Raw genomic sequence first — 121,896 nt, forward strand, 5'->3', positions numbered from 1 at the left:
CTCTCTCGTCTGTCTTACTTTCTAGCGAAATTCTGAAGCAATGACTAAATTTGCAATGCAATTTCCGAATTTGACCACCAGAGGGAGCCAATAAACCATAATAGTGGAGTTCTAGGACATTGCATTAAGGGACCAAAAAATTTTGGAATAGAGGGACAGTATATGCAATGTAAGAAGCAAAAAATGTTTATTCAAATACATTTTCTAGGAAATGTCATTTAATACTAATATGTATCCCATTGACTTATTTTATCGAAAGGAAAGTTGCTTCAAATTTACGAAGGCACTAACATGAATCAGTAACTGACACAAGGAGCAATGATATGTCTCTTTGAACCCCATAATGTACAGGGATGATAGCTTTGTGCCACCCCCCCTTCCCATTTGTACTTAACTACATGTCTGGGTCCTTCTGTATGCCTTCCTTTGTTATAGTGCTTATATAATACTGTAATGTACAATACTTCAGACTCTTGTTAGAACATTTGAGATTGTGGATTTACTGTCTGAGGCCTCCTGCCTGGGAACACAACCTTGGTCTTGATGCCATAAATATCAATTTTTAATTAGCATAATTTATTTTCAACAGTAAGCACATCTGTACCTATTCACATGAGTGCTCGCTGCCATGCTGGTTGCTCAGAGCCTGGCTTTAGAACACTAAACTAAGTATCTCTTATGCAAATATGACATGGGGTATTTTCTCAGTGCCGGACTGGCCTACAGGGATACCAGGAAAACTCCCCGTGGGCCCAGGTGTCAGTGGGCCCTCCTGCTTCTAAACATTTGGCCTAATTCATGGTCATTCCCTGTTTCTCTATGGGAACAAATTGACTAAATATAAAGAAGAATAGATTATAGTATGTAAGGATAAAAGACTAGGAAAATATAGAGATTGAGTGGGGAGGGGATGAAAAATATTTTGGAGAGTGGGCCCATGGTCTAGTAGCCCAATGACCCGTAGTAAAACGTAGGGAAGCAGGGGCATGACAGATACGTTGGTCAGACTTAGCCACTCCCAGTTGCAGGTGATTGGTTGATTTGTAAGGGGTATAAAATGCTGGTAACTGTTCCCGCTTCTCAATCCATTTTAGTCAGCATAGTAAAACGCCCTCCCTATAGAGGTGCAGATAGCGGAGTGTCGTCGGCGGGGTGATTAAGTTGGGGGAAAACAATGGTTGGGTTAGGAGGGGAGTTTTATAGTTAATTGGGGCTGGCATGCTTGGAACCTCAGGGGTAAGAAAGTGGATTAGGAGGTGAGTTTTGTTGGGTAGTTGGTTCCGGGCTAGAAGGGCAGCTGGCAGCGCCAATTGCGCTGCGCAGTTATTGTATTGTTACAGTGTTTAGTTATTTAAAAGTTGGTTTGTTTGTTATACAAACATTTGTGTTATGTTTGAGATGTTTGGTTTCCGACACTGTATTTTCTCCACTGGCATAAAAAGCCACGAGTAACATTAGCCTCACACGTTTATGTATTGTTATTTATTTGACCATATCGATCTCTTGTTTCACTAGTATATATCTATATATATATCTATAGATACTGGGGATAATCAGTACGTGAGAAAGAACCAATTGGGGTCTGTGCCCACCCGGAAAGTGGTTCCATGCGAAGAGCTGCACTGGGAATAGGAGATTTGAAAGCTGGCGCAGTCCCCAGTGCAGCTCCCTATTAATGTAGCAGGGGGGTGGCATGCTGCCACTAAAACTTTGCCATCCTGTGGCCAAGGTATAATGGTAATATACTGTATTCAGGCAGTCTCTTGCCCTCACCTTTTCCACTGGAATTGTGCTTACTGAGAATGACTTATGCTGACATAGAATAGTACCTATTTTCAAAGCTGGCAGGCCATTATCCCAGTGGCCATGCCCACCTCCTTTATGACTTCTTGTAAAGGGGCTTGCAACCAAATTAAGAAGCAGTGCTGGGCCAAATTCTGTTTGTAACCAAGGCCTGGGGCCCACCAATACTATCTGTAGTTCACAAGCCACTAGCTGCCGCTCTGATCATTCCCAAGCCATTTGTCACCATTGCTGCTGCACATCTCCTACCCCACCAGTCACTAAATCACTTCTCACTCCAGCTTGTACCCCCCTATTCTGTTGTGCCCTTGGCCACCTATGCTGCCTACCCCTAGTTTTGGCCCTGTGGGAGGTGATAAGGAACTTGTGGCCAGTCTCCCTGTGAGATAATGGCGGCTTGAGCAAGGAAAGTAAAGCAAATGGAAAATAAATATGGTTTCAGATAAATCCAATAATTTCCAATACACAAATTTTTTAGGGAAGATCCAAAAATGAATATTCAGTTACTCGTTAATATTATTTTTAAAATTTAATTATATTTCACTAACGTGGCTATCTGTTTCTAACAGTAGTTATGTTTCCCTTAATCTTGTTCATATTTCTGTTCACTGGTTAGTTTATCCTCCTTTTGGATGGAATTACTGGGTTCCCCAGTTAATTTAGAGGACTAATAGAGTGTTTGAGGCGCTAGTCAGTAATCCCAAGTGCAAGAGAGCAGTGCAGCCTGGGAAAGTTCTACATTTGTGCTGCCCTATTTAACATTTCCCATAGGGTTTAGTGATTATAAATTAGTGTTTTCTCAAAAGACTATGAGGTTATGCATTAGGGTAAATGGCAATGGTTCTCCTGCAGAGTCAAGAAGTTTATGAAATCCAGGCAGTGGCGGATAACAGACTCGACTATATTATGAGCCTGCACTGCTATGCCTGTCCTGCACTGAATGAACCAGATTTAGGCTTTGGTAGATTTCTCAAATCTCCCAGTTCAGTTCTGCCTATTGGATAATGCTTCAATGGAGGCCCTGGAGTAAGTAATGAGTAGCTAGGCCGAGTTTAATGAAGGCTATGTCTCCTTAAACCAACCCCAGTGGATTTCCTATAACAAATACTATGGAGGTATGAATGGAACTGGCACTTTATTTATCCTTCCATATCTTCTTTAAAGGCATTATAGATAGAGTTGGTGCTATATTTATCCATCCATGTGTTCTGGGGTTATTATACATGATTACTGTATGTCACTGTTTTATCCTTCCCTGCATTCAGGGATATTATACAAGAACCTGGCACTGTATTTCTCCTGTTGTGTTCTGGGGACAATACACATTACATTGCATATAACTAGTGAGAGATATGATGCATATAACTAGTGATGCTGCATTTACCCAGCCATGTGTTTTGGGGTATTATACATGGAATTGGCCTTGGGATACAATGAAAGAGTCTGTGTAGTGAATATCTTTAATTAGCCTCCCTAAAAAAGAAATCACTTTCTGCCTATGGCGCTAGAGTCCCATCCTCTAAGTGCCACATGACAACGTGCCACTGGGGATACTGATCCTTTGCCACCATTTTGTAGGGTCCCCCACCCACGGTAAAGAACTGCCATTATCAGTAATGTAACTAGCATTGCCCAGGCCCTGCTGCAGGATGTGCACCCCCTCCGGACATACGTTTCCTCCCCTCCGGAAGCACACATGGAATAATCTCTTTTGTTTCTCTGGTTTTGTGGTCTCTAATAGGCCCACAAGGGGTTGTGGGCCCAGATACAATTACACCCCCTGTGCCCTTGGTAGTTACCCCACTTGCCCTTATTCTCCTGGTGATATAGATAAAGTTGGTTTCTCTGTAGAAAGCCACAATACACTCATTAGAGGCCTAATCTCATAGATTTATTATAATGTGTGAATGACTTCAGAAGAGCCACAGTGACACCATAGACAAGCTGGCAAGAGGCTCAGGCAATGGGCTGTAGAATTAAAGTTTGCTTCAAGAAAGACTCAAGGTGGCCACACACGTGGCGATTTGCGATCTTTCGTTCGACCGATGGTCGCTCAATCAGCCAAAACCATTCAGGGCTGAAACAGCAGATAAGGAGGTAGAAACAATAGGATTTCTACCTCCTTCTGCCGATTCAGCCCTGAAGGCAGATTTTGATCAGGCACCTTCTATGGCGCCCGATCAAAATCTTTTAACCTGGGCGATTGCCGAATCTTTTAACCTGGCCGACTCCTGCGATATCGGTCGCCTCGCCGACTTGCCATACACGCACCAAATATCGTACGAAACGAGGTTTCATACGATATTATCAGTGCGTGTATGGCCAGCTTTACTCTGATTTCTATTCTGACAGTGTGGGGCTGGGGTAGCAAGGCCTCCAGGAAACCTTAGAGCTGTGGTTGTCAGACTCTTTCAGTTTAGTCCCCCACTTTGAAGATCCAATATTTGGCCAGGGTACCCTTAGCTCATAAAATGGGCACATATATAGGACAATATCAGCATATTTGTTTCAAGAACATGCAGGACAGCAAATACATATTCACCCCAAATCTCACCTTAACTAACCTTTAAACTAGGCTTTCAGGTGTATCGTGGAGAGCAAATGCCAATTCTCCCCTTACTGGCCTTTAGGTTGAGCCCCTTTTGCCCAACCCCAAGCACAAGGGGTCAGTATGGGAACCTAAGACACAGATCTTATCAATGTTTTCCTCCTTTTTTCATTCACCTTTCCTCTGTGTTTATTCTCCTTTTTTTATTCCTTTGTTACCTGCTGCCCTCTCTCCCTGTACTTCTCTTTTGCTCTCGACAGCTCTTTGCTCTCACTCTTTCTCATACTACCTTTTTGTTACCCATATACAGTATATATATATGTGATCTCCTATCCACTTGTCTCTGCTCCCCCTTCTGCTATTCTCACCCTCCATTTCTTGTTCCCCTGCCTGTGTATTTCCTCAGGGGCAGTACAGACATGAGGGGTAAAGCTGTCAGTTAGAAGCTGTAGATCAACTACATGTGGGGCACGGGGGCTACGGGCTAATTATCCCTGTAGTCCATGAAAGCAATGGGGCAAAGTGCAGTATTATTCTAGTTATAGAAAACGTATTTCCAACAGGACTAAAGTGATATATTACATTCACATTAAGCACATAAAGCAGAGTAATGAGAACAGCGCAGGATGCACTGCAAATAAGACAAAACAGTTTGCTTTAAATTAAAGATTATAAAAATAGCCCACTGTCAGACACAATGTGAGAACCATTAAATAGGCATTTGACTTGTGAGAGCAGCTGAGCTGAGCATTTAATATCTGTCTCTCGGTTGCGTTGTACAGCAGTGGAACAGACGTATCAGCGAACGGACCGGTTTCTTGCATATCAGCATACACAATAATGGGTATTTTGAGAGCCCTGCTATATCATTATAATATTGGGAACCTTTCAATTTAGCTGGTTTATCTCTCTGTCTCCCTTTCTCTCAAAGTAATAAAACCCATAGATTTGGGGATACATTGAGGTAGATGAACTGACTGAAGTGCAGCAGTAGCTGAAAGTGGTAGGAGCTCCATGATGTGGTTGTTACAGCAGATAAATGGGAGTTATAAGGAGAAATATGAGATATTTATAACTAGAACTTACATTTTCACCCAAGAGGACAGTATGTTTGGAGGCATAGCTTATCAGACTTGTGGTAATATGAGAGTGCCTTGGGTAAGTGTCACTAATGAGAAAACAAAAGGAGGAACCTACCTTTCAGTTGAGTGTATCCCTGGGGTAAGGGCAGCTGGCAAGCATAGGAAATAGGAAATAGGACATAGGAGAATCTGCATGGAATATTTTTTGTGTAGCATCATGGGACAAACAGGATCAAGTGAATCCCTGTGAATATAGTGGTTATTTTGATTCTACCTAGGGAAAGTAATTAAGGGCTGTGATCTCCTCTGTTTATTATGTTGTCCATTTCCCCAGCAAGAGGGGAGAAAAAGCCCAAGAACAATATTGGGCCAGTTAGTACATATCTCTGCATGGGATTGCACAACTCCCAACACAAAGCGGTAAAGCAGTCCTATGGTCCCAAATTGCCAATGATTACCTTATGACTAGTGGTATTGTCCAAAGCCCAAGACTTGCTGGATAGTCCATTAGGTTCTCCATTTCCTTGTCTATCACATATTTCCAATTTTTATATGTTTACAAGGTTTGACCCACACACCGCAGGGGTTTATACCTTCTCCAACTGTATAGAAAGAGCTTATTGTATGACTTCAAGCAGTTTCCATCAGCCAGGAAATTGTGGGCTGAAATCAGAGGCCCTAATCTCTAAAGGCGGCCATACTCTGTCAGATTTCAATTTGGGTCCTTTAGGCCAATACACAGCATATCAGCCCATATATGGGCACCCCCGACAGGCCTACCCGACTGATTGGGTCCATTGGACGGTTTGATCTTTCCATTGGATCGGGGACCACATCGGCTCATTGATGCGGCCCTTGATCCGACAGCCCATGTACCCGTAGTAAGCCTAACTTGTCATTCCTCAGCTGAACTGCAATTCACAACATGCCTGGCTGTCCAGGAATGCAGATGGATGTGGTATAAGGTCTACTGGCAAAAGCTATGGCTTGATCTTGTTTCTGCTCTATTTTCAACAAAGCTGAAGCAAAACATGTTGTTCCCCTCTTGTCCTCTTCCTTGTCTCAGTTTGGCCTCCTAATTTTGAGGTGCTGTGACCCTGAAACTACTAACAAATGAGCATCAGTATCAAAAGAGCCCCTCACCCCCTCTCCCCCTTAAATTCGCAAAATCTCCTACTTCTCCTTCTCACTGTATCCACTGCTAGCAAAGCTCCCACCCCCCTCTGCACAATTATTCTTTCATTTCCCCCCCCTCAGGGCCTCATCATGCAAGTTAAGTTCTGCTCTCTGCCCCCCGCAGTGAGTTGGCAGCCCAAGCGCCGCTGACAGATGAGCCGCGCTGCTGTCTGTAGATAGGACCTGTGTGATGGATACTTTCCCTGTGAATATTATTGTTGCAAATTAGCATGTTTATGGAGGTAGAAGTGTCTGCTGTACTTTACCAGTCCCCATGTGAAAGGGACCAGCTCCATCTGCACAAGGGAACGTAGCAGGAGAGCCATCGTCTCACTCACAGAGTCTGATCACTGCCTGGGCCCTTCCCTAACGTTCCCTCACTTGCCTTGTGCAAACATTATTTTATCGTTGTTATTTATAGGCTTTGCCTTTTATAGAGTGCTAAGTGCTGCAGAAACAAGAGGAAAAAAAAGGTTATCAAAATATTTGTATGCGCTGTTTGTATGTACTATTTGTATGTACTGCTTGTATGTTCTATTTGTGTGCGCTATTTTTATGTCCAATGTATGAAACCCACTTATTGTACAGCGCTGCGGAATATGTTGGCGCTTTATAAATAAATGTTAATAATAGTAATAAAAAATATTTGTATGCACTTTTTGTATGCACTTTTTGTATATACTACTTGTATTCCCTACTTGTATGTACTATTTGTATGTACTATTTGTATGTACTTTTTGTATGTACTATTTGTAAGTGCTTTTTGTATGAAGTATTTGTATTCACTATATGTATGAAGGCAGCCCCCTCCCCGCCCCCCCAAATAACCCATAAAGATGTTACTGGGCCCAACAACGAAAACAATTTAGGGCCCCATTGGTAAGTTGACCTGCTCTCTGAAGATATATTAAAATTGCTCATCAATTAGTGCCTCTACATTCCTGGGCCCCACTGCAGCCACAGGGTCTGCTTCCTCTGTAGTTACACCCCTGGGCATAATCAATGGACGGCACTGGGTCTGCTGGCGAGAGTGCAAGTGCATAACTACAGGGGAGCAGAGCTTGTGATGACCAGTAGGCCTCAAACCAAAGTGGCTCCCATAAGCAAATGAACCCTATAACCATTCTAGGTCCCTTTCTAAAAATATTTGTGCAGTTCATTTTTCATCCTTTAATTCTTTGTGCACATTGCCTGCTCCTGGTGCACTTTTCCATCCCTATGTTTGGGAGATGATTGTTTCTCATTCTGGAAGATGGGTTTGCCCTATAAATTTAGGGACAAGTTATATTTCTAGTTAGGCTGCTTATGTTTTTTTAAGAAATTCCAGTACAGCTATATGCAGCTGGTGTAGTGACAACCCACTTCTATTAAATATCCCTTTATTCAGTGCTAATGTATAACATTTTATTAAGCTGCACATTACTTATAAAGAAGAATTATATAGCAAGATTATTGCCCTTTGGAACCCTCTAAACTGAGGTTCACTGCTCTCAATGAAGTAACCTTAGGCCTCTCCCAGCACCCCTCAGGCACAGAGCAACCCCCCCTTTCCCTACCACCTTTACATCAACATTTTTTTTACTTGGACCTTTGGCAATCTCCCATCTATAAAACCACTCACTGTGAGAAAACCAAGGGTGACAATTACTGATGGTAACTGAACTCCTGAGTGCCGGAGGCCTTGTAGCAACATTGCATCCTTGCCATGATGAAAGTTAACTGCTTGGATACGAGCACTTTCCCATGTCTGCATCACTGAACCAGGAGTAAAGGCATATGAAAAGGGAACACAACAGAAACACCAAAGAGAAAAGAGGGTGCAACAGGGAAGGATGGCTTGATACATGGAACCAAACAAAGGGTGATGTTTCTGGATCAGCAACTGCCTATATGGCATCTGCTAGGAACCAAATTGCGTGATTTGGACCCTGCTTGTGCCTTAATATATTGACTATATCAGGAACAAACCCTGCGTGCCCATGGGTTATTATGATTAATGTTGAAAAATCTAATTGAGTTTTAATTTTCAATGATTTTCTTTAACCTTGCATAGTAACGTCAACTTCCTGCCCTTCCTGTGATTCCAGGCCAGAACCTTAGAGGCAAACCTGTTGCTGTCTTTCTTTACTAAAGGCTTCTGGTTCTTCTTGGACCTGTCTAAAGCATAAACCTTATATGGTGAGTGCAGAAGAGCAAGAGGAACAAAAATGTAAATGAAAACCAGAGTTGCTGAATAGAAAACTGCATTATTGTGGAATTAAATACAAAAAATTGCCTTTGCAACTTAAATTTATTATAGAAACCTTGGGAAAGGGTTAACCCCTGTTTATTCCTGAATCTAGGGTCTAAATAGGTATATATTAAAGAAACACTTAATTGTCTCTTAAATTGGCCAAAAAAAGGTTTATTCACCAAGTGCAAGGCAGGTGCAAAGTACAATAAATAGGTGCAAACACCCAGGTCTTTTCCAACACTTGCACCCTGTCATGCATTTTTCTGAATTGCTGCCTGTATTTAACATTATTGCTGTATTCATGAGGGGAAGTCAGGGGAGGTATGGAGGCTTCCCCCCTGCTGCCCCCTACCTTTCCCATCAGTCAGACATGCAAGTTAGTGAGAGCAGGTAGGCTCAGCCACAAGGGAGCCCTAATCTTCCGCAGGCAGTTAGGACAGCCACAGCTTTCTCAAGGATCCTGGGAGTTGTAGTTTAATTGGAGTGCTGCACATTGGTTTTGCAAGGGTTAAACCTAGCACAGTATGGCATTAACCCTTTCACTTGCAAATACATCAACAAGTTCTGTATAAACACCTGCAGGACAAGCTGTGGGTTACACGTGTTTTCTTTCATTATAGCCTTTCTAATAAATGCCTTGGGGTGAGGCTTTTAATAAAAATCCTGCAGAGGGAGGGGGACCTTCTTTATGGCAGCCTGTTTTAGGGCCGGCAATATGGTAATTTGCAACGTCTTTGCTATTTTATGCAGAGCATTAGCCGAAGCAATTTCATGCATATGGATATAATGCATTAGGTAGAGTCATTTAAATATAGTGAAACTAATTTTATCATGATTAGTTGTAGGATGTGCCGGCACCATCTCATCCATAGAGCAGCCAATTTGCATGAAAATGCCCGTGGTTGCTGTAGTAACGGGCACAGCGCTGACGGTCGGGGTCGGCACCAGGAGGGGAGTTTGTATTAAAAATCGGTCTCCAAAGTCCCCCCGCCTTTTAATTCATTACAGGCTGCAAGTAAAACAAATGAATAGCTAAAACACTCATTAGCGTGACGCTACCCCTCCTGCAGAATGAAACAGATTTGGGAAGAAACAAGGGAGAAGAAATAGAGAGAAAGTGAGGGAGAAGTTAGAGATAGAAAGGGCGAGTATGCCTGGGAGAATGTCAGGGTAGCAGGCAGATTTATAAGGAGCCCTAATTAGAAACAGTGAGTGGGGAGGCAGAGATACTAGGAGGGGCGTGAGTGAGGGAGAAATGTAAGATATAGAGACAGTAAGGTGAATAATAAGAAAGAAAGCTTTGAAGGTATTTGGAAAGAATAAATGATAGGGTAGATATGACTGTCAAAGGCGGAATGGAGACATTTAAAGATAAGATAGGGAGGGAGAATGCAAAGATCTACAGAGATCTAAGGATTATTATAAGAGAGTGAGTGAAGAACAGGAGAAGACAGAGATTTAAGTCTATCAGAGTCTATAGAGAAGGAGGAAGAAGCCAGAGATCTGAGGATGAATCAAAGAGAACTGAGAAAATAAATATCTTAAGGTGAGTCTAAGCAAGGTAAAGGGAAGGAGAAGATAGGTGAAAAATGAAACATAGAAGGATGAATCCAAGTGTAATGGCACAAGGGGCATTTTTAGGTGAAAAACACTGGCAGTTAAGATGCCCCTAATCTGCCTGTTACCAATTTGGTTAAATACTTCTGAGAAGAAATCCACCTGTCACTGGTAACCTCATTACATTATAGTGCATAGGAAGTGGGGTACCTGTGGCATGCAGGGGCAAGAATCTAATGTGTATCAGCCGAAAACCCACAGCTTCACGTTCCCTTGTGGTGTTTGCTTCCACCAGCACAAATCCAGCACTCTTCCAACACCCTATAATGGAAGCTGGCTCAAGGCATTTTGACCACCACAGTTTATCCTGAGAGGTTCTCCATGGTGAAATTGCACTTAGTGCCATAGCCAGTCCTTGAGGAAGGCTAAGTGGCTAAGGATGAGTCTGAGTGTGGCATACAGAGGAACAAGAGCTAAATAGCCATCTAAGAGAGAGAATAATGGAGCAAAGAGATTTACCAAAGTAGCAGTCTGAAACAGAAGGATAATGAGATGAAAAGAGAAGACAGAGATCAAAGGATCAATTAAAGAGAGAGAGTAAAGAAGGGATAAGTCATGGATCAATGCATTAAAAGTGAAGGTAAATAAGTAACAAATAAATAATTGGAAAAAGAGAAGTAAATCAAGACGGAAGAAGATTTAAAAAGGGAAGACTGTAAACATAAAAGGTATAAAGGAGATTTTTAATGAGGGATGATGGAGGAGTAAGATACTGAAGGAAGAAACCTAGAAGAAACATACTTAAGGCCAAAATTAAACTTCTTGGTGACTCCCATCCCACCCCTCAACCACCACCACAACTTCCTCTTACAATTCTAGAAATGAGTTTCCATCCTCCAATCAAAGCACAGGTTATCACAAAGTCACATGGCTCTCTGGTGGCCCTATGTATTCCTGAAAAGTAACTGATGGCTGCCAAGAGCTTTGTGGCATGATTAAACCATGAGTGAGACTGGGCTGCTGGAGCAATACGCAGTTATTCAAGGGTCCTTGGCACTGGGCTTTTTGGTGGCTCCGGGTGTCTCAGTCTGACAGTGGGCACAAGTTTTTTCTATTCCAGGCTGTAACAGCCAATATAGTTAAAAAAAACAAAACATTCTTTATATTTGCTCTTAAGATGTTCTGAGCCATCCTGTGTAACCAATACTTGAACCCCATGAATGATAAAGGCTGTCCAAGCTCAGTTCTATGCCAAGCAGTAGCCAACCTTCTGATTTCCCAGCAGCCTGCAGGATTTAGAGGAAGCTACAAAGATTAGTGGTACAAGTGCTTATAAAGGGTTATTTCCACCTCTGAGTGCATGGGGCCAAGTAAATGGGACACCCCCTCTTTTGGCAGAGAAACAGCAGCTTATTTCTACTCGGTAGTGCCGCTTACAATCTGCAGTAATTAAAACTATCTCCCATTCACTCTCACTCACCATCTGCTGCTTTGCAAAGAAGCAACGGCATGAAGAGAGCTCTGTGTTTGTTTCCGAAACTTAAAAATGACAAATTAGGGATGTGTTTACCAAGTTGTTTTTCATTGGGTACAAAGAGGGGTACATCTACTCTAGATCCTGTCCATAATGTAGACCACACAAAACAGCAATTGTACCCAGGAATTGTGTAAAAGCTTTTAGTGCAACACAATATCATCTCTTCGCTGTGCGGTAGCGACCTCCCCAAACAAGCAAATCATCCCGTGTATGGCCACCTTAAGTGGAGGTTTGAACTGAAAACTGAAAGAAAATCAGCCACTGGGTGAAAGTATGCTGGGAGCTGCAGTCAGAAACATATTCTTAAAACAATATAATCATTATCTGATCTGTGTGAATATAGCACGTTTATACAGTTGGAGTTGGAAGCATTAAATACAAATTTTCTTGCACCGAGCTAAACAGCAGTATTTCCTCCTGTCTGAAGTTTGATTAAAGTGTAATATTGGGATGAGAAAATTGCTCAGTAATCACCATATGTTTCATAATGGCAGGATGACATAGCTCCTGTATGCAGGGTTTTCATTGGTGAATCCTCTTGCATCTATAATTAGGTTTGTCCCAACTGTTGAGGAGTCCTAGGTGTTGCAGCGGGATAATTTTATGGAGGATTCAATTACTTTTCATTTTAAATGCAGTTTGGAATTTACTTTATAAATAAACAGGAGATGCAGGACGGTGTTCCAAGAACCTACTACGTTAATCTGCTTGATGTTCACCCACTGTTGGGTTAGAATATAGGTGATTCCATTAGCCTGGGGCCCATGGCTTTGAGAGACACCAGGAAATCTGAACCAGGTCTGGACTGGAATTCAAAATAGGCCCTGGCATTTCAAGTAAACGGAGGCCCAACAGCCCCCACCAACCCAATAATAGTGACTGTCTATGGCAGAGGTGTCCAAGAGGTAGGTATTCCAGTAGATCAATTTTGGTAGACAAGGCGGAATGCAGAAACTTCAGTTTTTTACCCCAACATACAGAAGCTTTTGAGTGTCATCCATCCTTATAGTTTCCTCCCATCATAGAAGAATGTCCCCATCGGGCCGCTGCATAGATTTGTCCCCACTTTATATATGTTTCTGTGTGCAAAGTGCAAAGTCGTCTGTGAAGAAGGGAAGTAAAAAGTACTACGATCCTTTTCACATTAAACTTGAAGTTGGCACTGCATTTATATACTGCTATGTTGTCACTTGTATAATGTTATGTGGGCATTAAATGTAAATTTGGCACTGCATTTAGATAGTGCTATGGGTATTTGCGTATTAAACATCAAGAGTGATACTTAGTCTAGCAGTTTGCACCAAATGATTGACATTGTACTATTTTTAGTAAGATAGATAGGTGGCAAGGGTAGGTTAGAGGGTGACAAAGTAAACAGAATTGTCGGTTCCACCCCTGACCATTGCAAGAGAGAAAGGGTTAAACAGGAGATACAGTACCACTTTCCCTCAATCCCCTCACACCACCCTTCTCAAAGCACCCATTGCCCGTCATTCTTTTTATCTCTTTTAGCTCTTTGATGTAAAGCTGTTGTTTGGTTTATTGCTTGGCAAATTGAAGCTGCCATAAGTTGATTGAACTAAATTAATCGGAGAGTTGTCAGTGAGCACAGCCAAGTTCTGAGCTCTTCACATTTGGCGGCAGAGCACAGCACAATTATTTTATTTTAGTTAACATCCCAATTTTATCTGTTTTTCTACGTCTGTACAACTGCACTGCGTGCCTCGGCTCCTGCTGCTGTAGCCCACATCTAAGGCTTTGTGTGCATGCTGATTAGCCAGGGCCACCATATCTCGCTCCATAGCTATATAGAAAAGGCAATAGTGACCATTTAGAAGGACAACTGGCTAGCAATGAAAGCATTTCTGTGCTCACAAAAAAGCTTTGCATGGCCATGTTAATGCCAAGGCCCTTTAGTGTAATGATATTAAACTTTTGCCTCTTTTTTGTATAAAATCCATCTCCATGCAATATAAGTAGGAGCTCATAAGAGCTTGTGTATATGTCATGGGTGATTATAGCCATTACTGGGCATAATATATCACATTTTCTATCTCCCTAATAGGTATTTTCCCTTGATTTAATTAACCAATAAGAAGCCAAGGCCAGTTATGTAACTAGTGTCCTAACTACTGCCCCCTCCTCATCATCCCTATAATAGTGCATCTCCTTGCAGCATTGCTCCTATGCTGAGAACCTCCCAATGGAAGGACTTGCACCCCCGGTCCCAAGTATTTATACCATTGACTAAGGCTTATGGAACACAGGGAAATATGATTGCCTACATCTCCTGTTAAACTGGCCCATCTCTGCTAGCAGCTTTTACCTATCCAATGGGAAATGCTCTACCTTTGTCAGGGAAATGTTACTTAGGAAAGCATATGTCAGAATTCCTAAAAGATACTGACCCAACAAAGTTATTGATTGTCGTAGGGAATGTGCTTCCTTCTCTAACACTGATGGGCTTTTGGTCCTTATGGCTCTTCCTGAAAGGACACCATGAATTAAAGCACTGTGTGCCATGCAGGCCTGTGCTGGGATTCAAAAGAGACCCTGAATTTGAAGTAAACACAGCCCAAACAGCCCCCCACCGGCCCTCTAAATAGTGACTCTAGTGAGTCTATGGCACCTTACAGCAGCCCCTCTTGCATTTGCCAGAATCCACAGGTTGCCAGTCTGGGCCTGGTGCCATGGGTCTTATGGTTCTGGCTCAAAGTTGCAGCATACTGTATCTTTGGCCGAGCTGGCTGAGGTTTATAGATCATAACTGGGTGCAAGTCTGATTCAACCTTAGAACTGGTTAGAAGTCACAGTGTGCAAAGAGTTCTAGGGCAATGGTGCGGGGAGTGATATTGGTTGGATGCAGTTGATTCACATATAAAGCAATGGGAGGTGACTTTGGCGTGCGTGTTTGGGCTATAAAAAAAAATTGCCCTCAAATATACCTACAAACTTATGGGGAAGCTTCTTGGAAGTGATAAAAAGGAGAAGAGTAATGCCCATTTGCTAGTGATGCTTGATGGAAAAGTGTCGCAGAGACAATAATGCATGCCACCATAGGCCACGTTTACTGCAAGAAATAAAAATACAAAGGAATAAAAATTAGGGCGAAAATCATTTCACTGCAGCATTATTAGTTACATTAAAATAACCCACAGCATTATAGCAAGTGGCAATCTGATTCTCATTTTATTCCTATATTTATGTGTATTATTACAGTCAAAATGGGTAACACCACTGCTCCGGAATGCTAATTTCAGCAAGTTTCAGGTTTTTTTTTGCTAGCTTGTGTATGATGCAGCAGTATTATTTTTATGCTAAAATATATAAATTTGGCTTCCAAACAAATATACATGAACATAAACAGACCAGAAGGCCCTTGCTTGTGGCAAATTAGCCATAATTATAAATGTGTTTGTTTGAAATCACCTTCCATAATTAAAAGTAACTCTGAAGAAGTTTTGTCCATTTATCCACAACTAACTATGGGTCGGGTAGGGATTGGGTTTGGAGTGGGTCGAGTTTTTCTTGACCCACACATCACCAATCTGTGCCCAGGGGCTGTGTGTATATGTAGTACCTCAGTGGCACCACACATACACACAGCCCCTGTGCACAGAGGTACCACACATACACACAGCCCCTGGGCACATAGTTACCACACATACACACAGCCCCTGGGCACAGAGGTACCACACATACACACAGCCCCTGGGCACAGAGGTACCACACATACACACAGTCCCTGGGCACATAGGTACCACACATACACACAGTCCCTGGGCACAGAGGTACCACACATACTCACAGCCCCTGGGCACAGAGGTACCACACATACACACAGCCCCTGGGCACAGAGGTACCACACATACACACAGCCCCTGGGCACAGAAGTACCACACATACACACAGCCCCTGGGCACAGAAGTACCACACATACACACAGCCCCTGGGCACACAGGTACCACACATACACACAGCCCCTGAGCACACAGGTACCACACATACACACAGCCCCTGGGCACAGAGGTACCACACATACACACAGCCCCTGGGCACAGAGGTACCACACATACACACAGCCCCTGGGCACAGAGGTACCACACATACACACAGCCCCTGGGCACAGAGGTACCACACATACACACAGCCCCTGGGCACAGAGGTACCACACATACACACAGCCCCTGGGCACAGAGGTACCACACATACACACAGTCCCTGGGCACAGAGGTACCACACATACACACAGCCCCTGGGCACACAGGTACCACACATACACACAGCCCCTGGGCACAGAGGTACCACACATACACACAGCCCCTGGGCACACAGGTACCACACATACACACAGCCCCTGGGCACAGAGGTACCACACATACACACAGCCCCTGGGCACAGAGGTACCACACATACACACAGCCCCTGGGCACAGAGGTACCACACATACACACAGCCCCTGGGCACACAGGTACCACACATACACACAGCCCCTGGGCACAGAGGTACCACACATACACACAGCCCCTGGGCACAGAGGTACCACACATACACACAGCCCCTGGGCACAGAGGTACCACACATACACACAGCCCCTGGGCACAGAGGTACCACACATACACACAGCCCCCTGGGCACATAGGTACCACACATACACACAGTCCCTGGGCACAGAGGTACAACACATACACACAGTCCCTGGGCACAGAGGTACCACACATACACACAGTCCCTGGGCACAGAGGTACCACACATACACACAGTCCCTGGGCACAGAGGTACCACACATACACACAGCCCCTGGGCACAGAGGTACCACACATACACACAGCCCCTGGGCACAGAGGTACCACACATACACACAGCCCCTGGGCACACAGGTACCACACATACACACAGCCCCTGGGCACACAGGTACCACACATACTCACAGCCCCTGGGCACAGAGGTACCACACATACACACAGCCCCTGGGCACAGAGGTACCACACATACACACAGCCCCTGGGCACAGAAGTACCACACATACACACAGCCCCTGGGCACAGAAGTACCACACATACACACAGCCCCTGGGCACACAGGTACCACACATACACACAGCCCCTGAGCACACAGGTACCACACATACACACAGCCCCTGGGCACAGAGGTACCACACATACACACAGCCCCTGGGCACAGAGGTACCACACATACACACAGCCCCTGGGCACAGAGGTACCACACATACACACAGCCCCTGGGCACAGAGGTACCACACATACACACAGCCCCTGGGCACACAGGTACCACACATACACACAGCCCCTGGGCACAGAGGTACCACACATACACACAGTCCCTGGGCACAGAGGTACCACACATACACACAGCCCCTGGGCACACAGGTACCACACATACACACAGCCCCTGGGCACAGAGGTACCACACATACACACAGCCCCTGGGCACACAGGTACCACACATACACACAGCCCCTGGGCACAGAGGTACCACACATACACACAGCCCCTGGGCACAGAGGTACCACACATACACACAGCCCCTGGGCACAGAGGTACCACACATACACACAGCCCCTGGGCACACAGGTACCACACATACACACAGCCCCTGGGCACAGAGGTACCACACATACACACAGCCCCTGGGCACAGAGGTACCACACATACACACAGCCCCTGGGCACAGAGGTACCACACATACACACAGCCCCTGGGCACAGAGGTACCACACATACACACAGCCCCCTGGGCACATAGGTACCACACATACACACAGTCCCTGGGCACAGAGGTACAACACATACACACAGTCCCTGGGCACAGAGGTACCACACATACACACAGTCCCTGGGCACAGAGGTACCACACATACACACAGTCCCTGGGCACAGAGGTACCACACATACACACAGCCCCTGGGCACAGAGGTACCACACATACACACAGCCCCTGGGCACAGAGGTACCACACATAAACACAGCCCCTGGGCACATAGGTACCACACATACACACAGCCCCTGGGCACAGAGGTACCACACATACACACAGCCCCTGGGCACACAGGTACCACACATACACACAGCCCCTGGGCACACAGGTACCACACATACACACAGCCCCTGAGCACACAGGTACCACACATACACACAGCCCCTGGGCACAGAGGTACCACACATACACACAGCCCCTGGGCACACAGGTACCACACATACACACAGCCCCTGGGCACACAGGTACCACACATACACACAGCCCCTGGGCACAGAGGTACCACACATACACACAGCCCCTGGGCACAGAGGTACCACACATACACACAGTCCCTGGGCACATAGGTACCACACATACACACAGTCCCTGGGCACAGAGGTACCACACATACACACAGCCCCTGGGCACAGAGGTACCACACATACACACAGCCTCTGGGCACAGAGGTACCACACATATACACAGCCCCTGGGCACAGAGGTACCACACATACACACAGCCCCTGGGCACAGAGGTACCACACATACACACAGCCCCTGGGCACAGAGGTACCACACATACACACAGCCTCTGGGCACAGAGGTACCACACATATACACAGCCCCTGGGCACAGAGGTACCACACATACACACAGTCCCTGGGCACATAGGTACCACACATACACACAGCCCCTGGGCACAGAGGTACCACACATACTCACAGCCCCTGGGCACAGAGGTACCACACATACTCACAGCCCCTGGGCACAGAGGTACCACACATACACACAGCCCCTGGGCACAGAGGTACCACACATACACACAGCCCCTGGGCACAGAGGTACCACACATACACACAGTCCCTGGGCACAGAGGTACCACACATACACACAGCCCCTGGGCACACAGGTACCACACATACACACAGCCCCTGGGCACAGAGGTACCACACATACACACAGCCCCTGGGCACACAGGTACCACACATACACACAGCCCCTGGGCAGCGGCATTATACTCCAACCCGGAGCCATCAGTAAAACAATGCTGTTGCCTTTCTATAATATCAAAACCATCCACTTCATTTACTGTTATTGTTAAAATAAACATGAAGCCGTATGAAAGCCCTGCTCCAATTTCGCAGGAATCTCTGATGTTTTTCTTCTCCAGTCACATAATTAAAGGAAAAACTGCTAATGACGTTAACTTTGTGCTGCGTTAATGACAGAGGGAACAGCGCCACAAATTGCTGCCATTAATAAGAAAAATAAAATATTTAAAAGGGAAGATCCATGAGTGTAATTTTAATAAACCAAAATGAGGAGAATGAATTCCTGGGCGTTTGTGGCCATTTAACTCTCAGCTGATATCGTACATAGGGTGTCTGGGTTATTTATAACGGGGCTAAGATTAAAAGGGAAAAAAACCCAAAGCAACACAAACTACGGTACAAGTTAAACATTGAGCTTTCTTCTCGTCTCGCTCCGGCAGTATTTATTTGGCCTATTAGTCTGTTCTCCCTGCTGTCCTACAGTATATTACACATTAATATGATAGTATATATCTCCCAGCCCTGACACCACTACGTGTTCCAAATTCATGCCAAGCAGCACCCTATTTCTTCACACAACAGGTACCCGAAATGGGGTTATTTATTCACTGCCTTGTATTTATTAAGTAATAATTGTTATTCATATTGCTCCCTATACTCTGCAGCATGTCATTTCAGATGATGCCAAACCCCAGCCCTCTCTCTTATTATGAACTACAGTTCCTAGCGTCCTTCTATATCAAAATGTTGTTAGGGTGACGCTGGAAGGGGCAGTTCACAATCATTTTTGGCAGCCTTAGACCCGAGGTGTCTTACTGGGCCCCCTGCAACTCTACAGTCTGCTTCCTGTGTAGTTAGACCTGTGTTGATCAGCCTGGGGAAATACACTGGCAAAATTCAACATAAACAGGTTACTCCCAATAGAATTGGTTGCTGTACACAGACATGGTACCCCTTTTTAGCAGTTACCCCTTTTTAGCAGCTACCAAGGTTAGTTTACCCTCATTCTAAACCCAATGGACACAAAACCATTGAGTATCACCACTAAGGAGATAAGCTTTGAGGAAAACCTACTTCTCCCTTTGTCCATTAACTTGACAAAACACTCACTGACAATAAGGTGGCAAAATCACAGTGAGTCTGGCTCTCCTTGAGTAAAGGTGGCCATACACGCACCGATATTATCGTACGAAACCTCGTTTCGTACGATAATCGGTGCGTGTATGGCATGTCAGCGAGCCGACCGATATCGCAGGAAGCTGCTGAAATCGGTCGGCTCGCCGATCGGCCAAGTTAGAAAATTTTGATCGGGCGCCATAGAAGGCGCCTGACCAAAATTCTCCCTTCAGAGCTGAATCGGCAGAAGGAGGTAGAAATCCTATTGTTTCTACCTCCTTACCTGCCGATTCAGCCCTGAATGGTGTGTGGCGGATCTGACGATGTTTCGTGCGACCGACGGTCGTACGAAACATCGTGAGATCGCCACGTGTATGGCCAGCTTTAGGGCTGGGGCTAAAAAGCCAGTTGGGTAAGATCTGGGCATTTGCTCTTCAAGATGGGCCTGGGTGAGTTTTGGTATGAGTTTTGGTATGAACAAAAAACACAGCATCCCCCCCCCATAATCTAGCATCTAACATAACTGTAGTTGCAAGGGAGAGATGCACCTGATGCAATTTTGCCTGTTGCGTCAAAATTGTATTGTATATTAAGACTAATCATTATGTAGCCACAAATCTCTGGGGATAGAGGTCAGTGCCCCCCCCCCCCCCCCCCCTTGCGTGACCACGGAGGTACTTCCAGGTTTTCCCTGCAGCAATAGGCACAGGGGCTGGCAAGGGCAAGTTTGTGGGATGCAATTAGTGGCTTTTTACACAAGTACCTTTAATGAATGGGTCCTTTTGGCGCAATAATTGCACAACCCCAACTGCCCCACTTGCAGTTGTAAATGACCCCTTCAGAATCGGCCTTGCAGTATTTATACTATATATATATATATATATATATATATATATATATATAGTATATATAGGGGTGACTTTGCAAGGGCTGCCCCCCTTCTCTGGAATTCGCTCCCACAAACTGTCAGACTTTCTACCAATCTCTCTGCCTTCAAGAAATCTCTAAAAACACATTTATTTAGAGAGGCTTACCCTAATCTAGTTTAGCAATACCCTGTGCCCCACCTCTCACGACTCTGGTCATGCCCATTCCCACACCTTGTGTCTCAACCCTTTCTCCTTGTAGATTGTAAGCTCTTTTGGGCAGGGCCCTCTTCACCTCTTGTATCGGTTATTGATTGCTTTATATGTTACTCTGTTATGTCTGTATGTAACCCACTTATTGTACAGCGCTGCGGAATATGTTGGCGCTTTATAAATAAATGTTAATGTTTCCTTCTTTCCTGTGCTGCATGTAGACCCTTATTGGTGCATGTATCCCCCCGCTGTATAATGCAGCCTGTGTCAGTGAAAGGGTGTGCTGCGAGTGACATTACAGTAAAATAAAGCCTATACTATGCCGTGCTATTCCTGATGCCGATCAGCGGCTGCTGTTTAATGGCCTTTGTTGAATAAAACTTTCCAAGATAACTAAAGATTTATTGGGATGTTTTCCTAACTGTATTTGTATCTTTTTTAATTAAATGCCATTTAACATAACATTAGATTAATTGGATAGAACAAAATGTTATTTCACTGTAGCTAAAATCATAAAAGGGCTGCCTGCGGGATTAGTTTGGGGCAGGGTGCAGACTGCATTTAACTCATTCCGAGGCAGTTCTGGCAGCACAGGCTCTCTGTCTAGGTCCTAGCCATCAGTACATGTTGGCAAGATAGATTGTAAGCTCTGTAGGATGGATACATTATTCAATCTAGGAGAGATTGTATTACTATATGGGCTTCCTCTGTGCCAGAAAGTATAGCCTTCCCCTACAATAAGGCATATCATTTGCTGGTTACTAAAGGAAATATGCACAATATTTGTTAGGTTTCTGTACAACCTTTAAGCACACAGTGAAATATCACGGCATGGCTTCTTGTGGGGAAGAACATTATTGGTATCTATTTACATAGGAGCTGTCACAATTTGACTTGACTTTGACTGGTCTGTACAGAAAGGCATTCTATATAGGTTATCCGAAATAAATACATATGAACTGGACTTCTATTATGCACAGCAACAAACAGTATGACAGCTCCAACCCATATGGGAATATAAATATCTGAGTGTATAATAAACTGAATTCCCATACATATTCATTTTACAAGTTTTATTGGTGGAAAGTACTTGAAGAAAAGCTGAATTTATTTGTTCACCATGATTTTTTACCCACAATGCAACTTTTTTAAATAAGTGTGTCTGACACAGCTGTGTTTGCACTTTGCAGCATATGCTAATTGTAAGAATAGCATCAATTCCAGCAGGTTTCCTTTATCATCAAAATGATACGTGCATGCAATTCCATTGGGTGGCCATACACTGTAAGATCTACTTGTTTGGCAAGGTCGCCAAGTGAGTGGATCTTCTCCCGATATGCTCACCTATGGGTGGGCGATGTTGGGCTAATTCGATTCAAAATCATTTGGCCCTAGGGCATAGGCACAATTGGATTGGGGACCACATTAACAGCCAATGAGGTCCCTGATCTGATGGAAAAATCAAACCTGCCTGATCGTGATCTGCCGAATTTCAGGCCAGATGTTGGTAGAGGAGGCCTAAAGGACTGATATCATCAGCTGAAATTGGCCCGTGTATGGCCACCTTTACACTTTTGTGCTGCCATCTTTGAGGCCATAGTAGCTCCAGGGTTCCCGGTGTCAATAAACACGCTTAATTCAGATCAGGAAGTAAGACAAAGTTACAGTAACAACTGTGGCAAACTTAGTGACCGCAAGTGGTACAGTGCTACGCAAATGACCCCTTTCAGAGTCGTATTAAGCAAATTGAGTAATGTGTACAGATCGCCATGTTTTTCCCCAAATTCCAGCTGCGTTGTTGTCACGCACCAATTTCCAGCCAATGTAATCACAGTACATTAAAATGTAAGTTTTTCCTCATGTTTTTACATATTGTTTGCAAATTGCAACTAGCATTTTCAGAACACAGTTTGATGCATTAGCATCAAGTTCTTTGGCTCAAGTCTGTTGCAGCTATCAATGCAACCCACCATGGGACCCTGGATTTACAGCCACGTAAGGGTTCCAAGTGTCAACAGGCACACTTTTGCATGATTTCTCAGAGCAGACTGGGTGGCTGTCAGAAGGGCTCTTTAACGCAGTTGCATAACTATGTATACAGCAGACCCCCCGGCTGTGGGGGGGCCAGGCAAAGGACCGCAAAGTCTACTGTAGAGTAGTCGCCTCACTCAATCTCTTACCTATAAAATAGTGGTGTAGTGCAGAATGATAGGTGTGGCACAAGCAGGCTGGAGGGGGCACGGGGGAGAAGGGACTGCTTGTGCTGGGCCCCCTCAGAAGATTTTTTTTTTGCTGTGGGGCCTGGTGGAACCAAGTTATGCCACTGCGTCACATACTGATCCCTGTATTCATTTTTGTATTTCACACTTTTTGTTGGAACTCCAGAATCCAGGCCATTTGGTCTGGACGCTGTGCAATGAATACAATACATGCATAAATCTCAGAAAAACATTTGATTCCCAACTAAGCAAATTAGACAGAGCTGCTTTTAAAATCCATAGTAATATTATAAGTTGCCACAGGAGGGAGCTCCTACATCTGATATACATTGTTTCATAATTACCAGACAATAGTTTTGCATGACAAAACAACGCCATATAGTTGCATTGCAATGGATTTTGGCCCTTTTTATGTAATGCCAACTTTATAAATACAGTAGAACCTAATGGGTTTGCACCAAAATGGCATAACTAAACCTAGGAGTTTGGTCCTGGAGTTTTTTCAGGTGAGAGGAAATAAAAGTGACCATACATGGCAGATTTTAAGCTCTTCAGACCAGACCAGGCCGATGGGCCTACCCGATCAATTTTCTGGTAAATATCAGCCAGATGCTGATTGGGCTGTCTTTATTTTCCTTTAGATCAGGGACCACATTGGTTCATTAATTCGCTCCTATACCCATCATTGTAGTCTGATCGTTTGGCCAATGATCAAAATAAAAATGCTAGTTAAAGTTCAGCCACTACCAGATAATGTAAAACCTCAAAACAAATGAATGTAAAATAGTTCAGAGCGCTCTTCTTAGCACTTTTGCAATGTACATGATTTATTTCTCTAATGTTCATGATATTAGCTATTATTAACCAACAAATATAATACATTTGAAACAACAGCTCCACCTGCTGGTCATTTCACCTGTCTGGCTGCAGTTGGCTGAGCATAACGTGGGAAGAGGGGTCTTGTGATGTTGCTTTGCTTAGAACTGACCAGGGAATTGCCAGATAGTCAACTCTTTAATGTTCATCAACTTCATATTTTAAGAAGAGCAACTTTGCAAGAGGTTGCTTTCTAACAAAATGAATTTTCAGCCAACTGCAGTTATCGGAAAGGAACAGCAGGTGGCGCTGTTGCTACAAATTCATTCGTGAGCAAATTTACATTCATTTGTTTTTAGGGTTTACACTGTATTTAATGAGTGAATGCAGGGATGATTTTTGGGTCTGTGCCACCCTAGGCACCGGACCTGAAGCCCTTCTTTTGGCAATGGGTGCATGCATCAAAATCCTAGGGAAGAGGTACCCCTAGCCTTCTCTCCAGCTCTGCCACCAGATCTGATTGCTCTGTGGCAAACGGGGATTTTATTTAGTATTTATTTTCTTTTAATATACAGGCACTTAAGATCCTGCCCCTTAAAGCTGTCAGTTGGACAGTAGTCATGCTGAGGTTTATTGTATCTCTCACATTCCCCAGTAATGATAATAATATTTGCCTGTGAGTAAGAGCTGGCTAGAAGGTTCATACAATGTTACATAGGAGTAAGCTTTTCCCAAAAGCAGCGCTTTTCACACAGATATTGAGTACAGGGTGAGTGCGGTGTTTATTAGATCACATGCCAATATTGCTGGATTTTGGGGATCTATGCTGAGGACACACTGTGCGTTTGGCTCTAAACCACCTGATCTATGACTGGAGTTTGCTTGAAATTGTGCAGATTCCAAATGGACCTGTTTCTAGACTGATTCAGCCCATGATGTTGTTGGTGCATATATATTAACATTAAATGGATTAATGGTATAGTTGCCAGCATAACAGGAAATAAGATATTTCATTATAAATATGTATTGAATCAATCCCCCTATAACTTCTTGGCCCCCCAGCAGTCTCAGAATCTACTTTCTCTATAGTTACACCCCTTATGTGTAATCCATATGGTCAATTTAATATTATTATTATTATTGACATTTATTTATAAAGCACCAACATATTCCGCAGCGCTGTACAATAAGTGGGTTTTATACATTGGACATACAGAGTAACGTATAAAGCAATCAATAACCAATACAAGAGGTGAAGAGAGCCCTGCCCAAAAGAGCTTACAATCTACAATGACCTCCATGTTCATTGGCAGCTGTAGCCATATTACATACCCAGCTTCTACATGGATGAAGGGGGGAGACCTCAGAATGAAAGAAAGTTTGGGAGATAATTTCACTAGCCCACAAGGTCCTGGAGGTTGCCACAGAGTGATATTGCAAGATGATTAACCAATAAGAGCAAGCTGTCAGCACCAAGGGAGTGAGACAGGTTTCAATTCAGTAGGGTTATTATATATATCAGTTACCATTTTGCTGATTGACCTTCTTTCCTGAATTCGGGCAAGATGATTTGAAAAGGAAACAAACCTTTTCGTTGCCTCTGTAGCAATCTGATCGTATTACAGCCATGGAGGAACATATTTTACGGTGGGGTTTCATGGTGCAGTTGATCCGTCAGCGATGACTTCATCCTGCCTGGCGCTTAACGAGATCTCCAGGAGTTCATTCAGGAATAGTTGGCAACTCCAGATGGAATATTTCATATCAGAAAATGCAGTGTGTTAGTGGTTGTTGCAGCCCCATTGGGGGCAATCATATTTCTCATTTATTAAACTGAAGCCTTTTTTAAATGTTTCATTTGTAAACTACTCAGTTTGCACCCTTTCCCTGCCAGCAGTATATAGGTCAGGGAGGTCCAACCTTTCCAACTTGGGATGATAATCAGCTCACCGTTGGGTACAGGGTTTGAATGCTGGCATAAGGCTTGCCATGGTTATGCATTAACGCTTCTAGATGCCACAGTAGATTTGATTGGCTACCATACTCCTACAGCCATGTCACCATGGGTTTGAAGCAAATTGCACATATAGCCAAAGTCAGGGTGCCCTTCAGACTATCATACTGCGCAATTATTGAACAGTTAACTTTTAGTATGATATAAAGAGTAATATTCTGAGGCAATTTGCAATTGGTCTTCATTTGTAGTTATTTTGATTATTTCACTTTTTGATCAGCATTTCTCCAGGTATGAAATTTTAGCAGTTATCAGGTTGCTAGGGTTCAAATTACCTTAGCAACCAGGCAGTGGTTTAAATGAGAGACAGGACTATGAATAGGAATGGGTCTGAATAGAATAGTAAACAATAAAAAGTAACAATAACAATTAAATTGTAGCCTCACAGAGCAATAGTTTTTTGGCTGCTGGGGTCAGTGGAAAGTTGGAAAGAGTCAGAAGAAGAAGCCACATACTTCAAAAATTATAAAAAAAAAATAAATAAATAATGAAGACCAATTGAAAAGTTGCTTTGAATTGGCTCTTCTATAACATACTAAATGGTCTAGTATGACAACTTTATGTCACAGGTTGTTGAGGAGCCAACCAGGAACCATGCTATACTAGATCTAGTGATCTCTAATGACCCAGAACGTAGAGCAAATGTGCAAGTGGTTGAACCCCTGGGCAATAGTGACCATAATGTTATTTCATTTGATGTTTGGTGCAGGAAACAAATTTACATGGGGGCAACAAAGACACTGAATTTTAGGAAGGCAAATTTTAGCTCCTTAAGGGCAGGGCTTCAGGGCATAGATTGGGGCATTATGTTTTCTGATAAAAACACAGAGCAGAAATGGTTGTCATTTAAATTGATATTAAATCATTACTGTTCTCAATTCATTCCATTAATAAGAAAAAGTAGAAGTGTTAAGAATCACCCTATGTGGCTTAACTCTGAGGTAAAGAAGTTAATAGGGAGAAAAAGGAAAGCTTTTAAGAAATATAAGTCAGAGGGGACAGTAGCTGCGTTTAATGATTATAAACACTATAACAAGTGTTGTAAAACAGCAATCCGGAACGCAAAGATAGAAAATGAGGAGCGCATCGCGGCCGAGGCCAAGACTAACCCCAAAAAGTTTTTTAAGTATATTAATAGTAAAAAGATACAGGTTGAGGGTGTGGCCCCGTTGAGTTATAGTAACAATATGGTTACAACGGATACAGAAAAGGCAGATGTGCTTAACCAGTTCTTTTCTTCTGTGTATACAGTAGAGGAGCCAGTGGGCCAAGTCCCACCCAATAGCTGCACTGTTGCCTCAGCTCCAACTACACAGTGGTTGGCACAGGATATGGTGCTTAAAGGGTTACACACGATAAATGTAAACAAGGCACCTGGGCCAGATGGAATACACCCTCGGGTACTGAGAGAGCTAGGGGCAGAATTGCAGTGGCCCTTGTTTCTGATATTCTCAGACTCGCTTTTATCAGGTATGGTACCTAGGGATTGGAAGAAGGCGAATGTCATTCCCATATTTAAAAAGGGAGTAAGATCTCAGCCTGGCAATTATATCCATGGTGGGCAAGTTATTTGAAGGCTTGTTAAGGGATCACATACAAAATTATGTAGTGGAGAATGGCATTATGAGCAGTAATCAGCATGGCTTTATGAAGGACAGGTCATGTCAGACCAATTTAATTGCTTTTTATGATGAGGTAAGTAAGAAGCTGGACAGTGGGGATGCAGTAGATATAATCTATTTGGATTTTGCCAAAGCATTTGATACCGTTCCCCACAAACAACTGCTTTCTAAGCTAAGGTCTATTGGTCTTAGTGAAGTCATTTGCACATGGATAGAAAACTGGCTACAGGATCGGGTACAGAGGGTGGTTGTTAATGGTACATTCTCTACTTGGAATAAGGTTCTCAGTGGGGTCCCTCAGGGTTCTGTACTGGGTCCACTTTTGTTTAATTTGTTCATAAATGACTTAGGGGAGGGTATTATGAGTAATGTATCAGTGTTTGCAGATGACACAAAACTCTGCAGACCAGTCAATTCTATCCAGGATGTGACATCCCTGCAGCAGGATCTTGACCAACTGGCAATCTGGGCAGCTAAGTGCAGATGAGATTTAATGTGGATAAATGTAAGGTCATGCACCTGGGATGTAAAAATATGCAAGCCACTTATACCCTTAATGGGACTGCACTAGGCAAATCCATAATGGAGAAGGACCTTGGAGTTCTTGTAGATAATAAACTTGGCTGTAGCAAGCAATGCCAGGCAGCAGCTGCAAGGGCAAACAAGGTTTTGAGCTGTATTAAAAGGGGTATAGATTCACAGGAGGAGGGGGTTATTCTTCCCCTTTACAGAGCGCTGGTAAGGCCCCATCTAGAATATGCTGTTCAGTTTTGGTCTCCAGTGCTCAAACGGGACATTATTGAGTTAGAGAGGGTCCAGAGAAGGGCAACTAAGCTGGTAAAGGGTATGGAAAGTCTCAGTTATGAAGAAAGACTGGCCAAGTTGGGTCTGTTTACACTGGAGAAGAGGCGCTTAAGAGGTGACATGATAACTATGTATAAATATATAAGGGGATCATATAATAACCTTTCTAATGTTTTATTTACCAGTAGGTCCTTCCAACGAACACGAGGGCACCCACTCCGTTTAGAAGAAGGGAGGTTCCATTTAAATATTCGGAAAGGATTTTTTACAGTGAGAGCTGTGAAGTTCTGGAATTCCCTCCCCGAATCAGTCGTGCTGGCTGATACATTATATAGCTCTAAGAAGGGGCTGGATGGATTCTTAGCAAGTGAGGGAATACAGGGTTATGGGAGATAGCTCTCAGTACAAGTGAGGGAATACAGGGTTATGGGAGATAGCTCTCAGTACAAGTGAGGGAATACAGGGGTATGGGAGATAGCTCTCAGTACAAGTGAGGGAATACAGGGTTATGGGAGATAGCTCTTAGTACTAGTTGATCCAGGGACTGGTCCGATTGCCATCTTGGAGTCAGGAAGGAATTTTTTCCCCTCTGCGGCAAATTAGAGAGGCTTCAGATGGGGTTTTTTGCCTTCCTCTGGATCAACTAGTAGTTAGGCAGGTTATATATAGGCATTATGGTTGAACTTGATGGACGTATGTCTTTTTTCAACCCAACTTACTATGTTACTATGTTACTATGTATTAACCCACAGCAACCAATCAAATGTTTGTTTCATTATTCTAAGTTCAGGAGACCATTGAATGCTACCTGTATATTGGTTGGTAGACACAGGGCAAATTTCCCCACCAGTCCTTGCAGCATTTGCACTGGGGATATTGAGAAAAGCATGTGAAACAACAAACCTGTGTTGCATTTAACTCCTAACCCCCTGGTCACCCCGAGGCCATAATCTGCAGCTCAGTTCCTAGAGCCCTACAGAATGGACCACCCACGCCTTGATTATTAAGGAACTATCCCCACGGCTGAGTCACAATGTTATGAAATGTAATATGATGTAAGTTTAATACTGTGTAAGTGACGTATTGTTGCAGTGTCTGTAGGAGTGAAATGGGTGCTATCAGATGTATGAGTCAGGGTGCAGAGTAGATAAGGATCCAGATCGCCCTGACACACACAGTGAGCACCGCGTGAAGCAAATCCTGTTCATTTTGCAAGTTCAGAAATAGGATAAACAGAGACTAGAGCATGAGATAGGAACCCAATGACTCACTGGCTGCGGTCACACCTCAATCCATGTGGGTTTTTTCCCTATACTTTATGTTCAGTTTGGGTCTTTCACTCCCTGCATACATCGAGGTTCATTTACAGATGCACGTGCAAAGGGATAATATGGCTGCAAAACAGAGTGCTCATTAACACTATTCAGAATGGTAAGTGTGTCCATACATGATGCTCCATGGCAACTCATGGCAAGTATCATATGCCCCTTCAGCCTGCTCTGATGAATGAAGCACAAGTGCATGAACTGACACAAGGAAACCCTAGCCCTGGTCCTGGGTCCCTCTGGTAGGTTGTGTCAATAGCCAAAATGAACTTTAACCAGGTAAATTGGATGATTGGCCAGTGGTGTAATTAAATGTTACTGGGCCCCTTAAAGGTATTCCTCCATTTACATTGCAGGAGAGTCATATTCAGTGGAGGAGTAACATAGCTAACAGTTTGTAACCTGCATAAGGAGCAGGCAGTGGGTGGAAGAGATCATTGGAAAATATTCCCGTACGTAGAACTAAAAAGGCCCCTTGAATTTACGGAACCCCAGTGAACTTGCTTTACCATTTCTGAAAACACCTTGGCTCTTGAACTAAAGGAGGCTCAATGGGCACAATAGTATGCCTTTCTAACCACAGGAGAAAAGAATCAAATTTGAAGGTGCCAGATTACAATCACACAAGAATTGGATGAAGGATATGGACGGATGTTGAATAAAGAATTGGGTAATTACTTGGGACTTAGTGGGGTGAAGTGGACAAGGAGTAAAAGATGATGATGTAGATCTGCTTGATTTTTATTTACGGTGAAGTGGCATGCATGATACCAGCAGTCTTCTAACTACAGACTGTGATCTCTCGGTAAGAGCTAGTGACTGCACTACAGTTCCTGGCACCTTCTTTCATAGGGTGGGGTGAGGGGTTATTTGATACTTTGGTAATATAATACCTCCTATAACCCTGTGCAAGGGAAATGGGAAAGTCAATCCACATGGCACACCTATTCCTATTCAAAATGGAGATCCTAGAACACCAACCTGTTTTACTCCCGTCCCACCACACACCCCGCACTACTAGACATGGTAAGGGAAGGATAATGGAATGAAGCAGGGACTGCCACTTCATTGTTTCCCAACGCACCAGTGTGGGTGGACAAAGTCTCGCAGGTGTGTGGTTTGATGCGACTAGTGAATCAACAGGAATACAGTGGGCGGATGATCTCAGGCACCCAAACATCCATCAAAATATACCGCAGTCACAACTTAGACAACATGCAAAAAAGAGATTTGTAGTGAATTTTCAGATGACCCTTTAATGAAGCTATCCTACTCATAGACTAATACTAAATACAACCCTTGCGTACTGTATATACACACACTCTGACAGTTGACATTTGTACATATTAGCTCACAGCTTTCTGTGTGTTCAAGCTTAGTGCTTTGCTGATTAGTACAAGCTGCGAGCCTGGGTCTGTCTATTATACGCCATACTTTTTTCTGCCTCTGTGTATTTGCAGATTTAAGGATTTTTTTGTCCTTAGCAGACCTTAGGAGGTCAAGAGTTTTCAAGATAAGGTAGGAGAAAAACAAGTTGCAGGAATGGAGGAGGCTCCTCAGTATCGAATGTTTATGAAGAACCTGGCCCATCGATCATTACAGTGTCAGAATCCTGGAACCAAAAGCTGCGGAAATTTCTGTAGGTTTTATATATCTCACTTTTTACCTAATGGGAACCATATGTGTTTATAGCAAAGAAGCCAGCCTGCCCTTTTGTTAAGCTGCCCCTCTCTTGGGTAACATTTGCTCCTTCTGTTTCTTTGGAAACTGATGGAAAGTTACCTGAACCCTATCTGGGGCCTGGGATCATGTGACATGCAGAGTATTGGGCAACCTCTTTCTCCAGCTGAATGTATTCCCCTGGGCATGAAGTGGTTAACTGATACCAAGCCAGAGTTTTCCACTTTATTTAACTGTTAAAGTGTGATTGTGATTGTTTACTCCTTTCCTAAAGGAGAAGGAAACGGTAAGGGCTCTGGCACACGGGGAGATTAGTCGCCCGCGACAAATCTCCCTTGTCAAGGGCGACTAATCTCCCCGAACTACCATCCCACCGGCGAACATGTAAGTTGCCGGTGGGATGGTACACGCTGCCCAGGCGATTTCGGCAAATCCCCGAAGTTGCCTTGCGAGGCATTTTCGGCGATTTGTCATGGGCGACTAATCTCCCTGTGTGCCCTAAATGTTAGGCACCCCCCAGTGCTGGTGCTCCTGTTAGCAGAAAACTCAGAGCTCTTTCTCCTTCTTCTCTCTTCTTTTTGCCAGGGTGCAGGCGTGCGCATGTGCACTAGAGTAAGAAAGGTGGCTTTTTGTTTCTAATACGGAGAAGATGGGCCAAGATTCTTCTACAGAAATCCCCTGGGCTGGTGCAGATTTTAGCGAACAGGAGCACTGGCCAGGGTACCAGGTAAGCGATTTTAATCACTGGGAGGTGCCTAACATTTTGCCCCCCCCCCCAGTATAAAATACTTTACCCTGAAAACAATGCTTAAAACCCTCCCACCAGACTCAAATGCTAAAAAAAAGTCTGGTTGAAAGATGGCATAGTAACCTTCCCTGAGTTCCCTGGCACCCACACTTGCATACTTCTGAGCACTACTTATTGCCTCTACCACAGGTAACAACTAAAAAGTGCTTGAGGTTGGGTATCCTTATATGGCTAAATATTTAAATGCTCCAAAAACCAATGGTGAGATACCTTGAATCTCAAGTCACAACCTTTCCTGTGAGCAAACATGGAGCCAATACCCTTAGGACAGCTTAGGAGAATGATATAAGGCAACTAAGATATCATAAGTGGTGAAGAGCCCCAGATGCACCAAGGAGGGTTCAATATCTCAAAAATATAAACAAATCCAGTTAGATGTTATACACTTGTTGTCCAAGATGTCAACTATGTTCCAGCATTTTACATTATGGGGTACTTAGATAAGATAACCTGATTGGGTACAGGGGTACAAATTCCAAAGGACCCTAAACTATGTGTACTTGACCTGGTACTTGAAGAAAATGCTACCTGTGCTTGTCTTATAGGCACCATATGAGGCACGTAGGCAGGCTTCTACAAGCACAAATGCAGTGTGCAAGTGCAATTTCGGGCACACGTCAACATGTTTTTTCCCACAATGCAGCATTTTGAAATAACAAACATAAGGTGGTGGTAGTGTGGCCACCTTTTGTCTCACGTAACTCTAGGTCGGGGCGTGACATCAATGGGCGGAGAAATTATGTCAGGTGGGCAGGTCGTTGACATCATAGGGGCAGGGCTAAAACGTAGTGATTGGTGGGCGATTGGCCAAGCTCCTTGTCTTGGATAGTCCTGCCCAGTTTTCCAAATTGGGAAAACCAGGTAGGCAGTTTTGACCCTGAGAGCTCTTCTGAAAACTGGGCTGTCCGGGTCAAAACCAGACAGGTGGCGGCGTGCCTGATGCAATCTGAGGGGATCCCCTCTTATGTCAATGGATTTATTGTGGTTAGGGGTACTGACTGGCTCTGGGAGAGAGAAGGTTAAAATAGATGGAAGGGGTGGGTATGTGAAAGAGTTAAGTGACTGAAATCTCACAGCAATTACACATTTTTTTTTTTCAATCAAAATCTAAAAATTAAAAGGGCTTAAATACTCACATGGATCATTAAGTAAAAAGAAGAATAAAGGAGATGATTAAAAATGGGTTAGTTATTGCGGAATAAACACGCTATAAACAATGAGAAGTTTCTGAGCCCAGAGTATATTCAGCTGTTGGTCCTATGACTCTTTCACTCCCAGACAGACAACACCATCCAGTTTATAGGGCTTATTTATGAAGTGCCAGAATGGCTTACTGATGACTATTCCCTGCTCATTACCTTAATATAACGGCCCTGTAGGCTATTTATTAAAGGGGTATTCCATCCTAGAGACATGACTTTATGCCACGCTATAATTTTTCCTAGTGCAGGTGTAAAATAAATGGAATTGGTGCCCTCTGGCTACAGATCAAGGAGCATGGTTAGATTTCACAGCTTATTTCCCTCAGATCGTTACAGCAACTAAAACCTGGTATAATGCATCCTTTCCTATTGGGCCTTGTAATGTGCCCACTTACCTACCTATACCCCCAACCTTTATAGCCCCAGGGTGGGGATATTAATAAGGGAAATAGTGCACCTATTCACTGCTATAGGCAACCACAACCTTGCTTTCTAAGGGTGGGTGTATTGCAAACATATAAATATGTCACCCAACATATGACCCTTTTCCCAGCAGGCTTTGTATAAAGCTTTGATATACTAGAATCTATATGAAGTGATAGAAGAAGAGGAGTAAAATAGATGCTACAATATTTGGCAAGATAAACTGAAAAGGGGAACTTTTCTACCAAAACACATGTTTATTTTAACCAAGCGGATTATTAAACACATCTCATTGCTTATAGTTCTTTATAACGCTTAACTTTTTTTGTTAACAAGGCTGCCAATAAATGATGCAGAGCAATGACCCCAGCCAGTGGCTTCTGAGCAACATGTTAGTCGCCACCTCCTTTGATGTTGCTCCCATTGGTCTTGAATCAAGTACTCATTTTTCATTTCCTTATTTATAAGTGGCCAAAGTACTGTCCAGCCCTGCAATCAATCTGTGCAACGTTTTAAAATCAGATAATACAGTTATCCAAACAAAATCTCACAAAAAATAAATAACATCACACCTATTGCTCTATTTATCTTTTTTCCCCACAGGGATTTCACCCTACCCAGACCTTGGTCTCTTGTGCTTAAAGAACTCATTAGATCAGAATTGAATTTTCAGTTCAAAGTTTGGTCCAATCCCCATTCAGTTCATAACAAGGTTAGACATCTTGCTTTGATCTACTAACATAACACCAGTGCAGTTGCTTATAGAAGCCAATCTGAGGTTTGTTCTCATGTTCCAACTTGTTGCCGTGTTATGAAGACTAATTCCTGATTGGTTGCTTTTCGTACTGCACTGTTGCAATGTAGCATTAATGTATCCCCTTGTTGTCACCCTACTATAGCATTCCAGAAGCATCCAGTACAGCTACTTTGTATTTACTATTACCTTGTTGGTTACTCAGATTGGGCCCTCTGGGAGCAGGTTGTGCAGGCACTTTAGCTTTCTTTTCCAAATATAAGCACCAAACATATAGAGGACAGTCATTTAACAAAATATTTTTTTTTATGTTCTGTGGGGCTACAAATCTGCAACGAATAAAGGAATAAAACAGCCAGAGCTTCTCATATTACATAAATGTGCAACCAAGATACAAAGCACAGAAGACCCAGAGTGATTGGCTGGGTCAGGAATAGCCACTGACAGCATGTGGAGCCGTCATAGTTGGAAAAAGCAGCAAAGGGACCATTTTTTTAAACTCCTCTATCTGTGGGTATGAAATTACTGATGCAACGAAACCGCAATGTGCTTTAACATAAAATGAAATCTGAAGTATTGGGCTGAAGCTAATTACATTTTGTGCTGTTATTGGTATGAGAAGGATAAAGACAACTGGGAATCATCCTAAAATGGATTAATTCAAACAAAAAAATCGCTTTTTATTCCCCATCCCTACTGCACAGCATCCGAAAGACTGCATTCTGGCAGCAAACGTAAAGTGTATTTGAATATTACTTTGTATTGACGTTGTTTTGGAAGAGAATGTATTTATGCTGGTGCAGTTTTACGTGCACACTTATATATACTCATATACCCCATTTTCTCAGGTAGGGCCTTTGCGGGAAGTTCCCTGCTGATATACATTTATGTTAAAACTGTGCTTTTTCATTGGTTGAGGAACTACAAACTGGTAGAATAAAGCCTCAAGTCAGAACAAATAGCAGGGTGGTTTCTGCACAGTTTTCCCACCCCAGGGGAAATGGAAGGGGGTACCAGAAATGATCTAAGGGAGGAATCAAAAGCTTGAACTTTAAATACATTTTGGGAAGTGGTACTCCAATTGCCAGCACTATGTATTAATGTCAGCAAAACTAGGGTCAGTCGTGTTATTCCTTTAGTTCTTCTTTAGTTCTTCCTTCTACCCTTCATAAAACAGTTGAAAAGATTCTGTCATGGGAAAATGTTATTTCCCCAAAATGCGTCAGTTAACAGAGCTTCTCCAGCAGAATCCTGCATTGAAATCCATTTTTCAGAAGAGCAGATTTTTTTTATATTAGTAGTTTCCCAGGTACCCTCAGCCATGTGACTTGTGCTCTGATATACTTTAACACTTTTACTGCTTTACTGCTGCACTGCAAGTTGGAGTGATGTCACCCCCCTTTCCGCCGCAGCAGTCTATTAGCAGAAGCATGGGAAAGTAACAATATAGTTCCCTGACACCAGCATTGCTAAAAATGCTCCCACCTTGTGGTTGATAGGAGAATAGCACTCAGTAGTAAAACATCCAAGCCCAGCCATGACTCCTCCAGTTACGTTGAGTAGGATAAACAGTTGCATTGCGAACTGCTGGATCTTTCTGAAAGCCCAGGATCAGGCACAATGACCGGAGATGGCTGCCTAAACACCAATATTAAAACTAAAAAAAATAAATGTTTTGGTTCAAGGGTAAAGTTTTATACAGTAGAATGAAGTAGTTACACTCAGTGTAATTTAGTAATAAAACTACACCAAAAATAATCATGTGAGAATCCCTTTAAATTAGGAAGCAGTAGGTGATAAACTATTGGCCTAATTTACAAATAAGCAGGGTGCAAAGTGTGAAAAAAGGTTGAAAGCTGTTTTGTATAGCCCAGTGGTGCAACTCTTTATGGGTATAAACAGGTACACCCCTAACTTGCCAGAACATGTATAACATCTATTAAGCCTCCTTCTAACTGCTCTTGCACTTATGTCTAGCTCCTAACAAATGACTGTGTATGCTTTCTGAGTCAGGCTGCTCTGTGGTACCCAATATCAGGATCAGACTGGGATTCAAAATAGGATCTGGCATTTCAAGTACACAGAACTCCAAACAGTCCCCCATTAATATTGACTGCGTATGGCATATTACAGCAGCCCCTCTGGTATTTGTCAGAATACACAGATTGCCAGTCTGGGACTGCCTAATATAACTGCATGTACCCCCATAGAGATAGGCCTGTGTGGATAAAAAGCAAATGCCTGTGACATTACATACATTTGCATCCTTGGCTTAGAGAATGTTGTAACCTAGGTAAGTACATTTTGCTTACAATAAAATAACTTGCTAATGGTGATGCAGGGTTATTATATAGAAATCTGGAGTTACAGCAAGCATCTCCAACAAGTAAAACAGTGTAGTGTCCCACACCTCTTTTCACATTTAACAATTTACATTTCCAAGCAGCACAAAGTGGTTAATGGAAGTACAAAAAAATCCCTATAAACCCGTTGAGCGCAAATCGTACAAATAGATGTATTCTTAATAAAACCTGTTCTCAGCCACTTTGCTCCTTCCCTAGGGAGAAAGAACAGCTTGCTGACACCATCTGAGTTATAAAAAAAGAGCCATTTCTCTCCGGTTTTCCAGAAATTGCTTTAATTTTAGCAAACAGACTAGTGTGTTGCTCATAGTTCATTGACCTGATGCTGTAGCTGCTCCATCTGGAGATTCCTGGGGTTCAATGGGACACCTATGGAGCTGCCTGTGTAATGCAAGGCTGAAAAGATCCACTGCACAGCCTCCATACAAATAACACTGGCAAAGGCTCTCCTCCTCATTACAGCTCTGCACTCATTTGGCCTTTCAGTTGTAAACACAGCGCACACACAGAATAACTCAGCTCCCGGTCAGATACAGAACGGGAGGAAGAGAGCAATAAAGGTTTTATATCTTCATTTCTCAGGTACATTTAACCTTTTTATATCGCCAGAGAGCAGCTCAGTGACATGTCCGCTCCTTAAACAACAAATATGTGCAGTTCCCAAGCTGGGCACAAAATAAAGTGAAACAATTACCAAGCCTGAGTCCTGGAGCCCTTTGCCAGGTTAATTTACTTTCCATCCCCGTGTTCATTCTTGTTTCTAACAGAGTTGGCACTAAATGCAAACACAGATACAGCCTAAACACTAGTATTGTACTCGGTGGCATAACTAAAATTAACTAGCCCCACTGCAAAATCCTTTTGGGACCCCCTAACGTTGGGGAAGATGAACTGTTTTGTACACATACAATGGAGTTTCTCATCCAATGGGCCCTTCATGGGCACAGTATACTAGGCTGGCTTACTCCATTGTCTCTCTCATATGGCTTTCTATGGGCATTTATAGAATAGCACTACTTGTCCTATTGTGTGGCACAAATAAAAAAAAATTCTTGGTAATGCAACACTATGGGAATATGGCCAAACCTTCACTTTCATCAGATAATCAGAGGAACTTTACAACAAACCCTATTGTGTTCCATAAGTATAAAGGTGGTATAAAATTGTGGTATAAGATAGAAAATTATAAGTTATTATTGTAGAAACAGGCATATTGCATAGAAGCATACTGCAGTAGGAAAGTATCTACAGCCCATATTGAATTACCAGTACACCACATAATGGGATTAGGTTTTTGTTTTTTTTTTTAAAAAAAGGGTCTGATTTTAAAGGAACAGCATACTGACAATATTTGCTTGTAAAAAATGATATTTTTTTTTACTATGTGAGGGTGAAGGTTTTGCTCACCTTTACTTTAATCAGTCCCAGTAAGTGCTGAGGCAGTCAAGGACTGGGCTGATTGGACTGGTTCACAGCTGTTCCCTTACAGTTCTGTAATTAGTCATGGCTGTGGCTTTGGATTCCACTTGCTGGAGGGGTTGGTCTATGTTGGTGAGGTCGCCAAGCGAGCAGATATTCTCCCAATATGCCCACCTTGGGCTAATTCAATTCAAATCAAATTAAAACGGTGGGCATAGGTGCCGTTTGTCCAGGGACCGCATCAACAAGCCGATGCAGTCCCTGATCCAATGGAAACTCAAACCTGCCTAATTGATATCTGGCCGATTTCAGGCCAGATGTTGGTTGGGGAGGCCCATACAGGGGCAGATAAGCTACCAAATCAGTCTAAAGGACCGATATCAGCAGCTGAAATAGTCTCTTGTATGGCTCTAGGAGCAAGACACAGGATTAGTAGTTAGAAAATCCTCAACAAGCACAGCAGGGGAGTTAGTATCATGCTATATTCCCCGCCAGCATAGGGAGTCAATTGGTTAGACTCAGGATTTCCTGGAGTAAGGCACCACTGGGAGCATCCTTTTAATGATGGGGACTAGTTCACCTGTAAGTAAGTACTACCTCAGTGGCCTGTGTCATTGTGAAGATCAGGTATTAGATCTGTTATCTGTAAACCTGTTATCCAGAAAGCTCAAAATTACGGGACGGTCATCTTTTATAGACTCCATTATAAGCAAATAATTCAAAATGTATTTATTATCTGTACTTATAAAACAGTACCCTGTAGTTGATCCCAGCTAAGATATAATTAAGCCTCACTGGAGGCAAAACAATCATATTGGGTTTATTTATTTTTTTGTGAACTTAAAGTATGGAGATCCAAATTAAGAATTTTAGATAACAGGTCCCATACTTATACCACCAAAGAGATTGTGTAACATCCAGAAAATAGAGTATTAACTATTGAGTTCAAGAACCATTGGCGCTCAATTTATTAAGAGATCTGTTCCGTGCGTTTGTGTGAAGTTGGTGTGGCTAACCCTTCCTCCATACTACAGAGAGGACCCACTTGAGAGAAAGTGTCCCGTGTGACAAATGCTCTACCGCAAGTTGTAACTGGCGGACTTGGGTAAGAAAAGTCCTAAGCAGGTTCTAAATAGCATGACAAAGTATAATCTATCATTATTCATACCATATGTTTTTATCTCAGTATGTATTTTTCTTTTCATTGTTGGCCTGTGAGAGCCTGTAGGTGCTGGGGAGACACTATCCACATGTGGTTCTTTTGGCCAATTATGATTATAATGATACTTCTCTTTCTGATGTTAAACACAGAAAAAGTCAGTTTTTGTTATTAATCGTTATTTTCAAGAAGTTCCTCAAGGCCAATGAGGGGTTAAACAATGTCTTTTTTCTCTGTTTCAATCCTGTTTTCTGTAAGTTTACCACATGCTGAGAGTCATTAAAACATAATTTTTAACAAAAATCTTTTGCTTTATTTTCTGTAATGCAATTATACAAATATTACCTTTACAATTACTGGAAATTGGGTGTCTCCTCTAGAAAGCTGCAGCTCATTAGCTCTAAGCCAGGGGCTCATTAATATTTACATTCCCAGTTAACTCCAACAATTCCTGTGGTGGTGGGAACCTATGGTTGGCTTTGAATTTGCTATAGAATTTCATTTAAATCTGCAGCTGATCATTAGTGGGTATTGATGAAGGTAAAAGAACCAACAATTTCATAAAATAATTCTGTTCTTTTATGGTACGCCCGGATAAGAAATCTGGCGCTGTACCCCCGGAAGCACTGAATCTGGGCACAGCAGATATCGGATAGAAATGTGAAGTCTTGTGTTTTTTTGGCTAATATCCACCATGTTTGCCTCACCCATGCAGATTCAATGCTTCCGAGCGCAGGCACAAGCTTTAGGCTGATGCCAGACGTGGCGTAGGGCTGATATTTTCGGCAAGCGGAAAAACGCTTGGCGAAAATACAGCCCTACACCTGCTACTTGTGCCTGCACCCGAATGAATGAGATACGCTCGGGTGCAGGCACATGTAGCCGATATACACATTATCTTGCGTTTTCATGTGTATATCGGCTACATGTGCCTGCACCCGAGCGTATCTCATTCATTCGGGTGCAGGCACAAGTAGCAGGTGTAGGGCTGTATTTTCGCAAAGCGCTTTTACGCTTGCCGAAAATATCAACCCTACAGCCACGTCTGGCATTAGTCTTAACGTGGATTCTCTGCTTTTCCACTTGCCGAGAATCAGCCCCATGTGGTATAGGCTTTATGCACAATCACAGGCAAAAACTGTGCAAACTGTGGTCTCGGGGTTAGTGCCCTGTGTACTTTTCTTATTGAATCTACTCAGCTGTATTAAAGGGGCAGTTCACCTTTAAGTTACTAACTTTTAGAACGTTACAGAATGGCCAGTTCTTAGCAACCTTCACTTGGTCAATATTTTGTATTGTTTTTTTAAGTAGTTGCCTTCCTCTATTGACTGTTTCCAGGTTTCAAATAGGGGTCACTGACCCCAGTAACCAAAAAATGATTGCTTTTTTTAAACTACAAATTCATTGTTATTGTTACTTTTTATTACTTATCTTTCTATTTAGATCCAACCCACCAGAACACCAGATCCCCTGCATCAGTCTTTCTCCCCACAAATTTTATTATGGTCAGCAGTGTTCCTATCTCTGTACCTGGCATAAGGAATGCAGAGTTGTGTATGGAGGGTGGCAGATGGCACTTGTAGTGATGGGCGAAATGTTTTGCCAGGCATGGATTCGCGGTGAATTTCCGTGTTTCACCATTGGCGGATTGTTTTGCGAAATGGATGAAAACATTTGCCGCGGAAAAATTTGTTGCGTATCCAAAAATTAATAGCCATGCGACAAAGTAATAGCTGGGCGACAAAAGAATAGCCATGCGACAAAATAATAGCTGTGCGACGAAAGAATAGCCGCGGGCTATAAAAGAATAGCCGTGTGACAAAAGAATAGCCACGAGCGACGAAAGAATAGCCACGGGCGACAATTTTTTTTGACGCGCAACATTTTCGCCATTTCGCAAATTTTCCACCGTTTCACGAATCTTTACACCCCGCCCATTTCAACATGTGTTTTTATCAAATTTTCAGGAAAACCAAACCATAGCAGTGGGGGCAACATTTGCTTAAAGTCTGATAACCCAGGATAAGATGATATTAAGATAATTAGTGCAGTAATCCAACAGATGGCTGATTGCTACTTATGGGTTATGAGACCTGAAGCAAACCTGGCACCAGTTACTAAATTTCTGCTGAAAATGAGAAATTGATGAAACATGGAAGCTATATAGGAGGCAAATGAGTTTCTTTACTTTTGAGAAAGGTATATTGAGGTGTATTGAATTTTGTGAGAATAATTTTTTAGGGTTGCATAGTGGAGTGGGCACTTACATGGCAGGTGGTGCATAAGACCTAATATATTCATATCTGACTCTCTTCCCCTGACAAAAAGCAGAGTATGTGGAGCTGTAATCCTGGAGCACTGTGTAGCCTGTAGGAGGGAAAGCCATGCAGTGAATGCATTGGCAATGTTGAAAATATAAATATCTCTCACTGCATGGATCCCTTTTCTGCTGATTAGACAGCAATGCTATATTATAAAGAGACACAATCTGTCCAATCCCACTGCATCAGCATTAAAGTGATTCTGTCATGATTTTTATGGTATAGTCTTTATTACTATATTACAGTGTTCACATTGCAAATAATTTATTCTACCATTTAAAATTTTATTTTTGAACCAATCAATTTATATTTAGCTGTAATATTGGTGTGTAGGCGCCATTTCAGTGAATTGTGCCTGAGTCTGAGCTTTCAGAAGGAGCCAGCGCTTCCCATTAGAACTGCTTGCAGGTAACCTATTGTTTCTCCTACTCCTATGTAACTGGAGGAGTCCCAAGCCGGACTTGGATTTCTTACTAGTGAGTGCTATTCTAATATCTACTGGGAGCTGCTATCTTGCTCCCTTCCCATTGTTCTGCTGATCGGCTGCTGGGAGGGGGGTGATATCACTCCAACTTGCAGTTCAGCAGTAAAGAATCCCTTTAAAGATCCATAAATACATATTAGGTTGAAAAAGAAACCTGCCTAACCTCTAGTTGATCCAGGGGAAGGAAACCCCAAGGCCTCTCCAATTTGGTTTAAAAAAAATCCTTCCTGACTACAAGATGGCAATGGGACCAGTCTCTGGATTACCTTGTACTAGGATCTTTAAACCTGTATTTTCTCCCTTGCTAAAAAGATATCCCTTCTTGATGCTAATAACATACACATGTAGGTATGGCTCACCATGTTATCCAATGGCCTTTTCTCCAGTGCTGGATTTGTAAGCTGGGTGCCCCGAGTCCGCCCCCTGTCCGTCACCCCCCCTCCCCCCACGTGCGCGAACCCCCCCCTCCCGCACATGCACAGGTCTTTACAGTCGCATACGGAGCAGTAGCGGAGAGGTCCTCCTCATGAATCTTTTGTTCAGCTCTTTATAGTCTCCTCTCTCCCTTCATTTTCTTTTAGCCCATTATTTTTACTTTTTCTCTCTAATATCCTTTCTTTTTCATATTTTGATCTCTGGTACCTGCCCGAACTGCTCGCCCACCCAATAGCCTCTCTGAGATCCTGCCTAAGCTGTCTGAACACATCCCGCCCAATTACAGGCTGGGATACAAAATAGGCCCTGGCAAGTACACACAGAGGCAAAAACAGTTCCCACCAGCCCAATAAATAGTGACTGTCTACTCTATGGCATCGTACAGCAGCCCCTCTGGCATTTGCCAGAATCCCCAGAGTGCCAGTTCAGGCCTGAACCCGCCTGTCCCTGCCTAAGCCACCTACTCCCTGCCCTAGCCACTTACTTCCCCACCCACCTGAAAGCATGAACTCCACCATCCAAGCTGCCAGCTCCTTGCTTGCCTGAGCTGCCTGCCTCCCACCTGAGCCATCTGCCCAACACTGCTTCCATCTTTTGCCAGAACTAAAGGTGAAAGTAGCAGTGAGTCTGTGGCTGGTTGCCCACAACTTCTAGAACTGGGGGATGGGGGGTTCTGGGGGTGCCACAGTCCCCCTGCCCCCTGATTCTGACACTTATGATTAGGTCGCTGACATGGAGCCTGTAGGTGCATTTGAAGCCAACCTTGGACCTAGCTGTAACTGCACGTGCTCCTGCAGACCCATGCTGGCAACCTGGCAGAAAAAATGCAAAGTAGAGTAATATGGCACCTGTCAACCCCGCTGTGCAACTCTGCTTTTTTATATCAGAACAGGCACATATATAAGGAAACTTTTTGCAGTAACAAGTGGTGCTGGGGGGGAACAGGGAGGGGGGCAATGGAAGGGCCTGGGGTTGGGGGTTTATTTTGTTCTTTCTAACATCATTGTAAATAAGAGAAGAACACAGTTAGGGACTGCATGATAATGGATGGAGGAATACAGACGAAATAGAAAATAATTAGTAAGTGAGTCTGCCCATAAGTGAGGTACAGAAAGGGTACACTCTCCTGGAAGAAGTAGATTTTATACAAATTCAATTGTATTATTTTTTTCCATAGCAACACCACAAGAACGTCACTGCATTGGCAAACTAACTTTAGAGACCCTGCAGGGAAGTGACAAAATACAAATGTATAAACTCGTAGAATTTCTGAAACAAGCAGGTAAAGAGCTGTGCTTCGTGCAGACTGGAGAGCAGACAAGCCATTTAGCTAGAACATAATTAAAATCAGACCTCTCTTACTGCATTGGAAGCTGTTAAAATTCATTGAAGACCCAAGTCAAATCAGTGGCTTCAGTAACCTTGACAACTGCACAAACAAAGGGCTTCTCTTTCCTGTAGCACCTGCAAAGGGGGTTCCACCTTCCAGGCCCCTTGTGTTACTCTGCATGTAAAACTGATTATAAAGAAGAACTAAATGAATATGGCTAGAAACGCTTTATTTTATATATTAACCTTACTGAACTAACACAGAGATTCAGCAGTAACTATAGCTCTTCAAAACTGTCCACAGCAGCTCCCCATGTTGAATCGTGTTAGGCCATATTTTGGGCCCTTTTGGGTCAGTGGCACTGCACATGCTCAGTAGGCTTTGGGCAGCTGTTGAGAAGCTAAGCTTGAGGATTAAGTTGCAGTCATGCTATTGATTCCATTGTGCAATTAAACTCAATTCATGTAAACTACTTGCATCCAAATGCTCCAAGCACTTCCATATAGTTGCGCTTAGTGTCACTGTGTCTGCCCTGCCTCTTCTGCTAAATTGTGTGCAAGTGCACCTACTGACACTGGGGAACCCTGGAGCTGCCGCCACCCTGAACACAGCATCAATAGGCTTAGCACACTTGGGGAAAAAAGGGTCACACATTAAGGGCTCTGGTACACGGGTAGATTAGTCGCCCGCGGCAAAACTCCCTGCTCGGGGGCAACTAATCTCCCCGTGTACCAGAGCCCTAACGCCCGTTTAACACTGCACACTAAAAGTAACACAGTCCCCACAATGTTAGCCACAACTGGGGCCCTATTAGAATATACACTCTTGCAGTTGCTTTCATGTTGCACAAGCACAACTGTAAGTACTTTGTGGGTAACAAATATGTTAATATTTTTGTCCAAAATAGTACTCTGCACACTATACTGTGTTTGTTAATGACCCTTTATACTGTATATTGTATGCTGGTCCCTAAGCTCAGGCAACTGACAGCAAGCATCCACCACAAAAACAAAGTGTTTCCCTACTTTGTTGATGCTCATGTCCCTTGGGATCACCGATGTAGTGCCTTTGTTTGAAGGATGAGGATTTTTATTGGCTTCTGTTCGTTCCCTACTATTGCAACATAGCTTTAGGCTATTAGATCATCTGAAAATCAGGGATAATTCTAATGAAAATTAATGGGCCATACTATTTGGATACACTGTACAATCAAATGCATTCTCCACAACCCTACTAGTTGGAATTTCTATTTTAATCATTTTTCAAATGATCTGTTAACCACTTAGTGGGAACAAATGTAGTAACCAATAATTCTGTGCATGGATAAACATATACTGTAACTGCTACTCATGTGTATGAATGAACAAATACTGTAAGTACTGTGTATGGATAAACATACAGTATACTGTAACTACTACTCATGTGTATGAATGAGCAAATACTGTAAGTACTGTGTATGGATAAACACATACTGTAACTGTTACTCATGTGTATGAATGAACTAATACTGTAAGTACTCTGTATGGATAAACAAATACTGTAAGTACTACCCATATGCATGGCTAAACAAATACTGTAAGTACTACTAAAGTGTTTGGATCAACAAAAACTGTCAATACTACTCTCCTACTAACTAACTACTACTCCTGTGCATGAATGAACATATTCTTTGCTACCTGCACATCTATAAACAAAGGGTTTAACAACTACTCCTGCAAGTACAGTATGTACACATGTCAGCATCAGAAACCCTTTTAAAAAATCACTGTAAATGTATCTCTAATTCATAGACAAATGAGCTTACAAAATTAAGAAAATAAATACATACCATTTCAGGGAGATTAGCACAATTCTAAGGAACCCATGGGTTCTAAAGTAACCCATCAATATCTAATCCTGTATTTAAATCTAAGTAGTATAAAAATATATGTATTTCTCAAATTCCTGAGCTATATCATCTGTCTGCTTGTAAGCACCCAAAGTGAAATTACTTTCAAAAAACATCATAACTTTCAAATAAGCAGTCTCTATAGCAATTCTTTATGTATGATTTTTATATACCAAACAATATCTATATGATTTCTAGGTAAAACTGTGGCTGGGACTCTGCTCTTGGCTGCCCATGGAGCTAATACTCGGAAAAAAAAGCCATGTGCATAGTTTTATGGTGGCTTTGTTGGTGTGACATTGCATAGGGTGATTGGCAAATATGGGGGTTTTTATGTAGATGCTGGCTGTGTAGTAAATGTAGGTTCTTATGAATGTTATGTATATGGGGGGATCTATACCTGCTGCTGTATTTTGCTTACCACAAAGATGGAAATAAAGGATAATAAGGAACTGAGGTTTAGAAGACAAAGGGTGAAAGTAAACTAAAACAACCATTAGGGCTGTGGCACACCGGAAAAAATGTAAATCGGCGGTGGGATGGCATACATGGTGGCGCGATCGCCAAAGTTGCCTCTCGATTTGCGCAAATCACCGCGCCGCATATGCCATCAACCCAACCCCAAATAATTCTTAAGATAAAAAAGAGCAGGGTTTAGAGTAATGCTCTGTTCAAAATGCGAGGATACTAGTTACAGGAGATGGTGAGAAGATACTGTATGTGTTTGGTAATTTTCTAAGGTTAAGGGGGACATTTATTAAGGCACGAATGCTCCGAGCGTATTTTGCACAACAATTTAGTACCTTGTGACAAAATCGTATTGTCGCGCTGAGTACGAAAGTTTCGGATTCATTCAAGCTTTGTTATCGTGACTTTCCTTGGGCCAGGTTGGAGCTGCAGAGTGCCATTGAGCCCTATGGGAGACTTTCCTTGGGCCGGGTTGGAGCTGCAGAGTGCCATTGAGCCCTATGGGAGACTTTCCTTGGGCCGGGTTGGAGCTGCAGAGTGCCATTGAGCCCTATGGGAGACTTTCCTTGGGCCGGGTTGGAGCTGCAGAGTGCCATTGAGCCCTATGGGAGACTTTCCTTGGGCCGGGTTGGAGCTGCAGAGTGCCATTGAGCCCTATGGGAGACTTTCCTTGGGCCGGGTTGGAGCTGCAGAGTGCCATTGAGCCCTATGGGAGACTTTCCTTGGGCCGGGTTGGAGCTGCAGAGTGCCATTGAGTCCTATGGGAGACTTTCCTTGGGCCGGGTTGGAGCTGCAGAGTGCCATTGAGCCTTATGGGAGACTTTCCTTGGGCCAGGTTGGAGCTGCAGAGTGCCATTGAGCCCTATGGGAGACTTTCCTTGGGCCAGATTGGAGCTGCAGAGTGCCATTGAGCCCTATGGGAGACTTTCCTTGGGCCGGGTTGGAGCTGCAGAGTGCCATTGAGCCCTATGGGAGACTTTCCTTGGGCCAGGTTGGAGCTGCAGAGTGCCATTGAGCCCTATGGGAGGCTTTCCTTGGGCCAGGTTGGAGCTGCAGAGTGCCATTGAGCCCTATGGGAGACTTTCCTTGGGCCGGGTTGGAGCTGCAGAGTGCCATTGAGCCCTATGGGAGACTTTCCTTGGGCCAGGTTGGAGCTGCAGAGTGCCATTGAGCCCTATGGGAGACTTTCCTTGGGCCGGGTTGGAGCTGCAGAGTGCCATTGAGCCCTATGGGAGACTTTCCTTTGGCCGGGTTGGAGCTGCAGAGTGCCATTGAGCCCTATGGGAGACTTTCCTTGGGCCAGGTTGGAGCTGCAGAGTGCCATTGAGCCCTATGGGAGACTTTCCTTGGGCCGGGTTGGAGCTGCAGAGTGCCATTGATTCCAATGGGAGGCTTCCAAAATGCACAGAAGGATCAAAGTCGGAAAGGTTTTCCCGCTGTTTACAATCGTTCGGTACGAAAATTTCGGATCGCCAATAAGATATTATCTTGACTAATACGATTTTTTTGTAAGCATTTTCATGATATTTGCAATCTTCAGAAATTACTGTATCTAATCTGAATTTTTCTCTTGATTTGATGAATGTAGCCCTAAGACTATAGACACATTCAGGATTTTATTTGGTGGGGGGAGATTATCAGACATCACTGTGCTTTTATAAATTCTCATTGCTTCAAATTTAATTGCAATAAGAATATTACAGTTTGGGAACTATTTGCCAAAGTCACTGGAGCACTGTTGCCATTTAGTGCCTATGTTTGTAAATCAGACCCTGCCCAAAAAAGATTGGGGCTTCATTTTTACTAGTAAAACTGGAATATCAGGGGACACAACCCTGTGGGGAAAAGTCCTCTAAAATCTAGGACTAAAATTTCGTAATAACTGGCCAGCCTAGTCCTGTCTTCTTTTGCTGGGGCTGCACAGTTGTACCAAATGACTAAAGTTACCTCAGAAGACATAAACCTTATGCAACAATCATTTTGTAGTACAGGGGCCTTACTTGCTTTCTCAGCTTTATTTCACTACAGTTCTGGGTAAAAGCTTTGTTATCCTTGTAGATTGTAAGCTCTTTTGGGCAGGGCTCTCTTCACCTTTTGTATCGGTTATCAATTGCTTTATATGTTACTCTGTACGAAACCCACTTATTGTACAGTGCTGCGGAATATGTTGGCGCTTTATAAATAAATATTAATAAGAAGAAGAATAAGCAATGACTAGATACAGGAAGGATGTAGGCTTTGACCTGCACAACTAACAGGAAGTAAACTTCTCCTTGTTTCTGGGCAGCATAACAAAACTTTCATTATTTTTACCATTTAAATGAGGTCTGTAGAGGTATATCTTTAGCTGTTTATGAACGTTTACAACTGAAATGGTAGTGGTACAATGGACCACTTTATAATGCTGATATAAACATAGTAGATATCTTGCTACATTTAAGCTTTTTCTTTTGTTCTAAAATACTGCACTTTTATGTTTGGCTAATGATCTATTTAACTGGTAACTATTATTATAAACTGGGATATACATTAAAGCTTTATTCCAAAAGGAGCAACCCTATTCGTCAGTTAATTGGGATATACATTAAAGCTTTCTTCCAAAAGAAGCAACCTTATTCCTCAGTTAACTGGGATATACATTAAAGCTTTATTCCAAAAGGAGCAACCTTATTCCTCAGTTAATTGGGATATACATAAAGCTTTATTCCAAAAGAAGCATATTTATTCCTCAGTTAATTGGGATATACATTAAAGCTATATTCGAAAAGGAGCAACCTTATTCCCCAGTTAACTGGGATATACATTAAAGCTTTATTCCAAAAGGAACAACCTTATTCCTCAGTTAATTGGGATATACATTAAAGCTTTATTCCAAAACAAGCAACATTATTCCTCAATTAATTGGGATATACATTAGAGCTTTATTCCAAAAGGAGCAACCTTATTCCTCAGTTGTGATACCTTTTATGGTGCGAAACAGGCAACGCTCATTTAAAAAGTAATCTCTGCCTATGCACTGCATTTTTATATCATGCAATCATGTGCATGCAGATAGGTAGTAATATTATCTAACACAGTCTGTTTATCTTTCAAGAGCAGTGCTTCCATTTACTATGACATAATTCCAATAACAGCCATGTCGGATTCAGTATCGCTATTTTGCAGGCTTTCTAGACAGAATGTTATCCTAGAAGGAAAGGGGGACTCTCTAATTAGTCTCTGTTTCTTTTATCTATAGCGCTTCCTGTGGCTACCGTCTTGATTTTGAAGCAGATCCTAATGAACGGCTCAAGTGATTTTGACCAGAATTGTGTCTCACTGCACAACTTGAAGGCCAGCCGTGGTTAGTTCAATGCAGATTATGTACACAAAAGTTCCATAGATTTCATGAGGATTGGGCTGTCCAACTTGAGTTTTTGATTTGTGGAAAAGCCACACAAGTCAAAGAGAAATAAAGTGTTTGTATTAATGTACTCAAGTCTGTACTTTAAAGTTAGAACTGGTCCAGGTCTGTGCATATAAATTAGGTGTTTTACTGGGTCATTCAGGGTTTATTACTCCTAAAAATATTAATAGAGTTATTTTATATTTTAATAGTTTATGAATTTTTGCCTGCCTTTTTCTAGCTCTCAAATGTTGTTATTACTACTTTTTATTACTTATCTTTCTATTCAGGCCTCTCCTATTCATATTCCATTCTCTTTTTCTTGCTACTGCTGGTTGTTGGGTTAAGTGGACCTTAGCTTCCAGACAGCTGCTAAAATCCAAACTGAGAGCTGCTGACCAAAAAGTTAAATATTTCAAAATCAAATAAACATTCAAAATAAAACAAAGACCAACTGAAAATGGTCTCAGAATAGCACTGTCCATCATACTAAAGATGACTGGGGGGTGAAAATCCAATAAACATTCAAAATAAAACAAAGACCAACTGCAAATGGTCTCAGAATAGCACTGTCCATCATACTAAAGATGACTGGGGGTGAAAATCCAATAAACATTCAAAACAAAACAAAAACCAACTGCAAATGGTCTCAGAATAGCACTGTCCATCATACTAAAGATGACTGGGAGGTGACTTTACTCACTTACCTTTTACCCCAGGCTGGTGCCCAGGCTTTTTTGTTAAAGTTCGGCTTTTCACTCTACTGTGCATGTGCAAGCGCACAAAGACAGAAGAAGGAAGAGGAGACACCTGATACCTGGGGGGTGCCTAACATTTTGACGCCCCCCAGTGACTTAGCCTTTCCTTCTCCTTAAAGGAGAATGCAAGTCAAATTTTAAAAAGCATACTGCCCAATAGTCCTCCTATTGTTTAGTAAAAATGCCACACTTTTGGCTCACCTAATCAAATATTTACTCAGTCACACTTACTTCATATTTTCTAGAACAGGCAGCCATCTCTAAAAAGGTATTCTCCCTTCCTTTCCCTCCTTGCTTCATACTGCACATGGGTTTCATTCCCTCCCCTCTGCCAGATCCGCTTCTGATTGGCTGGTGGGCATGTGTAGCTCAGAACAGGAGACAGGATCAAGTTACACACAGGCTCAGAGAATAGGAAGGCTGCCGCTGGCAGCCTACAGGAAGGGGAGAGAGATTTCAGTGATGTCACTGTAGTCTTCACACTGCTGTAGGCTGCCAGCACCATATCTCAGAGAAGCAAGCAGGGATCTGGGAATTTAGATATGCAGTAAGTACTTAAAAAGAATGCCTTTAGACGTACTTTTAATTAATATTAACCTTTCATTGTCCTTTAAAGCAAATAATTCTAATTTTTAAAAGCGATTTCCTTTCTGGAGCCGCATTTCAACTGTGTTTTAAATTCCTTGCATCCTTTGGTATTTAATTATTTTTGTATTTGTATTTCCTATACTGCTGCTTGTGTTAATGCCTTGATAAGCATTGCATAATGTTCTATACATGGTATTCATGCATTTGAATATTAAAATAAGCACGTCCATATAAAGAGCTGTATGAATATTTTTCCCCTGTATGGAGAAAAGGAATACTTGGGAAAAATTAAAATAAACATCATTTTTAAATATTTCTCTCTCTACCTCCAGAGATATGTCTAAAGGTCCCCATACACCATAAGATCCACTTGCTTGGTGATGTCGCCAAGCGAGCGGATCTTCTCCCGATATTCCCCACCAGGGGTGGGGGATATTGGGAGAATCCAGGGTAATTTGTTCGTTTGGCCCCAGGGCCAAATGATCAAATTATAATGACGGGCATAGGTAAAGTTGGTCCGGGGACCGCATCAATGAGCCAATGCGGCCCCCGATCTGACTAGATTTTCTAACCTTCCCGATCGACATCTGGCCGATTTCATGCCAGATATTGGTCGGGCAGGCCGTCGGTAGTGCCCCTACACGGGTCGATTAGCTGCCGTATCGGTCCAAGGGACCAATATCGGCAGCTACTATCGGCCTGTGTATGGGGACCTTAACTCCCAAACAATAATAGTAATTAACACAACAGAACTTTACTGCATACGAGAGGATTTTCACACAGATCTGTTACAGTAGGTTTATATTCACCTAAAGGATTAGTTTTTACTTTTAACAAAATGGACATTGCTACATAAAGTTTCTCGATTGAAACTTTTCTCCATGTAACAATGTCCATTTTGTAGCCAACCCCTAGTTCTTTGCTTTATAATCACCACTACCACCTAGGAGAGAAGCCAAAGAGACTAATCTGGCCATTCATGGCTGTGCAGTATTTTCGTGGTTGTTCAATTTAGCCTATTTTGACCATACAGCCTGACTGTCTGGGAATGCATGTTATTTAACCCGAGGGTCAGTCTATTGGACTGCAGCTGATCTTGCCAGATGCAAAACTTGCAAAGAAATACTACAACCAGGGCCTGCATCACCAATAATATAATGACCTTTGCCCCTTGATTCTCATTATAATCTTCTAATAATATAGTCTGGGATGGTGCACTATTGGGTAAACCACTAAATTAACAAAAGATAAAAAAGAAAAAAAGAACAAATTACAGCACTCAGGTTAATTACTCCCTGATTTGGGAAATAATTTGGTGTAGCTGCTCACCATACCACCAATTTACCAGTTGTTGCACATATAAAATGTCCAATGTATTAACAAATCCTATAACATTATGTAGGGACCCATAGGGTTAACATGTCCCTATGGCTTTAAACCCTACAACTTCCTAGTTTATGCTGTTACTGGGCAAAGACTCATGTATCAGTTTATAGTTTTGCATATGTGTCTTATTGGCACTCTGATATAGTCTTAGCAGGGGAGTGGGTCTTCCTCTTTGGCTGCATCTGCTGACCCAGGTGGAAGTTACACTGAGCCTGGGATCAACAGGGCCCCAGTAAAGTGAGTACCCTAAAGTCTGCATCTAACTCTAGTAAAGTCGGGGAACAGGGACCCCATGAATGACAAGTAGTAAGTGTCAGGATAATTTATAAGAGCACTTTCTAGGAAAGTGAGATAGTGAGATTAGTTAGAAAGAGCAGTTTTGGCTCCAACCAGGAGAGATTAGCTGGAAGTATTCTTCCCTACAGGCATTGTTGCCTTAGAACAGAACCACAGTTAAGAGGCAGGTATCAGGTCAGTTCCTATCCCTGATCCATAGTTGGCTGTGAGGGATCCTTGGCTGCTAAGGGACTCCCTGAGGGTATAGATACTTGGGCAGGCTACTCTCCACAGGGCGGCTGTGCTGGTTGGTGGTCCTTACCTTCCCAACCCTCTGCTGAGGTGGGCTATACGGGTGGGACCTTCTGGCGCCCATTTGTTACTTTGCTCTGCACACAGCTACAGTGAGTTGTAGTTGCACTACACCATAGCTCAGTTTGGTCACTTACACTTAGCGAAGACCCATCCTGAAGGATTGAATCACATGTGCCCCATGCTCTAAACCTACACTAGCCGTGCTGTTGGCTTGGTTACAGCCAAGAAGGGGTTACAATTACAATAGCCCCCATAATGTGCAAGTAACACTCAATAAATACATATCATAAAAATAATATTAGTGAAGGGGGCCACCAGCACAGTACCATCCCTGTATGAAGAACATGCAGCTATGTCCCAAAATGTCCTTCAGTATAAACATTAGGAATGTGTATGAGCTTGTGTACACAGTCTAAAAGTGATGGAGTCCCAGCAGGATATCCACATCTGACCTTTATGTGGACACTCACATCCCTGGGTCACCATATATATGTAGTAGGCATAGATCATTATATGCAAGCCACAGTTGTCCTTTAATACACCATGGGAGGAATAGTAATTACCTGTTATCAATATTACCACTTGGTCCAGATTCTGCATGTCGCACAATTCACAATAAGCTCAACGTCACCAGTTATGGTCAGTCTCAGGCTGATGTGCGTTTCCCTCCGCATTTTTTAATATATATATATATATATATATATATATATATACAGCCACAGTAAAAATCCGCACTCCAAACTTGTATTCTGCTTCTTAGTTGCCCGGGTGCTGCCAGGGAATATTATACAACGAAACACCGTACAATAGGCGCACTCCAGGGTCTTTTATATAAAATTCAAATCTTTATTTTCATACAGCCATCAGATCAACGTTTCGGCTCTGGCCTAATGTATCTTGATAAAGGCTCTAGGCCAGAGCCGAAACGTTGATCTGATGGCTGTATGAAAATAAAGATTTGAATTTTATATAAAAGACCCTGGAGTGCGCCTATTGTACGGTGTTTCGTTATATATCATATAGGCTATCAATATCTTATATGGCTCATTTACCAACTATATTGGCACAAGTGCATGGTAAGAGGACATGTACCACTGACAGGTGCAATTTTCTCATGTTTAAATATCACTTTCTAACTTGACAAGGGATGATGGAACATGTGCTAGAATTTAGAGTCTTAGGTTATTCTTTGTAGCAAAATTGCTTTTAGCCAGGTAATTGTGTGACACATATTGTGCTTTGAAATTGTGTGCAGTTATATACTTTTTAGTATTATGTACCACTGGGTAATCCTAAATAGAAAACAGCCATTTTAAAAATGAATGGCCGCCCCCTGGGATCATATGATTCACGGTGCACACAAACAAACCAAGGGCAAACATAAATGCTCACATGAGCCAATTACAGGACAAAGTTCTGTCTTTTACTCTCAAACTACTTCCTGTTACAGTTAGAGCTGCATTACTTCCTGTCCGGTGACCTCTAAGGAAGCACACAGACCATAACAAAATTGTGGTTCAAGGGAAAGGATGTAAAAGGGAAATATTTACTGATAAATATTCCAGATTGGTAATATACTATAATATGTCACTTAATATGATATAAACTATCTGTTGGTTAAATATTCATTCTGGGGGGTATAGTTTTCCTTTAACTGTGTTTTAACACAAGTCATTAAATGCATGTGTAACTACATAACTGGAAGGCTTATTTGAATGGGTTAATATGCATGCTTATGAAATTTTTAAGATCGGCCAGGCTGAATTAATTTGTATGGGCTAGGGCCCATCTGCAAGGAGACTTGAGTCCTTACCACTTACATGTTATCTATGTTGACTTTTACAAGCCTCAGCTTGGCATGACTAGTGGCATGAAGATAGTGGGAGCGGCCTATTGAACGATGAGAGAGTCAGTGCTTTATTGGATCTCTTGAGTGAGGAATTTGATGTGTGTGTACATTCCCCCAGTACTCTGACACACTCCAACAGCCTGTGTTATCTGAGCACAGCAAACATACACACAGTGACTCACAGACTAGTCATAGCACTCGTCACCCAGTGCAGACACCCCTGAGAAAATAATAAAGCTAGCCACAGAATCCCTTCTCTGTGGAGTAATAATGCACTAAATGGGAAAATGTCTTTATTTATATAAGTAGGGCCTAATTGCAGCACCTCAGACTGTTAGTCACACACACTTCTAAACAAAGAAGACATAATCAGCAAGTTTGCTGTAGGCTTCAGCCACTGTAAGGCTGTGTAATAATCTGCCATGCAAAGGTCAAATGCATGTAACTGATGGCACAGAATAAAATAAATAATGTCACTGCTGCTTACTCCATCATTGTCATTAAGTCAGATTTTTCTGTGCCATCCCATAGTATTTTTACCAGTGGATAGACAGACTTTCTTAGCTGACAAATTACCCCACCGTCTTTGTAATAAAAAATTGTTATATTTTATAAAGGGTAATTGCACACTGGGTATTCTGATCACTTGTAGTAACAATCAAAATTCCTGGTACCCTGCAAAGATTGCTTCACAAGGACATCAATGGGATGTGTCACACGTGTCACAAGCTTTTGATTATCAGGTGGTAAACACCACTCCAGGTTGACTGTGTGGCACTTCCCAGCATTGTGAAGTGGTGGGTCAGGCCAAACTGGCAATCTGTGGATTCTGGCAAATGCCAGAGGGGCTGTTATAAGATGGGTGGGAGGGCTGTTTGGGCCTCTGTGTACTTAATACCAAGGCCTTGTTTGTATACCAGTCCACACCTGTGGAGGGTAGCTCCTTTGTAGCTACAGGGTTTGCAATGCAGATCTCAGTTTGTTCAGAAAATGTAGGATAATTTTTTAATGAAAGTGGTATGCAGCTGTTGCAGTGTGTGTTGGAACAGACAAACATAGTAAAAAGTTCATGTAGGTTGAAGCATTTTCAGGATAAGGCCTACCTGCACTACTACAGCCAGGCAGTTCCTATTGAATGAATAGTGGCAGGGGCAGTGCTGGGTGCTTCTCCAATGGCAATGTCTCAGTCATGTGCTATATCCTTTATGTCAAAAAATATATAGGGGATCATGTACCCCCCTGTTGTAATATATGAGGAGTTTTATGCCCATATAAAGTCACGAGGCTGAAGGCCAAGTGTTGTTATATAGGTCATGGAACTCAAAGTGACTTCTAATATCCTCATGATTTACAAACGTGGTGCATTATTATGAAACAAGTTCAGGTAAGTCAGGTGACACATATTACATAGCTAAACACTGATTGTTGACATAATTAAGCCCCATTTATAAGGATTTAGTTTACAGGATAATCATGGCTTTTGTGTGTTGTATAAAGAATAATGTAACCCCTGTTGAAAAATATAAGGATATTATAAGTCACAGAGAAGGTCCATGAGCATACAGTATAAAAGCACAAGGCCGAGGAACTCCGAGGTAACTTCTTATAGCCTCTTATTTTCAACAGGGGGTACTTTATTTATTATAATACACAAGTTCCAGAGAGTGGTGACAGAAATTACATCACTAAGCACTATTAAGCACCAATTGGGCACCCAGTGGGCCCTGCATCCCCCAGTCCGACCTTGCATTTGTGTTTCAGGCAGGGGCGGGCCAACCAGACCCCCTAGGCAACCCTCCTGTGAGAGCTATAGAATGGGCATCTCAGTATCTTAGCAAACTATTCATAGACTAGCCTACACAATGCCATGTATATCCTATAGTACGGCAAACTGCCCTGCACTCTATTACTATTCTTGGTCTGGGACAGGGGAGGGCTTAGCCGACTGGATGACCTAGGCAACCCAGTCGGCCACCTCACCCCTGTGCCCTTGCAATAACAAGTGGCGAGGGGAATAAAAATGACAAGGGAGCACGGACTAGGGGTAGACAGGAGAGGTACCTGGAGCCCCCTCATTGTTGTGCCGTAGGCAGGTACCTCTTCTGCCTACCCCTAGTTCCGGCCCTTGTTTCAGGCCTTAAAAAACAATGTATAATAATTAGTAGTTTTTGGAAAATGTTGTTACAATATTGCAAAGGTTACTGGGTTATGTTCTCTAAAGACTGATTGATTCTTGATTATACAGCAGCACTGTTTCTAGCAATCTTTAAAGCAGGATTCAGAAGGAAGTGGTCTAAAATTTCTGCAGCTTAATTCCTTAACAATTAGAAGAGGGATTGTTATAGGAAACAGTAGCAAAGCAATGGAGACAAATGCACAAAAGTTTTAAAACTGGACAAATTTAGTGACAGAAAACTGCCCAGAACTAATTTGAAATGCATAATAATAAAATAATATTTTTTTGAATTGTCAAGGCCCTTAAAAGCCTGAAGTTGTCATTGAGAGGTATGTAAAGGTTTTTCCTGCACGTAAAGGTCTCCAAGATTTAAATATTAACCTCACAGGCTAATGCCACACTTTGCATATTCTTGGCAAGCCAAAAAATGCTTGCCGAGAATACGCCCCTAGGCTTGATAAAACTTCTACATGTGCTTGCTGTAATGGATTACAGCAAGCACATGTAGCTTTGCATTTTCAGTGGATATTGGCTACATGTGCCTGCACCTGAGCGTATTCAATGCTTCACAGTGCAGGCACAAGTAGAAGTTTTTTCAAGGGTAGGGGCGTATTCTCAGCTCTTGTTTCTCGTTTTTTTGGCTTGGCGAGTATACACAAAGTGTAGCATTAGCCATGTAATGGATATATTAGACCAGGAATCCCCAACCTTTTTTACATGTGAGCCACACTCAGATGTTAAAAGTGTTGGTGAGCAACACAAGCATGAAAAAGTTCTGTAGATTATGCAAAATAAGGGCTGTGATTGGCTATTTGGTAGCCCAAGTGGACTGATTGAAGTAAAGCTCCATCTCTATGCTTCCAAAAGCTTGTCTCCAAGGCAGAAATGTAAAAACGGGCACTTACTTTCTTTTTCCATCTGTCTAGAGCTGTCTCCAGTATGCCTCAGAAGGGGAAAAAGCAGGGGCGTATATTCTATATGGGCACCCGAGGGCTTGTGCCTAGGTGCCAACAATTTGGAGCCTGCCCAGTGATTTAATATTTCCTTCTCCTTCAAAAACTTTGCCTCCAGCTTACTAAAGTGCAATTAAGCTGTCTGTGACTCATTGGCCTTTACCACTGCAAATTAGTGCCCAACTGATTGCATTGCCTGAGTTTACTAAGTGTGCCTTATATGTCTGGCATTAGAGTTACACACACAAAATAGCTAATGCCATTATTCATTAACATTTTTAGTTTTTGGTATCAATTTTCTGCCATATATGTTCCATATTTTTGGGGCCTCAGCCCCAGGGATGGACTGACCGGCGGAACACTGAAAGAAAACCCACTGGGTTCTGAATCTCAAGGGCCCCACCCAGGCCTGCTCCCCGCCAGTACCACCAGCTATCACCCACGATCCCCAATTTAGTGTAAAGATGAAGCAAAATGTAAAGGGTGCGTGGTGTTGAGTTTGCCATATGCAGAAGCTTGCAACTGGGTGGTGGGCAGCTACAGGGACCTGGCCACTCCAAACCAAGGATGTCTAGCCAAAGGCACTTTAGGTAGGGGCCAACATTAATGACTATCACCTTTACTTTTTTATTTAAGCTTTTTTAAAGTGACTTTCTGTCAGAAACCCATAATTCTGCTATACTTTGCAGCTTGTGGTATCAGTTTTTATGCACCAGTAACTCTTAATAACCTCGGTGTTAATACACATTTAATTCTCCCTCCCGCTCGCAGGTTGTAGCTGCTGCTGAGGGGAAATATCGCGAGAGGAGGATTCCTCTCCTCACTGATTCTTCTCGTTCCTGACAGGCTCCCCTTTAATTAAAGGCCTACGTCCTCAGCAGGACGAGACATTAGGGGCGTGGTCAGATTCTGTCGTCGTAAGAAGAGGTGTCAGTGAAATGGAGTGGGCGTGGCCTTTTGGAGGGAAGGAGGGATGCTTTTCTGAGAGGGGAGGTAAGTCGGCGAAGAGGGGGGGGGGAGAGTGGTTAGAAAGTTAGAGGCGAAGAGAAGGGGTTGAGTGCTGAAGCACAGAGAGGGACAGGGAGCGACTGAGGCCACAGTACGGGCAGAGAGTGCACAGTAAGAAGTATATATATATCTAGAGAGAGAGAGAGAGGGCAAAAGAGAGAGTCGTAGTAATAGCTGCTGAGTAAAGTGTGTGTGCGCCAGTGGGGAAGAGTCCCAAGGAGCCTGAGTGACAATAGGTGTGTGAGCTGCAGCCTGACAGGGATTGTCCCCTTGTCTCCCCCGCGGCCCCCCAGCTCCTGTCCTTTCTCTCCTATTATATCTCTGTTCTGCTTGGGGGGCTGTCATGTCCTCGATTCTTCCCTTCACTCCCCCCATCGTGAAGAGGCTGCTGGGATGGAAGAAGGGAGAGCAGAATGGGCAAGAGGAGAAATGGTGTGAGAAGGCAGTGAAGAGTCTGGTGAAGAAACTGAAGAAGAGTGGGCAGCTGGACGAGCTGGAGAAGGCACTGACCACCCAGAGCATCAGCACCAAGTGCATCACCATCCCCAGGTGAGAGGCAGGCGGGGAGCAATGCCCAGCTGGCAGCAGCATCATGTGCTTTCCATTAGGCAAGGGATTGCTTGTCCAACCCAACATGATCAGGGCACAAGTTCTGCCATATCAGTGTGACTGGGGTGATGGGCCCTGCTGCTATATATAACATTGATAGGCGCTGGACCCAGAGTAGATGAATGAGAGCATAACAACAAGTCATATATTATATATGCTGTTACTTTAAGAATCATTGTAAGATTTGTTGCAACTGTTTCTCCATGTCTCCCATCTCCTGTTGAGTATTATAAGCCCCTAATACATTTGATTCACCCTGTTGATTGCGCATCCTATACCAAAACCAATAGGATGGCATATATCATCCCTTATTCTAAACTACTTCTGTGGTTACTTAACCATGTTACTCCTTTTACACTCCTGTTTTGTTCTTGAACTACAACTCCCAGAACCCCCCTGACAGCCCAAGGAGCTTGTAGTCCAACAGTACAGTAGCTGGAGACTTGTGGGCTGGATATCCTTGGTACCGCCCTTCTGATTTGCTCCTCACAGTTACCCTGCAAAAAGTATTGGACAAGAGGAGGATTTATGTTTCCTATCCCCCTCTACATTCAAAATGTCACACAAGTGCTTGCAGCTTGCTGTAATATAAAGGGAACATTGACATTCTCCAGACAGTTTCCAACTTTTCCTGCATGTAATTATGTTTTTCTAAATATATTTTACTCTTCATCACGTAGCCAGTGCCTCCACTTTCTCTTTGAGGCTGCAAGTTTGGCTTTTGATCATTCTTGAATTTAATGCCATTATAAAAATATATAAAAATAATCATTTCTGCATGAAAGACAACAAACTCTGTACAGATTTTCATATATTTCATATATTTCCTTACAGAGACTTATACAGAGAAATATGTATCAAAAGGTAAATCTTGTTAAGCCTCCATCACTATAATTTTGTATAACAAATACTTGCAATAATAAGTTAGACCCATGTGGTATGTGTTTTTGATTGGGATAAGTTTCAATAAGCTATAAGTCTAGAGTTGAGACTTATAGCCACTCTACAATACATTGACAACAAATACAAATGCCTTGGATATAAGTGATCCTCATGAACATGTATCCCAAAGGTCAAAGTTGTGATGTAGTTGGGACAGGCCAGGAAATGCCAGCACAGCATGTGGGGAAATTAGACAAATCTGTTTTTGCTGGAATACCATGACAACAGGAATGGTTATTCTATACCTGATTTAGTTTCATATGGTATATGCATTCCAGATTCTAGGAATTGATGGCTTGCAATCACAATTCCTTTTTTCCCTTTAATATCTTTGAGATCATTCTAATCTGAAAGAAAAACAAACTACCTGAAAGTAACAGGTAACATTAAACCAAAACAGAGCTCTCCAATAGGAGGCATGTACAGGCTTTTGAAAAAATACCATACCATCAGCCTGGTGTTAATTTTTAAAGTTTTGACACCCTGATACACAAATGGATGTGGTTCCAGGGGTGCTGGATCCAGGCTAGGGAAGGCTGGAGTGCAAGTACAAATAGGGTCTATTATCCCAAATGCTTGGAACCTGGGGTTTGCTGTATCAGGGATCTTTCCATAATTTGGTTCATCAAACCTTAGGTCTGCTAAAATCATTCTAACATTAAATAAACCTAATAGAATTGTTTTGCCATAAATATGAATTTATGCAGGTTAGTTACCAACACGTACAAGTCAGTCACAAGGTACAGGTACTACCTTGTACATGATGGCAACAAAGCTGCATTGATCCATATTGGTGGCAATTATATTATATTGGCGGTTTATTTAATGTTTAAATGATTAGAGGTGATTAGTGATTAAAGTATGGTCATCCAGACTACAGAAAGATCCCTTAACTGGAAAACCAAATGTCCCGAGCATTCTGTATTACAGGTCCCATACATGTACTGAGAAAAAGGAAATAATTTTAATAAACGTTTCTCCAGCATACAGGACAGTAGTTGCTGGACTTCTACATTTCAAGCTTCCCTGAAGGCCTAAGCTTTAGGTAGGCCTCTTCTTATACAACATAACAATGTTACGGTTGATGCATTGACGCAATAGCCAAACTTCCAAGAATATCTAGTACAGAAAATATGTTTTCACCTTAACTCTCATCCTAACTGACCTTCAAGCTAAATTTTAAGGTGTATCAAGGAGAGCACATAGCTATTCTTATTATTTGATCTTCAGCCGGCCACTGCTCCATATTCTCCAGTGGCACCAGCACTACATTTTAGGGAGCACTACTAAAGGTAGTGTGCCACCTTTCAGTTCAGAATGGCAGATTTGGTGCCCCTCGGAAATGGGAAGCTAGCATGTGAGTGTAGAAAGGTACAGCTGGGGAGGATTGGAAGAGGAGGGTATGTATAAAATAAATATTAGAGTCCAGGTTTTTTGTTATCAATATGAGCCAATTCCTCATATACAGAAAGGTGTTGGTATCATTCTAATGAATGCGGTAACTCAGTGTACATCAAATAACTAAAATTTTTTAAAGAACATGTAAAGTCTATTTTACTGGGGGGGATGCCAAAATGTTAGGCAACCCCCTAGTGTAATAGACACTCTCGGAAAAAAAACTAAGGAACCTGAGTGTCGCCTGCCATTTTACTAACCTTTCTACCGGCGCCCCAGGCATCCCCTGCGCAAATTCTTGTTCCGCATGCGCATTGAGATCTACTCAACTGCACATGCACAGAATGCCAAGCACCAAGCAATAAGAAATAAGGTAAGGAGATATCTGAGTGGTGCCCAGTCCAGACAGTTTTGTCCACAGGCTGGTGTGGTTCTTTCCTAACAGGAGAACCAGCCTGGGGACAAAACTTATCTATTTCACTGGGGGGTGCCTAACATTTTGAAAACCCCAAGTGAAATAGACTTTACATGTCCTTTAGGTACAGCCTATATCCTTGGTTGCTAGAAAAAAAAACATCCTTCCTTGTAAAAATAAAAAAAAAACTTCCCTTATGACACAGTGCTGCTTTGTTTAAACAGGCTAATTGTGGCAGCTTTACAGAAAATATTATTATATTATGTTTCACAGAGTTTGTCAATCTGCATTCTGTGTCAGTAAAATGACCTGGCATAGCTTTCACATGAAGCGAGCAGATTACCCACTGAGCACTGTGAGGTATTTATATAAGAAGGAGAAAATAAGCACGTTACAAAACAGGCCTGAACAAGAAGGGCATGTGAGTACAGGCACAGGGACGTGTGGGGGGGCACATTGGGCTCAGCAGTTTTACACATACACACAGCCGAAAATAGCACAGAATTTTACTTAGATGTAAAGCTAAGAATTGGGCTCTTCTGTAATGGAAGATTATAAATATTCAGGTTCCAGGAATTTCTAACCTTTCCTTTACACTACGCAACGTAGGTCATCTGTAACTGGCGTTTCCCAGTGCCTGCTGTTAGGAAATTCTTTTCCAGAAGCCAGTTCTGGATCCACCATGGATTTTTTTTTTGGAGTAAGTGTTTCCTAGTGGAAAATAAAGAAGGATCATTTTTTATTCCACAGGGAACAAGCAAGAGTAAAAGGCAGTGAAAAATAGAGGGCTTTTGAGTTTTTCACATATAGTAGGGTGGGGAGGTTTGCTGGGAAGGGAGGTTGAGAAATTCCTGAGAAAACTTGCAAGTAGTAATGTGTTATCGTAATAAAGAGCGGGGGAGGCAGGAAAGCATTGGTAGTTTGTATGCCAGATTTGCCTGTAGACAAAATTGCACCAGCTAATCATACATATCATTAAAGCACAGCTAAGGTCTAGAAATGTTGTATTTCATATACTGAACAGTACCATCCCAGAGATTCAGTTGCCCTATAACAGAAAGTAAGGATACAAATGTCACAGTAGCTGATGCTACAGGGCTGATCATTCTGATACAGACTGCAATGATTTCTGTGCTGCCATGTAATGTGCATCTAAATTAACTACTATCAGACTTGTATTGTAAATTAATTTTGTGTAAAAAAGGCATATTGTGAGTAGGCCCCTAAATACAGGTAACTATCAATGGGTGAGTCTGTCCCATTATGTCGAAAAATTTGCAAAATGTCAAAAATTCATAAAATACATTGGAGTTTATGAAACTGATAAACAAATTTGCTCATCACTACAGTTAACTTACAGCAGCCCTGACCATGTGCCAACAGAAAAGGATATGAGGAATACTCCATCCATCTTTGGAAGAACAGCTCTTCCTTGCCCAAACTTTTCTAGACTAATTATTTTGTTAATCTTCAGTTCTTCTTTAAAAAAGAAGGATAGGTTGAAATCACTGGGGTCGGGGGGTACCAAAACTTAGGCACCCACCAGTTATTGCATTTATTTATCTGATACCCCAGACTGGTGCTCCTGTTAGCAGGAAACTGCCCCAGCTCGGAGTTCTTCTCAGTGAGCAACACAGAGCAATCCTCTTCCTGCTTCTTCTTTCTTCACACGGGAAGCCATACATAGTAGAGTGAAAAGCTGAACTTTAACAAAAGAAGGCCATCTATTTCACTTTACTGCATATTCGTGGTCCCAGGGTAGGGAAGAAAGACAACGTGGAAGAAGATGATTGCTCTGTGGTACTCGCTGAGAAGAACTCCAGGCCAGGGCAGTTTTCTGTTAACAGGGGAACCGGCCTAGGTTATCAGGTAAGTAAATACAATTATTGGAGGGAGTCTAACTTTTGTTACCCCCAATGATTTCATCTTTCTTTTTCCTTTATTATGGTTGTCTTTTTTATCTCACAATCAATTTGTAAAGTAATCTTTATATTTAAGGATTTGTTTATATGTGGACTGAGATTCAATATAAGCCCTTACATTTCAAGTACACAGAGGCCCAAACAGCCCCCCCCCATTGACTGTCTATGGCAGGGGTTGGGAACCTTTTTGGCTGAGAGAGCCATAAACACCACATATTTTAAAATGTAATTCCGTGAGAGCCATACAATATGTACAAAATGGCCACGGATGCTGCAGGGCAAGGTAGGGTTGGTCCCCAGGATGCCGGATGCGGATGCGATGCAGAGGAGGGCCTGGCCTGAGCTCGGCAGACAGAAGATGTGTTCTAAGGCTTAGAACATGTCTTCTATCTGCCGAGCGCAGGCCACACCCCCCGTTATTTTTTTTATTAAAGATTTGGCAGCGAGCCAGATGCAGCCATCAAAAGAGCCACATCTGGCTCCCGAGCCATAGGTTCCCTACCCCTGGTCTAAGGCATCTTACAGCAGCCCCTCAGGCATTTGCCAGAATCTATAGATTTCCAGTACTGACCAGGTCTTGGGTACTTCTGCAGTAGCAGTTGTTCAGCTGTGCAGTTGCATTTGATCAGAGGATATGTGCTCCATGTAAATTCAAATGTGAGTGCTTGGGGTCCCTAAAAGGATTTACTTGAGAACATTTGGAACAACTTCTGTTGCCTGAAAAAAGGCAGATGTGCTATAGGCATCAGGCTGATTTTGTGCTGCATGAAAATAAAGAACCCGTGCAAGTAAATTTGCTCCACAAATGTTTCATAGGAGCAGCATTTTGTTACTGTGGATATGAATGTTATGTAAGAAAGAGAAAAGTACTCGGAAATGACAGACTTTCTGTTGCTGCTTTTTCCTTTTAGACTGTGTTAAATCCCTTTGGGGTTTCTGGTTGAACAGCTGGTAGAAACAGACTGTAGGGCTCATTTAAGAGCGCTGGCTACAGTGCAAGTTTTTGAATGCAAGCTGCATTTTTTTAACCCAGTCCTTCAGTTCTGCTGGCACACTGATCTTTCTTCATAGTCACAAAGGTACAGCCACAGTTGGGACCTGAACAGCTTTTGGCTCTCTGCTGTAAACAGCTGTTGGGCCAGCCTAAACCCACCAAAATAAGAGCATCTTTAGCCAGAGGGTCAGCATTTTCTCTTTGCCTGAAAGATTTGCCTGAAAAAATAATCTGATCTAAATTATGTTTTTAAAAAAACTGGGCTAATGTTTTCTGTCCCAGTTCTTCTTTGCTTAAGCAGTTACGAGTTTGTTAGGTATTTTATGGCAAAACCCCTAGAACCCCCGCTTTGAGATCAGTTTTCTAGGTTAAAGTGGGCATAGTTTCTTTAATGATAGTTTCTTTAATCTTTATGAATAAAAATATACATACAACCTTTTCAGTACCATCCTCTTTGATGGCAATCTGTGGATTCTGGCAAATGCCAGAGGGGCTGCTATACAATGCCACAGACTATTTAGTGGGCTGGTGGGGGCTGTTTGGAACTTTGTGTACTTGAAATGCTAGGGCCTATTTTGAATCCTATTCCAGGCCAGACAGGCTTTCTTACATAAGCAGACCTTAGGACTTAACAGGGCAATTTCAGTGAATATTTAAATCTTTTACCATAGTAGAAAGAACAATGCAGTGTAAAAGTACCCCTGTACCCCCTGTAATTGTGCTCAGTGGCCTTTAGACCTGTAGTAATTGCCTTTTGCAGGTGCCTTGGGGTCCCTTCTTGTGTAGCACAAATTGTAAAACCCTTTTAAAAGACAGGGAAAACCTGAGGAAAATGTTATACACAGTGAATGTGTATAGTAGACACAAAATCTGTGTTGGTGTCCAGTAATATAGAAAACACCAGAAGTTTTACTCAACAATGTATTAGTGAAGGTACATTTCTGAACTTTATTAGGCCTAGAAATATGTGGAAGGCATGTCAGACTGGTTGTAGAGTCACACCATATGATTTTTAAGGATAACTTCCCATTTAAGTTTAGTTGTTCTTCCAAAGAACTTAAATGAACCGGATATATTTGTAGTTTGTCTCATTTAGAATGCATTCCTGAGTTTGTTTATACACACCAGGCGTGTGTAACAAGCACATGTAGCAAGGAGTGGCTCTGTCAGTAAAACCCGGTGTTACTTTCTACAATGTAAGAAGCCTTTTCAATGCTAGGTTGTAATGCATAATTGAATTTACTTGCAATGAATGTAGTTTAAAGGGGTAGTTACTTTTTAAGATATTTTAGAATTTAGACTTTTCAATTGGTCTTCATTTTTAAAAGTTTTTCAATTATTTTACTTCTTCTGTTGCTTTCCAGATTTCAAACTAGAGTTACTGACTCTGGAAGCTAAAAATTGTTTGTATTGTTCTCTGAGGCTACAGTTTTATTGGTATTGTTACTTTATATTACTTCTTCTATGTTTCTTTATTACTTCTGTCTTTCTAATAGACTCTCTCCTGTTCACATTCCAATCTCTCATTTAAAACCACTGCCTGGTTGTTAGGATAAATTGGACCCTAGCAACCAGATAATGCTGAAATTGCAAACTTTGTAACAAAAAGCAAAATAACTAAAAAGCACTCAAAAACAATTTCAAATGGTTTCAAAATGTCACTCTTCATACTTGCACCTTTAATTAGGGGACAATACTAAAGAGTGTCTTGTAGTTTATAGACCATGAATACTGCCAATTTTGCATCCAGTAACACAATGTTTTTATTGGACAATGAGAAATTAATGGGAAAAGGAAACTTTTCCAGTGGTGTTTGGTGTCAGTTATTCTTGTAAATCCATTTTAAATTTACATTTTAGACTATAACTTAAACTGATTTTAGCCTACAAAACCCAGAAAAGTTGAGCTGCAGGTTTATATAATATTAGTTCAACATGTTACACAACACAGATTTTATTCATCTTTCGTGTCAGTCTCTGCACCAGAGGAACTTATAGTGTAAGGTTCCTCTCATCCGCATATCAGTTTATCAGCAGGCAGTTAACCTATTTGTATGTTTTATTGCAGAGATCAGGAGGAAACTCCTCTTTAATTTTTTTTCTGTGTTTACCATAAATGGGAAAAAAAAGAGAGAGGGTCTGATTAACTAACAAAGGCGCTACTTCACTTATCATCGCGCAGCTGCTTATGGGAACCAATCAGATGTTTGCTTTCATTCTCTGTCTAAAGGTGGCCATGCACGGGCTGATCCTAGCTGCCGATATCGGTCCCTGACGATGGACCTACCCGACCGACACCTGGCCTGAAATCGGGCAGATCTCAATCGGGCAGGTTTAAAAATCAGTCAGATCGGGGACCGCATTGGCTCGTTGATGCAGTCCACGAAGCAACTGACACCTATACCTGTCGTTCTAATTCGATCGTTTGGCCCCAGGGCCAAATGACCGAATTAGCCCGATATCGCCCACCCTTAGGTGGGGATATCGGGAGAAGATCCGCTCGCTTGGCAACCTCGCCAGGTGAGTGGTTTTTAGCGTGTGTGGCCACCTTTAGAGTAGATTGAAACTAACCAATTAGTTGCTATTGGCAACTGCAATGGTGCAGTTTAGTACCTTTGTTAGAAGATTGAGTTGATTGATTGAGGCTATAACTGTATAAACTTTTCAAGGTGATTCTCCAAAATGTTTGCTATAGCCTGCGCTTTGATAAATGCAGCAATCGCTTTGCCGAATTTTCCTGTGCAGAACATACTTGTGAAACCGTCAGGACATGATTGATGTTTTGGTGGTGGACTTAAAAACCCTGCTACTACTTGATTTATTTTTCTTAAGGATTGTCTTGCTTTCTATTAAAAAAGGCAAGCGCTCAAGGTTCAAATTAAAAGTGTTATTGGCTCATCGCTTTACAATTTTCGTGCCTTGTACCCATGAAATATTCCTGCCCTTAGACAGCCCTTGATCACCCATGTTGCTGCTGTCAGTGGGAACTTTTCTTAGTGTGATCACACAGAGAAGACATTTTTTTTTTGTAGCAGAAAGAGATGCAGTCAGGACTAGGTAAAGCACTGGGTAAAGGCAGCAGTATATTATGGGTATATCCAAGGGCATGCTATTCTTAGTCAGTGATTTATCAACAGGCAGAGGTTTAGCTAGAGGTCACAGGTCAAGTTAGGATATCGAGCCCAGAGTGGGATTCAAAATAGACCCTGGTGTTTCAAGTACACAGAGGCCCAAACAGCCTCCCACAGGCCCACTAAATAGTGACTGTCTATGGCATCTTACAGGAGCCCCTCTGGCATTTGTCATAATCCACAGATTGCCAGTCTGGATATAGGACATGTATAGCCAGATCAAGTGTCAACACCGACCATCAAAGAACGGGAAGGGGCCAGGGAAGAGGACAACAAGTTGGAAATACAACCATCAAATCCAAAGATACAGAAGGTGGTGCCTGAAAACTGCGCTACTCTGCAACTATATGTCTGTTACATGTTTCACAAAAGTGTAATAGACTCAGCAGGGAGGGGCCAATGAAGGGCAGGGGATGGTGGGGCTTTTGTTTGTGTGGGGGGGGTTAGCTCTCCTTTAAAGTTCTCATCATGGTGCATTGTATAAAAATTTTCCAAATGAAATTTGTGGTAAACCATTTGTAAGAAGCAAGATTATGCACTTCATGCTATTCAAATTTTAAACAGCAGAGAGGTTCATGGAAACGGGTGGGAGAGCATGTTACAGATCATAAGCCGCCATAAGGATTCGCTTAAAAGTAATTTTAATCCAACACAGCATGTATTTAAAGGAACAGGTCAGTATTTAATAACGAACATCATTTATAGCAACAGTAACCCATTTTACAAACAGGACTTGTAGGAATTATAGCATGTGTATTAATAATTATTATAATAATATTAATATCCTATTCTCCAGCTTTGTACATGCATCTGCATCTGATGCTGTCAAACTTCTGTCATCATTTCATTAGTTGTTCTCCAATGTGGAGATTCTGCCTGTGCTCCCATGATGCTCCTACAATGTACATTTTCTTGCTGAGTGAGCATTTGCTCAGCTCTGAGATATTTCTTTCTATTCCTGTCTGAAAACCCTTAAAGTCATTCTGTTGGACAACAGCTCCCAGTCCAGCTATCATTGCGTGCTGAACATTGTAGTTCGACAACTGCAGATTAACTATTCAGTTTTCATTTAAATAGGTCAGTGTCTGCATAATCTTCATATCCATAATAATAATTCATAATTTTAAACAATAGTTTGACTGATAAAAACTAATCACTGACTGTTAGTCATAGATTTTAACCTCCCCAAGGTGGTTTCAGGTTTGAAATTTAAACTTTATCCATAGCTCTACACAAGTTAGCCCAAAACAAGTTAAACCTTAGCCTTAGATTAGCTGCCAACTCTGCCATTTCAGACTGAGTGGCAGCATAATGGGCCTTGGTCGGCTTGATATGTGTTGGGAAGGTTTAAAAAGCCTGTCTGGTGAGGACTGCATCAGGCTCTCCTCCAGCCTGGGCAACAAATGTCCAAAGTACCCTTCCCACCTGCATTTATGTACATTGCAGGCAACTTCAGGCTACTATGCGAGAGAGATGTTTTCCCTCTGGAGATTTACATTAATGTCAGTGGAAAGGGAACTTGAGATGTCTTGTTGCCCACCCTGGAGGAGATGAAGCATGGGCAACAAAACGGCCTGTGTGCCTTAGCGCTAAATATGGCCCTTTCCAGCAGGTCTGCATAGGCCCCTAATATGATCCCATGATTGGCATCACGGTCAATGATTTGGCATACCGCCTTGTAGTGGATTCCCAGCTTAAAGATAGCAATGCACTGTGTGACGCTACACAGTATTTAACAAATTGGCCCATGGGCAGATACTGTATGATGGGCCAAACATAGTTTGACTGCAGCTTTTGTTGTTGTTTTATCCAACAGGCAAAAAATTCAGGAGAGCAGAAAGGGAAAAGGAGCTTCAGCTCATCTACATGTCCTAATCTGCAGATGCATTGTACTGATACTGTACTGATCGGGTGCATTACTATAGTAGATAACACAACACCATCCAAGGTATCCATACGGTGCAGTGGCAGATGTTCAAACATGGCCATTCCACAGACCATCATATATTCATAGTACATGAATATCAGTTGGGATTGTCAGCCCACCATACATGTACCATGTTTGAAAGGATAATATTGCTACACATATGCTCATCTTGAGTAAAGGCTTTTCCATTGTTGGAGAGAAAAACATTTTTTTTAACCAGTCAGTCTTTATAAGGCATATTTATATCAATCTCTTAAGTTTCCCCAAATCTGCTTGTGCTGGCTAAATAGAATAAGTATGTTACTCTGTTTCAGTAGTACTTACATCTCTGTTTGTAGTTATCATCATTTTTGTAACATTAGTTGCAAAATATTTTGTGGCAGTTGACAAATGGATGGAAACACTCCACTTTGTTTGGTATACGATGATTTCTAGCACAGTGTCTGTCTCTTCTGAAGTGAGTTGCTGAGTGGAATAGACCAAGAGCCGTTTATCATATTCTCTCCCCGACAAGTGCAGTTCATTACAATCCATTCTTTTTGCCCCTTGAGAATTTAACATAACAAGTAAAGGGCTGCACCTTCACATGTTTCAATTCACTATAATTGCAGCCTTGTTAAACCCCCTTTCTTAGTGTCTCAGGTTGCAATCTAGGAGCCCCATTTCAATTAATGCTAACCATCTGTACTTGTAGATTCCTGCATATGCAGATGTTATTCTCACTACGGGGCCCTTACAGTCCGGAGGGGGGCGAGGAGCAGCATGGAGCATGTGATCCCTTTTATTGGCATATAGTTTAGAAGATTGCAGCTCAAACAGCAAAAATAACACATGAACGCTGGATAACAGACGAGTAATTAGTCTGCAGTTACTAATAGGGCGGCTTTTAAAGTGCCTGTTTGATGTCTTACATTACATAAGTAGGCATTTTAGGAACCGTTTGAAATAAAGACATTCTGATTGTACTGTGCTACAGTTGTAAATGTAAGGCAGCAGTGTTTACTTGTACAGGCCTATTTCCTATTAATGTCATTGTGTTGTTGCATTAAGGTACAGGTTGCACCCTAGACCTGTCCACCAGCAAGAGTGGTCACATACAGTCTACATAAACACAGTGTAAAACTAAATTGCTGAAATATATAAAACTAAGGTTTGACTGTAGTACTATGATTCAATTCATATTGTCCACACAAGACTCATTTGGTTGTTTAGTCTCTTGTGCCTCTGAAAGGCCTTTGGGCTTTGCTGTTTTGCCCCTGGGTTATTGGAGTACTGCTGCCCGTGGATCAAGTCTGAGCTGGTGTAGGGTGACTTGCTGATTTCCCAATAGAAGCCCATTTCCATTGCAGAGGCAATAAATAGTTTCTTCTTTAACCACAGACCACGTGACTTTGGAATCCGTGCAAAGGGAGTGGTTCCTACACAGTCACTTCTGTGTGTACGGGGCCCATGTCTTCTGCATCTGTAAACTTAAAAGAGCCTGTAGTCTGAAGCAAGTGAAAATGCTTTCTGATGCATATAATATTTATATTATCTGCTTTATTTAGTGGCCCACAAATACTGACAGGGCAAATAAATAACTTTTTAAAATATATGTATTTCTATTTTTTACCTTTTTGTTTTTTTAAACACAATGCCATAAAATGTATCCAATACTTCAGCACTGCCATTTATTCTCACAACATTTATATCACCACTGTGTCTGATTAATAGTAAATTTCTCAAAACTAAATGAAAAAAGTCAAAAAACAATATTTCCCGATGGTGGATTGTGCATAAAACAACAGCCTTACATAACCTATTGTATATAAGCCATATGAGTGGGCTGATTTGCCCACGTAGGGCATTTTTAAAAGCTATTCCTGCGTTGAGGAGAGACTATGCTCATGTATCACTTTATATCACTTGATCCATAAAATTAGAGGTGCAGATAGCAGTGGTGAGAGCTCTGCTGATTTTTAATCTTGGAGGTTTCACCAACAGGTTAGAGGTGAAGGTATCACACATAGGTGTAGAATGTATTCCATCATATCCCCTACTGTCCCCCCAGCAGGAGCTTTCTGACGTATCTTAACAGTTTCACTGCTGTTATAGCTGCATTCAACATCTAGCTGTAAAATGATTACACATGCTTGGAAGGCTTAAAGAATGCATCTGTTAATAGCACAATTCTGCACTGAAATCTGTTTTTCAAAAGAGCAAATAGATTTTTTTATTTAATTTAAAATTTAATGAGGGGCTAGCCATGTTTTTAGTTTCTCATGTGCCTTCAGCCATATGACTTGCGCACTCATAAATTTCAATAACTCTTTACTGCTGCGCTGCAATCTGGAGTGATGTCATTCCCCCCTTCCCCCCTATGACCCATCTAATAGTAGATATTTGAATAGCACTCTTTCTTTACAGTAGTAAAACCCTCAAGTCTGGCCATGACTCCTTCAGTTACACTGAGTAGGAAAAACTATAGCTCATCTGAAAGCAGTTGCATTGTGAAGTACTGGCTCTTTCTGAAAGACCAGGATTGGGCACACTGACCTGACATGGCTGCCTACACACGACTATTACAACTAAAAAAAATACATTTATTGGTTCAAGAATAACATTTTAAATGGTTGAATGAATTACACAGCATAATTAAGTAAAACAAAACACAACAAAAAATCATGACAGAAAGTTAAAAAGTCCACAATTTTTAATGTATATATCAGTTTTTTGTATAATCTTTTTTTTATTGCTTTTAATACAAACAGTAACAAAAACAAAGGAAAACAAATTCATAAAGAATAGGTGGGTATGCACAGTTCATTGCTTTTTTGGTTTTACATGCTGTTATCAATAGAAGGCACAATAAAGAATAACATTGCAATAATACGCAGCGATAGAATATTGGTCTTAATGTGGGGTGTCCTCCAAATTTAAAGAGTCCACCCAACATTGCCAGATTTATTGGGTATACCCATTTGGATGATTACCAAACGTGAATGAATATGTCAATGTAATCTTTTATGGAACTGTCCAAAATGGTTTGTTACACTGCTTTCTTGCACTCATCGCACATCTGGTATGATGCCAGTAAACTGGAGGGAAGTATATGTAAATCTAATATTAAAAAAGGGAATATGTTTTGGTAATTATAGATCTGTAAGTTTGACATGTGTAGTGGGAAAGATATTTAAAGGTTTCTTACAAGGTTATGGTTGGGGGTTATGTTTTGGAGAGTAATATAATAAGTGCTTCAGTAGTCAGCATGGTTTTACAAAAGACAGATTGTATAGAACAGATTGGCTTGTTTCCGTTTACAGTGATATGTGTAGAAAGTGGAGTTATAGCAGAGTGGTCCGCTTATATTTTTTCCAGGGTTTTGATAAAGTGCCAGAAGAAGAATTACTGTATTAAGGAAGATCTGTTGGGAATAATGTATGAACATGGGTAGAAAATTGTCCAAAGCACTGTACACACAGTTGCTGTCATAGTTCATCCTCTAATAAGGTGCAGACAAGCATTATACATCCATTGTACTGACCTCCTTACACTGACCTCCAGTTCAACAACGTGTTCCAATTCATGGGTTCCTAACTGTATAGAAAGTACTGGCCTAGAGCACTGTATGAGGAGCCAAGCCCAAAGGCCATGTACAAGAGGAGTGGGGTGAATGAAGAGTAAATGTGAAGAGTAGTCAAAAATAGCAAATTATATGCAACGTATATCATTTAAATGGAAGGGTTTAAATTTGTGCTGTAAGGGCTCTGGCACACGGGGAGATTAGTCGCCCGCGACAAATCTCCCTTGTCAAGGGCGACTAATCTCCCCGAACTACCAACCCACCGAACTACCATCCCACCGGCGAAAATGTAAGTCGCTGGTGGGATGGCACACGCTGCGCAGGCGATTTCGGCAAATCGCCCGTGACAAGGGAGATTTGACGCGGGCGACTAATCTCCCCGTGTGCCAGAGCCCTAAAAATATGCATGCAACTAAAGTTAGCCATACACCTCAACATGGGCTTGTTTGCTGAGATTGCCAGACAAAAGGATCTTTGGCTAATCTTTGCCCACATGCTGTACTAAATGATTCTTGTCCTGTTTGGCTCCCAAGGTAATAATTTTTCATAGGTTCATACTCTAGGTCAGTGATCCCCCAACCAGTGGCTCGGGGGCAACATGTTGTTCACCAACCCTTTGGATTTTGCTTTCAGTGCCCCCAAACCAGGTAGTTATTTTTGAATTCCTGACTTGGTGGCAAGTTTTGGTTGAATAAAAACAAGATTTACTACCAAATAAATCCTCCTGTAAGCTGATAATGTGCATAGAGACTACCTAATAGCCAATCATAGCCCTTATTTGGCGCCTCCATGATGCTTGTGTTGCTCTCCAAGTCTTTTTACGTTTGACTCATGAGTAAGGTTGGGGACCCCTGCTCTAGGTCATGTGTCCCCAGTTTCCATGTTATATGATGTTATATAATTTGATGCTGGTGCTCAGGCAATGAACTTATACAAATGAAGTTCAATCTACTGATATATATATATATCCACATGAAAAAATAGAGCACTCATGGGACTTACAGATGAGTGAAAACGTTTTTATTAATTTGTCAGCGTTTTGGTCCTGCTCAAGAAGAAAGGTCCTCTTAGCAGGAACAAAACGTTGAAAAACTAATAAAATATAAGATGTGAATATTCATTCCTCTTGTTGGATGCACCAGGGACATTTTCCCCTATATTGGGAGTGCGTTACAACCATTTATTTTATATATTTATATATATATATATATATATATATATATATATATATATACATATACACATGCAGATTTTCTTCTGACACCCGAACATGTATACTGTACTAGACTGCATTTCTCCGTCTCTCCAACTCAGGCTAACAGTAGCATTCATTACATGTGATGTTTTGATTGTTAGTAATTATAGATTGGTATATTATATTTAATAACAGTGACTAATGTTTGTATGAAAAAATCCTGAAAAGAAATTAAGGAATCTATAACACGCAGGATTGTCACATCAGGGATCCAATTACTATTATGATTAAAAAAAAATGATATATAGTTTTTATAATGTAAACTTGTGGGTTATAGGAGAAATAAAATTAACAAGATTTAATGGACTGAACGACCATTAATTGTAATTAATTAATTTATTAGTGTAGTTATTAGTATGTGATGAGAGAGGATTGTATTATTCTGCTTGAACTCCTCTCTGAAAGAAAAAGCATCATGGAGCCCTTGATTGAAATTGAAATCAGATCTTATTCCCATTCTTTTTTTTTTAATTTATCACTTATTTTGTACTGTAAAAAATCCTTGTTGATTGCATGAGATATTCATTAACACCTTGCAGAGGAACCCCAAGAATAAACTAGAACAAGCGCAAAACGGACACACAACTTAGCACAGATTGGGGCCATTCACCAACACACTTGTTTTCATAAGTGCTCCTAACAATTTAGGGACAGTGCCAGTAAGAGGCACCTAAAGATTACACCTCTCTTAATAAGAATTTGTTAATGTGTTTCATTAGAAACAAAATATATTCATTCTGAGGACAAAAGCTTCCCAATTAATATCATGAAGCCAGAGTTATAGTTCATAGTATTAGTAGGTGCAATTTTAGCATGGAATTAACAGGCTTCTTACGGGGGACATAACTACTGGTATTGGGTATGTCACCTGAAAACCCATTAACCACAAAATCCAGTACAGTACTCTTGCAACAGAAAGCAGTTTTTGTTTCTGTCCCTCTCTGTGCTGTTGGGTCTTTCTCTTAATACAGTGTAGCAGATGTCAGCCTTCCATTCATTGGAAAAATTAGAACCACCAGGTCAGGCAATAGAAATGGACAGACAGACTGCTTTCGGTATCAATTACATTAACAAATAACTTTAATTACACATTATCAGTGGTTTTAATGTATGTTAGATAGTTGCTCACAATTACATTTACATTTTATGGGTGATTTGCTTGGAAAACTGACCATGCACAGTAGGAATGCATTGAATCCAGGATTCGGTTCAGTATTCTGCCCTTTTCAGGCGGATTTGGCCGAATCCACACTCCTGGCTGTACCGAATCAAAATCCTTAAAATCACATGACTTCCCTATTGCACAACAAAGAAATGAGAATTGAAATGGACTGTATCGATGTCCACACAGCCTGGACTTCTAAAAATATCTCCAGGAATACATGAAGCTTATGCAGTAATTACAGTCTGTTCTGAATCCCTATACACATACATATCTGTTCCCTTTGGGGCTGCTAAAAGTTACTAGGATAGAGGGTCAGCTCTCCAAACAATGTGTTTCTTTACTGCTTTTCCTGTTCGCTTACGCTTGCCACATTTGAGCAAATATGCTCCAGGAACTATCACATCTCTCCATACTTTGTTTTTGTTTTTCTTCTTAATACTCTGTATTTTTTGGACTTGTATGGTGTATCAACAAAAAGCAAGTGGTGAACATGTAAAGAAAAGCAATTTTCCTCAGTGATGCACTCCCATAACTTCAGTGATTGTGGCTTGGCTGTTACAGCTTGCTCTGTTCTTTATACACTGCTATAGGATCGCTGTCTCAATTACTTCAGATTCATCTCTAGAGTAATTTTATGCTCCAACCCCTGTCTGTATAAAAGGTGTGACAAGAGTCTCATTGTTCCTGAGCTTAAATACTGCAGTTTTAGTTTGAAATAAATGTCTGTTCACCCAGCTGTGCTATCATATTACAGTCGATGCGTGCCGTCAGGTTCAGAAGCAGCGGCATCGATGCATATGGGACCTATAGAAGGGAAATAATTTGTAAAATAAAAATTGGCTTTCTGTAGGTATTCTGCTGAGGCTTTGTATTTTTACAAAGGAGGGGGCAGGGAGATAATGAGTCAATGATTTAAATGATCCAAGCTGCTAAACTAAATTTGTGCAATATAGAGTACAACTGTTGCAGCAAGTGGTCACCTGTTGTTCACACTTGCAACTTCGCAGCTACAACTTTTCAGTACAGGTATGAGTTCTTTTATCCAGAATGCTTGGGGCCTGGGGATTTCTTGATAAGGAATCTTTCTGTAATTTGGATCTCCTTATGTTAAGTCTGCTAAAAATCAAGTTAAATATGAAATGACCCAGTATGATTTTTTTGCCGCCAATATGGATTTATGCAGCTTAGTTAATTACTATCAAGTACAAGCTACTTTTTTATTTTTACAGGGAATAAGAATTATTTGCTTAAAAATGGGAGGTGGCCTTCCCGTAATTTGCAACTTGGGTTTCCAGATCCCAAACCTGGATCCCCAACTCAGGCAAATCTGATGGCCCGGATATGTTTATTGCAGTATTCTGTTTTATATTATTGCAAAAGCATGTTCAGTTTGGCTAATCTCCAGGACATGCCTGTGATCAGTAACGGAGATTGGAAGCTTAGCATCAGGATCTTTGCCTGATTTGTCTGCCCACATGATGGGCCGAATCAAGCTGATCTGGGCTGACCTCTGTGTCAACCATCAGATCATAATACAGGCCTATGCAGACTAGTCAGGAGAGACCAATATGGCCCTCTACCAACAGCACTGGAAACAATTTATAATGTTTCCTTAAAACCACATTTAAAACCAATATGCCAGAAATGAATAGATAATGACAAAATATCTTCCTTTTAACTGGAGCGCAGTTTCTATCTGCATCTCAGATGCCAAAGGTTTGCTGGTGTAAGCTGTTAATTGGCTTTAGCCTTCTCTCGGATTGAAGAGTTCCTTTAAATAAATGCAAGCCCCGGTGAACTCTCAGGAGGTTATTATCAAGCTAATGCACAATAAATAAACGCATAAAAAGTCACTTTGAGGTTAAAACAAAAATAGCTGTGATAGTGGATTGGTTGCTATGCTGGATGAGGATATCTTTCCAGTGCAAGAGAAGAATGCTGTGCTTAGTAAAAGGGGCAATATGAGCATCTCATTGCAGGTAGGAAGGAACGTGTGTGGGCATGTGTAATGTTTGTAAAACATGATAGGATTTGACAAAAAAAGGAATTATTATAGGCTAGGGGAGAACCATACAGGTAACAATTATATGGGATGCTGCTGCTCATCAGCAATAAATAGATTTCTAAACACCCTCACATAACTGAATGCAGCTGCTATGTCCGTACTGTAGTTGTTGAATGATAATGTTAAGCAGGTATAGGGAACCTGTAGGTCCTTGTCAGGCCAAATAATAATCTATGTGTCAGACAAAGTTTGGGAGCAAATCAAGTAAACATAAAGCAGTAAAAAAAGTTTTCCCATAGTCTGTTATGAGAGGTACTATAAATCAATTGCAGCACTGCTATCCTTCTTTACTGAGCACATTTAAGAGTTATGGGGATAGTGTCCCTTTAAAGAGCAAGTAAAGACACAGAAGATATTTCCCCTATATACATGTTGCATGGTATAGAGCTGCTGTACTGTACTAATGATATTGTGACTAAATGCTCTTACTCAGTGTGCTGCCCTACAGGTGAGCATGTTCTGGACATTCTCATGATGACATTATGATTGTTGTGGTAAGCCAAATGAACCTGAACGTGTACTCCATAAATGACGTAATCCCCATTTTGAAAATGCCAGATGCAAATTGCACCCGATTTATGCCAAAACGCAAGCACAATTGTGGTGGAGGGAGCAGATGTGATCATGCTGGAATTATGTCAAAAGGAATGCTGCACTGTGGGTAAAAACATGGTTATTTGCATCCAAACTTAAACTTTACATCTCTCCCCTAGAACTGCAGTGGAACAGCCCATGCAGCAACTTGTAAACAACGTACAATCATGTATATGAATGGTAACGCACTAAAGAAACCCTGTATTTGTCCTTTTGCTTACACATGAGCTCTTGTTGGTTTATAGGATATGGGGACATTATCCAGCACTATAGGTGGACACTATTTTTCAGTGCTGTGGTGCATTAGACCCTTTATTCGGCCTTCTAGTCAGTAAAATGGGTGTATCAACACTTTATAACCTGGATACCTTACTATCGGCCTTGACTAATGCCTAATTCCCTATAATGCCACGTGCAGATGGTGATGCTGGGAGCAAAGGGACATTCACCCCTAAACTGTCACCAGAGGGGTTACTTTTGTACAACAAGCAAACTAGATATCATATTGTATTATAGATTTGTTTTTATAATTATAGGGAGGTAGTGTAAAAGTATAAATCCTTGTACTGCAAGACAATATCATTAAAAGGGCATGCTTTGGAGTTACACATAGTTCTTTTTGTTCTGCTCAGTGAAAGAGTTCTTTGACGCTGTAAAGCCTGTAATCTCAGGTATAATATTGGTGCAATGAAAGACATCATGCAACTAATTCTTTCTCCCAGTCTCTGCAATAGCTCAGATAAAAGGTCTGGCTTTGATTCTGCACAGAAAATGGCAACTGAAATTACTAAAAAGACTGGTGCTTATGTGCTACTGACTGTACTTTATGTGGTGCTTATTAACTACTGTTTTTTTTGTTTTTTTTAAATGATGTTGATGGCAGTGGCACATGATGTGTTTGATTATGGTGATCCTTGTAGAACAGGTTCAAATGTGGTGGACTTCTGAGGGAAGACATTGCGCCCACCATAATGGATTTATGTACTGTTAGAAATTGTCTTGTGTTCCTGTGATGCAAGAAAGGAAGAGTATGCAGAAATAGTTCAGCTAGAGTAAAAAGCGAAAGTGGGAGAAAGGTTATTAGTGCATGTGCTCTGGGATGCCTCCTTCATCCTCTGCATATACCATTCTCTCATGTACTGTCATTTGGAAAAAAATAGGGAAATACTTGCAAATTAAGAAGCCACAAGTCACACTAGTTGCCATAGCTTGGCAACAAACTGGATGTTTTTAAAAGATGTGAAAAATCTGGGTGTGAAATAGGAGAGGGTCATTCTCTGGAGAACACTCCTCTTGCAAATACTCTTGGTCTAAAGGGGAACCTTTGCTATGATAACAATCCACTAAACTGTAGTAGATGTCTAATAAATCTGTTTTACACATTTTTATATTTTTTGGTCTTACAGTTGTTTTTATATTTAAAGGGGATGTTGCCCTTTGGACAAGAAAGTGAATAGCCCATGAAATTATAAACATTTTTCCAACTGATTTTTTTAAAATGAAGCTTTATCAAGATATGAAGCTTTACCTAGATATTTAGCTCTGCAGTTCCTCTTCTCCAGTCCTGAATGAAGCTCTTATTCCCCATCCAGCTTGGTTTCCTGCTTGCAGATTGCCAAAAAACCCCAAAGCTATTGTGCATGCACCTTCCTACATTACATATCAGTGATCCAGTTGGCTTGCACACTTCAACCAACCAGATCAATGACATGCATATTAAAATGGCATACGCAGTAGTACTGGATCCCAATCTTACTATGTATTCATTCTGTTGGAAGGAACCACTGCCACAAGCTGGGGGTCAGTGACCCCACAGCTAGGGGAAATCTGAGATTTTTTCAGGACTGGCAAAGAGGAGGTGCAGAGCTAAAAATCTTGCTATCTCTTTATTTTTTCAAGAAAAAACAAAAAAAACATCAATTAAAAAATCTAATGGCATGGGCTGTTCACTGTTTAACTATATAAAGAAGTAAAAAGTTGTATTAGAAGTATAAGCATTCACTGGCGTGAAGCTGATTTTTTTTTTTTTTAACAACAGCAGAAATCTATGTACATGTAATCTAGGGACCTTTATATTCTAAGTGTAAATATTTTTTTAAGTGCACTAAAAAGAATAAAATGCATTTTATTTATAGAAGGTGTATCATAGTAAGCACTGGTAAATAAACACAGCACAGGGCCACTGGTGTTAGTGTCCCTGCCAGCTTCCTCTTACAAAGAAGATAGGGCCCTGTCTGCACCATTGGTATGTCTACCCCGAAAGTATATTACAGATGGAATAATTAGTGTTGCTCAGTTTGTGTAATGTGTTCCTTTTAGTATGGATTGTATCAGGAAGGCCCTGGCTCCACACAACCAACAGAAGGGAGCAGATGTGGGGGGTAGGAATGGCGTGTCTCCGGCCAAAGCCTGCATTTCCTCATTCCGCTCAGTTGACTTATGATAATTTGCCCAGAAAACTAGGTGCTTCGATACTCCGCTGGCTCCAGGCACAACAGTGATGAAGTGTCTGCTTTTTCTGGAATAATTTTCAGATACGTAAACTGTCACATTTTTCTTTTTCCCCCTTTCGTGGCCTTTTGATTCGTTTCAGTAAGGAAGCAAAAGTAAATGTGTCATTTTTCTTTCCATTTGGAACGTTTAACAGAGTAATCTTTACTAAGGTCTAGCTGAGTATTTCTATGGTGTACTGTCAGCAGTCTCTCAGTAAGGGAGATGTATAGAGAAGTATAGATTACATAGCCCCACAATAAATCAGCCAGTGATCAAGGTTACAAAATCAGTAAGATGAGTGTAAGGAGGAGGTACCACTCAGTACTAACTGGTATTTACCTGTAGTACTTTGTGCAACACAGGTATAATTAGTATGAGGATGCAGAAACATACTGACAGGTTCATTGGCTACTGATGAAATTTACCGTAGTTATTTGTGGGAATGTGGAAGGAATGGTTGTAAGTGTCTGTGTTATCATGTAGGCACTTTATCAAATTAAAAAGATAAAATAGTAAAGTGATTCCTTTTTGATATATTAATGGAAGGGTTCTGCAGAAATAGTATGAGGCAGCGCTCAGCAGTCACTTGCTGCATAAAGCAGTTCTGGCAGGGAAAGGTCTCTTGCACACTGAATGGAACCTTTGTTATTCTAAGCAGCGGAATGCTGGGGTTTGCCTGGCCTGGATGTAGGTGTATGTTTGGTTTGTGGCAGTATTTTGGAGGTTTCAGAGCCTCAGAATTTGCATCTTCACTCCCCCCTTCCTTTTTTAATAACAAAGACTAGTGCTCATATTTTTCTCCTTTTGGGTTACTGAGCAAGATGTGTGGGCGTTTTAAACAGTCTCTTTATTTAACGTTTGTTTATTGCCTGCTGATTTATTTAGTTTTGTTTGCTGCACTAAAACAATGGATGTACAACAACCCGCTATCCCACAGCTACAGTCCCTTCCAAGAGGCTATTATCCCCCCACTGCTACTATAGGCACCATCACTCCCTACTATACCTGCTATCCCACAGCCACAGTCCCTTCCCAGAGGCTATTATACCCACTGTTACTATAGGCACCATCTCCCCCTACTATACCTGCTATCCCACAGCCACCGTCCCTTCCCAGAGGCTATTATTCCCACTGCTACTATAGGCACCATTTCCCCCTACTATACCTGCTATCCCACAGCCACAGTCCCTTCCCAGAGGCTATTATCCCCCCCACTGCTACTATAGGCACAATCTCTCCTTACTATACCTGCTATGCCACAGCCAAAGTCCCTTCCCAGAAGCCATTATCCCCCCACTGTTACTATAGGCACCATCTCTTCCTGCTATACCTGTTATCCCACAGTCCCTTCCCAGAGGCTATTATCCCCACTGCTACTATAGGCTCCATCTCTCCCTACTATACCTGCTATCCCACAACCACAGTCCCTTCCCAGAGGCTATTATCCCCACTGCTACTATAGGCACCATCTCTCCCTACTATACCTGCTATCCCACAGCCACAGTCCCTTCCCAGAGGCTATTATCCCACTGCTACTATAGGCACCATCTCTCCCTACTATACCTGCTATCCCACAGCCATAGTCCCTTCCCAGAGACTATTATCCCCACTGCTACTATAGGCTCCATCTCTCCCTACTATACCTGCTATCCCACAGCCACAGTCCCTTCCCAGAGGCTATTATCCCACTGCTACTATAGGCACCATCTCTCCCTACTATACCTGCTACCCCACAGCCACAGTCCCTTCCCAGAGGCTATTATCCCCACTGCTACTATAGGCTCCATCTCTCCCTACTATACCTGCTATCCCACAGCCACAGTCCCTTCCCAGAGGCTATTATCCCACTGCTACTATAGGCACCATCTCTCCCTACTATACCTGCTATCCCACAGCCATAGTCCCTTCCCAGAGACTATTATCCCACTGCTACTATAGGCACCATCTCTCCCTACTATAGATGTTGTCCCACAGCCAATAGACCCTTTCCATATCCTGTTGTCACTCAGTCGGTGCTCTGCTGAGTGCTCAGGGTATAAATCACACACTTGTTCATGACACTGGGGTGTCCGTTTTTTTGCCAATGATAAAACATGAGGCAAAAAACAAACTTTGCGCACTTGCGTGTGGCTTTTCCCAGAAGATGCCAAGTGGCACCTTCAGGGACTTTGCTCATATACCCAGTCACCTCAGAGGACCAGGAAATGCGCTAAAGGAGCTGCAGCTGATTTATCACATTCCAAGCTTCAACACATGCTCTGTGCATCTTCACCCACAACTATTTGTAGGCCACAGGCAGCAGCCATTCCTGCCCAGCACTTAGACTGAGATCACTGTCAGGATTGAACCATTTTGATTGTAAAAGCAGAGAGTGAAGGAGATTAGTTTGGTAATGTAGCAATTTGATATGAGGCCTGTTTAAGTGATCGCATGCCACACGTGGGGAGTGTTCAGACAGCTGTGGGACTCAAGCCCCAGAACAATTTCACTTGTAAAACAATACTCCTGAGCTATTTAGTCAATTCTCTGACTAATATTACCCATTAATAATGGCACTGTACTGGCAGACTCCCTACAGGCACAAGTCTAAAATGAAATATATGATTTGGTAGCAACATTAAATCTTGTTATCTGAATGAGATTATCTTTTTCCAATGACAAAAAAAATGCATCTGATTTACTTTTGGACCTTTTTACCTTTACAAAATACACCAATATTGGCAATATTGGAGCAGTGGGAGTGCCCAAAATCTAGGAGGATATTAGGATGGAAGCAGCCAGTCACAGCTCTGTCATTATAATGTAAGTGAGTTACTTTTTAAATTACAATACTAATTGGAGCAATTGTATTAAACTGATATGGGTAATTTTGGTACTTTAGAGCGCTTTTTTATGTTCTGTTCATCGTGTGGTTTTATGTATTGCTTTGCACACCTTCTTAGCTTCCTGGCCACATGTATGCAGAATATTAACAGCAAGGAACATATTAACCATTGCAGCTCATGTGCATTCCTGACTCTACAACAGTGATCCCCAACCAGTGGCTCTTGTGCAACATGTTGCTCAACAACCCCTTGAATATTGCACCCAGTGGCCTTAAAGCAAGTGCTTATTTTTTAATACTTGGCTTGGAGGCAAGTCTTGGTTGCTTCCAGTCTATATAGGGGCTATCAAATAGCCAATAACAGTCCTTACTTGGCACCAGGAACATGTTTTAAGCTTGTGTTGCTCCCCAAGTCTTTTTACATTTGAATGTGGCTCATGAGGTTAAAAGGTTGGGGACCCCTGCTCTACAACAACACATACAACAGGTACAACAACAAATTTGTTTGCTAGGGTAATAAAGATAACAACATATTACAGGTCATCCACAATACTTGGGACCTGGGGTTTGTTCCTTAATTTGGAGCACCATGCTCCAAATTATACTACTATTATGCTGAAAAAGCAAATATGTAAATAATGAAGATGTTTACATAAGACTATGGGAAATGGCAATTCTATATGTCAGCTAATGGAATCCTAGATAATAGGATTTGACAGTTTGGTCAAGCTTCTGTCAGGCTTATTTATCAACACTATACAATAGAAGGGTGCATCAGACATACACATTACATATAGATACCAACTGAGACATGAGGTATGAAGGACCCTGCTTATATTACAGCTAGCAATTCAGAAAGCATAAAAAGTTAGCATAATTGGAGATACCATATCCTAATAGAATAAGTGCATTTTAAAGTAGAATTCTTCACTACATATGTAAGGCTGGGTTTATGGTACTCTATTGTGTTGATTATTAGCTTATAAATGGTTGTTTAGAGAGGCCCTTAGAAATCTGTGCTTTTAGAGAATTTGTCTGACACATTTGTCCCTAGTTGGCAAGCCTGGGGCACTTGGGATAAGATGCAGGCATGTGCTAGAACCCAGAACATAAAGCAGAGCTTAGTGACAGGATTGCTTTCATTTCCCTGGGGCATAGGGGTTAAAATCCACATTTTTATTCCCCTCTCACCCAGACTCAGGATGCAACTGTTTATACTAAATAAATATATAACAAGCATCTATAATTGACAGTCAGGGTAACAAATATAATACCTTTTATTTTAACTTATTGTGCAGTTGGCTAGATGTTACATAATTGTAATGGTTCGTTTGTTTTGCTTTGTTAAACTGAGAAGATTGTGGTTCTAAATCTCATACAGATTTAAAAAATTGATGGAAAGAAACCTTGTGGTACTTTTTCCATGATTTTAGAAATTAGTAGAGATCAGGTCTGGCCTGGGATTCAAATAGGCCCTGGTATTTCAAGTACACAGAGGCCCAAACAGCCCCCCCACAAGTCCAATAAATAGTGACTGTCTGTGGCATCTTACAGCAGCCCCTCTGGCATTTGGCAGAATCCATAGATTGTCATTCTAGGCCTGGTGGAGATTTTGGACTGGGCCCATATTTCCCTCCCTTATAATGCCATTAATATGGTCATTTTTTCCTAGTGATGTTAGATACATGATCCTATCTGTAGCATTTATTAGGGCAGTGATTGTTGACCTTTTTTCTCAGGGGAACCAAATTATGTTGCAGAATCGGCTTTTATGACCCAGAAATTGCTTTAGAACAATTTACTTTCTTTTAATCAAAGTTTAATTATAGGAAAAAACTTTACATATTTTAGTAGGATCATGGAGACACAACCTAAATGGCATCTAAACAGAATTGTTGTATTAAGTATTCTTTTACGAGAATAAGTCAGTGTTTTCCCTTAAAGCATATATGTTTAAGAGCTCTAATAGCTTAGTCTTTAACTTACTGGTCCCAACCCAAAAAATGGGTCCTATTCTGCTTAGGGTTGGCCCCCTTGGTTGGCTCATAGGCCTGTGACTAAGTGCCCTGCGGAGGCACAAAACATGTAAGGCTTTTCTTTTGATATGTTTGGGATACTTTGTCCCTAAATAAAACTTTTTATTGCACTTTTCAACTTATATGGTACAGTTTTAGTGCCAGCCAAGAATTACATTTTTTTTCAAAGAGCTGCAGAAAAGGGCCACCAGATTGGTTGGTGCTGTATATGACTGACAAAGTGTTATATGTACAAAGCATTGTATGAATCATTGTGATAGTGTGTAATCTTATTCTGGGTTTGGGGGCACTGTTATCCATACAGTGCATACATCCTGGTGCAGATTCCGATCGAGATCTGGGCTATTTCAGGCCAGATATCGGTCGGGCAGGCCCGTCGGGAGTGTCCAAGGGACCGATATCAGCAGCTACTATCGGGCCGTATATGGGGACCTTTATAAATCCACACACTGTAAGAATGTGTTCCATTATAGTGATTCACAGTTTTTTTTTTGTCTATCACTTATCAAGAGAATGCTTCAGTGATCAGCTTTTCTTACACACACTCACAAGGATTTCTTGGACAGCCTATGCTAATACTGTTATTATTGTTTTGCTAAGTTTCTTAATGCTGAATGCTGGCACTGTCCCTCCCTTAACATTTCCATGGCTAGTTGTAGGGTATATATTTCTTTACATACTAGTCAGGCCTGTGACCAGTTCTCTCATTTTACTTAAAATGAAAAATGAGCGCAAGCTAACACTGGATTGGCTTCAGTGGAGCAGCTGTGGCATTTTTGCACCCCTTAGGACCCACCTAACACAGTATTTGTGCCCCTGGAGTTTCAGTTCAGATTGTGCAAAGCTAGGGGGAGTCCAAGGGAACAGCCAAGTGCTTTCCATTTCCTGCATCTGTTATGTACACTGTGAATGAAGTTAAGGGCAGGGGCACACAGGGAGATTGTCGCGGGCGACTAATCTCCCTGCAATGCCATCCCACCGGCTAGAATGTAAATCGCCAGTGGGATGGCATATGGGGTGTCGACGAAGTTGCCTTGAGAGGAAACTCAATGTCATCCCACCAGCGATTTACATTCTGGTGGGATGGCATTGCGGGGAGCTTAGCTGCCCGCGACAATGAAGATTTGTCTAATCTCCCCGTGTGTCACTGCCCCAAGGGTTTGAATGCTTTAGCAAGGTTCTGCATTTCTAACTTGCAAAGTTTGTATAGTGTGAATGTTACAAAATTCCATTACATGCAATAATGCTTCAGCTTATGTTTTTGGCTTACTAGTGATTTGACCGGATGATCTGGTGAATTTAGCAATTGCATATACACCTTCCTTGCTAGGTTTTGTGAGTAAAGGTGCAATTTACAGATTCCTGTGGTTAGCCTGTGAAGAAACAAGAGCAGGTTCACTGGACAAAATTGTCTTAACTTGAACAGAGAGCGCTCAAAACATCTGCACGTGAGGAGGAAACCTCAGGCATTTTGAAATTTCTGAGCTCTATGAAAGGGTCCGTGCTAGTAAGTTCTATATTTATCCATAACAGCAGCACAGACACTTGTTTCACTGACATTAGAAATGTGTATAGGGGGTGCAAACAAAAAACTTTGGTACCCTTGCTTTGCATGGCCCCAGCAGAACTTTACTTGGGCTGCAGCATTATGTTAACATTATTTTCAGCTTAAGATACACCGTAGTTACAATAAAATTTCAGTGAGTAATCATTATGAACAAGCATACAGTGCTCGTTGTGTAAAAATATTTGTGGAGAGATTACCATGTCTGCCTGGCATTCTTAATGGAAGTTTTTTTTTTTTTTTGCTTAAGTAGAAAGGAAACATTTTCTGATGATGAATCCTTTCAACAAACCTGCATCCTCTGTGCAAATCCTTCCACCTCGCCGCATGTAAGCAGAACAGCCAACGCGCTTTGCACAAGGTAGCCCTGACTAATGAAAAGGCAAATACAGACCTAGAATCAATAAGTATATGGAAATGGCTTTAAAAAGAATCAAAGTTGAAATTAATAGGACTTCTTATTGCAATGCTTTGTACTTTTGTATTTAAAGTTGCTGTGACATAGATATTTGCATACTTTTGTATCTTCATACCTGTTTACTAAAAAATGTAAACATTAATTATATCCAATAGGATTGTTTTTCCTCCAAGGATTAATTATAGTTGGGATCAAGTACAAGGGACTGTTTTATTACTACAGAAAAAAAGAAAATAATTTCTAAAATATTGAATTATTTGATTAAACTTGACTCTGTGGTATATGACCTTCCTATAATTCAGAGCTTTCTGGATAACAGATCTCATATCTGCATATTAAAATGTATACTGGCCCTTTAACAGGACTAGAACTTTTTCTAAACAAATTCAGTCTATTTAATCACTGACAGCCTGTTTGCCCCAACGCTCTAAACTTTAATTAATCTCCTCTTAGGAGAACTTATACCTAAAAAAAAAGATGTTGGTTAGAAATGCAGTGTTTTATAAACTGAATTTACAGTACCAGCACAGAGGTGCCACAGTTCTATAACAGTATTGATTCAGGCCTTTCAGTTTGTCTGCTGCAGCTCCCCATCTTGGATCTTGTTTCGCCATCTTTTGAATGTCTGTGGCACTACACATGCTCAGTATGCTCTGGGCTGCTGTTGAGAAGCTAAGCATCGGGATCAACATAAATCCTTTAAACATGAGCAGAGAGTTAACATCTGGCATAGAATTATTAATTGATTGTGATGCTGAATGTGCTGTTTTCTATACTGCCTTGTAATGTGAATCTGAGTTAATTATTTCATTTTGTATTATATATATGTATATATATATATATATATATATATATATAAACACATAGGCTGACAGCACTCACAGGAATTTTACGCAGGAGTCAAATCTTCACTTTATTTCTCTCAAAAATTTTGACTCCTGCGTAAAATTCCAGTGAGTGCTGTCACCCTATGTGTTTTTATGTCCAATTTACTGCACCCAGGTAGTATCCGAGTTTTGTGGTGTGCAGCTTCCTGGCTATCTACATATATATATATATATATATATATATATATATATATATATATATAAGCAAAAGAGTACCGCACACGTAGGGACTTTATGAAAAAACAAAAAAGGTTTATTGAAAGAGATCCGACGTTTCGAGCGCCAAACTGTGCTCTTCCCTGAGGAAGAGCACAGTTTGGTGCTCGAAACGTCGGATCTCTTTAAATAAACCTTTTTTGTTTTTTCATAAAGTCCCTACGTGTGCGGTACTCTTTTTGCTTATTGGAATTTTGTTTGACCAGCACCGAGGGCATTTGTTTGCCTGAAGGGTGTGCTCCTCTCTGTTCTTGTATATATATATATATATATATATATATATATATATATATATATATACAGTGGAGGAAATAATTATTTGACCCCTCACTGATTTTGTAAGTTTGTCCAATGACAAAGAAATGAAAAGTCTCAGAACAGTATCATTTCAATGGTAGGTTTATTTTAACAGTGGCAGATAGCACATCAAAAGGAAAATCGAAAAAATAACTTTAAATAAAAGATAGCAACTGATTTGCATTTCATTGAGTGAAATAAGTTTTTGAACCCCTACCAACCACTAAGAGTTCTGGCTCCCACAGAGGGGTTAGACACTTCTACTCAATTAGTCAACCTCATTAAGGACACCTGTCTTAACTAGTCACCTGTATAAAAGACACCTGTCCACAGAATCAATCAATCAAGCAGACTCCAAACTCTCCAACATGGGAAAGACCAAAGAGCTGTCCAAGGATGTCAGAGACAAAATTGTAGACCTGCACAAGGCTGGAATGGGCTACAAAACCATTAGCAAGAAGCTGGGAGAGAAGGTGACAACTGTTGGTGCGATTGTTCGAAAATGGAAGGAGCACAAAATGACTATCAATCGACCTCGCTCTGGGGCTCCACGCAAGATCTCACCTTGTGGGGTGTCAATGATTCTGAGAAAGGTGAAAAAGCATCCTAGAACTACACGGGAGGAGTTAGTTAATGACCTCAAATTAGCAGGGACCACAGTCACCAAGAAAACCATTGGAAACACATTACACCGCAATGGATTAAAATCCTGCAGGGCTCGCAAGGTCCCCCTGCTCAAGAAGGCACATGTGCAGGCCCGTCTGAAGTTTGCCAATGAACACCTGAATGATTCTGTGAGTGACTGGGAGAAGGTGCTGTGGTCTGATGAGACCAAAATAGAGCTCTTTGGCATTAACTCAACTCGCTGTGTTTGGAGGAAGAAAAATGCTGCCTATGACCCCCAAAACACCGTCCCCACCGTCAAGCATGGGGGTGGAAACATTTTGCTTTGGGGGTGTTTTTCTGCTAAGGGCACAGGACAACTTATTCGCATTAACGGGAAAATGGACGGAGCCATGTATCGTGAAATCCTGAACGACAACCTCCTTCCCTCTGCCAGGAAACTGAAAATGGGTCGTGGATGGGTGTTCCAGCACGACAATGACCCAAAACATACAGCAAAGGCAACAAAGGAGTGGCTCAAGAAGAAGCACATTAAGGTCATGGAGTGGCCTAGTCAGTCTCCGGACCTTAATCCAATAGAAAACCTATGGAGGGAGCTCAAGCTCAGAGTTGCACAGAGACAGCCTCGAAACCTTAGGGATTTAGAGATGATCTGCAAAGAGGAGTGGACCAACATTCCTCCTAAAATGTGCGCAAACTTGGTCATCAATTACAAGAAACGTTTGACCTCTGTGCTTGCAAACAAGGGTTTTTCCACTAAGTATTAAGTCTTTTTTTGTTAGAGGGTTCAAAAACTTATTTCACTCAATGAAATGCAAATCAGTTGCTATCTTTTATTTAAAGTTATTTTTTCGATTTTCCTTTTGATGTGCTATCTGCCACTGTTAAAATAAACCTACCATTGAAATGATACTGTTCTGAGACTTTTCATTTCTTTGTCATTGGACAAACTTACAAAATCAGTGAGGGGTCAAATAATTATTTCCTCCACTGTATATATATATATTCCATATTGTGAGTTTGTCCCTAAGGTCAGGAAACTTAGTTGTGAATCTGGGCTGCTGCTGGTGGGCGTTATGAATGCGCATATCTTCACTGCTGTATTGCTATGTTGGCCTTGGGCTGGCACAGAAACCCCACACATAAAGTACAGCATGTCTAGCCTGATTCTTTGTTCAGCTTTAGTTCTCCTTTAAAACTATAGGTGCATTTCCTTATGTGTAAACCTACCAGCAGGATATTTTTGAATATGCAACACATTTTTCAAGGTATGATTTGCATTGCAGCAAATAAGATACCTTTATCGTAATGTTTTTAATTGAATGACTAGGCTCAGTTTCATGGAGTGTCCTGTAGTATAGCTCACATATCTGTTGTCTAGAATGATGTCTTTGCCCTTAAGAATGGTCCCTTGTTTTTGGCTGCCAGGTTTGTGTTGCTATTGTGTGTGCTGAATGCAGATTCCGTGGGGGCAGACCGAGACGCTGGGCCTCATGCTAGAATGTGTATCTCCCAGAGAGGGAGGTGTGATTGCTCATTTCCTGTGTTTAGAGAACCCTGTTGTTTTTTGTGGCTGATTCTGAGGCTTGTGTGGGTGTTAGTAACCAAAGGCTTACTCAGGGGAACTCTCTGTAACCTCCTCATATACACAGGATAAACTTCCAGCACACTTTCATTCATACGTGGGTTGTGGAATACTCCAGCCATTGTCAGCTTTTTCCATTTTACCCATTAGCTATTTTGATTTAATATCTAATATATTTTCCCTGTAACACCGTACAGTATTCAGAGGCTGTTATTGCGTACTGGCAGCAAAGTAGTACAGTAATGTAGAAGCTTGCGTGGAGTTTGCCAATTCACCAAAACAGAAGCTACCTTGAGTACTTATTGGTGAATGGAATGCAGGTTGCAGCACCTGGAATCTAGCTGGAAATCTAAGGGAAAACACACAGCTGAATGCAGTATGAATGGTGTAAAAAAAGGCAGATGAGAAAGAAATGAGCAATAAGGGGCGGACTCTTGTACTTGTTTCCCCCGGGATTAAATATGACCCCTACATACAGGGGGCGTTAAAGGAAAACTATACCCCCAGAATGATAGTTTATATCATATTAAGTTGCTATTAAAGAATCTTACCAAATATATATATATATATATATATATAATCTGTAAATAATTCCTCTTTACATCCTTTCCCTTGAGCCACCATTTAGTGATGGGCTGTGTGCTCCCTCAGAGATCACCTGACAGAAAATAATGCAGCTCTAACTGTAACAGGAAGTAGTGTGGGAGCAAATGATGGAACTTTGTCCATTAATTGGTTGATGTGACCTAACATGTTTGTGTGCCCTTCTTTGTTTGTGTGCACTGTGAATCATATAATCCCGGGGGGCAATCAAAATGGTAATTTTTTATTTAGGATTAACCTGTGTCACATACTACTAAAAAGTATATTTTTATGAAAATGTTTTATTTAGATGAAGCAGGGTTTTACATATGAGCTGTTCTTATAGAGATCTGCAATGTTCAGGGTTATAGTTTTCCTTTAATTGGCTTCTGCCCAAATGTTCCATAGTAAGTGTTTATGTGGCAGGGGCAGTTGTTAATCTATTGGTGCTTTAGCTTTGATTAAAGGTTTAAAATGTATAGGTGTAGCTCACTTAAGTATGTTATAGAACATCTAAGTTTTTTAACTGGTCTTCATTTTTTTATAATTTTAATTATTTTTCATACTCTTCTGTCTTTTTTAACCTTTCAAAAAAAAAAAAAAAAAATCTATTGCTCTGTGAGGCTACATTGTTATTATTGTGGTTACTTTGTATCACTTATCTTTCTCTTTATCTCTTAAATATATTCCAGTCATTTAAGGTCCCCATACACGGACCGATTCGGCAGCTAATCGGCCGTGTATGGGCACTACCGACAGGCTTGTCCGACCGATATCTGGCCTGAAATTGGCCAGATCTCGATCGGGCAGGTTAAAAAATCTAGTCAGATTGGGGACCGGATCGGCTCGTTGATGCGGTCCCCAGACCGACTTTGCCTATACCCGCTGTAATAATTCGATATTTCGAATTCGATCGAATTAGCCTGGATTCTCCCAATATTGTCCACCCGTAGGTGGGGGATATCGGGAGAGGTGTATGGGCACCTTTATTTAAACCACTGCCTGAGTAAGCTGGGCCCTAGAAACCAGATAGGTGCTGAACAAAAACCTAACCATAACTCAAAACCCCCCAAAAATTGCCAGCTGTCTTAGAGTATTTTAATAAAAGTGAATTTAAAGGTGAAAATGACTTTATGTCTGACTTCTCTGCAACTGAGCAGAACATCCCTATAGCCTCACTTGTGACCCCACACTGCTGTTGGCTTCCTTTAGTGGGGCACATTTGGGGCATTTGGTCAGTCTGTTTTTCCCCTCTGCTTTGCTGCAATCACGCAACAGTTTGTTCAGTCAACCAGCTTTTTTTTAGGGGCCCACACACAATCCATGTGGCCAGCATATTTATGTAATGTCATAACAAGCCAGTCCCTTTTCTTCTAGAATTTATCTCCTCTTACATACCAATTTCTGCAATCGTTCACTAAGCACCACAGCATTTCTATGCTTCATCATTAGGCTATCAGAGTGCTCCAGCCATTGTAGCAGAAGAATGTTAAACAGGAGACAGCAATACTATAAACATTTAGACTGTATGCAATGATGATTTTCTTTTTCCCATAACCTTGATGTCCCATTAACCCTCCTGATATTTTGCTGATGATTAATCCATGCACATAGCACTGCAGCCTTCCTTAGTTTTTGTGAATTCAGTGTAGGGTCTTAAATGACACTAACACTTTCCCTGGCAGCCTAAGAAATTCCTTTATTCTAAGTACAGAGCAAGATCGTTCCATTTTATTTGGTGCCCTTGGCTTATTAGATTGCATACCAAGCCACAACTGAAGGGAGCGATTTTAAGAATTTCTGTTATACCTCTTACTGCGTGGGTTATTTTATTAGTTTTCATTATTATTCTTTATATAGCACCGACATATTCCACAGGTTTTACATCATTTACTTTAGTCCCTGCCCCAGTGGAAACCCACGCAAGCACTGGATGTACAAGCACCTTGCCAACAGTGCCCTGGCTGGAATCAATCTTAGGAACTTTACTTAGCTCCATTTCTAGCATGCATTACTCCTCAGTGTTTGATGTCACATAAAGCCCCAAGAAAATATGTGCAGTCTATTTAACTCCCTGTCATATCAAGCAATGAAGTTCTTGATTCTGTCAATTAGTAATGGTCACTAATACACTATTTCACATTATAAATTTAGGGTTTTGTATTGTTCTGTTTAACTTGTTATCCCTGAGCCACACTATTAGCAAATATTTCTAAACCCACCTAAATTGCCTATGACACCCCTTTCACTACTTTCCATGTACTAGTCAGCATTTTACTGAGCCCTTTCTGCAGGGCCTGATACCTATATTCTGGTTTAGTACTTCTTTTACATCTTAAAGAATAGGAGTTATAAGTAACTCGCCTATATTGCCTATGACACCCCGTTCACTACTTTCCATGTACTGGTCAGCGTTTTACTGATCTTCTCTGCAGGGCCTGCTCCCTATATTCTGGTTTAGTACTTCTTTCCCACCAGCCTACTAAATAGCAACTGTCTATGGCATCTTACAGCAGCCCCTATGGGATTTGCCAGAATCCACAGATTGCCAGTCCGGGCTTGTCTATGACAGGGGCTAAGGCCAGGCCTGCCTTGTTCCCACTGACCATGTTGCAGAGCTTGGGTATGCCATGGACACAAGTGCTTTCTGAATGAGCACTAAGGGACACGATTTTCACCCCATAGTGCAGTGTTCTAGAAGTTGTGTTTATGGCAATAATAAACAAAGCCATTGTATTTAAATTCCCACTCCCTAGAAACATATGGAATCTGTTTTAGTTTTAGATAATACTGCTAAATGTGTTAATAGTTTAAAATATTCCTTTTTTTCCTCTTTGCTAAACCGTGTGATGGTAAATGCTGTTAAATGTAAAAATAAATCACACACACACAGACTCACACAAAAACAGCTTAAATTCCCTCCATAGAGGAAATGAATCATCCTATATAATTCCTTGCCGTGAAGTTAGGGGGGAAGAGGAAGTGAAAGGGATTGGTACAGGAAGGCTGTGTGACAGAGCAGGTTGCGTTTAATGGGAGGAGGGGGGGACACATGGAAGTAACACAGGTTTAGTTTGTGCTTCCCTGAGTCCATATTAAAAAGGTATCCAGCAGGGCTTAGTACATCATTAACAGAATGGGGCTGAGAGCTTTGTGTTTTTTGAAGAGTGATGGCTTCTTAATAACTGAACATCATCCACTGCAGTATAATAGTGCAGACTTGTACATATTGCAAATAAATTGTATTCTATAATCCTAAATAAAACAGAATAGTTGAACTTTTCCCAAACTTTACTGCATACCCCTAATATCAAGTGGCCATAGAGTTGGTTTCATTATCTTCATCCATTAAATAGTTAAAAAGCTTTGAGCTTAAGGAGAGCCTAGTGACAGTGTCCGTGATTGTTTTCTGTTCCCTAGAGCATTTTTTCAGAGGCACGTGCCATGTACACCTATGTTTAGCCTGAGCCCAATGAATAGGGCTTGTGTTCACAATGTGTTACGACAACTCATAGATTTTTATTAATATATATCAGTATTTCTTTACACCCCTCCACACACAGCAGTTATTGGTGATGGGAAATAATTTAGTCCTATCCCCTACAGCCATTTGTCGTAAGCAAAAAATACCTTCCAAATGTCCAGTTGTCTACAGTTTGCCACAAATTAAAGGAGCCATGTTACACTGGGAAAGGGGCATTGTCTGGGCACAATAATTTTTTACATACAATGTTATAGGGCATTTAGAATGCAACAGTGTAGGGAAATTAACTGCAAAAAGAGAATATAGTAAAAGAAAATATATGCAGACCCAAAGAACTGTACTTTGGGCTTATTTCTACGGACAAGACAGCGTCTCATTAAGATGTATGTAATAATGTGCATATTTTCTTCTAATGAGCTGTGATGAATTCCTTGGCTTGAAAGCTATTTCAGAACCCTAGAGGCAACCCAGGAAAATGATGACTAGTGGGTTGTATTAAAGAATGTTTCTATTTAAAATAGTTGAGGAACAAAAACGAACTGCATTTTATGATCTAAATTTACAATATTTGTGACTGTCTACAGAAAGACCACCTATTAAGCTAAAAAGCCCCCTGAAACTTTCTGACCTACTGCTTTGAATAAACAGACTGATATTAAAGGTTCGGTCTGTTCACTGCATAGACACGTGGGCAGAAAAGCAGATTCTTCTGGGCAATATGTGTTGTCAGCTATTCTTAGATATTGAGGCAAAATTAAAAGGCTAGAAAACATTATTTTGGTCTCTCTATCTGGGTTTCTTTGGGCTTTTTACACTTGGGGATAGGTTGCAGAAAGTTGGGTTTCATTAACATTCCTGCCCAGGAAAGTAAACAAGGTGATATTTAGGGTCACCCCTGTTTCTTTTTCTGACCCCCTCTTTTCACATAGATTTTCCTGTAAAAACAAGAATAAACCTTTGGGGCACATTTACTAATCCACGAACGCCCGAAAGTGTCCGAATGCATTTTTTTTCGTATTGATAGGTACTTTTGAGACTTTCTTGCGATTTTTCCGTATTTTGCGCGACTTTTTCGTTGCCGTTACGACTTTATCATATATTTTCCGCGACTTTTTCGTCGCCGTCGCGAAAAATTCAGATTGGTTTTACAATCTCAATACGAAATTGCTCAATACGAAAAAATCGCGCAAAATACGATAAAGTCGTGGCGGCGACGAAAAAGTTGGGCAAAATAGGAAAAAACCGCGACAGAGACGAAAAAGTCGCAAAATTTTAGTTTCCAATCCGGATTAGAGGATTAGTTAATGTTCCCCTTTGTGTTGTAGATAGTTAGCACAATAAATATACTTTTGTCTTCGTTCACAGTACATGTTATATTTATTTTACACCTAGTGGTGGTTTGAAATTGGCCTTTAAAGGCACAGATCTCCTGCTTTGGTAGATACTAGTTTGAGGATGACACAGGGGAGCCCTGCATTGCGCAGAGCATATAATCCCTTACACAGAACATTAGAGCATTGGCTGATCAGCTTCAGATCCCTTACACATTGGGTAATTTGGGTCTAATTAATCACCCATGATTATGTGCGCATGCACAAGAAATGCATCAGGCAAATTGTTTTAGATGAGTGAATAAAATTATGTTTTAACTGACATCGGGCAATGGTTACGGCGTTTGATTGAAGCTGTTCATTTTCATGGATGGTTATTGCTCCTTTAAGCTACAGCTTCAGGGCTTCTGGAACCCGGACTACCCATCGGCAATGGTGAGTTTTAGAAGTCGTTAGAAGCTTTCCCTCTTTACAGAATAATTTGAAACAAGCAACAGACCCGGGGTCTTGTGTACACCCGGGTCAACATTAATTTTGGGTATGACTCTACTAGAATCTGTTATTTCTTTACTTACATACTTGTTTGCTATAATTATCTTAACTATTTTTGTTTTGTATTTGGAGTGAGCCTAATAAACCTCTCTTTTACGCATTTGGCTTTTGATCGAATTAATCGACATTGCAAAAATGTTTGGAAATATCCCAAATTTAGGAGAAGCAGATTGCATTGACAACTGTACCCTCAAAACCCCCTAAAAATCCTCAAGCATGCTCATGTGCCCTTACTCTTTTAACTCAACCTATAATTTTTTTTTGGCACAGATACTTGTGCTACTTTATGCCCTTATATTTATTGTTTCTGTGTTTTACTTTGTCTGCACTGTTTATCTTATCAAACCAGAACACCCCTTTGTGACCTGTCACACATCCTGTATGTTTCCTTATTCCTTCCGATTGATATATAGATTCCACAGAGCTCATCTCCAGGGTGTGAACGAAACAATAACTCTGATCAATAAACTTGCTTCAAAATAAAACACTATTTCTATTGCGCTATTTCAGAGTAGTAAAAAGTGCAAAGTATAGTCCAGCAAAGCTCTTTCAAATCAGCACAGCCAGGGTCATTCTTTTTAAATTAAAGTGTTTATAAAGTGAAAAAGTAAGTCTGTTTGCAGGTTCCCCTTTAAAAAATAAAGGTGTAATTGAGGTGCTCTGTGTTCATTAAAAAATCTGTATCATCCTGCCATCCAGAACATGGAGCAGCACTGATGGTTTTGAAGCTGTGCAGCCACTTTCTGTCTGAAGATTTATGCATTGAGTAACCAGAGTGAGTGGAGCAAATGGGATAATTGCAGGAAGAAGATCGTGTTTTTTTTTATAAAAATGGTACAGATGTTGTAATAAATGTATATTGAAGACAGTTTTATTTTTTAATGAAGAAACTGCAAACTGTTAATTTTTCACTTTAGAACACTTTTAACTTCTAGTATGACATAGACCGTCAAGTTAACATAAAGATGATTTACCCAATTAAAGTGATATTCACATTTGCGCTTTTCACAATTCTGCCATATGTTCATGTAAATATATATTCTTAACATTCAAGGCTATGATCTTAAGTCTGTTTAGACTGTTGAGTCTGTGTACTGAAGTCTTCTTTTTTTAATGTCATGGTTTAAGGAAGGGTATTTCTGTGTGGATTTCCTAGCCACTTGCTATCCAAGCAGTGGACTGTATTGAATTGTAGGAGGCAACAAAACACTGCAACGACCCCCTCCTACACACACACACACAAACAAAATTCAGAAGGGAACGTTGCCAGGATGTTTCTAAAATATATATGTTATATGGGTGGTAAGTGTATAATTCAGTACACTGGTTCCAGATTGGTCCCTATTTAAAGAAATGGTTGCTAATTTTGTGCCCTTACACTTTGTATTTTTATGCATTTTCTTCTATCTATTGTAGGTACTATAATATTATAGTCATTTTATGTAAAGTATATTTCAATTTTTTTAAATAAAAAAACTCAAGTTTCTTATAGTATGGTAATAGTGAAGCAACACCAGATTTATAATTTCTTGCATTAGTTATCCTGTGTACCTCCTGCAAATTTGCATTTTGAAAACTGTTGCTCAAAATGCACAAGGCGAGAAAGTTGCAGCTACAAAAAAGTAAAAAAGCAGCTGCTTACTTAAGATTTCTGTAGAGTTGCAGCTGCAAAGTTGCATCTATATGGGATTCCATAGACCTCAGACTATGAACCTCTGCAGTTTGCATAGTGTTCCATCAGTGCTGCAGAAAGAAACAGTTACAGTTGGAATAAAACGAACATTAACATGGTGTTTTAATTCAGGAAGACAAAAAGAATTTTGTTTTCTAGTAACAGTGGAGTTGGTTGCACATTTTGCATCCCTGGTAATTACATTACACATTCATTTGACTTTCCTATGCAGGTCTCTGGATGGAAGGCTCCAGGTGTCCCATCGCAAGGGTTTGCCCCATGTCATATACTGCCGCCTTTGGAGGTGGCCAGATCTACACAGTCACCACGAACTTCGAGCCATGGAGGTGTGTGAATATGCCTTCAACATGAAGAAAGACGAAGTGTGTGTGAATCCTTATCACTACCAGAGAGTGGAGACTCCAGGTATAGGTTCTACATCCCAAACTTTTATAGCCACTCACACAAGCAGATCACAGTCTTAATTAATAAGAGGTATTTCAGTATTTGTTACAGTCAGCAATAGGGAGGAATCTACAGAATAGCTTACATAAAGCCATTTATGAGGTAAAAGGTGGGGCCTCCTTCAACAATAAAATCTTTTTATAAAAATAAAAACGTGTAAAAAGAATCATGTTTCTTGATACAAGGAATAAGGAAGAGCAATAAATTGGGGGGAATTTCTGTGAAAAGCTATGCAACAGTGCAAAGAATACCAAGATGTTGTCATGGAACCCTACAAGAAATTTGAAGAAAAACTTTAAAAATATTAAGAGATAAAGTTAGTGGTAATGAAACAAGTGGATGTTGTGAAACACTGACAAGTTCTGTATTCAAATAATGTAGTATTGGACGTCTTGAAAAATTTGAAGAGAGCATAATATACAAACTGTACTGTACGTGTGCTGGTTGCTGGGCAGAAATTAAACTCTGCTAAGCTGTATAGTAGAAACAACTGCAAAATGACATTATGGAGTTCTAGAACTGAAGGCATATGTTTCAGCAGTGATTGGATTCAAAGGTAGAGATTGTGAGGTACTAGAAAGAATAATTCATATAAGCCACAGAAAACAATTGAAGTGATAGGTAGAGAATAAGCAATAGTTAGTGCTAGAGCAGGGGTGGCCAACTTTACAATGGGCACTTTTAGTAAAGATAGGGTATGAGTGTACCACTTTATGTGTTGCCTTGCATTACAATAGAGATGTATGTGACAGTACTGGGCAGCTACTGTGATATACTTGTATTTGTGTATAAATGTATAACTTTGTTTATACATAGTGCTGTGCAACCTCACAATGTAGAAAAGTACACACAGGGAAGACAAGCACTATAATAAATAAATATGTATAAATATACAAAGATTAAGTACCATGTGTTTAGCTCAATCAGTCTTCTGTTCCCTCTTGTGCTAGAATGACACAGAGTAGTATATGTGTGAGAAATCACTAAACAGTTGTATAGCAACAGGAAGTTGGGCAAGACATCGCTTGATGTGTTTCAGATGTAACGTGTGTGGATTTGTATTTTATTTATTTTCTGCCTATGTAGAAGGCCACTATGCTTAATTTTCTTTTCTCTCTCCCTGTTTATTTTCTAACTGATTTATTAAAAGCTGATTGTATTTTTTATTTTCTTTTTTATTTCCTAAAGCTTCTGTGAAGGTATTACTGGCTTAGCTAGCAGTTTATTGTTGCCTAAGAACCTATTTGGCAGGCTGGCCATAAGCTTACTTGATAACTCTGGCAGAGCTTCTGTGTATTCTAATGCAATTATGCGGGTTAATTGGCAAGGGACATGTTATATACATAAGAGGGGCTTGACCTGCCAAATTTTGCCATAATTGGGGTACTCCATGACAGGTACAGTGCTCTTGTTGTTGCCATACCCTGTACAGCACAAATCCTTAGGAAGATAACTACAACCACAATGGCCCTTTCATTGAGAATTTTGCTTTACACCTGCCTAAGAAAATCTGTGTTACTTACTGCTAGTTTGCTTCTAAAACATATTATTATATCCTCTAATTTCTTCCATTTTACTCCCAGTTCTACCTCCAGTGCTGGTTCCACGAAACACCGAAATTCCGGCAGAATTCCCTTCACTCGATGATTACAGCCATTCCATTCCAGAAAATACCAATTTCCCGGCAGGCATTGAGCCACAGATAAACTACATTCCAGGTTTGGCTTTAAACTGTGATAATAGCAGGACAGGGCTGGGCACTCTTATAGCAGGATCAGCGTGGCACATCCCGTTCCTCCCAAGGGAGCACTTCTCAAGTTCATCACCCCTTGGGTTTCTATGCAGTCACTAACACCAAGGGTCAGATTACTTAGCTAGATTTGGATGAACCATGACTCCAGAGAAATAAGCATCAACTGTTATTTCTTAATATCAAATAGAAACACTTGGACCTCAACATTGAAGAGAGGACAGAGAATTGCTCTGTTAAAGGGTCAGTAACACCAAAATTATAAATGCCTAAAATGCTTTTACATATTAGGACTTATTTATGACTTACTATTGCATCAGGCAAAACTGCAAGAGCACTAGGGTCACAAAAATGTACATGTACAAAAAATGGAGTTTGTGTTTCAATGCTAATATATTTAACACATGTAGGGTAGGAAAACTGGCATATCAGTCCTAATGAATAATGCTATTTTTGGTGTTGTTTGCCTTTTAATACAAAACCTTCCCTACACCTTTATATACAGCTTTGAGTTTGTGTTTGCTTTGACTCCAGCATAGTATATCCATCATTTAAATGTTCTTGGATAAAAAATAATTTAAAAAAAATGTATATAGTAGCGTTTTAAAGATTTGCTAGTAAAATGGGACTTTCAGTGTGACTCTTAGCGCAGTGTATTATATCTGTATTATTATTAAAATCTATGTCACTAAACTGATATTGTTACTCTAGAAACTCCTCCTCCTGGTTACTTGAGTGAAGATGGGGAAACAAGCGACCAAATGAACCACAGCATAGATACAGGTAATAAAACAGAGTACGGCGTGTAGGAGCATATAACTATTTTCTGTGTAAACGTGCATCGACATAAGTAAAAGTTAAAGGAGTGGTTCACCTTTCAGTTAAGTTTTAATATGTTATAGAATGCCCTATTTCTAGCAAATTTGCAGTTGGTTTGAAATGGGGGTTACTGACCCCGGCAGCCAACAATTTTATTATTATTGTTACTTTTTATTACTTATCTTTCTATGCAGGCCCTCTACTATTCAAATTTCTATCTCTTGTTTAAACCACTTCCTAGTTGTTAGGGTAAATAAGACCCTAGCAACCAGATAGCTGCTAAAATACCAAATGGAGAACTGCTGCACAAAAAGTTATATAAAAAAATACTGTAACTGAAAAACCATAAAAAATAATAAATGAAGACCAATTGCATATTGTATTCTGAATATCAATGTCTACATCATATTAAAAGTTAATTTAAGGTGAGCTACCCCTTAAATGGACCCCAAGCAGTATTATTTTACTCCCACCAATGCTTTAGGATGATTATGTGTTTCACAAAGATATATTAAATTGCCCTCTACCCCAGGCCCCCCCCCCCCCACCATCTTGCTCAACCCCAATATATGTGTTGGATTAGTAGGTTGATAGTGGAATTACAATGTGTAGGCAACATGAAATGCTTCACTGAAACAACAAATAATGTAAGTGAAGAATACCCTTCTGAGGTTCAGAAGATCGCTGCATATAATCTACTACAGGCACCTACTATATATGCAAAACTTTAAATTTTTCCATTTGTGTGTTTCATTGTGTTATTGTTCTTTTCAGGGTCTCCAAATTTGTCTCCAAACTCTATGTCCCCTGCTCATAGCAACATGGGTAAGTATTATTAACTTTGTAGGAGTTCTAGTATATATTGGGTATGAGATTTTTTTTTATTAAGTATAGGCACTAGGTCACTCTTTCTCTTGGCCTTTGGGCCACTGTACAAACTAAATATCAGTGGCGGCATAGTTTATGTATGTATAGTATGTTCTTCCTATGTCTGTGTGGTTTCCTTACATGTGCCAAAAGCAGACAGGCGTTGATTAAATTGACCATAGTGTCTGTAAATGTGACATGGACTTCACAAATAGTTTTTCCCTGTGCTTGCTATTTTTAAACATGTATGATTGGGACAAATTATTTCAGGTCATACTAGTGTTGTGGCACAGTAATGGAGCATAAAAAAATGAGAGTTATGCTTTTCATTAGCCCAAATAGAGAGGAAAGGGAACACTGACTAAAGATAAAAACCCATGCTGTCAGTAAACAAAAGGTGCTAATACAGGTATGGGATCCCTTATCTGGAAACCCGTTATCCAGAAAGCTCTGAATTACGGAAAGCCTATAGACTCCATTTAATCAAATAATTTAGAATTTTAAAACTGATTTTCTTTTTTCTCTGTTGTAATAAAACAGTACCTTGTAATTGATCCCAACTAAGATATAAATAATCCTTATTGGAGCCAAAACAATCCTATTGGGTATAATTAATGTTTTTTTTAATTTTTTTTAGTAGAATAGAAGGTATGGAGATCCAAATTACGGAAAGACCCCTTATTCAGAATACCCTTGGTCCCGAGCATTCTGGATAACGGGTCCTATACCTGTAGTAAAATGGAGTAGACATTTAGACAGAATAAGACCAAAAAACTATTCCATTCTCAAACAGAACATAAGTAAGCAGCCACACAAAGAAATTATAATAATTTGATTATTGATATATGCAATATAAATAAATCTACCCAGAGAATTAAAAACATGTGTAGTAGAATGAATAAGCCAGGCCTGACTTTGTCCAACCTTACTAATGCTCCTGTGGCTTATATGAGATGTTGGACATGCAGGTGCCTAGATCCTATGGACTATATAATTGTATGTATTATCTGTATCCCAAAGATAACGTCCCTGTCAATCATATTCTAATGACGTTTATTCAACATTGCTACCAAAATCAACTCTTAACTGTATTTTAGAGCTAGACTACTTAATTGCATGATACAAGGGGGAATGGATTACTTTTGGTGTCTTTCTGTAAAGAAGGTAAGGGTTAAACAACCGAGATCTAGCTGTTGACTATCAAAGGCAAATGACAACCTTATGTGTTTGGATCTAAAAAGACAACCCAGCACATATACACACGCAAGTGTAAGCAAGGGCCAGGTCTGGACTGGGATTCAAAATAGGCCCTGGCATTTCAAGTACCATAGGCCCAAACAGCCCCCTACCTGCCCATGAAATAGTGACTGTCTGTGGCATCTTACAGCAGCCCCTCTGGCATTTGTAACATTGCAGCAGTTTCCTTACTTTCTTTTTTCTAAAACAATGTAAGTCCAAGTTTTTATTATGCCCGGAAAACCATTTTTCTCTGCTTTTTAAAGGCACTTGATTTTATCTGGGCGTAGCTGTAAAATGCAAATGTCTCCATTACTTTGGCTTTAAGTTCAGCTTTGTATCTGTATTAAACTCTTGACTCTATCAGCTACAAAAATGTGGTAGTTCTGAGAGTAGTGCAGAGTGGAGCGAGTTCATTCCAGAGTATGGTATGTGTTGGCTGAATCCCGTCAGGAACAGTACGACTGAGACTTCGTTTTTTAAAAACACAGCAGAGTTACCAAGGGAACTGTGATTTGAGTCTTTAGAAAGAAAACATAGTAAGTGTGATTGTGCTGCGCCACATAGGGTTGCAGCCATGTAGCCTCTTTGTTGTTCAAATATATATATGCTTCCCATCTGTTAAGAGGTGCATGTCTGAGACCTGACTCAAACCGTGCCATATTTGTTGCCATTTGCAGGCAACCAATTAAGAGCAAAGTAGGTCTGCAAAATCTCTCTTTATAAAAGTAAAGGTATTTCTGTCTGGATATAGTAGCAGTGACATCCATGATGCCTCTTTGTAATGCCAGACTTCATGAAAGCACAGCTGTGCACAGCTATTGCCTTGGAGCAGTCATAGGGGAATTTAGGATGTGGAATAGATTGGATACACCCAGGTACAATCCATTTGAAATATCTCACCCTAAATTATACTTAGTGTTAAGGATAGCAGTAGTAACGTCAGCAGGCTCTAAAAAGAAGCCGCAGGCCCCCAACCATGCAAATCACAGGATTTACAAGTACGCATCAATCATACGCTGGGTTTCAGTGTGATAGGAGATAAATGTGAGAATAAGCACAACAGAATCATTAAAGGGAATGTAAGTTAAAAAAATAAAATGTTACCAAATAAAGGAAAGTGTTGTTCTAACCTTTAACGCGGTTGCTCACCTTTGAATTAACCTTTAGCATGACATAGACAATCATTTTCTGAGACAATTTTGGGTCTTGTTTGTGTAACAACCAGGCATTGTATGAGAGACTGGAATATGAATGGGAGAGGGGCTGAACAGAAAGATAAAGGATAAAAAGAATAGAATAAAGGATAAACAGTAATAATACTAATAACATTTTAAGCTTACAGAGCAATGGTTTTTTGACCCCCCCAATTTGAAACCTGGAAAGATGTAAACAAGGAAGGCAAACAATTCAAAAACTTTAAAAAAATAATGGCTTTAAAGTTATATGCAAATGGTTAAAATTAAAAGAATTTTTGTCTGTCCCTGTCTGCACTGCTGGTTCTGACACAGTGTTGCAGAAATGGCTCTCCTCCAGCCAAGACTTCATTTGTCCCAATGTCTTGCTTGTCTTTTCACAGGTATATTAATCAACCGGCTTCTGCTACAGTGTGTCAGTAGTCAGAGCGAGCAATATAGAGAAACAAATGGACAGACATCTGTCCACCTTTATTATTATTGGTTATTTGGTTAATTGTTACAATTTTGAATTACTGTATATAAAGATGCCCCAAATTGAATTTTCTTGCTGTTTGGCTTTATGGTCTCTGTACAATGCATGGAATAAAAGTTAAAAACTAAGTAAGCTTATCAGAAAGGTCTATGTAAATACAGCCATAAGCACTCACAGAAACGCTGCACCAAGTCCTCTATCAAAAGAAACACATGATTTCTTGTTTCCTTTTTTGTAAACACGTTCTTAGGGTATCTGAATTCCTCTCTCAGAAAAATCCTTCATTCCGGGGGCCAGAGTCTGTGCAGTTCTCTTCTCTCTCCCCTCTCCTGCTCCCCCACCCTCAAGAATTCATAAAACTCATACCCCCCCACCCTTAGGAATGTGATCTGAGCTACCAACAGCTAGAGCTGCAACAGGAAGCTATGAACATCAAGCTAAAATGGCTTCTGCAATCAGAGAAACCTTCTAGGGCGGCACTAATGTGGCAAATCTATTGGCAGTAAAATGCCATGTAAAATGCAGTAAAATGCCTTAACCTTTAACCATACCACTCCCAAGATTTGAAAGGTAGAAGGAGGGACAAGAATAGCGCAGCAAAACTTTTTCAGGCCATGCCCACTTCATTACCGCACCCCAAAAACAGGCCCATTTTACAAAACCACACCTGAAAAGCATAACATACACAAAGTGCACCAGAAGGCAGACACGGTGGCCCCAATCATTTTATATAGACATATTGTGGCCCTAAGGTTTCCATTACGCATTGTGGCACCTGAATATAATGACAGACAGGACCACTTCCCAAGTAACAGACAGTATTGAATGAAAGTAATGTACACTTTTTGTACAAGGTCCAATTTGAGGGTGGCATAAGGGTTTTTAGGTGCTTCTCCAGCTGAAATGTGCCACGAGTGCCATCTGTTGTTATTCCTTATACGTGATCGCCACCCAAACACAACTTAAGCTTTTTGAAAAGTAAACATAATTTCAACAACTTTGCAATATGCATCAATTAAAAACTATGCAGCCTTTTTATGATTTTTGGCTGATTACTTTGAGATTCTAAAAAAACTTAACAATAGTCGTCTGTCCTCAGCCTCCCTTCATCTTGCATCCTCCAAATCCCACAATTCCTTGCACACATGATGTCAATAAGGAAAGGGACATCACAGTGCAATGCATTGTGGGTTATGTAGGCACTGCATGCTGTTTGTAAGCTGTGAAGAAGTTGCTACAATTTGTGACATCAATATTTTAGTCCCTCCTCCCCTGCAAGGATTTAAATGATGCAGAAAGCGAAGAACTGATTTGCAGCTGGATTTTAGCATATGTGCATTTATGTGGTATTTGTTCATACTCTTTCACATATGAAACTGTTCCAGCCCTAGTAAAAGAGCAGCATGGAATAGGAAAAACATAAAGTGGTTGCAGAATGTTGGGAGTTCTAATTCTGTATTTAGAGGCATTTAGGCTCTATTGATTTAAGGGGGACAGAGTGGTCCATGTAATGCAAAGGGTGGTTGTGCTTGTGCTCCTATAACTGCATTGAGTATTTTATTTACATGTATACTCTCCAATAAAGTGAATTGTCAGCAGTTCTGTAAGAGTAATATATTATGATAGCACTTTATATGAATATAAACATGCCCCTGAGTGCTCTCCTCCCAATCCCGAGAAACTTGGACGGATGCAGGGTTTAAATCAGGCAGTTTGGATTGGCAGGGGGCCAGGCCTTAGTATGTAAGGGCCCTGTCCTTATCAGTGAGGTTGCAGCCCTAAGGGAGTGAGATGGGTCATTGTTTAACTCGGAGCACTCTTCCTCCCCTAGCAGAAAGCTATCACTTCTGAGGAGCGAATCCATGTGTTCATTAGTATTTCCCATTATTTTAGTATCTCATTGCTGAAACCTTGTGAGGAAGAGACACCAGGCTGCTTTCTGCAGATGGTTTTCATTGCCCTCTGAACTGAAACATTCTGCAAAACTGCGTGTCTGGCACAAATGCACACGTTTCCATTGGGGTAACTGCAACATTTAATAATTAACTGAGGATTTAATTTCTCTGTGTGTGTTTTTTTATTTGCTGGAAAGCAAATCCACACAGGGGTAACCTTCCGGCAGTGATTTGATGTGTAGGGAAACCTCGTAGAATGAGAGTCATAGCTGTGTCACTGAAGTGAGCATGGGTTGCATTGCTAAACCAAATGTCTGGCGCTGCTCCATGCTCTGATTGTAGCATAGCAAAAAGACTGGCATCTACCTGATGTTAAACTGCCACCTTCTACTGACTCTGAAACATTATTATTATTATTCTTTATTTATTTAGCACCCACATATTGTGCAGCACTTTGCCCCAGTGGGAGAGCTTAAAGTCTAAATCCCCTATCACATTCTCTCACACACACTGTGGTCAATGTAGTGAAATATAGGAAATGTATATCATCTCCCCTCTGTTGACTCTTTGCAGACCTGCAGCCTGTTACATACTGCGAGCCGGCCTTTTGGTGCTCCATCTCCTACTATGAGCTTAACCAACGTGTGGGGGAGACCTTCCACGCTTCCCAACCCTCCATGACAGTGGATGGATTCACCGATCCTTCCAACTCCGAACGTTTCTGCCTGGGACTGTTGTCCAATGTAAATCGGAATGCGGCTGTGGAAATGACACGGAGACACATTGGTAAATCAGAGGTTTACATTGGCTTATGCATCATTGAGAAATTGAGAAACAGTGGATTTCAGTATCTGTTAACTTCACATAAGGTTTCAGGAGTAGTACTTGCTCTTAAGAGTTCATTCCCTTTTGAGCGACACAGATTGTAATCCATAGCAACCAGATAGCAGGTAGCTTTTACTGGCCAGCATTTATACAGATTAGTTGCTATGGGTTAATGAACCTGGGCCAACTTAAGTCTTGTATTACATTTCCCCTTTAGTGTGTAACAGAAATCATGTAATACAGGTGTGGGCAACCTGCGGCCCTCCAGATGTTCAGTTACATTTTCCAGTTCCCCTTCAACAGCCTCCCACTTCCAGCAGAGGGATGCTAGAAGTCGTAATTTTATGGCATCTGGATTGCCCATCCTGGCTCATTTTTCTTGTTATTTTTCAGTCTAACCAAAGTATGTTGTGTGCCGACTGTGTAATCCTCGCCCTTCTTAGGTGAATTACATTTTAGTGGCTGTTTAAAGTTTAAGGCAGATGCATAAAGGCACATATTGTTCTCCCATCACATTGCACCTAGTTTATTATAAATAAAATGTGGGTACCTAATTTTGCATTTTGACTGCATTTGGCTTCAGCCTTTTTTCTATGATGCCACAATTGGAGGAAAAACCTGTACATGTTGTCTTCATTACTTATTGCACCCCACTGGTAAGCTTTGTATTTGTGCACAGACGTGGAGTCAGGGGGCCCGATCACCTTTATTAGGTGCTGTTTGTGGGATAAGCACCACCCTGAGCTTTATGCTGCTGTAAGCCTTCCCCTTTACTTTCTGCAGGAGAAGAAAATCAAGTCTGTAGCCAAAGCAACTGGAAGAATTCTCTCTTCTAGTTATGTCAGCGGTTACCAAAAATTTTCCATTCTGGAGTGAAAGCAGAGGACCTCCCACAATATAAAATCTATTCGGCATGCACAGGAGGTTCTCTGCTTGCGTCCTCTCAGCGGCGAGATCCCCACTTCCCAGATATCCTATACATGCCTTTTAGTAAATGACAGTTGCTCACTATGTAAATATATGTAGTTAAATATAGCTTTCAAAATATCTGCTGTATTAACTGGCCAAGTGGCAGCAGTTTTCATTGTGTTTTTTACATTCAGGCTTGTGCCACCAATGACTTTGGACAGTGTCCATTTCACACACACAGTGCATAAAGTATAGGACATTGTGACCTTGAACTGTTGCATTCTTGTTTTCTTTTATTTAGAGAGAGCTGTCAGAAGAGGGTTTGGGGTGTATTAGCTCATTACTGGAGGGCATATTATAGCTTTGTCTCTGAGTGATCCATAACCGCACCATATGTCTCACTTCCTGCCATGTTTTCCTGTGTACTCATGGGAATGTTTTTGTTTGTAGGGAGAGGCGTGCGGCTGTATTACATCGGAGGGGAAGTGTTTGCTGAGTGCCTCAGTGACAATGCCATATTTGTACAGTCCCCAAATTGTAACCAGCGCTACGGTTGGCATCCTGCCACGGTCTGCAAGATTCCACCAGGTACAGTGTTGTTTTTTCGGAAATACAGAATGTTGTAGACTTTATGTAAGGTCTTGTATAACTCCCCAATAGAAGGCACAACATATCACTCCATGTGTTAACCCAGTTTGCTAAATCGAAAAGAAAAAAAATCTGCTTTTACAGATATCCCTTCCCAAGTTTTTGCACCATTTTGGCCTCTTTTGATGCAATAGTTGCTCTTTCTAGGACTCCAAATGATTTGAATTAGTCTGATTGACATTAGAATATGCTCTCACACCAAATATCATCCTAAATGAGGGTTCAGGCCTAGCTTCCAACAAAATTGAGGACTTAAAACCGTCACCTGAGGGCTCACTCTCTATGAGCTTTAGATTGCCCCAGTTTTCTATTTTCTGCGGCCCCCCATAACTCCCATTTCTTCACACCAACTATAAATTGCTGCCCCACAATCTGGGAACCTGTCACTGTTTTTTTTAATAACTAGGCATGATGCAGTAATGTCTTATGCCAAGTCTGATCTCTTTTATACTAGACATACATAATCAAGTGCACATTGCAGACTGTACTGGCTTCTAAGCACCAAGGCCACATACATGTGAGCAGATTGCTGATCAGTAATACAGTATGTGGATTTTATATGTGCTCAGTATCAACACACAAGGGGGCGGATTTATCAAAATGTGAGTTTAGAGCTCAATACATAAAAACTCACCTGTGTTCTATTCATTCCTATGGGATTTTTAAAAGGGTATTTATCAATAGGTGAAATTTAGAACTCACAATTTGATAAATACACTTCCAAAACCCCATAGGAATGAATAGAACGTGGGTGAGTTTTTATGTATTGAGCTCTAAACTCACATTTTGATAAATCTGCCCAAGGTGTCAGTACTATTAGAGGCATATCAAACCTTCAGCTATTCAGCATCCTGGTGTTTAAACCTGCAATAACGTGCAGCCTGGGTATTTAGAATGGTTGAGAAAGGTTCAAAACAGCTGCAGGGCCTGTCAGTCTCCAGCACTGGCTTTAGGCTGAGATCCTGTTGGAAATATGGAATGTAAACGTACATTAATTTCCCCATCTTTCAAAAAGTGCAAGAAGTATTCAGTTACACCTTTCTAAACATACTTGAATGATACAACATAGCTGAACAAGCAAAGTGTAAATGTGGGTAACAGCATTTCAAAGACTGTGTAATATTAAAACAATTTGTTTATTTTTGTGCAGGCTGTAACCTGAAGATATTTAATAACCAGGAGTTTGCTGCTCTTTTGGCTCAGTCAGTAAATCAAGGCTTTGAGGCTGTGTATCAGCTCACTAGGATGTGCACCATACGCATGAGTTTTGTCAAGGGCTGGGGAGCCGAATACAGGTTGGTGTTAAAGAAGCCACATTTTGCCTCTATCTTGGTCTTTTTGCTATCCTTATTTGTTAACAGTAGGTTTGTGCTGTTTGTAGCATTGCTGTAAGTCATAACCTCCAGAGGGTGAGCATAGTGTGGATGTTAGATGTAGTTTATACATGGTATAGCATTGTATAAAGTACTTGGTCCTTTTGACAAAGACCAGACTGTTCACAGTGCTATTAATGTAAGCTCCTGCCCAGGGTGCATTTAAAGGGGTAAAGATAGAGCTATAAACAGTTTTTCCCCAGTTCCAGCATCCTTTCCCCAAAGATAAATACCCAGTGCCATATTTGTTTTTAAAATTTTCGTGTGGATCTGCATTGATTGAGTATTGGCCTTGCATTTCTCATTAAGTTAGTTAATTCACACCACTAGTGGTAGTCCACAGCATGCAGGAAAACATAAAAAGGTGTGATAGTTGAAGAGTAGTTACCAGCAAACCTGGTAATGTTTCTGACTGGAGTACTGTTCATCTTGATATTTTGTACATTAGCATTATGTAGCATGTTTTGAACTGCAGTCTTTACAGAAGAATTGTCTTAAATTGTTAATAAAAAGCCATGGCATGGTTTCAGCACTTCTGATCAAGCTTCCTGCAAGAATCAGCAAACAGCAAATGTATAGGGAACTCCTAGGAAAGGTGAACATAGAAAAGCCCATGCTGCTTAACCCAAGGAAAGAGAATCATAGAAAAGCTAATGCTGCTCAACCCAAGGAGAGAGGATCATAGAAAAGCTAGTGCTGCTCAACCCAAGGAGAGAGGAACATAGAAAAGCTAGTGCTGCTCAACCCAAGGAGAGAGGAACATAGAAAAACCCATGCTGCTTAACCCAAGGAGAGAGGAACATAGAAAAGCCCATGCTGCTTAACCCAAGGAGAGGGGAACATAGAAAAGCCCATGCTGCTCAACCCAAGGAGAGAGGAACATAGAAAAGCTAGTGCTGCTCAACCCAAGGAGAGAGGAACATAGAAAAACCCATGCTGCTTAACCCAAGGAGAGAGGAACATATAAAAGCCCATGCTGCTCAACCCAAGGAAAGAGGAACATAGAAAAGCCCATGCTGCTTAACCCAAGGAGAGGGGAACATAGAAAAGCCCATGCTGCTCAACCCAAGTAGAGAGGATCATAGAAAAGCTAGTGCTGCTCAACCCAAGGAGAGAGGAACATAGAAAAGCTAGTGCTGCTCAACCCAAGGAGACAGGATCATAGAAAAGCTAGTGCTGCTCAACCCAAGGAGAGAGGAACATAGAAAAGCCCATGCTGCTCAGTCCAAGGAGAGAGTAACATAGAAAAGCCCATGCTGCTCAACCCAAGGAAAGAGGAACATAGAAAAGCCCATGCTGCTCAACCCAAGGAAAGAGGATCATAGAAAAGCCCGTGCTGCTCAACCCAAGGAAAGAGGAACATAGAAAAGCTAATGCTGCTCAACCCAACAAGAGAGGAACATAGAAAAGCCCATGCTGCTCAATCCAAGGAAAGGGGATCATAGAAAAGCCGCCCATGCTGCTCAACCCAAGGAAAGAGGATCATAGAAAAGCCGCCCATGCTGCTCAGCCCAAGGAGAGAGGAACATAGAAAAGCCCATGCTGCTCAACCCAAGCAAAGAGAAACATAGAAAAGCTAATGCTGCTCAGTCCAAGGAGAGAGGAACATAGAAAAGCCCATGCTGCTCACCCCATGGAAAGAGAAACATAGAAAAGCTAATGCTGCTCAACCCAAGGAAAGAGAAATATAGAAAAGCTAATGCTGCTCAACCCAAGGAAAGAGAAACATAGAAAAGCTAATGCTGCTCAGTCCAAGGAGAGAGGAATATAGAAAAGCCCATGCTGCTCAGCCCAAGGAAAGAGGATAATAGAAAAGCTAATGCTGCTCAGCCCAACAAGAGAGGAACATAGAAAAGCTAGTCCTGCTCAACCCAACAAGAGAAGAACATAGAAAAGCCCATGCTGCTCAACCCAAGGAAAGAGGAACATAGAAAAGCTAATGCTGCTCAATCCAACAAGAGAGGAACATAGAAAAGCCCATGCTGCTCAACCCAAGGAAAGAGTATCATAGAAAAGCCGCCCATGCTGCTCAACCCAAGGAAAGAGGATCATAGAAAAGCTGCCCATGCTGCTCAGCCCAAGGAGAGAGGAACATAGAAAAGCCCATGCTGCTCAACCCAAGGAAAGAGAAACATAGAAAAGCTAATGCTGCTCAGCCCAAGGAGAGAGGAACATAGAAAAGCCCATGCTGCTCAACCCAAGGAAAGAGAAACATAGAAAAGCTAATGCTGCTCAACCCAAGGAAAGAGAAACATAGAAAAGCTAATGCTGCTCAACCCAACAAGAGAGGAACATAGAAAAGCCCATGCTGCTCAGTCCAAGGAGAGAGGAACATAGAAAAGCCCATGCTGCTCAACCCAAGGAAAGAGGATCATAGAAAAGCCCATGCTGCTCAGTCCAAGGAGAGAGGAACATAGAAAAGCCCATGCTGCTCAGTCCAAGGAGAGAGGAACATACAAAAGCCCATGCTGCTCAGTCCAAGGAGAGAGGAACATAGAAAAGCCCATGCTGCTCAGCCCAAGGAAAGAGGATCATAGAAAATCTAATGCTGCTCAGCCCAACAAGAGAGGAACATAGAAAAGCCCATGCTGCTCAGTCCAAGGAGAGAGGAACATAGAAAAGCCCATGCTGCTCAACCCAAGGAAAGAGGATCATAGAAAAGCTAATACTGCTCAGCCCAACAAGAGAGGAACATAGAAAAGCTAGTCCTGCTCAGCCCAACAAGAGAGGAACATAGAAAAGCTAGTCCTGCTCAGCCCAACAAGAGAGGAACATAGAAAAGCTAGTCCTGCTCAACCCAACAAGAGAAGAACATAGAAAAGCCCATGCTGCTCAACCCAAGGAAAGAGGATCATAGAAAAGCTAATGCTGCTCAGCCCAAGGAGAGAGGAACATAGAAAAGCCCATGCTGCTCAGCCCAAGGAAAGAGGAACATAGAAAAGCCGCCCATGCTGCTCAGCCCAAGGAGAGAGGATCATAGAAAAGCTAGTCCTGCTCAACCCAACAAGAAAGGGAAAATAGAAAAGCCCATGCTGCTCAGCCCAAGGTAAGAGGATCATAGAAAAGCTAGTGCTGCTCAACCCCACGAGAGAAGAACATAGAAAAGCCCATGCTGCTCAGTCCAAGGAGAGAGGAACATAGAAAAGCCATCGCTGCTCAACCCCACGAGAGAACATAGAAAAGCCCATGCTGCTCAGTCCAAGGAGAGAGGAACATAGAAAAGCCCATTGCTGCTCAGTCCAAGGAGAGAGGAACATAGAAAAGCCCATGCTGCTCAGTCCAAGGAGAGAGGAACATAGAAAAGCCCATTGCTGCTCAGTCCAAGGAGAGAGGAACATAGAAAAGCCCATTGCTGCTCAGCCCAAACAGAGAGGAACATGGAAAAGCCCATGCTGCTCAGTCCAAGGAAAGAGGATCATAGAAAAGCTAGTGCTGCTCAACCCAAGGAAATAGGAACGTAGAAAAAGTACATATTGCTCAACCCAAGAAAAGGGGAACATAGAAAAGCCCATTCTGCTCAACCCTGTTGTGCCGGGTAACTTCAGTGTAGCTTTCTCACTAGTTATATCAATTTCATTAATGGTAATATTGTGTGTTGACAAGGCTCCACAAGCAATAATGGAGAATATCACTTCCCCGGGACAAGTTGTTTATTCTACAGACATTTAGACATATGTTTTGTGATGGTTTTCCTGTATGTGTGTTCATTTCCAGTCACACTGCACTCTGGATGTCCTTTTGCTTACCTACTAAACATGTCTGTGTTTACAATTTCCAAAAAATGGTGACATTTGTGTTATGCCCCAGTGTCCATAGTGTGTCAGTACTGTGACAGATGCCTTTATATGAAGGGTGTAGCGCACACACAGCATGCCAAAATGAAACATTCTGCTGTTGTGGGAGCAGCAAAGACACCCAGCACAGATCCCAGCTCTGCATGTTGAGTTCCAGATGTTCAGTGACCATTGTGCCATTAACCCATTTGTGCCAGACTTCAGTGCATGGTGCTGCAGGATAGGACATAGTCACGTTGTACACTGGTTTCTTGCAGAAGAGGTTAATTCTCCTCTCCACACTTGACAGCCAGTTTCAGTGCTGGCTAGGAGCCAGAGAAGCTAATGGAACCCAGATGTGCCTCTGTTTGGCAGTCTCATTACTGATCCTGAGGTTTCACTCTCACATTTCACTCTTTCCTTTCTTAACCTGTTCACTGCTTGGACCCAGCAGAGTTCCAGGCAAAGCTATTCTAAAGTCAACTTAATCCACTACGGACAGACCCTATCCAACACAAGCCAGTTTTGCTGTAGTGTGTGTGTTCTCAAATGTTTTTTCTTAAACCCTTTTCAAGGATTCCCTGTCATTTGTGTCATATTTTTTTTCCGTAGGCGACAGACTGTGACTAGCACCCCCTGCTGGATCGAGCTGCACTTGAACGGGCCCTTGCAATGGCTGGATAAAGTTCTCACTCAGATGGGGTCTCCAAGTATCCGCTGCTCCAGTGTTTCTTAAAGAGAAGCAGCTTGGTGACGGGATATAGCATTCTGTGGGCCAAGCGATGAAAGAGACTAAGCTTTAGGACTAAACAAGTCTATTGCGTCTTAGTCCATTCAGACCATGCTTAGACCAGAGACAGCCAACTGAAGCCAAGTAACTGAAGTACGCAAACTTATCAGTGGAACAACATCTCATTGGCCAAGTTCAAGGACTTGTAATCTAGAACTTACCAGCACTCCAATATCCAGTATGGTGGTGCAATAAAAGCTGGCTCTTACTGCACACCATTATCCAGGATAACCAAACTGCTGCTGTCCTTGTACACCTCACTTGCAGACGCATGACTTAGAGCCAGTGGACCTGGCCTGTATTAAAAAAAAAAAAAATAACACAAAACCAACCATTTTAAGGTTCTTAATCTGATTAGAACATTTATTGGTGTATCTTGCCCTAAAGTTGCCAGGCTTCCTTCACTACAAAGACAGGAGATCTAACTATACAGCCATATATTGCCTCGGCACTGTATCAGCTCGGAAACCTTTTGGATCCCTAAGGAGGCCATAGTGGGGCAGCAGAGACATATAGGATGGCCTTTCTTTACTTAAATATATTCAAGCTGTCTTAGCTTACCAAACATTTATGGAGTAGTGCCTTATATGTAACAAGTGTCAAACTCAAATTGTCTTCTGACTGACATGCGTCAGACCATCATTTTGAAGAGCTTGGGGAGCTACAAATTGTTTTGTTATGAGCCCATGTAACTTTCTGATTAGTGGCAGTGTACAGTGCGCACAGTCTGCCTGAGCAATGGGCCCCCGTATGGAATGGCAAAATTTATATATAGTTGGAAATACCCAACCTGCGGCCAGCTATCATTTTATTGCAACTCCCAGTGTCTTCCGAGCCCCTTTACACCCCTGTTATATATGCTGAAACAACTTAACAGCATTTAAAGGGGAAGTGTAGTTTAAATAGATGGACTTCTATCTAAACAACCGTTTTTATATATTTTCTATTATTTTTGAGTGATTAGAATTCCCCTTGCGCCTGTTTTCACCCTCCAAAACCAAAAAACAGATTGACTGTGACTGAGAGTTCATTTTTTAGTTATTCTATTTTATTCCTTGTCTTCTTTTACAGGAACTTTTAAGTTCATCCCAAATTCTGACTTCCAAACTCTTGCCTGGATTCTATGGTAATTAAGCCCTAGCAACCAGATAGCAATTGAAATATTAATCCTGAGAGTTTCAGTACACAAAATATATAGCTCATAACTTGGTTACAGATATAGAAACAACATTGCTGCATATCAGCCTTTCAGCCATAGTTCCAAGAATATCTATGCCAGGGGTCCCCGACCTTTTTTACCCATGAACCACATTCAAATGTAAAAAGTTGTGAAGCAATACAAGCATAAAAAAATGTAGCTGAGTGTACTAAATAAGGGCCGTGATTGGCTATTTGGTAGCCCCCTAAGTGGACTGGCAGCCTACAGGAGACTCAGTTTGGCAGTACATCTGGTCTTTATGCAACCAAAACTTGCCTTTTAGCCAGAAATCCAAAAAAAAACACCTGCTTTTAGGCCACTGGGAGCAACACCCAAGGGGTTGGGGAGCAACATGTTGCTCAGGAGCCACTGGTTGGGGACTAATGATCTAGGCCACCAGGATACACTCGCATATATCTTGATAACTGTCATTCATTACAATGGGAAACTGCAAAATAACTAATCAATGTACTTGTTACAATTAAGTCCACTTTAATTCAGTGTTCTATGACAATAAAACATGGCTTCCAAGGGGTGATTACTTTCAATAGTAACTGAATGTTTCTCCTTTACATTGAGACATATTTAGATTGTGACACAGATTGCCCACGTGTTGTTAGCCCAGTCGGGGGGTCTGGCTGATAGCACCCCTATGCACACAGTTGCAAATGGCATATTGGCATCAGGAAGGGTCCCAGGGTACATGTAGCATATATGGGATGGTGGGCTCCTGTTTCTATCATATATGGGATGGTGGGCTCCTGTTTGTAGCATATATGGGATGGTGGGCTCCTGTTTGTAGCATATATGGGATGGTGGGCTCCTGTGTGTAACATATATGGGATGGTGGGCTCCTGTGTGTAACATATATGGGATGGTGGGCTCCTGTTTCTATCATATATGGGATGGTGGGCTCCTGTTTGTAGCATATATGGGATGGTGGGCTCCTGTGTGTAGCATATATGGGATGGTGGGCTCCTGTTTCTATCATATATGGGATGGTGGGCTCCTGTTTGTAGCATATATGGGATGGTGGGCTCCTGTTTGTAGCATATATGGGATGGTGGGCTCCTGTGTGTAACATATATGGGATGGTGGGCTCCTGTGTGTAACATATATGGGATGGTGGGCTCCTGTTTCTATCATATATGGGATGGTGGGCTCCTGTTTGTAGCATATATGGGATGGTGGGCTCCAGTTTGTAGCATATATAGGATGGTGGGCTCCTGTGTGTAACATATATGGGATGGTGGGCTCCTGTTTGTAGCATATATGGGATGGTGGGCTCCTGTGTGTAACATATATGGGATGGTGGGCTCCTGTGTGTAACATATATGGGATGGTGGGCTCCTGTTTGTAGCATATATGGGATGGTGGGCTCCTGTTTGTAGCATATATGGGATGGTGGGCTCCTGTGTGTAACATATATGGGATGGTGGGCTCCTGTTTGTAGCATATATGGGATGGTGGGCTCCTGTGTGTAACATATATGGGATGGTGGGCTCCTGTGTGTAGCATAAATGGGATGGTGGGCTCCTGTGTGTAGCATATATGGGATGGTGGGCTCCTGTGTGTAACATATATGGGATGGTGGGCTCCTGTGTGTAGCATATATGGGATGGTGGGCTCCTGTTTGTAGCATATATGGGATGGTGGGCTCCTGTGTGTAACATATATGGCATGGTGGGCTCCTGTTTGTAGCATATATGGGATGGTGGGCTCCTGTTTGTAGCATATATGGGATGGTGGGCTCCTGTTTGTAGCATATATGGGATGGTGGGCTCCTGTGTGTAACCTATATGGGATGGTGGGCTCCTGTTTGTAGCATATATGGGATGGTGGGCTCCTGTTTGTAACATATATGGGATGGTGGGCTCCTGTGTGTAACATATATGGGATGGTGGGCTCCTGTGTGTAGCATGAGAAACAAAATGAGCTTTATTTTTATATGTCCTCCTCTTCCTGTCATTTCTTCTTCCATCAGTATATGCATTTCCATTTTAGTGTCTGTCCTTTCTAACCAGCATTTTAGCATAACAGAGAATTGCAGTCTTCCTTTACTCACACCCCCAGATATGCCTCTTCCATCTTACTAATGTTTGTACAGTATAGAGGTTCCTTTTCCTCTGTCTCTGGATAGAATGTTAATAGTTCAGCTGCCCAAATTGAAACTTTCTATGACCGCTTTTTCTTTCATACTCATGTAAAGTTTTATTTGTGAATGTAAATAAATCCTCAAAGGCTTTTCTAATCAATCTGGCTTTGTGTGGTTATTTTTATCTTAATGTTTGGACCACCTATCTGTATACAGCCTCAGGCATGAGAGAGAGGGAAAATGGGGATAAATAATGCATTCTTATGGAATTGGTTCTTCTTTATATATTGTTTCCCCTTTATATATATTAAATCCTAACCTTACATTGATCAACATGGAATCTAAAATGGCAGCTAGCAGCACATAACTTGTATGTCCAGATCCCCCTGTGTAAGGATAACAGGCAATTGATGAACTCTAAATAATTGTGCCATCTGCAGACACTGATAGATTGCTTACCAATACCCACCCCAAATCACTAATAAACAGATTATATAAATGTGGACCCATGACAGAACCCTGGGGCACATCACTTAGAACCCTAGTCCAATAAGAGAGTGTTGAATGACTTTCACAGCCTGCATTCTAGCACTGCTGCAGGACTACAACATGGCTCTGCCAGCCTTACTGCAGGCTTGGCCAGTTAAAATGACTGGCACAGGTCAGCCAATCTGGGTCTGTGCTGGAGTCCTGTTTTGTACCCACTGAATATCCGTAAAGCAATTGGGCTTTGGTCTAAAGTCCCCGATTCCCTGACCACGTGGGCAGTTTGCAGTTACAAACAATAATGCTATTTTAACCCTTGCCCAGTTAAGCCGCCTCTGGAGTGATGTCACTTCCGGATTGCTGAGTCCCTGGGTCAGAAGGTAGGGGGTATAGCAGGTTGGGTTAAGGGTCAATGGGTCTGTGTTGGGCACAGGTCTGCCCAGCTGGACCCATGCAAGTCTCTAGTCTGTGCAGTGTGCCATAGGCAATGTGACTGGTTAAAGATAATATTGTACATTTACCTTTTTAAATTACGTCAGCTTAACCATAGCTGCTCACCACTTCCAAGTATATTGTAATGATGCGATCGTGTCCAGACCTGGGGGACAGACGTTCCAGGGGAAAGAGTCAGGCTGGAATCACATTTAAGCAACTAGAATGGTTCTGTTTCCAGTGACATGATACTGTTAGTAACACGTTGTGGATGGAACTACAAGCACCAAGCCTGGGAGCTCCATTGTGGAAAAAGTTGGATCCTATTCCCCAAAATGGATTATCAGACATCGATGGCTCCAACCAAGGGAAGTAAGGGGAAAAAACCCAAAACTCATAAATAAAGTGAGCTGATCTCTGTGGATTTAGTAATGAAATGCACTGCGGTGATATCATTCTTTCCAATAGCTCACTTTGTACTAATAGATAACAGATTCCATTTATAAAGTGATACATGACTGGAGCTAGTTACTATTACATTTATTAACCAAAGAGCACAGTTTAATTAGAGGCCACATACTCTCTCCCACCCCCTTTATGCTTTATGTATTTCTCCCTTATATTTATTTAAATGCTTGTCAAGGTAAATATGGTTTCCTGTAGAACAGAGGGTAAACAACAAGTTTAGTTCTTTTATTTCTCTAAACTTGGATTCTGCTATTGTTTAGGAAAAATC

The 121,896-nt window shown here is 41.4% G+C and overlaps 1 protein-coding gene across 2 annotated transcripts; it reads left to right on the forward strand.

Annotated features, from left to right (window-relative positions):
* The first annotated feature begins 59,369 nt into the window (after positions 1 to 59,369).
* smad3 (SMAD family member 3) lies at positions 59,370 to 120,402 on the forward strand. Of its 2 annotated transcripts, XM_018092042.2 has the most exons (10): positions 59,370 to 59,937; positions 88,534 to 88,641; positions 100,161 to 100,354; positions 101,977 to 102,111; positions 102,855 to 102,926; positions 103,737 to 103,787; positions 109,205 to 109,417; positions 110,816 to 110,953; positions 112,164 to 112,308; positions 116,772 to 120,402. In XM_018092042.2, exons 1-10 carry the CDS (start codon positions 59,732 to 59,734, stop codon positions 116,893 to 116,895), a joined length of 1,386 nt encoding a protein of 461 aa, XP_017947531.1. In that variant the 5' UTR covers positions 59,370 to 59,731; the 3' UTR covers positions 116,896 to 120,402.
* Positions 120,403 to 121,896: the final 1,494 nt, after the last annotated feature.

Source organism: Xenopus tropicalis, chromosome 3, assembly GCF_000004195.4.
Source record: "Xenopus tropicalis strain Nigerian chromosome 3, UCB_Xtro_10.0, whole genome shotgun sequence".
NCBI lineage: Eukaryota > Metazoa > Chordata > Amphibia > Anura > Pipidae > Xenopus > Xenopus tropicalis.

What these genes read in the sequence shown, in the direction of transcription:
- smad3 (XM_018092042.2), top strand. Translation starts at nt 59,732, where the DNA reads ATGTCCTCGATTCTTCCCTTCACTCCCCCCATCGTGAAGAGGCTGCTG. An exon ending in GAACCACAGCATAGATACAG is followed by an intron (nt 102,927 to 103,736) that starts GTAATAAAACAG and finishes TGTTCTTTTCAG; the next exon opens with GGTCTCCAAATTTGTCTCCA. An exon ending in CCCTGCTCATAGCAACATGG is followed by an intron (nt 103,788 to 109,204) that starts GTAAGTATTATT and finishes GACTCTTTGCAG; the next exon opens with ACCTGCAGCCTGTTACATAC.